Below are 108132 nucleotides of genomic sequence, written 5' to 3' on the forward strand. Positions count from 1 at the left end.
ATACTGTAGTGCAGTGTTTTTCAACCACTGTTCCGCGGCACACTAGTGTGCCGCGAGATGTTGCCTGGTGTGCCGTGGGAAAAATTGAAAAATTCGAAAGATTTAAAAATAAAGTATTTTATAATTTTTCATATTTCTGTTTACTTACTATTTCATAATAAAGTAATTATAAAATACTTTCTTTGTGTTTATTTGATTCCTATTCAAGAGAATTACTTTATATATAGTCAATATAGGCACAGAATTAATTTTTTTAACATTTTCTAATGGTGGTGTGCCGCGTGATTTTTTTCATGAAACAAGTGTGCCTTTGCCCAAAAAAGGTTGAAAAACACTGCTGTAGTGTACCTCATCCCTGCAAAGTACCAACCCCCATAAAGGTCAAGGACTAGCACAGAAAACCACACAACATCACCTTAGATGTTATAATTATACAATTTATAAACTGTTCATCATTACAAAGTGGTCGTGGAAAGCTCTTTGTTCATTTACAGTTATATTGTTAGATTATTAGACTCATTAACTTTTGCAAATAGCGTATTTATTTGACTGCTGCATAATCTCATCTTTGATAGCTGTGACTTGATCTTCCAGTTGTCTCAGCTGATCAGCCTTGTTTTGTTTAATCCGGTTCAGATCCTGTATCTTATTTTCCAAATCTGAAATTAAAAAAAAGAAAACATCAGGTGGTTACATACAATTAAGTAACTAAAATCCTTGTAAATCACTGCCCCCCCCAAAAAGTGTGAGTTTCCAAACTTTCTTCTTTGAAAGACCTCTTTTTCATTTTGGCTTGGCAGTCAAGGAACCTCTGCATTAGGGCTGCCATCTTGCAACCCAGACACCGGATATGGGCCTTGTCTTTACATCTCCTGGTGCAAGGAGGGAGGCGGAATAATGCAGCTATAGTTCCTTTTCATTTCGCAGTCCTGTCTTCCACACCCGGTTCCCTCCTGTGGTTAGCAGAAACTCTGATCTGAGGACATAAGAAGACTGGCATGTTCTCTCCCTCCTGGTCTTTCGTTCGGGAGCTTCAAAAGCTTTCTTCAGCCCGAACATCACAGCGACCGATGCCAACAGACATTGGCACACTTAGGGATCTGCAGAGTTTGCATTAACAGTTGCGGCAGAGCAGTTGCGTTAACAGACCTCAGCAACTCAGCATTTTGGCTAATCTACTTTATTTACATATAACACAAGGAGCACTGCAACATGGCTCCCACTCTCTCTAGCATCAGACAGCAAAGAGAGAAAGAACAAAGGACAACAGTCCCACTTCACGGAACACAGTAACACAAACACCTTGTCTCCATCACTTCCCACTCTGTGAAGTCAAAACATATAGGTAAAAGGTAAAGGTACCCCTGCCCGTACGGGCCAGTCTTGACAGACTCTAGGGTTGTGCGCTCATCTCACTCTATAGGCTGGGAGCCAGCGCTGTCCGCAGACACTTCCGGGTCCCATGGCCAGTGTGACAAGCTGCATCTGGCGAGCCAGCGCAGCACACGAAACGCCGTTTACCTTCCCGCTAGTAAGCGATCCCTATTTATCTACTTGCACCCGGGGGTGCTTTCTAACTGCTAGGTTGGCAGGCGCTGGGACCGAGCAGCGGGAGCGCACCCCGCCGCGGGGATTCGAACCGTCGACCTGACGATCGGCAAGTCCTAGGCGCTGAGGTTTAACCCACAGCGCCACCCGCGTCCCCAATATCTTAGAATATTACTATTTCTTATCTCTGAATAACACAGGATGGTTGCTGTAGCTCTGTGTCTGCTGTTAGACGGCAGAATGCTTCTGAATGCCTGTTACTGGGAAGCACTGGTTCTTCTGGCAGGCCTCCCCTGGGTCTCTGCCGTGATCCAGTAAGCTCTTCTTATGTTGACGGGTTAAAGAGAATGCCAAGGCACCCCTGCCCTTTGTGAGGATAACTTCCAACCAGCTTTAGTGAGGATTTCTTTTCTGTCCTTTTCAAGTCAGAAGTCTGTACATACTTACCTGTGAATAGGAATGGGGCAGAAATTTGCTCAGTTCACATTTTAATGCAAACCTGCCTAATTTGCGCATGTGAACTGATATACTCCTCTGACCCTATAAGCGAGAAACTGAGGTTTTGGCAGGATGAGCTGGCTTGGTTTGGTGGGAGTTGGACATTGTGGAGGGCCACGGAGAGCCATCTCATCCCCAATATTATCTAATGTCTACATGAAACTGCTGTGAGTGTTTCTGAGGATATTTGGAGAGCAGTGTCACTGGTATGCTGATGACATTTAGCTCTAAGACTGCAGCTGAGGGACCCCCAATAATTTACTGAGGAACTTGCAAGAATCATTGAATGGGTATGTAAATGCAATATATATACCTGCTATTCTTTTCATTTTCTTTTCAGTCTCTTTAGCCAGTTTCTCAGCCTCATTTCTCAACCGATTCAGTTTCTCTAAGGTTTCCAAAGGAAGGCCTTTGGCTTTGAGCTTTTCTTGTAAACTGGAATATTCTTTTTTAAGATTAGCAAATTCCTGTAACGACAATATTTCCCAATGAAAAGTGTTGTTGTTTTTTATACCTCTGCTACGAAATTTAGTTGTCTGGTTTTTCTTGCTTGCTTTTTAAAGGTTTAATCAAGCAACAATTTTTATGGCCAAAAAATAAACATTGTCACTGAAGAAAAAATACCACTATGGAAGAAAAATAAACATACTATTTCTGGCAGTAAAAATAAATAAATAAATCTCAGTAAGTAATCCAACATGTTAAGAAAGAGGGAGAGTCCCACTATCCTATTTGACTTTCACCTTCAGACTTCATTAATGCTGTTATTATACATACATTCAAAACAAAAAACAAAGCAGAATACCCTTCTGACTTTTATTCTTGTGAATTCCAACAAAGAGAGTAAAGATCTCAGGTCAATCAGAATCTGAATGAAATTAAAGTGGATTAATGGCACACAGCTAACATTTTATTCTTGCAGGGGTCCTGGCTGGTTTGCAAGGCCCGTGGCAGGTGTAGATTCTCTTCCTTTCCTGTCCTCTGCCATGATGATAACAGGTTGAGATTATTACAGCATGTGATTGGTTGTAAGGTAAAGGTAAAGGTACCCCTGCCCGTACGGGCCAGTCTTGACAGACTCTAGGGTTGTGCGCTCATCTCACTCTAGAGGCCGGGAGCCAGCGCTGTCTGCAGACACTTCCGGGTCACGTGGCCAGTGTGACAAGCTGCATCTGGCGAGCCAGCGCAGCACACGGAACACCGTTTACCTTCCCGCTGGTAAGCGGTCCCTATTTATCTACTTGCACCCGGAGGTGCTTTCGAACTGCTAGGTTGGCAGGCGCTGGGACCGAACGATGGGAGCACACCCCGCCACGGGGATTCGAACCACCGACCTGACGATCGGCAAGTCCTAGGCGCTGAGGTTTTACCCACAGCGCCACCCGCGTGGGTGTACTCTACTCAAATATGGTATCCCGGCTTTTGCACTTATTTCTTTCCACTAGGGATTATACAAGGGATGCTTGAGCCAATGGTATATTTGCCTACTTCATGAATTGATTAAAATATTTTATTTGCAACAAACCAAAATGGTGTTAGAGATAGGACAATATATTGGCTTAAGGCCAATTGAGATGTCAATCCCCACCCTCATTTTAACCGCAAAATGAGCCCCTCCATTTGACATGTCATGATATGGAAAATTCTAGTCAATCCCATACTGAGACTATGCTTGTGTTGAACTTGTGATATCAGAAATTTGCAACAGGTTGAGGTCATTGACTTTTTAAATTTCCTTCAGCCTAGGTTCGCTAGTGATCTGCATGTAGTAATTCAGTGCCTTTAAACTGTAGCATTTATCTGGTGTTTTTTACACAGTTGCCAGTGTGAAGAACACAATTTTGGGTGTTCTTTAGGTGGGATTCTCAGAACATAAAAGTAAAGGGGACCCCTGACCATTAGGTCCAGTCGCGGATGACTCTGGGATTGCGGCGCTCATCTTGCTTTACTGGCCGAGGGAGCTGGCGTACAGCTTCCGGGTCATGTGGCCAGCATGACTAAGCTGCTTCTGGCGTACCAGAGCAGCTCACAGAAACGCCATTTACCTTCCCGCCAGAGCGGTACCTATTTATCTACTTGCACTTTGACGTGCTTTCAAACAGCTAGGTTGGCAGGAGCAGGAACCGAGCAACAGGAGCTCACCCCGCCACGGGATTCGAACTGCCGACCTTCTGATCGACAAGTCCTAGGCTCTGTGGTTTAACCCACAGCGCCACCCGCGTCCCTCTCAGAACATAACCCCTGCGTAAATTGTGAGCTTACAGCATTACCTTATTAGTCGCTACAGCTTGATTCTGTGCTTTTTCTGCCTCTGATTTAGCATTGGTGACTTGGCCCCTGCTCATCTGCAGTTTTGTCTTCAAGGAAGCGATTTCATCTTCCAGCTCTGACTGCTTTTCTGAAAAGTCCACTAATTCATCATCCGTCTTGTTCATTTGGTTCGCAGCCTGCAGAAGAATCATCATGTAATCAACGGGATGCTTGTAACTCATTACCCAACAAGACAATTTTAGAGGAGACCAAGTGAAATCAATGGGCTTAAGTTACTTAGGCCCAGTGATTTCAATGGGTCTGCTCCTTCAGATGCACAAAACAGACTGAGCAAGGATTCCATAGTTATACTCTAGTGTGGATGGGAGGTACATTTTTTAAATAGCAAATCAAGTAAGGAGTAAGTAAGGAGTTAATAAATAAATTAACAGGGCATGGGGGGATGTATCCTAAAAGCTGGCATGCTTTTTAAAAAATGCATTTTAAAATTGTTATAACCCAACCTGGTACCTGCTGGTGAAGGATTTTTAAAATACAAAAATCACAGATTTATGTAGAAATGGGATGGAACAGACTTATGGAGGGGCACATATAAAACTGTCCTGGTATAAAAAATTCTTTTCCTCTGTCAGCACCAGTTTGGGAAGGAACATTGTTATCTAAACAACTCATTCCACCAGGCTTTTCCCACCCACCTGACTGATATGGCCCACAAAGTTGAGACAGGAATAAGCTCCAAAATGGGAATGGTAAGGGCTTAATCAACAGGAGCCATGTGGGAGTTGGCGCCTGGTCCACCCCACTACTATGCTGATGTTCAAAGTTCAGAGAAATAACTGTGATAAAGGGAGTCTTTTGAAAGCGGAAAATACTTGGCAGCTTCATCCTGCCCTCCCCCCTTTAAGACAGAAATATGTGAAAACACGCGGCAAAAAGAACAAGAGCAATTTTGTTATTTGCAGAAGCTGATAGGCATACATTGATGCAATACAGTGGTACCTCGGGTTAAGTACTTAATTCGTTCCGGAGGTCCGTACTTAACCTGAAACTGTTCTTAACCTGAAGCACCACTTTAGCTAATGGGGCCCCCTGCTGCAGCCGCGCCGCTGGAGCACGATTTCTGTTCTCATCCTGAAGCAAATTTCTTAACCTGAAGCACTATTTCTGGGTTAGCAGAGTCTGTAACCTGAAGCGTATGTAACCTGAGGTACCACTGTACATCAATAACATTAAAAAGAAAAACCCACAGACTGCGTTGATATTGGGTTGAAGCCAATTGAATGAAGAACTGGAAGCCTAAGAAAATTAATGTTAGTGAAATTCTCTTGTTTGCACATTCTCTTACTCGCTTTTGAATAGTCTCTGATGAAAGTTAACTGTAAAGAGGATACCTTTGCGATTTTTGTTTTGGTTTCTTCTATTGTTCCATTTAACTTTGCAAAGTCATCTCTGGTTTGCCGTTGAATATTTTCAATGTCTTTCAAGCTGCTTATCAATTCATCAGGTTTTGGGAGACCTTTTGCTACTTTCCTAAGTAATAAAAAACCCCAGATCTTCAAAAGAATAAAAACGGCACTGAGATATAGATAGATGGTTAGATATAGATATGCAGCACACACACACACACACACACACACACACACGGAGCTCTAACAAACAATAGGTTTTTGCCGCAAGGAGCTTACAATAAAAATGGAGGATGAAAGAAAGAGGCAAGAACATGAGTATAAGAGTACATTTATAGAATGTTTAGATGACTTAGTTCACATCGGTCTACCCATTGTGGGCCTGAAAACGCACTTCAGAATGTAATAATAATAATAATAATAATAATAATAATAATAATAATAATTATTTATTATTTATACCCCGCCCATCTGGCTGGGCCTCCCCAGCCACTCTGGGCGGCTTCCATAAAACCCAAAATACAGTAAAATATCACACGTTAAAAACTTCCCTGAACAGGGCTGCCTTAAGATGTCTTCTGAATGTCAGGTAGTTGTTTATCGCTTTGACATCTGCTGGAAGGGCGTTCCACAGGGCGGGTGCCACTACCGAGAAGGCCCTCTGCCTGGTTCCCTGTAACTTTACTTCTTGCAATGAGGGAACCGCCAGAAGGCCCTCGGCGCTGGACCTCAGTGTCCGGGCAGAATGATGGGGGTGGAGACGCTCCTTCAGGCAGATAAACAATTTTCTATGATTTAGGGATAGTTTCCAAATCACAGACACAACACAGTGGTCCAAAAGTTAGCCAAAGGCTGCCTGAGAGATTGTTGGGGGTGGCCTGAATGCTGTTCTACTGACTGGGTCATAAGCGCAGCATTTATGTCCATGAAGGACCACCCAATATACCAGTGGAAAACTCACTGGAGTACATGTACCACTGGTGGTAGGGCCTGAAGCAGGGAGTTCTATGGGCATGTTGAGGGCGCAGGATGGGGCTCCCTTGGGTTTCCAGGATCCCAAACACTCTTGTTCCTCTGATATCCCCGTGAATCAGAACTGAAAGTATGTCAGGCCTGGAGCTGGCATAGCTAATTTCCCTCCCCTTACAGTCAATGGGGAGGTGGAATGGGAAAATGGACAAGTGAGGAAAAGCTACTCCTTCATCTCCAATTCAGCCTTGAAGCAGTCAACATGGCTTTGTGTAATAGTTGTTCAGCCACATCCAATCTCTCCCACCCAATGGCAGGACTGTAAACTAAGACAATCTTGTACTTACTCAGCTTCTTGTGCTTTCGCCAATAGTCCCTGTGCCTCTTCCATTTGCTTACTTAACCCATTCACCTCTGTCGGGGAGACCTCGCAGTGTGCCATGAGGCTCTTGAGTTTGTCGAGCACCATGCTTAGCTCTTGGGGAGACCCTGGCAACTGGAGGCCCAGGACGTAGTTTGCAACTTTCTCTATGTCTTCTGGTGGGGCACTCTCCTCTTGGAAAAGTGGAGAAAGAACAGTTTAAGTCCCAACATCCTTGGTCTAGCATATAATATGAATATACAGATATATCTTGGGAGAAAAGCAATGACAAACCTAGACAGCATCTTAAAAGCAGAGACATCACCTTGACAACAAAGGACCGTATAGTTAAAGCTATGGTTTTCCCAGCAGTGATGTATGGAAGTGAGAGCTGGACCATAAAGAAGGCTGATTGCCGAAGAATTGATGCTTTTGAATTATGGTGCTGGAGGAGACTCTTGAGAGTCCCATGGGCTGCAAGAAGATCAAACCTATCCATTCTGAAGGAAATCAGCCCTGAGTGCTCACTGGAAGGACAGATCATGAAGCTGAGACTCCATTACTTTGGCCACCTCATGAGAAGAGAAGACTCCCTGGAAAAGACCCTGATGTTGGGAAAGATTGAGGGCACAAGGAGAAGGGTACGACAGAGGATGAGATGGTTGGACAGTGTTCTCGAAGCTACCAGCATGAGTTTGACTAAACTGCGGGAGGCAGTGGAAGACAGAATTGCCTGGCGTGCTCTGGTCCATGGGGTCACGAAGAGTCGGACACTACTAAACGACTAAACAACAACAACAGATATATCTAAGACACGTGGATCAAAAAATGGGTTTCGAGCATACTTGCCTAAGAGAAAGTTCTTCAATCTCTTGATGAGCAATTTGATGCTTTCTCTTTCCCTTTCTATTTGATCTTTATTTTTCTCCAGCTCTTCAGCCATCAGTGAGGCTTTCTTTTTGGTATCCCCAGTCATTTTCCTTATGCTTTCAATCTGTGAGTGTAGATAGATATGTAGACAGATATTTAAATAATGAACTGATCTCTTTAAAGTTTAACTTTTCCTGACAAAGCAAATTCATATTTCCTAAACCTGTTTCTACATTTCACATCCCTAACTGATAAGATGGTTCCATTGGGTGTAATAACGCCATTTGTTTTTGTAACTTCTGGGCCCATCTGAATCTGGAACTCTCTAAGCCATACTTAAGGAGCCTAAGGTTGGGTCGTTCATTCATTTTTATTGGTATGCTATTTTCCCACAAAAAACAACCATGCTCAGAAGCGGCTTACAACAAAGAAACGGATGCATTTCAAACACTACGAAAACAAAGTCATAATAAGATAGCAAAATGAAAATGTAGTAGCATACAAAAACCTACATTTCAATACTGTAGATCAGTGTTTCCCAACCTTTTTTGGGCAAAGGCACACTTGTGTCATGAAAAAAATCTCGAGGCACACCACCATGCCAGATGGGGAAAGGTCACTTTTTACTTATGTAAAAAAAAATAAAAAAATAGTAACAGCATAGAAGGTAATGGTAGATGACTGTTAGGGTCTCCCCCCAAATGCAGAATTCTATTAATATCTTCCTTAGCGAGCCGCGTTAACCCCTGTAATGCTTTCTATAGAGTAAGCATAGGGGACACTGGGGGATGTGGAACCAAGGGGGCAGTGGGCCAAAAGAGTTCGGGATCTACTGCTTTAAACAGAAATAAGAGCCAGTGGGTTCTTCCTTTTTTAAAGTATCGTTTCAGCGGGGACAGCAGTCCGGATTTCCAAAAAGCGGCGCTTTTTTGCGTCTGAGCAAAGAAGAGAGAGAGGGGAAAAAAGAGAGAGAGATTGATTTGTGGCTGCGCAAAGGGGGGAGGAGCCCAGGAGTAAAAGTAGGAAGGACGAAGGGAGGGGAAAGGAAAGTTAATAGAAGGAAAGGCGGGTGGGAGAGAAAGAGAAAGAAAGAGGTAAGGAAGGGGGGGAAGAGAAGTGGAAAGGAGGGAGACCGAGGCGGGGGAGAAGCGTCTGGAGAGTTGCTCCGAAGTTTGGGGGGCCGCGGGGGTGGGCGCGCGTCCCAGGAGGCAGAGGCCAGCCCGGGCTGGGAGCCGCGCCGCGGCCCGGGGGCGGTAGGCGGACCGCGGCCCCTAGGATGTGGAAAGGGGACGGCGGCGCAGGGGGAGGAGACCCGCACGGCTAGGGCAGCGCGCAGGGGGAGGGGAGCGGGCCGGAGGCGGGCGAGGGGGGCCGCGATCCCGCGCGCCGCGAACATGGCCTCCTTCCCCGCAGGCCCCGCCGAGCCCCCCGGCCGGGGAGGGCGGCGCGCCCCCACCGCCGGAGGAGAGCAGAGGCAGGAGGAGGAGGACGAAGGCGCTGCCGAGGAGGTGCGCCAACTTCTGCCAACTTCGGCGCCCGCCCCGTCGCCGCAGGCTCCTCCCGGCCGAGAGCCAGAGGACGGCGGCGGAGCAGGAGGAGGAGGATCGGGTTTGGCGACGGCTGCTGCGTCCTCTCCAAGCGCGGGGCTGGCCTCCGCCGCGCCCGATCCTCCGCGCTCGCCCGCTTCTCGGCGGAGCAGGTCTCGTGCGGGTGCGAGGCGCTGCTGCAGGCGGGCGACCCCGGCCGGCTGGGCCGCTTCCTGGGCTCGCTACCGCCCGACGCCGAGACGCCGTGCGACTCGCCCGCCTCCCTCCCACGGCACACCAGGCAACGTCTCGCGGCACAGTAGTGTGCCGCGGAACACCGGTTGGGAAACACTGCTGTAGATATAAGAAGATACTAGCATATCTTGGGGAAAAATAGAATTTTGTAAAAACCTTTCATAGCTCAAATGTGCTATGTTCAATAAGTTTACATTGAAACACACGATTGCTGTTACATGCGGTACCTTCTCTTCAGATCCTTGCATTTGGTTGGTCAAGTTATTTAACAACAGGACTGTCTGACGTCCTTCTCTGATAGCATTTGTAGAAAGAGGGAGTGCTCCATTACAGTTTGGGCCGCCACAATGTCTGTTTCCCTGGCTATCTCGGCATAAAGCCCCACCACAATCTGATACACCGCAAGGGAAGTTTCCTGGTAATCCACATATCTGCATCGAAACAAATGTACTGGTTGAAGGAAGCAATAATACAACATGAGATTAATGAAATGTGCTAGAAGAGAGCTCGAAAACCTTACATTTGTATGCTCTTCATCTACCTCAGAAAGGTGAAATATGAAGCCTTCTTTTAAATTAATGGTTTTTCAAAAACTTTCTACCTTGAGAGAACCCTCCCCGCATTGATTTGCAAAGCAATCTGAGCTATGGATAAGGGAGGACTGCCATATGTCAGGATTTTCCCGGAACTTCAAAGACTGAATTGACGTCTGGGTGGGAACTTCCGCAAGGCGGCGCTTTGTCCTGGATCTTAGGCAAGTCAACAACAAAAATTGCGGTTTTGGAGAAAAAAGCTCAACCACTTTCAGGGTGTGCACAAGGCACTAACTAGGCCTGTTGTGCCTCACTGTAATCTAATGTGAATTGAGATTTGCTGTGCAGCTGCATTTTGCAAAAGAAAAGAGAAGTGTCACATTTAACTTGGCCCTAAGAACACACTTTGGAACACAACCAAGTAAATGCCCATTGTAGACCCATTGAAGTTAACAGACATGACTAATTTACAGTACGACCATTCATTTCAATCGTTCTAGGACGAGTGTTGGACACAACCCATAGGCCCGGATTCAACTAACCTAGCATGCTAGCGGAAGCCAGTGCAACAGGGCTTTCCCTTTCCCCTTCTCCCCACACCTCTCCCCACTCTGCTCTGGAGGGTCAGGAGAACCCGCAGAAGAGTGCATTGGTAGAGGGGAGGGGTGAGAATTCAGTTTTGCAAGCAGAAATGCTTGCACTGACAGAACAATCAGAAGATTGTGATGTTGAATTCCTCCCAAAGTCTCTAAGGACAGCGTTACTAATGTTTCCAATGAGAAACCCTTTAAAAAGTTTCTATGGCACTCCAGAACACTGGACACAATGATAAAAGCATTTTCTTCTCTTGCAGACGTTAAACCCTGTTCACACCAGACACGCATTCCCAGTAGTAATTGTGAAGAAGCATGTTTCTTATTTGTACATTTCAATATGAACCACATTTACTACAGAATATGACTTGTTGGGGTTTAATGGGGCTCACTTTCAAGCAAAAATGCAGAGTTCTGCCGCTGTGGTTTACAGGTTGGCTTTCTTCGTTTCCACAATTTATGTCCCTCTCTATCAGGTCAAAGCCTTCCATACTGGCTAAGAACATATATTTTTTCAGGGCAATTTACACAATAAAACAAATACGTATGATTTCTCACCAGCCGTGCTGTGATGGCTGAATTATTCATTATGAGCAGTAAAGTTATACTTCCCGCAAGGAACTAAGACTTACCTTTTCATTTAGATGTTGAATATCTGAAGTGTTGAACAACTTCAGCTGCCCCAATGCAGCACTTTCTTTTGAAACTAAATCATCTAAGATGCGAAATGTATTACTCCTGGTTTTTCCTCCGTGTGTTAAGACAGACTTTGAGCCACTGATTCTCTCTCCGGCCGACAACATTATTTGGTAATAGTTATTTATTTTGTTGAGGGAATCTGAATCAAATGACAACATTACTTTGCCTTGTTTCACTTCATATATTGAAGATGGGACCCACTGAAATAAATGGGCTCTCCTCTTTGAGATCCCAACTCAGGGTGTGTGAGGTGTCCTGTTGCCAGGATCATGGTATGTGAGGAGGGAGTTTAAACTCTTTCCTCCTCTATCACAGGTCTGATGAAAATCATCCAGCCCCTACCCAAAGTTGCTATCAGCCCAGAGATGGAAGTTTGCACTGGCACTCATGGAAATTCTTACTCCTGGGGTAATAGCAGCTTCAGAAAGATAATTTTCCCAATTCTGTGGCAGGAGAAGGAAAGAGTTAATCCACTTTCCCTTGCACCACGGTTCTGACAAAAAAAGGGTCCTACAATAGCCATGTGGGATGCGGGTGGCACTGTGGGTTAAATCACAGAGCCTAGGGCTTGCCGATCAGAAGGCCAGTGGTTCGAATCCCCGCAACGGGGTGAGCTCCTGTTGCTCGGTCCCAGCCCCTGCCAACCTAGCAGTTCAAAAGCACGTCAAAGTGCAAGTAGATAAATAGGTACCGCTCCAGCGGGAAGGTAAATGGCGTTTCCGTGCGCTGCTCTGGTTCGCCAGAAGCGGCTTAGTCATGCTGGCCACATGACCCGGAAGCTGTACGCCGGCTCCCTCGGCCAGTAAAGCGAGATGAGCGCTGCAACCCCAGAGTCTGTCACAACTGGACCTAATGGTCAGGGGTCCCTTTACAATAGCCATTGAGAGCCAAACACACACATATGCTTTTGTACACTTTATCTGCTTAAAACATAGCTAGGTCATGCTTCTCCCCCCTCCCTCAATTCAGAGAAGAATGCATCAAAACATAGCATTTCAATAAAAAATGGCAGGATAGATGTGGATTGTGTACACTGCTTCCGAAACTGGTGGTGGATGCAAAGTAAACGGGAGTGTGTACACAGCCATGCACACACAACTTCAAGTGATGCATTTAAACTAGATGCATTTAACACATATGTAGGCAAACTAAGGCCCGGCGGCCGGATCTGGCCTAATCGTCTTTTAAATCCGGCCCATGGACGGTCCGAGAATCAGCATGTTTTTACATGAGCAGAATGTGTCCTTTTATTTAAAATGCATCTCTGGGTTATTTGTGGGGCATAGGAAATCGTTCATTCCCCCCCCCCAAAAAAAAATATAGTCTGGCCCCCCCATAAGGTCTGAGGGACAGTGGACCGGCCCCCTGCTGTAAAAGTTTGCCGACCCCTGATTTAGCATTTAGTTTATACAGTAGTCAAACATAGAAACACAGAGCAGTGTTTGCATCCATGCCTGGTGCTGCACTCACGGTGAAACAGAAATTGATGTGCATGATCATCACACGTCATTCCCACTTCTGTGGGAATGACAGAATAATCTGAAACTATTATTTTGCTCTCGACCAAAACTCTTCAGGGGGAAACTGAAGCTTACATGAGTTTCCCACTCACACACCCCAGTTCCAGTTGTGGTCAAGTAGAATACACCCAGAGCTGCTGACTTCTTTTGATTTCAAAGGAATTCACTTGCAATGAAGGCTGCAGTCCAGTGCCCAGTTTCCGAGAAGGAACCCACACTGAACACAGTGGGTCCTAAGGTAAAGGTAAAGGGACCCCTGACTGTTAGGTCCAGTTGCAGATGACTCTGGGGTTGTGGCATTCATCTCGCTTTACTGGCCGAGGGAGCCGGCGTACAGCTTCCGGGTCATGTGGCCAGCATGACTAAGCCGCTTCTGGCGAACCAGAGCAGCGAACAGAAACACCGTTTACCTTCCCGCTGGAGCGGTTCCTATTTATCTACTTGCACTTTGATGTGCTTTCAAACTGCTGGGTTGGCAGGAGCAGGGACCGAGCAATGGGAGCTCACTCCGTCGCAGGGATTCAAACTGCCGACCTTCTGATTGGCAAGCCCTAGGCTCTGTGGTTTAACCCACAGCGCCACCCGCGTCCCATATACAGTGGGTCCTACTTCTAAGCAACTATGCATGTGATTGCATTGCACAGCTCCTGCTTTGCTCCTCTGTTAAATGGGTTTGCAAAGGACTAAACTGGATTAGCATTAATTGCATGAGTGCAATTAACATGCAATAAAAAAAAAAAAATTAAACATGAGCTGCAGAGGGGCCTGAGCATTCCTGGGATCACAGTACCCAGGCAGAGGAAATGGTGACTTCTCAGATTTAGCTTGCTTTCTGAAACAATGCGACTTCGTTAAATTTGGAATGACTGAAACTATATCGCTATGGGACATTCAAGCTGCTCAAGAGGAATAGTAACCGAGTTTTCACCTTGATAAATTAAGTGTTTCAATTTAAATATAAATTCTGAAGGTCTGAAACCTCTGCACTGCAAGGGGCTGTGGTGATGTTCCCCCCACCCCCATGTAATTTAATAAAGTTTAATTATTGGCCCTTCCTACCTTGGAGGTGCATGTAATGATTCCTTTGATGCAGCTCGGACATCTTTTGCAGGGTTTCAGACAGATGGTCAGCATCTTTCCTAATGCCTTCTATCATACTGCTGAGGTCAGGGAACTGGTCCAGAAAGGCAGGTTGCCGATACATTTCCGAAACCTTTTGTCTAGAAAGAACAACAACAGATCAGCAGCCACCTAAGATTTAGGGTTAAACTTAGCATCCTAACCTAGTACACTAATGGGTTTTTACTAGTCTTGACTATATTCCTGGGAAATCACAGCATCTTGAACCCAACAGTTTTTGGACAGGATTCCTGCTTTGAGCAGGGAGGCAGCTGCACTAGATGGTTTCCAAGTTCCCTTCAAACTCCTAAATTCTAAATTTTCTGTTACTAAATCTAGATGCACATCACTTTAGCTTGTTTTGAGGAGTGGCATTCTTTTTTGTACTTTCTGTATTAGGCAGATTCTACATTGACATGGGTATGACATTAGGGATGGAAGCATCTGTCGGTTTCAGTCTTCTCAGTTTCTCATTTATCTTATCTTCTCATTTATCTTAAATTCAGCTCTCTACATTTCTGCAGCAATCTGCGATTTAAAAATAATTCCTCGTGAAACTTTTAGTGTGACTCGCACAGGACGACAAAGAGAAATGAGGCCGGGGAAAGGCTGGCAGTGCAGCATAAAGGCTGCTGGACACGCCCCCCCATGGCACCTGGTTGGACGGCCACCGGGGGGGCGTGAGCGCCAGCCAGGTGAGCTGGAGGCAGGGGGCAACGCCCCCTGCTAGGAGCGGTGTTCAGGCTCCCGCCCACAACCACTCCCCTCTCTTTCAGGGAGGAGAGTCTTTCTCCTAATAAACACATTCTTATATGCAGTTTTGACAGATGTGCAAATTTGTTGAGCAGTTTCGCCTAATATGATGCATGCATGTTATTTTCACAAATATATTCATTTTTAGGCACAATTTCACCTAATATATGTATTTTTGTTAACACTGGTTGGAGAACTGCACCGCAAAATTCAGGAAAGCGCAAATTTCAAAGGATGGCTGTGTTTCAGTTTCTAGTATTGTTTTGGGAATTGCAAATTTGATTGATTCAGCTTTAAATGCAAAAAACTGAACTGAGTTCCTCTTTTATCCCTATTGCACATTCAATTTAGCAATAGCTGTCTAATTCACTTTGGTAATATTTACAAGTGATGTATCCCAGACTAAAAAAATTCATAGCTTCAGTTGGAAAGGCAGCACATGCTAAACGTAAAGGAAATGCCAGATTGTGGTACCACAGCTACCCTAAGATTGGAGGCAAGCCCCAAATATTTAGAGGTCTCTTTCTGGAAGTGTGACATCCTCTGTTGACAGGTGGAGTTAAAAGCAGCACTGGGGGTGTGTGGGAACCCCATAAAACTTTTATGTCAGTCTTCCACCATTTCATGTTCCAGGTAGACCACAAATGAATTGGTATTTCTGGGGCATCTTTCCTTCATTTTGTGAAAAATAATGTTCTTATTTATTTTACTCTTCTGGCCTTTGGGTCAGTCCTACCCCAGTTACAATGAAAGTGAAAAAACAAAATTGACCCTGAAAAAAGGTCATCTGAGGTTATGTGTTATCGTGCTTAGCTCATGTCAAGGCCCAGATGCATTCTGGGGAAATAAAGATGATGGCAGGTGCTGCGGCTGCTTTCGTCAGAGCACTGGGCCAGCAAAGAAGTTTTTATTAATGTAAAGGCAGGCCACTTTCAGCTGCAGTGGGCCCTATGGGGCCTAGCATTTTAGCCTACCATATAAGGGACGCGGGTGACGCTGTGGTCCACTCTGGGCAGCTTCCAACAAGGACCAAAAATACACTAAAATGTCACACATTAAAAACTTCCCTGAAGTTTTTTTAAACCACTGGGTCTTTTGGGCTTGCTGATCAGAAGGTCAGCGGTTCGAATCCCCGCGACGGGGTAAGTTCCTGTTGCTTGGTCCCTGCTCCTGCCAACATAGAAGTTTGAAAGCACGTCAAACTGCAAGTAGATAAATAGGTACGGCTCCAGTGGGAAGGTAAACAGTGTTTCCGTGCACTGCTCTGGTTTGCCAGAAGAGGCTTAGTTAGTCATGCTGGCCACATGACCCAGAAGCTGTATGCCTGCTCCCTCGGCCAGTAAAGCAAGATGAGCGCCGCAACCCCAGAGTCGTCCGCAACTGGACCTAACAGTCAGGGGTACCTTTACGTTTACCTTACTGGGTGCTGTAAAGGTAAAGTAAAGGTAAAGGACCCCTGACAGTTAAGTCCAGTCGCGAACGAATGTAGGGTTGCGGCGCTCATCTCGCTTTACAGGCCAAGGGAGCTGGCGTTTGTCTGCAGACAGTGTTTCTGGGTCATGTGGCCAGCATGACTAAGCCGCTTCTGGCGCAATGGAACCCCGAAACCAGAGCAGTGCACGGAAACGCCGTTTACCTTCCCGCCGGAGTGGTCCCTATTTATCTACTTGCACTTTTTGGCGTGCTTTTGAACTGCTGGTTAGCAGGAGCTGGGACTGAGCAATGGGAGCTCACCCTGTTGCAGGGATTCAAACCACTGACCATCTGATCAGCAAGCCCAAGAGGCTCAGTGGTTTAGACCACAGCGCCACTTGCGTCCCCTGGGTGCTGAGGTCTGGTAAAAAGAGAAACTTTGGCAGAGTTCTTCCTCTAGGTCCCTCAGTTGCTCATTCCCATTTCCCTGTACCTTAGCTTTTGAACTGAATGAGCAGCTGATGTAAAAAGACAAGCAAAGGACCCTGCTGGAGCTTTTGTTATTGTTCATGCTACAGAATGGGTGGATTAAGAAGCCCCTTTTATGCCTCAGCATGGGTGAAAGCAGCTGAACTGAGTATTATTGGAGGAGAAACAAGATGTGCAGCATTTTAGGGAGCTGAATTTGGACCCCAAGCTTTCAGTAGCTTCTCCTCAGCCTGAGACCTTAGACCATGCTTAAATAAATATCTGTTAAATGATGAACAAATGAGCAACTCCTGTCTAAGGAAACGCATCTCACCGAATGTAGCCATGCTCCTTCTTCATGCTCAACAGCACCTCTGGCAAGAGGGTGGGGCTTTTTAGGATTCTTTCTATTTCAGAAATTGTATCTTCATGGCCTTTGAGGTCTACATCACAGCCAGGCATTGTCTGTCTCTTATCTCCCAGCGTTGCGGCAAACCTCATTAATTGTTGGATTTTCTGAGACAGGGAAGTAATGGCGTTATCCCACTGATCAAAACAAACGTGGCAGCGGCGGCAGGAAGGGAATTCCTGGATGTAGCCCCGAGCACATTGGTCACAGAATCTTCCAGTGACCCCAACACGGCAGTTGCAGGCTCCGGTGTCTTTATCACACCCGGGTGTCAGAGTGCCGTCCGTGCTACACTTACACGCTGGCAGGGGGGGGGGGGGTGAAAGCACAATATGTTATAACTGCTGATAATTGACGAATGAAGTTATTACAATTATAATTACAGTACATTTATATGCCACTTAATTTCCAAGATGGTTTCTAAGCAGTTTGTACATGCAGAACAGATTTCAAAAAAAATATACAGTCATACCTTGGAAGACGAATGGAATCCGTTCCGGAAGTCTGTTCGACTTCCAAAATGTTTGGAAACCAAGGTGTGGCTTCTGATTGGCTGCAGGAAGCTCCTGCAGCCAATCAGAAGCCCCGTCGGATGTTTGGGTTCCAAATAAAGTTCACAAAATGGAACACTCACTTCCGGGTTTGCGGTGTTCAGGAGCCAAACCGTCCGAGTACCAAGGCATTCAGGATCCAAGGTAAATATGCATAATTAAAATACACAATAAAACAATTTCATCTAGACCTTAAAATAAATACCCACAATTGAAATGTATAAGTTGTATGTTAGAGAAGTATACAAAAGAAAGAAGTCCTTAATGTACCCAGGTCCCAAGCTGTTTAAGGGCTTAAAGGTCCACCAGTACAGATCACACAAAACTAGCATGATGGAATAAAAATACATAGCATGTGTGAGCATGTTGTACTGGTTGTCATTTCTGGATGATTTTCATGGACAGTCCCTTCTGGAGTGCATTACAGTACTCCAGTCTAAAGGTTCCCTGAGACCATTCCCTATGTGGAAGCAAGACTGGAAGGAATTGAGATACAGTGGTACCTTGGGTTACATACGCTTCAGGTTACAGACTCCGCTAACCCAGAAATAGTACCTCGGGTTAAGAACTTTACTTCAGGATTTGAACAGAAATCATGTAGCGGTGGCGCAGCAGCAGCAGGAGGCCCCATTAGCTAAAGTGGTGCTTCAGGTTAAGAACAGTTTCAGGTTAAGAACGGACCTCCGGAATGAATTAAGTACATAACCAGAGGTACCACTGTAATCAATTTCATTTGCAGCTTGCATTACAATCCACTCATTCGCTTGCCCCCCAAAAGAGTTGCTAAACATTAATAATAATGATAATTTATATCGCGCACTTCCTCCCAAAGGAGCCCAAGGAGGCAAAATCAAAACAACTAAATAATACAATTAAAAATAAAATAAAGACATCCATAAACATCTAAAACAATGCAATGATTGTTCAAATCTGAGGGGTAGAAATATTCTGTTTTCAATTAAAAGAATGTTAGGATTTCTGCTACATACTACTACAGTACTTACAGAAACAATGGATTTGAGAATCACCAAAATAATTTTCATCGCATGCGTCGCAACGTCTTCCAGTATAGCCCACTTTACACAGACATTGACCTGTGAGCTGCAAAAAGAGTCTACAGTGAGAAACGGGCTTAATGGACTCCCTGCCTTCTTTGCAATTTCCCCCCATGCTACTTAAACTGCCAACTCATATGTATGTAAGCACTTCTTTTCAGGGGGTTTTTCTGATCTCTAGCTCTGAAAAAAACCTAAAAACCTGCTCTTATTTTTGCATTTCCATAGTTAGTTTCTTTTCAGAATATGTGTGTTTTCACATTACTGCCTTAAAGGGCAGGGTTTTTTAAAAAAATAAATAAAGATTTTCTTTGTTTACAAAAGTATGTGCATTGTCTCTTTTCTCAGGTTGCAAAGTCTTTCCCATATATCAGTTACATATGATGTGAGATGTTAGTGTTGCCTACCTGAGATATCCCTGCCCCTCTCCTGCTTGCACGCAAGTAGGAGTTGGGAGGCTGCTCCGATAGGCGGCATGAAGCCTCCCTTCACAGCTTAGTTGCTGGGGTCAGGGAAGGTGGAGGCAGCCCAGAAACTGCATCTTTGAGCCCCTGCACCACCACCATAGGGCGACTTCCGAGCAGTTCCTGAAGCCAACCAGAGCCAACTGCTCTGGGCTGCTGAGACTGCCGCTGCTGCATTTCCCGGGGACATTAGATGAAATCCGGGGACATTCTGGGGTTGGAATTTGTCCAGGGACTTATTCGCAAATCCAGGGACTGTCCCTGGGAAACGGGGATGTCTGGTAACCCTTATCCTGGCCCACTGTTTGAGAAACAGCGGGTAAGAGGAACTCCTTAAGACAGGCATTAAAATTTAGCGACATTATAATTTATAAATGGAGACTCAGCTCAATAGCCTTGCCTGATCACATAAGTTGTTCTGGGAATGTCTTGGATTGCAGTCACAGATGCGACATCCGGTTCCCTGGATCATGTTCCAGTAGCCAGCAGCACACTGATCACACTTGGCGCCTACCACATGAGGCAGGCAAGGGCATATTCCCGTCATCTGATCACACATGCAAAAGCCATTTCCAGATGGGCATTTCACTGGGTCCACACCCAAAGGATTGCAGTTACATTCTGTAAAGAGAACAGTTAGTTATGGAAATATTCCCTTTATAAAAAAATATGAATGTTCTACCAGGAATTTAAGTTACCTTACATTGTAAACATCAAAATTACGTTATTTTCAAAACTGAATTCTCTGTACATGCCTTTTGACTCTCCATATCAGCATTGGTCCTAGAACACCTTTAGCCAACTGTGTAACCTTCTTTCATCTTGCCATCAATTGCTCTACTCCCAAACATTCCACCTTATGCAATAATACTGTAGCCAGAATAAATCATGCTACTAAGGAGAATCCATGATGATTTCATTGACGTGCATAATTCATTCTAGCCACACCAATTTTATTTTCCTTTATGTGCTCAGTCCTTGATTGTAATCTATAAAAGTTGTTTGCTTACTTCTACAGTTTCGAAGGAGTGCTGATCCAAAGTAACCTGGTTTACAGAACTCGCAGCTTGGTCCATGGGTGTTGTGCAAGCATTTCAAACACTCGCCAGTGTCCTTGTTGCAGGAGTCTGGATCTGCCACATCAATGTTATTATTACAGGAGCACGGAAGACACTGGCTGGCTACTGCATTTGGATTCCTGTAGAACCCACCGGGGCATTCATCACACCGATCACCTAACAAACCAAAATTCACACACAATTGCTGGTGACAGTCAGACACGGCTCACCTTTCCAGAAATAACATTACACCAGCAGATTCCATAATATAATTATAAAGAACCCTAATTGTTAAGAGTTAAATAGATAAATAAATATAAGTTAGTTCTATCCAGACATATAGAAGTTACATGTGTTTTATTGTTTAGTTACTGTTGATTTCAATCATCTTTCGAATTTAAAAAACCCCAATATTTTCTTTTATATTGTTGTAAATTTTTAGAGGGTTTTTTTTTTAACAATTGAGTGGTATATTAAATTTTGTTAAAATGAAACAAACACACACAAATAATAAATATTTGGAAATACTTGTGCTAGTGTTTCTCAAACTTTTAAAAATGGTTTCTCCACTACCATACTTGGAAGGAACTTAACCGTGCATTCCTATGCTGAAGTCAGAAGTGAGTTCAGCAAGAGTTGTATAGGACTGCAGTCTTAAATGTCACTGCCCCCAAACCTAGAAACTTCACTGAATATTAGTTCCTCCATCAGTACTTGGGAACCTTTAGCCTGTGGTCCACCAGGCCTCCCAATCTGGCCTATATTTTGGGAGTTTGGGCCAAACCATATCCTCCTACCCTATATCCCACAATGCAAACTTTTTTTTTAAAAAAAGGGATACAGACAAATAGCCAAAGTTAGAATGGATTGTGATTTTCCTCCGTCTCTGACAACATAAAACAGAAATTGTGAAACTCATAGAAGATGTCATGGTTCCTACCTGAATAGCCCACAAGACAGTTGCAGACTAATAGCGAAGTCCAAGGATCTTGGTAACAGGAATGGGCAAAGTACCTACTGCTTGTTGGAGCGTCTGGGCACATGCATGGACGACACGGCTCTCCTTTGAGAGGGTTTCCATAATAACCATCTACACATCTGCCAAAAAGAACAGTGAATATGGAGAATAAGGCTATTGAAGGCTCCTCGCCATCATGGCTATAATCTTCTTCCAAGGTTTGAGGCAGTAATGCTTCTGAATACCAGTTGCTGGAAACCACAGGATGGGAGAGTTCCCTTGCGCTCGAATCCTGCGTACGGATTTCCCATTGGCATCTGGTTGCCCACGGTGAAAACAGGATTGCTGGACTACATGGCCCATTGGCACGCCCACGGAGAGCCTCAAGGTCCATAAATAGCAACACCCTAGAGGTCCTGGGCCCTAAGGAAGTTAGATTGGCTTCAACCAGAGCCAGGGCCTTTTCAACTCTGGCTCTGGTCTGGTGGAACGCTCTGCCTCATGAGACCAGGGCCCTGCAGGATCTGATTTCTTTCCGCAGGTCCTGTAAGACAGAGTTGTTCCGCCTGGCCTTTGGCTTGGAGCCAATTTGATTCCCTCCCTCTCTTTCTTTTTTCTTTTCCTTCTCCTCCTGCAATGAGGCTACATTTTAATATTTTAATGTTCCATTATTTTAATGTTGTATTTTATTTTTGTTTTTAAGTTGTAATCATTCTTCTTGTTTTTATTATTGCTTGTAAGCCGCTCTGAGCCCGGCCTTGGCTGGGGAGGGCGGGGTATAAATAAAAAATTATTATTATTATTATTATTATTGTTGTTGTTGTTGTTGTTGTTGTTGTTGTTGCGTTTTTATGAACCTATTTCAAAATGGCATCAGAAGAAGGCAAGAACATAAGAAGAGAGAGCTCTTTTGGATTTTGCCGAAGGGCACACCCAGCCTAGCTTTCTTTTCTCAGAGTGGCCAACCGTCTGGTAAGATTGCAACCAGCCCTCTCTTGTATTTGATTCATACGGCCTCTGAACCTGAAAGTAGCATACAGGATTTCTATTCCATAAAAAACCCCAGCAACGGTTCGCCTTTCCTTGTTTTGTGGCTGTGGCATCACTGACGTAACTGATGGAGTGGACCCACTGCCTATGTGTGAGCATGTGGCTCAGCTACGCCCCTATCTGGGCAGGGATAGTCTAACTACTGTTGTCTATGCTCTGGGAACCTCAAGGTTAGATTACTGCAATGTGTTATACGTAGGGCTGCCTCTGAAGATGGTTCAGAAACTTCAGCTGGTGCAGAATTCAGCGGCCAGGTTGCTCACTGGAGCAAGACGGTTTGAGCATATTACACCGATCCTGGTCCAACTGCACTGGCTACCAATTAGTTTCTGGGCCCAATTCAAATTGCTGGTTTTGAACTATAAAGCCCTAAATGGCTCAGGACCGCAATACCCCAAGGACCGCCTCTTTCCATATGAACTCACCTGAGATCATCTTCTGAGGCCCTTCTTCGTGTGCCTCCACCTTAAGAGGTCCTGAGGATGGCAACATGAGAACAGGGCCTTCTCTGCAGTGGCTCCCCGTCTGTGGAATGCTCTCCCCAGGGAATTTTGCCTGGCGCCTTCATTAGACACCTTTAGGCACCAGGCAAAAACGTTCCTTTTTAACCAGGCCTTTGGTTGATCTGACTGAAATCCTATGACCTTTTAAAACGTGGCTCTTTTGGGGGGGGTTATTATTAGGTTGTTGTTTTTATTTTGATTATACATATTGTGGTTTTATATGTTGATCTTGTTCTGTGAAATGCCCTGAGACCTCTCGGAAAAGGCAGTATATAAATTCAATAAATAAATAAAAATGTGTGTGTGCATTTACACATAAAAAATAAATGTGTGCATGCACAACGGCAGCACAAAAGCCATCGTGGGGGATGTGAAGTTGGCCTGTACCCCTATGGCCATCAAGTCCACCCATAAAAATTATTTGCCCCCCAACCGAAACCCCCATCTCTGCTATTTTCTATCCCTGCCACTTAAAGATGTGCATTAAATTTGCATCTTCTCAGTGTCCACCCACCCATACCTTTCACAGTTGGCTCCAGCTGTAAACCCTCTGCAGTCCAAGCATGCTCCAGTCTGAGCGTCACACAGTTCCGCAAAGCCATTGCAAGGGCAAGGCCGACAATGGGGAAATCCAAAATACCCAGCCAGGCATTGACTGCACCGTCGGCCATCTGTTTCTGGCCGGCATGAACACTGCCCTGTCACCTGGTCACACAGAGCACTCACGGATCCTTGAGGATGGCAGTCACATGCTTGATGGAAAAGAAGCAGAGATGATACTTAAATGACAAATTCTTGCGTTATCTTAATATAAAGCCCTCAATGTGACATGACCAAGATCTCTGTATAGACAGATGTCTCTTGCTCTTTGCTGACCATATGATCAACAGTCCATACCTATTCTCATAAAGGGCAATGGGAGACCAGTCAGCCTTATCCCCATTTTACAGATGAGGAATGTTTGACGTGAAATAATGACTTGCCTAAGACCACCCAGAGTGTTCACATTCATCAGGAGATTTCAGTTTGGGTTCCCCAGGTTCAAGGAAAACAAAAGTCTGCCCACATGACTTAAACATGGTTGTTTTTTAAAAAGGAAATACCTTAAAATTTTAAAAGCACAAAACAAACAAACAAACAAACAAACAAACCACAACTGAAAGCAAGTGGCAATCGGTACTTACAAAGACAACCTTGAGAGCCGAAACTATGGCTTCCGGCTGAGCATTTATCACAACAGCGCCCCATGACATTCGGTTTGCATTGACATTGACCTCCAAGTTTCTCGCAGTTAGAGTTCATTGACCCTTGTGGATGGCACCTGCAGGCTTTTAACAGAAACATGCTTTCTCATACAAACAGATGATTGCAACCAAACTCTGCATTTATTAATTTAAATTATTTGCATTCTCCTCTTCTTCAGGGTAGTAAATCAAAAGGTAAAATACCGACAACAAAACCTGAATATTTAAAAAAAATAAAAAATAGCAGGAAAGCCGGAAAGCCAACCAAGACTGTTCTGATCTTAGATTAGTTGAAAATGTATTTTTAAAAACATGCTTTGGGCTGCTTTCCCTTTTGGCTTGCTTCAGTAAACATGTAGGGATAGCCAATGCTGAGCTTTATCAGATTGGGAAGCAAAGGCAGAAGCTGCTACTGTAAAGATCTGGCTTCTTTTCCATGTTGATCTCACTGTGCAAGGTGTTGGCATCTTTAGCACTGCTTCCCCTGGTGACCTTAATGGATGGCAGGCATGGAAGATGCCTCTCTAGCCTTGGAGACCAGCCTGTGACACTGCCTCCACCTCTCAGTCCAGCTTTATTAACTATGAACCCTAGAATTTGGGATCCCCTCCAAACTGGTGCCAAAGTTTTGTACTCATTTTGCACTGTCCCCTCCAAACTGAGTAATGGGCAATTCAAACCGAGGTTAACCCCCAAACTCCCAACATTGTCCGATTCACGCCAAACTGGGGGCAAAGTTTTGCAATCATTTTGTATCACAAACCGTGCACAACCCCCCCCCAAAAAGTAAACCCCTAAGTGACCACAGGCCACAGGTATCCCTCCAAAACCCAAGATTGTCTGATTCCCTCCAAACTGGTGCCAAACCTTTGCAATCGTGTTGTACTGTTTTGTACTGCAAACCTCATGCTTTGTGAAAGGAAACAGCAAATGGTCAAAGCAAAAGCCAGTACATTACAGAACTCTGCTACATACTGTGGTATCCTACCCAGCAAGAAACAGGCTGTTGAAATTTTGTACCATTTGCAAACATCTTTCAATGGCTCACAGTTAAATCACATGGAAAACAGTTTTAGTGTCTCTTAAATTTTTAAGTTTATTTTAAGAAGTCAGAACAAAAGATACTTTCACTTTTGCTATTCCTTGGAAAATATTGGCAGCATGCAAAAGCAGGAAGGACCAGTGGTACTGATACTTACAAACTGCTCCATTGTGAATACGGGCAGACAGGCTTGCTATTAGTTTTTCACATGCTTCTGGTAGGATATGCGGTCCAATTTCTGAAGCTATTTCAATGCAGTGATACTGCTGGTACTCTTCTAAATCAGATTTGTCGCAAAAGTTTTCCACTGAACTGATTCTAGGAATAAGTCCAAGCTTCAAAATTGACAAAAGCAAAGAAGTTTTAAACAACTGCATAGAGAAGTATAGTTCAGGGCAGGGGGGTCCCTTTTAACCGTTGAATTGGATTAATAATATATTTTTACACTGGAGTTGTTATTATTGGCCTAAGCAACCTTGAATTGCTTCCTCCTTCCTTTTCCAGTCTGCCTTCCTTTAGTCACTTACACTCCCCACTGTCTTAAAGGCACACAGCTTCCAAAATCAGCGATGCCCTATCCGTTTTATTGATTAATGTCTGTAATGGCGGTTGCTGGCCACCTGCCAGGTAGGATATAAATAAGGGAACGGGCAGACAGACGGATGAACCAACCAACGTCCCAAGAAAATGTGATCAAACACAAAAGAAAAGTTGCTACGCAGCACAGATACTTACTGAATCAACCAATATGGATGACCGGGTCCCTGGATCAGAGGCGGAAGACTTGGAAAAATAGACATCTACAAAATATTCTGTTCCTGGTTCGAAGCATGCAGCAGCAGGTAGCAGCTCCATTCTGTTTAATTGAAAAGTCAAAACAAATTAAAGAATTCTGTCATTCTTTCCCCCAAGGTTTTATGATGCTCATTTGCTGGAGCTATTCGTGTGCATGAACAGTAACAGAACAGAAATGACCAAGTGTTGGAAGACATAAGGGGAAAGGATAGCCTCTCCTTGGGTTTCTCCCCCAATATATCTTCTTTGAAGAAACAAACAGATAATGACCGCTCCCCACATCAAATGCCGTTTGCATGGTCGCACGCAGCCTCCCTGGATCTTGAAGCATCCCAGCATCCAAATCTACAGGAAGGAACTCGACATTTGTTGTTGTTTAGTCGTTTAGTCATGTCCGACTCTTCGTGACCCCCTGGACCAGAGCACGCCAGGCACTCCTGTCTTCCACTGCCTCCCACAGTTTGGTCAAACTCATGCTGGTAGCTTCGAGAACACTGTCCAGCCATCTCGTCCTCTGTCGTCCCCTTCTCCTTGTGCCCTCCATCTTTCCCAGCACCAGGGTCTTTTCCAGGGAGTCTTCTCTTCTCATGAGGTGGCCAAAGTATTGGAGCCTCAGCTTCACGATCTGTCCTTCCAGGGAGCACTCAGGGCTGATTTCCTTCAGAATGGATAGGTTTGATCTTCTTGCAGTCCATGGGACTCTCAAGAGTCTCCTCCAGCACCATAATTCAAAAGCATCAATTCTTCGGCGATCAGCCTTCTTTATGGTCCAGCTCTCACTTCCATACATCACTACTGGGAAAACCATAGCTTTAACTATACAGACCTTTGTTGACAAGGTGACATTAGGCATGGCCTTTTCAGGTGTTGGTAGTCTTGGCGGCGAGACCGCGATTTGTGGACTCAGGTGGTGATTTCAGGCCTTGGGCGGAATCCTTTAATCTATCTTCCTAAATGGGGGGGGGGGGTGAAGCGGCGACCCACGCCCCCCTTGCAGCGGTGATCCCAGGGTGATCCCATTAAAGGGGTCTTGAGGGGAGGCATTGGCCATACGCCGAGAGGTTGTCATTGCTCTCCACTGCGACGGCAGTGAAACGGGAGGCTCTCTGCTTGAACGTATGTTCTCCAGAGCCAGCCCAATCCCCACCCATTCTGGATAACCCTGATGTCTCCCAGATCCCCGGCTGGGGACTAGGAAGGATAAACGCCCAATGCCTGAGCCAAGGTCTCCCTACATCTGATACTTAATAAAGTTGTGGCCAATTTTAATCCCATAGCACGTTGTCTTGAGTCATTATTCTGCTTGGAGGTCGCCTGGGGTTGGGGGGACTCCGCCTGTCCACGCAATTTACAAACCTTGATGTATATGGTAGAGCAAGTGAGTGTGGCTCTTGCAGGGCCGCTGTTTTCCCGCAGTGTTCGCTTCCTCTAGAACCTGAAGTCTTTACAGCAATGCTTGCTATCCAGTCTTCTAAAGTCTATGTGTTTGGGAAGAAAAAATAAGTTGGTTTTCAAACAAAGTTGAAACATGCTTGATTCTTTCCGTGCCTATAAACAAGAACATCGTGAGTTTAATTGACCAGGGAACAAGGAAATCCAACAAGAGTTGCATAAATGCTCTTGCTCCACCAGAAATTTACACTTATAAATAGTCGGTGACAATCCCCTTCTGCAATACACATATACGGCATCCATACAAACGCAGATCCTAAGATTTGGGCATTATGCAGTGTCTGCATCTACAGTTCTACGATTTTCATACGCTGAGAAATGTTCGCACCACAAAACTAATGAGGGAAAGGCATGTAGTGGTGACTATTAACATGACAAAGATAAATCTGAAGATCAGGATAAATTTTGTGTGGTTTTGTTCAATATATTCCACATACACAATTTTAATATGGTCCATATTTTGCTTTACTTTAAAGTCTTTGCTCTTTTTTTGAGGATTTGAACACGAGTTGAAACCGCCGTGGAAAAAGTGTAAGAATTACCTCTGGCTCATAGCGAATGATGATATTAAAATCCATCAGGAAAGGGATGTTGTTGACGGTGAATCTTAACCCCGCTCCATTCCGAACTCGTGCAAAACCCGGCCCTGACCATGTCACAGGTTTTCCAGGAACCGACTCTCTAATAACAACATCCAGAGCAGGGTTCCTGCCAAACAGAATTGAATCCTGAAAGGATAGATTTGCGTTTTAAATATCACATTTATTCAGGAAACAAAATGAATCCTGTCTTGCTAGGTGTAGAGCAACACACACCCTTAGCCAGGGTAGCCATGAACTCTTGCATTTCCCCTCTTCAAAACCTACTCTTGAGTAGAAGGTCCCTGCCAGTCCCATAAGTCCTTTGTGAAAAGGGAAGATGGGTTAGGCCAGCTTCAAGTTCAACAGCAGTATGAATAATTGAAGTTAGGGCACTAGGGCCTTCTTACTTACAATCAGGGCAGATCTACACTCTTAGTTTATAACGTTAAAAATATGTTATTAAAATGTGACACCAGAGGGCGTTGCAGAGCAGTAAGCCACCACCATTGAGAAACTGCATTACATGTTTTAAGCATTATTAAATATAACGTTCTAGAAGATCAATGTAGATCCAGCCACAAATAAATACCACTCATTAAAAAAAACTCCAGCATCTAACAGTTAAGTTAGTGCTATATAACATTCACAAATACACTCGTACCTTGGAAGTCGAATGGAATCCGTTCCAGAAGTCCATTCGACTTTCAAAATGTTCAGAAACCAAGGCACAGCTTCTGATTGGCTGCAGGAAGTTCTTGCAGCCAATTGGAAGCCGCAGCAGCCCTGGCGGATGTTCGGGTTCCAAAGGATGTTTGCAAACTGGAACACTCACTTCCGGGTTTGCAGCGTTCGGGAGCCAAAACGTCCGAGTACCAAGGTGTTTGGGATACAAGGTACGACTGTACTCATTGAGTGTTGCAGAAACCTGGCTACTATCTCCATCCAGGTTATCAGCAATATTCCTTATATCTCAGCAGACTACACATAATCAGGAATATGTGTGAACTATGCAGAACATAAGTAGTTTTTTAAATTTTATTTTACACCCTTGATGTTTTAGTATTTCAAGCCAGCATGTCAGTGCATTATGACCACATTAATTATATTTCTTTGAGATATCTTATGTCTTTTGGAAATGTTAACAGCATTCTGAAGCCTTTCTTGGTGGGGAGGGGGAATAATTGCATAGGATTGGAATGGATTACAGGAATGTCCCATTCATGAAGACTGCAAAATATGAGAAAATTATGTACACAAATCAGACCAATGGTCCATCTAATCAAAAAATGTCAATCTTGACTCACAATACTGAAAGATCTACAGGCTCCTAGTCCTCCTACCAGAGATCCAGGGATTGAATGCGGAACTTTATACATACAAACCAAGCGCCAGTAGATTCTCAAATCCTCTCACCAATAACCTAAGAGGTTACTCATTGTTTCGCACAAGCCATAAGCTACAGATAAGGCGAAGTGACTCAAATAAGGCACATATATTACAGTTCTCCAAGGATCCTACTCCAGACTTTTAAGAGATGGGTTCCCCTTCCTTGAAATCCCTTACAACCCAATTAATGAGACATTCGTGTTACCTGTCCAACGGCTGCTTTTCTTATGCCTCGTTTCTTGTTTCTGTTCAATACGATCTTTCCATTTTCAATTTTGAAATCATAACCTTGTTGCCGAAAATAGACATCACACCATGGTAAAGCTGTGGGCTGAACCTTATAAACAGGTGTTTTAAGTGTCAAAATGCTGGTTTTCTTTGGTTTTTTAGTTGACACACAAACACAACCAAACAATGGACAACTAGGAAAGTAATTAATCTGCATAATTAATAGTCTAAACCATATATTATTCTCCATGTCAAGGAACTCTGTACTACTAACCTACCCACAAAGAGAACTCTGCTTAACTTGGGGTGGGGATCTAAATCCAATAAAATCAAACTTCTAATTTTTAAACCGTAATCGTGTTAATTAAGGAAGGGAATAAAAAGAGAAAATTAAGAAGTGGGCACAACTATTGATTAGCTATGAACTTTTATAACTTTAGTGCAGTGGTGCTGGGTGGATAATTGTGCTGTTTCTATTGTTAAACAATTGGGAGTAAAAAAAAAGAAATAATACTTGCCTATTTATTGCCAGTCACCCAGAGATTTACCAGTAGATCCAAATCTACCTTCTGTCCACTGCCAGATTCCAGCATGCAGATTGCACACCAGGGCAAGACAATTTGAGCATATAACGCCAATCTTGGCCAACTGCACTGGCTGCCAATTAGTTTCTAAGCCCAATTCAGAGAGTTGGTATTGACCCATAAAGCCTTAATGGTCAGGACTGCAGTACCTCAAGGACCTCCTCTCTCCATGTGAACTGACCCTGTGATCATCCTCTCAGGCCCTTATTCATGTGCCCCCTCAAAAGGTCTGGAGGGTGGCAACATGAGAACAGGGCCTTTTCTGCAGTGGCTCCCCATTTGTGGAACACTTTCCTCAAGGAGGCTTACATGGCACCAACATCATTTATATTTAGGCGTCAGGGAAAAACTCTCCTCTGTAACCAGGTCTTTACCTATCTATGATCATTTAGAAGCGTGCAGGATGCTTCTAATGTATTTCCTTTCCCTTGGTTTTAATGTGTCTTGTGTGAGGTTTTCTGTCTGTCTGTCTGTCTGTTTGGTTGGTTGTAAGTCACTTTGGGTTGCCCTGGACAAGATAAAGAGACTAACTAACTAACTAACTAATTAACAGAAACACAACCGTGCTTAAAAGTACATCTTACTACATCCCATACATGGACGGATTTTTGCGGTAACATCGTCTGTAAATCTTGTAAATAACATAAATTAAAATATACTGCCATTCGATTGACGTCTTTCGTTCTTCCCCTCTCACTTCTGCTTCTGCTCTGACTCCCCTCTTTAGTTTTGATCTATATTACCACAACTGCACTTTGAATATGGGAAAGGTAAAGGACCCTTGACAGTTAAGTGCAGTCGCAGACGACTCTGAGGTTGGGCGCTCATCTCGCTTTATAGGCCGAGGGAACCGGCGCTTGTCTACAGACAGTTTTTCTGGGTCATGTGGCCAGCATGACTAAGTCGCTTCTGGTGCAACGGAACACCAAAACCAGAGCAGCGCACGGAAACGCCGTTTACCTCCCCACCGGAGCAGTACCTATTTATCTACTTGCACTGGTGTGCTTTTGAACTGCTAGATTGGCAGGACCAGGGACCGAGCAACAGGAGCTCACCCTGTCGTGGGGGTTTGAACCACTGACCTTCTGATCGGCAAGCCCAAGTGGCTCAGTGGTTTAGACCACAGCACCACCTGCGTTCTCTATGAATATGAATATGGGAAGTAACACCAAATAAAATACCAAAGGTGAAGATCCTGGGAGTGGCATTGAGTCTTCGGCTTCATATATATAATAGTCCAAAGGTAAGAAGAAGTAGCCTGGAGCTGGCTCAGAACACTGACGGCCCACGATGTTCGGAAGGCACTCACACTGACCGTTAGTAGGTGCGCACCTAGCAGAAAAGAGAGGAAGACGAAACAGTACAAAAACTGCACAACCATGGACAAATGCTATACATCACAATACATCCATTCTTTCTTTGTTTGTATTATTGCCCTATATTAGCAGAGGAGTCTCCCAATATAGTAGCCTGTTGCACTGATGCTTGAATCCAATCCATAAATTCACTCTTGCCATTTCCAATGACTCTAATGGCAAAGGAAAGAAGGGCAAAAATCTGCACCACTTTCAGTGGGAGTTGGTGGCGCAACATTTCTTAGATGTTAAATGAAGCATTTGAAATGGGAATTCATAGACTTACAAGTTATTGTGGGCACCACCAATGTCACAGCCACAGGGGGAACATCCGTGTAGATTGCTCCCAAGGCCCCAGTATCCTTGCTGCAGTAAAATAAAAACGGAAACCGGTTAACCCCATTTGACATTAAAAACCGTTTTATTTACTGAACCTTTTGATTCTGTTCCATTCTCCTGGGATGGAGAACATGTGGCCCTTCAGATTTCATCGGGCTCCAACTTCCATAAGCTCCAGCCAGTATGGCCAATAGGGCTGAAAGATGGAAAATGAAGTCCAGCAATATCTGGAGAGTCATAGGTCCCCTACACCTGCTAAGGAACATTGAGCGTATGCACAGATTAACATGGAAAGGGGTGCAGGTGGGAGGACCCTGCTTCAAAAATGGAAACAGGCTAAGTAAAGAGTTGGGTTGAATTTCCCTGCTTTCAGTCCTAGAACGGACTCCCACCCTCTCCAAAAGTGGCATGTGCAAAACCCATATGGGCTTTTCCTGGGCCTGTAACCTAGCAGCAAGCCATGTTTCTTGGGTTCTCCCTATGGCAGTACACTAACTCTGATCCCCATTTCCTTAGCAATTTGTAAAAGACAAAGAATTCTCAGCTGAATACCACGGATTGCCACTTTGACCTTTGCTTCATCACTTTCACAGCAGAAGAGATTTTTCAAAAGTTAAAAGACAAGCCCACGGGAACTTTTGTCAACGCAGAATACTGCAGTATCTGTCTCCGAACCTCTCGCAGGTACCTACAGGGCATTCCTCGCAATGTTGCCCAGTGGCAAACCGCTGGCACAGACACTCTCCAGTCACTGGGTCGCAAGTAGAGAAAGACAAGCTTCCTGAAGGGTTGCAGCTGCAGGCTGAAAGGACACAAAAGAATCGCCATCTCTGTGAGGCTCCCTTCACATGCAGCGGGGACGAGCCCTCAGCAGAAATAAACCTTCTAAGGCAGAAAACACTCTCTGCCTCCAGCAACCTTCATTCCAGGGACACAAATCCCAAGGGATGTGCTGGCAGGACACCTGACCTCTCTTACCACTCAAGAAACGGGTGTGCATAACAATATATAGTTTTGAAAAAGCCATGGAATACAATGGACTTCCATTTGTTATGTATTTCTGACACTTTTGCAATTGGCAGCTAGGGTAAAATGCACAGCTAGGGGATGTAAAAGATCCTTTCCCCCCTTCATTTCCTCTGAGTTTTATAATACAGCTTTTGCTTTAAGGGAAAAAAAAGTTCTACAATCCCTTGGTTGCAGTACTGAACCAATGAAGTGATTGTGGCCTGGTTAAACCATAGTTTGCAGCAAGCCATAGTTCAATGCGAACGAGCTGCATACTAGTGCGCTCATGTGGTGCTCCTGCTACACCACAATGAAACAAGCAAGAGTCTGGCTTCTCACATTGCCTTGACTTGGGCTTGCAGTTTGCGTTTCTCCTGCAGGAGCAGGGGAGGAGTACCAAGCAAACTTTAGAGCAGCGTTCACCAGCATGCTTGCATTTGCCAACACCTTGAACCAAGGTTTGTTTCAAACTACGGCTTAATGTGACGTACAGGCTGAGCCAAAGTTTTAAGGCAGGTGTGTTCTGATAATCAAAGCCTTTAATGGGGAGGAGGGAGAGAAAGAAAGAAAGAAAAACATACGCTGACAGCCCAGAGGATCACTTCCACTCAGCCCATAGTAGTTTGGCTTGCACTTGTCGCAATGAACTCCTTCGACGTTTTCCTTGCAGTGGCATTGGCCAGCAGTGGTTCCAAGAAATGGGTCTGTACGATCCTCACACAGCCCATTGTACAATGTACCTTCAGGGTCACATTCACAAGCTATGGACAGATAGGCAGTCACAGATGTAAGTGGAAAGCAGTTAAATGGAAGCATTCACAGGCCGGAAATGTTCGCGAGTCATTGCAATAGTCAGCCTTGATACGGCTTAACCCACCCCTATATCCTTTTAGTGAAAAGCTCAAATTTAGGGAAAGGGTCTGAAACTAATATCACAGAGCAGTCAGCTCCTGGACTGTAACAGAATATGAAACAGCACAATTGCGAGGAGTGCAAATTGTACGCATTTTTATACTCCTGTGGAGTCAGACCTCCAAATCCAAACAGGATGAATATGATGAAACAGGGATAATTTGCCAGAAAAAAATATTGAGTGTGGAATAAAAAACATGGGCCATGTTTATTTAGGGCCTACTTTGTTGTCTTAAGAAAAGAGGAGCTCTATTCAGGCAATACAGCCACAAAGGAGCAATATAAGTACAGAGATGGGATGAGAATGCATCTTTAGCTTCTCCCATCGCACAGCTCCTTCCAGTTTACCTGTGTTCTGTAGCGGGGAGCCTTTTCTATTTATGGAGGATCCATGTGCAACGAAGAACCCTGGAAGACCGCAACTCTTCATAACACAAATGGCAGAAAAGGCTCTCCACTGCAGAAGCGGCACTAGAAATATGGGGCAACCAGAAGAAGCTGTGTTATCGATGGAGCCATGCCCCACTCTAGAATTTTTCCACTTGCGTTGGACACTCATAGCTAGAGAGGATGTTGTCCTATGTCTTTCTCCCAGAATTCATTTTTTGGTACTCTGCATCTTAAAAGGTCTTTAAGAGCAGAGGTGTTTCCCACTGCATATGTGCCTGATCATTCCTAATCTAGTTCAGATTTCCCACATTTTCTAAATCAGCTCGTGTACAACTTGCTGGTCTGGGCCCCTGTTGCTTAGCATCTTGGATCACCGATACGAAATACTTGATTTGTAAGCAAATGCCACGAGTTGGATCCAGACTGTGCAAACTAAATTTAGACCCCATTGAGATCAATGGGATGAGTAAATCATTGCTTTCAGTAGGAATGGCATTCGACTAACTGAGGCCTGGGTCCAGCTCTATGGGTCATCATCTAGGGAAGGTCACACACTTACGGATACATGCACGAGGGTCCGAAATTGTCCTCTCTGGGTCTTGATAAAAGAAAAGCTTGCAGCGATCACAGTGCTGCCCCATGGTATTATGCTGACAATCTTCGCATACCCCACCACTGATGCGGTTATTAGAAAGGTACACAGCCATATCAAAGTGGCAGCTTTCAGAATGACCATTGCACTCACACTCTGAAACAGAAGACAAAAACAGAAGCATACGTATGATGTAGACAGGGACAGCGTGAACCCAATCCCTTAACGGTATGTTCATCCAAGTATATGAAAAACAGACTCTGAATTCTACCATCGACCATAACATCCTTCTGGACCGTCTCGAGGGGCTGGGAGCTGGGGGCACTGTCATACAGTGGTTCCGCTCCTTCCTCCTGGGCCGTGTTCAGAAAGTGGTGGTGGGGGATGAGTGTTTAGACCCCTGGGCTCTAACTTGTGGGGTGCCTCAGGGTTCTGTCCTCTCCCCCATGCTTTTCAACATCTATATGCAGCCGCTGGGAGAGATCATCAGGGGGTGTGGGCTGGGTGTTCATCAGTATGCGGATGATACCCAGCTCTACCTCTCTTTTAAATCAGAACCAGTGAAGGCGGTGAAGGTCCTGTGTGAGTGTCTGGAGGCGGTTGGAGGATGGATGACGGCTAACAGATTGAGGTTGAATCCTGACAAGACAGAAGTACTGTTTTTGAGGGACAGGAGGTGGGCAGGTATGGAGGATTGCCTGGTCCTGAATGGGGTAACTGTGCCCCTGAAGGACCAGGTGTGCAGCCTGGGAGTCATTTTGGACTCACAGCTGTCCATGGAGGCACAGGTCAAATCTGTGCCCAGGGCAGCTGTTTACCAGCTCCATCTGGTACGTAGGCTGAGACCCTATCTGCCTGCTGACTGCCTTATTATTACTATTATTATTACTACTCTAGCTTCAATAACTTTGCACGAGGAACCGTGGATAGCTCTTAAGTGGAGAGGCACTTTCAACAGAGAGTTCAGCCTATCAATGCACAGCACTTCCAAGCACCGCACGGCGATGGCCGATTGCTACTTGCAAGACTGATAACAACGAAGTAAATCACTTTGAGGTACTTTGGCAAGCATTTTCCTGCAATCCTTCTGCTGGCCTCCAGGGAGCATCGTTGTAGAAATCTTTGCACCTCTCACAGGACAAGCCGTCTGTGTTGTGCTCGCAGAGGCAGCTCCCATGGACCTGCAGCATGTCAACAACAAATTAAAAACACAGAGTTATCACACGTGCTTTTCTTTCCTGGGATGTGATTCAACAGAAATGTCTCTCGTCCATGTCCTGCAGAAATTAACTGGGTGTGCATAGCTCAGTTGGTTAGAGCGTGGTGCTGAGAACACCAAGGTTGCAGGTTCGATCCCCGAACGGGACAGCTGCATGTGCCTACATTGAGGGGGTTGGACTAGCTCAGTGGTGTCCAAACATTTTTCAAAGAGGGCCAGATTTGATGAAGTGAAGGGCCGTGAAGGCCGACCAAAGGGCCAACCAAAGTTGTTGACCTTTTTTAAGGATTGAAGTTGAGGGTTTTTTTTATTATTTTACCCCAAAGTTGTTGAGTTTTTTCCTCAAAGATATGGTCCTTCATATAGGCTTCACCAGAAGTGTTCCAGTTTTGCACAACACACCTTCTGAGCAAAGGACATCTATCCAAGCGACATGATCTTGGCAATTTAGCAGCAGTGCTCTCAGACGTCCACAAGGATTTGCGCCAATTTTTCTCACCCACAAAAATGGAAGGTTTCCCTGGGTGAGGAACCTCGTGGATTACGTTTGTCACATACTGTTCACTGCTTCTTTCCAAATCTTTATCGTCTTTTTTTATAAAAGCGACTTCTTCCTAAGGTAATCAGCCCAATCTACACTCACATAGGCAGCATCATAATGGGGGAATTCCAAGATCTCTGCTGGATCACAGTCAGCTCTCAGTTCTGGCAGCTAAAAGGGGAACTTCTCACCTTATTGATGTAAACCTCCAAAATGTGTTTTGTATAGTTAAGTTCCTACCTCTATCTTCAGTACATTATTTTTTTTTAAACTTTATTGCTATGGCTAGTGGCTGATGCAAATAAAGATTCTTCTGATCTGACCTGGCCATCAACACATACAAAAAAAAGGTCATTATCAGCAAGGTTGGAGAAACCCCCCTGAGGTTTGTAGAAGTACAAAATGGTGGTGTTGGGAGATGACCCCAAAACAGTCCAATGAAAACCAAGCATGATCAGGGCCCACAGAATGCCAATTTAGGCTTCATACATGCTATGCTTTTAAACCACATTCAAAGCACATTTTCTCCCTCAAAGGATTCTGGGCACTGTAGTTTTTTATGGGTTGCTGGAACTGTAACTCTGTGAGGGGTAAAATTATAGTATTCAGAATTCGGCAGGGGGTGGGGGAGTAGAGAAATAGGCTTTCAATGTGCTTCAAAGGAATAGTGCAGACACAATCTTACTTTTAGTGGTAGTGTTACAGAAGGGAACAGAAAAACTTAATTAATGGAATGGAGTATGTTGGGAGAGGGCATTCGTGACTGGCTGGCTGGCACCATGAACAGGAGCACTTCACGCAGGAACATTTTGCTGCAGGTTGCATTTGTAGAGGAATAATTTTTACATTTTTAAATCACTGGTCACTTCCCTCGCTCTTTCTTTCTTATATAAGCTATTCTAGGCAAGTTAAGAATTATTGCATTGATCTATAGAGAAACAATTCAAGTCTACACACAGCACTGGCTATTAACTAAATTATATCCGCATAATTACAGCTGTGGCATTTTCCTGCTATTAGCCAAATATGATCCAATTACTCTTAGGAATATCTCTGCAGTACCTTACAGAAGCTGGATCCTTTTTGCCTCTAATAAAGTGTCAAGAATGAGAAGATTTGTGACGTACCATTCCAGGCTCATGGAAAACATCACCCCTCAGATTTTGCACTGGGCCACAGTAGCTGGCGTGACCATTGCAAAAACAGCTTCCGCGAACTATCATCTCGTAAAGCGCATAGTAGTATTTTTCCAGAGGATCACGCCGCTTTTGTCCGAGTAAAGTATCGCCAAGCGTGTGAAGATTAGTAAAGTTTATTCTCAGGTTTGTTAAGGTAATGAGCTCTGTGAGCAAGGACAAGAAATAATTGGTTAGTTGACCTCAACATTGAGTTAATACAATTCAAGCACAACAGCAGAGATCATTCAGGGTATGACTTAAGGGTTAATTCTGTTATTAGAGGGTGGAGGCGGAGGTGTTGCTTAGCAACCAGGCAGAGTGGCATGGTCTTTGCTGAGGTAGCCATGTTCTGATTGGATGTCTCCCTGCTATGTATACAAGGTCTGAACTGAGAAAGGCGAAACATCTCTGCTTCTTTCTCCTCAAGTTCCACGCCGTTTTTGTTCAGTTTTGAGCAGTAAAGTGGTTTTTTCCCCCTTTTCTCTCTGAACCGTGTGTTTTATTTATATGATTTGCTAACAATGTGAACGTACAATGCTGCCTTATATACCAAGTCAGGCATTTGTCCCCACCATGTCGAAGACTGAATACTTCAGATGGCCCTCCAGAGTCTTCTCCACCCTTTCCACCTTGCTCCATCACAAAATTCAACTTGGTACTTTCTATGTGTAAAGCAGGTGTAGGGAAAATTTGGCCCACTTGTTGCTAAACTACAACTCCCATCAGCCACAGCAAGCATGACCAATGGCCAGGGATGATGGGAGTTGTAGTTTAGCAACATCTGGAGGGTTAAAGGTTCATCATACCCAGTGTAAAGCATCCATTGCTACTGAGCTTTGGCCCTTTCCACTTAAAATACCCAAGTATAGTAGCTCTACCATAGATGTAAACATGTCAATCTTCGCTGAAGGCAGCAGACTGCCATGACAGTATACATTTAGGGGTAGCCAAGGTGGTATCTTCCAGATGTTGTTGGACTCCAACTCCTATCAGCCCCAGGCAATCTAGCCAGCGGTCAGGGAAGATCAGAGTTCGAGACCATCAATATCTGGATCTTGGCTATTTCTGCATTAGTATTTTGCATGAAAGCAAAAGAATTTTAAAAGGCATTACGAAACTCCAAACTACCTTGGATGTATGGGGCGTAGGGATCTTCTATTTCAAAGCTGGGATCCAGAGCTTTAAAAACAACCTGTAGAAATGCAATGAAGATTTATACTGTCATTGTAAAAGTAAATGACTTACCGTATTTTCCCGTGTATAACATGCCCCCATGTATAAGATGACCCCTATTTTTTGGGACCGCAACAACAAAAAATTGGGGAGATATTGCCTAGAGTTGTTCAGCTTTTTGGGGTGGGGATTGCCCAGAGATATTGAGCCGCCAATCGTTCTACAGCATGCCTGCCAGTGAAAATCGCACACATCACCACGGCCACCAATCGTCTGCACACTAGCCGCCAAAAATCAACGCCCAATTGCCACAGCCACAGCAAATTGCCAGCAGGCCTTGCCGCAGCAACCAATCACACGCCCAATTGCTGCTCCCAATCTCCTGCTGGCTGCTGCCACCAACCGCCTGTCCCCCCCTTTGCTATCCGTGTATAATACAACCCACAATTTTTGCCTATTACAGTGGTGCCTCGCAAGACGAAAAGAATCTGTTCCACGAGTCTCTTCGTCTTGCGGTTTTTTCGTCTTGCGAAGCAAGCCCATTAGCGGCCTTAGCGGATCAGCTGATAAGCGGTTAAGAGGCTTAGCGGATCAGCTGATAAGCGGCTTAGCGGCTCAGCGGCTCAGCTGTTAAGCGGCTTAGCGGATCGGCTGTTAAGCGGCTTAGCGGATCAGCTGATAAGCGGCTTAGCGGCTTGGGAAAAGGGGGGGGGGGAAAGGAAAAAAACCCTGCAGGAACTCGCAAGAGATTTTCGTCTTGCAAAGCAAGCCCATAGGAAATTTGTTTTGCGAAGCACCTCCAAAACGGAAAACCCTTTCGTCTAGCGGGTTTTCCGTCTTGCGAGGCATTCGTCTTGCGGGGCACCACTGTATTTCTAAGGGGAAAATGTCGTCTTATACACAGAAAAATACGGTAACTGGAATATGTTCTTACATAAGAAATGCATAGCTAAGGACTACACCACTGAAGCAGAAATCAACATTAAGACTAAATCCTTGCGATCAAATGAACTCAAAGAACAGGCATACCTCCCCTTCAGTGGAGGGCTCGATATCTGAATATCTTGAGTCGCAAACAACATCTCCAACAGTGGTGGCTGGCCTCGAAGGAATATCAGGGAAAGAAGTAGCACAGTCTTGCGCAAAATATCTAAATACTTTCCAGGTTTGACCATAATCTGTGGAGCGCTCCACCAACATTGCTGCAGGCCGAAAGGTCTGTGAAGAGAGAGAACTTCATTCAGATCACTCCCACCATAAGGACCACTTCAGTCTTCAGTGGCACCAGGGGGAAACCTGAATCTGTGGACTCCCAGATGTGTCCTCATTAATAGTGAGCTTTTCTTGGGCAGGATTCAGATACTGACATGTCACTACAAATGTTTTTCGAGCATTCGCTAAATGATAGCGAAGCTACCCAGCGATAGATTTTCTTTCCTCAGCTCCATGTCCAAACCCAAATTACCTAAGAGTTATGTTAATTTTAAATTCCCAGTTGTGTTAACAATGGTTTCATGTTAGAGAAAGTGACTCTCTTAAATAATGTGTTTTATAAAAGATATAAAATTCCTATTTATTGCTGCTATGATGAAAAGCCACTGAAATGACTAAAAAGAATACCCCCTCCTTTGGCAATCCTCACAGAACTCTAGCACGATGGTTGCCATTAATCTGATTTGAATTAATTTTATAATGAAATGATTTTAGAATGTTGTATCATTTTACTGTTGTTAGCCGCTCTGAGCCCGGCTTCGACTGGGGAGGGCGGGATATAAATAAATTATTATTATTATTATTATTATTATTATTATTATTATTATTTACAATGGCATACAAAATAATAATAATAATAATAATAATAATAATAATAATAATAATAATAATAATAATAATATGCTTATCAGTGGATGCACATGACTGGCTTGCCATAGACTGCCCGTGGTTGGAACTCATCAAGGTTTTCATTTGTTTCTTTTTTAACATTACCTGCATCTCAACAGACATTCTTTGCAAAACTGTGTTACAAAATACACATCAAAACATAACCAATAAAAACAGAATTCAAAGCCACTTAAAACATCTATTTCTTAATACCAATAAAAGCCAGCAAAGCGAGAGGGGGCGATAGTCTAGTGTAATTTAAACATATGAACCAAGATCACAACACTATTTCGACATCTCAGGTTACAGTTCACCACTGAATGCCATGAGAAAAAGTTGTGTCTACACAAGACTTGTAAGGATTGAGGGATGGGCTTCTCTGGTTTGAACAGCGAAAAGGCCCTATTCCATGTGCCTGCCAGCCTAATTGTCTTTGTAGGCAGGTCTATGAAGCAGATATTAAGCATGGGTTGGTTGATTTAAACAGTTCTTTAAATAATTAGGTCCCAGCCACTTCAGGGCTTTAAAGTTCATCACCGGCACTTTAAATTGGGTCTTGAAGTGCCATGGTAACCAGTAGGATTGGTGCAATATAGATAAAATATGCTCCAACCACCTGGCCCCAACCACCACCCGGGAAGTTTACATTGTGTACCAGCGGCATTTCCAAACTATCTTTAAAGGCAGCCCCATACCAGTGTTCGAAACTCCCATTGTTCTAGGCGCATTTTGCGACAGGGAATTTCATTAGCGCAAGCAGTTTCTGAGCTCTGGGAGCAATAGTGCACCCAAGATTTCAAATTAAAACTGCAGAGTGGAAGGAAAGGAGGACCTTTTTCTGCCTCCCCACTTCCAGCTACTCTCCAAAGACTGGAGAAGAGACCCTCTTAAGAATATTAGGGGGGTGGGCAGGGGAAGGACTAGACCATTTGAAAAATGAACACAATATTTTAGCTGCAGTTCATTCATTTTCAGCACTGTATTCCTGTTATATATTTAAAAAAGTGTGCCTACACATTCCATTGTTGCACCCACAACCTTGGTTTAAGGTGCCGTTCAGCTCCTAGCTTTCACGTCTCAGTTTCTAACACTGCCCCACGCAGAGCACATTGTAGTAGTCAGGCCTGGCTATCACTAGTGTGTGGATAACGTGAGACACTGTCCATTTTCTCTTGAGAAGGCAAAGGAGCTGAAGCTGATAAAAACCAAGCCAGCTACTGCTGTTGCCTGGTAGCCTCAACAGCACTGCTAAAATGCAAATTTGATCCTTGCGGGGAATATACTCATAACAATCCTTCATCTGGGTTTTCCCCACCCACAGCACTTCTATCTTATCTGGATTAATCTCAGTTTCCAAGCCAAACTTGCCTCAAGGTGCCAATCCAGAAGTTCAACTTGGGATGAGGAGATGGAAAACAGATGCAAACTTGAGTGTCTGTCATCTGCATACTTCTGACATTTCAACCCAAACCTCCAGATGACTTCCTCATTAAGATTAACAAAGTACGAAGATTTGAAGTCCAATATCTATCACATAATAGCCAATCCTTCATGTAATAACCAATGCTTTCATCTGACTGTTACTTAAACTCTAAAGGATAGCATATAATAATAATAATAATAATAATAATAATAATAATAATAATAATAATAATTTATTATTATTTATACCCCGCCCATCTGGCTGGGCCTCCCCAGCCACTCTGGTCAGCTTCCATAGAAACCAAAAATACACTAAAATATCACACGTTAAAAACTTCCCTGAACAGGGCTGCCTTAAGATGTCTTCTGAATGTCAGGTAGTTGTTTTTCTCTTTGACATCTGCTGGAAGGGCGTTCCACAGGGCGGGTGCCACTACCGAGAAGGCCCTCTGCCTGGTTCCCTGTAACTTTGCTTCTCGCAATGAGGGAACCGCCAGAAGGCCCTCGGCGCTGGACCTCAGCGTCCGGGCAGAACGATGGTGGAGATGCTCCTTCAGGTATACTGGACCGAGGCCGTTTAGGGCTTTAAAGGTCAGCACCAACACTTTGAATTGTGCTTGGAAAAGTACTGGGAGCCAATGTAGGTCTTTCAAGACCGGTGTTATACGGTCTCAGCGGCCGCTCCCAGTCACCAGTCTAGCTGCCGCACTCTGGATTAGTTGTAGTTTCCAAGTCACCTTCAAAGGTAGCCCCATGTAGAGCGCATTGCAGTAGTCCAAACGGGAGATAACCAGAGCATGCACCACTCTGGCGAGATAGTCCACAGGCAGATAGGGGCTCAGCCTACGTACCAGATGGAGCTGGTAAACAGCTGCCCTGGACACAGATTTGACCTGTGCCTCCATGGACAGCTGTGAGTCCAAAATGACTCCCAGGCTGCGCACCTGGTCCTTCAGGGGCACAGTTACCCCATTCAGGACCTGCCCGCCTCCTGTCCCCCCAAAACAGTACTTCTGTCTTGTCAGGATTCAACCTCAATCTGTTAGCCGCCATCCATCCTTATCCTAAAACAACACTCTGAGGTAATCTAAGCTCAGAAATAGCGATTGTCCCCAAATCACCCTGGGAGCTTCATGGGCAGGTGAGGATTTAAACACAAGTACTTTAGCCACAACACACAGATAGCACATTAAACAACAACATACATTGCACATCTGTGAAACTCTTTGGACACATTTCCTAGTCAACAATTCAGACGGCTTGATTTTCCAAAGGTTTTCCATGGTTTAATTAAAGTCACTAGTCTATAAATCAATTTAAATATTACATGGTTATGTAGTTATGTGAGGGTACCTTGAAAGTCAGGATAAGGTGGCTGAACTGAAACAGATTTTCTAAATCCAGCCTAATGCTGACATGGTCAACACCTGAAATGGAATGAAAAAAGTGTTAAGTAGTACAAATTATCTATTTTATCTGATGAGTGTAGGGTATGGCAAACTGTACGAAAGAACATTAGGTGGAACACGGCTGGATCAGACCAAAAGCCTAGCTTGGTCCAAAACCTTGTTTTTCACACAACCAACCAGATGCACATGGGAGCAGGAAGTGAGGGCAAAATAACTCTCCACTGTTGTAACCTAGCAGAGGCACCAGCTTATGAGGAGCCTGACGTTGTACAGTGGTACCTCTGGTTACGAACTTAAGACGTTCCGGAGGTCCATTCTTAACCTGAAACCATTCTTAACCTGAGGTACCACTTTAGCTAATGGGGCCTCCTGCTGCCGCCTCCGCCGTGCAATTTCTGTTCTCATCCTGAGGTAAAGTTCAGAATAAATGCTCAATAAACAGCTGATGTAGAATAACCTCCTTGTAAAACTTTGTGCAAACAAATCAGGATGAATGCTCCATAAACAAGTCATCTGGAAATGACCTCTGGCTGTTTCCAGCCAGGTGTTTATGGTGAGTTTATGCTCACGTATGCAAGGTTTCTTTTTAATATTCGCTCATTTTGAGCATAAACATGGGAGCCTCCCTTCAGCTTTAATCAAGATTTACCCTTTCCGTGGTGGTGGTGGGGGAGATGTTTTTAAAAAACCCGTTTCCAATTACTTGTTTGCAATATCTGAATGACCCGTTCACGATATTACACCCCCCCCATTTTGACCCCCCCTCTATAATGCGGCTGGAGGTCGCAGTAAATTCAAATTAGTCTAAGAAACGAACACGAATGAAAAGCCACTCACCGTTTTCAGACTGCCACCACTTCTTTCGATCTGGCTCAAAAGTTGTGATAACATTTTCAATTAAGTGACTCTCAGCCTGGAAAACTGGATTATACGGGTATCTGGAATCACAGCTGAAACATTTCTGCTCATCCTAGAAAAAGAATGGTGGGCAAGATGAATGGTTATTATGGCTACCAGTAACTCGTGCCCAGCGGACAACTGAAGCAGCAGTACAGGATTAGACAGCAAGCAATGCCAACTACAGTGGTACCTCTGGTTAAGTACTTAATTCGTTCCGGTGCTCCGTTCTTAACCTGAAACTGTTCTTAACCTGAAGCACCACTTTAGCTAATAGGCCTCCTGCTGCTGCCGCCGCGCCGCCGGAGCACGATTTCTGTTCTCATCCTGAAGCAAAGTTCTTAACCCAAGGTACTATTTCTGGGTTAGCGGAGTCTGTAACCTGAAGCGTCTGTAACCTGAAGCGTCTGTAACCCGAGGTACCACTGCACTGCCATTGTTGAGATGCTATTCCGAGAACTGGGAAGCATCTAAGTTAGTTCTGAGCATGGGAGATCCTTGGAGCAATGAAGGAAGGAATGGGGAGATGTACCGTACATAGTGGGCTTCCTAGATTGCAAACCGAGGCAAGAGGTTGCTTTAAGTGTTTGGGGTGGATGGGGCTAATCTGCCTTCTAGAAATATGAAAGGGACCAGGGAGAAGAGTCGGTGGAAGAAGATTGGAAGAAATTTAAAGACTATTTACAGAAACACTGCAAAATTAATGAATGTTAGAATGATGTTGGATTGAAGTTAAGCGGTTTTTAGTAGCAATGTTATAAAGGAATATATAAAATGGTTTGTTAACAGGTGATAATATAAAGCTATAATATATTAAGATAAAAGATTAAGATAAATCAAAGAGGGAAAGGATTTGCTGAACTAATTAATTGAACTGGAATACAAAAAAGGGAAGTGCGAGGAGGTCAGGGAAACAAGCAAATGAAAGATAAGATTTGGAAAAAATGATTTGTTTTTAACTGTTTTTACTTTGTATTTCCTTTTTTTGTTTTTTTCCTTTTCTTATTTTTGTAAAATGTTGAAACCTTAATAAATATCTTTAAAAAAAAGGGGGGGGATAAATCTGACCAACAACCCACTCTCCCAGTGAGAGAGGGGGCACTGAAGCCCAGATAAGAGATTAGACCAGTCCTTGTTCACTAATTCTCCTTTCTCCAGTACTGATTTCTGTCCACCGGCCTGTACAGAGGGAAGCAGCTTAGCTGGGGATATTTATCTGCTGCCAAACAGTGCAGGAGATACTGAAATGTGTTGCTTGGAGTTTATAGGGAAAGTTCCATTGTATGCAGTGGGGCTTAGTACTGAATAAGCTTAAAGCTACAGTCCTATGCACACTTAAGCGTGTACACCACTGAAACCAATAGGGCTTAATATTTCTGAATAAGCATGCATCAGATCAGGCTGCAAACAGCAACAGCCTCAGTTATACTCGACCTCAGACAGGAAGTCTGAGCCCTGATTAAAAGGTAAAGGGACCCCTGACCATTAGGTCCAGTCACGGACGACTCTGGGGTTGCAGCGCTCATCTCGCTTTATTGGCCGAGGGTCAGCTTCCGGGTCATGTGGCCAGCATGACTAAGCCGCTTCTGGCGAACCAGAGCAGCGCACGGAAATGCTGTTTGCCTTCCCGCCAGAGCGGTACCTATTTATCTACTTGCACTTTGACGTGCTTTCGAACTGCTAGGTTGGCAGGAGCTGGGACTGAGGAACAGGAGCTCACCCCGTCGCAGGGATTCGAACCACCGACCTTCTGATCGGCAAGCCCTAGGGTCTGTGGTTTAACCCACAGCGCCACTCGCGTCCCTGAGCCCTGATTACAACTTGTTATATTGAAAGGGGCAGGGGAGATGCCTATACAGTGGTGCCTCGCAAGACGAAATTAATTCGTTCCGCAAGTTTTTTCATCTTGCGATTTTTTCGTCTTGCGAACCATGGTGTCGGAAAAGTTTTGGAAAAGCTTCAAAAATCACCAAAGTCTTCTAAAACCTCAAAAAAGGCTACCACACCACGTGCTATGAGTTGCTCCTCAAAGTCAAGTCGCAACTGTATTAACGGTGTTAAGAAAAAGGAAACAAACTTGCAAGACGTTTCCGTCTTGCGAAGCAAGCCCATAGGGAAAATCGTCTTGCGAAGCAACTCAAAAAACCAAAAACCCTTTCGTCTTGTGAGTTTTCCGTCTTGCGAGGCATTCGTCTTGCGAGGTACCACTGTACAGTGGTACCTCGGGTTAAGTACTTAATTCGTTCCGGAGGTCCGTTCTTAACCTGAAACCATTTTTAACCTGAGGAATCACTTTAGCTAATGGGGCCTCCCGCTGCCGCTGGAGCATGATTTCTGTTCTCATCCTGAAGCAAAGTTCTTAACCCGAGGTACTATTTCTGGGTTAGCGGAGTCTGTAACCTGAAGCGTATGTAACCCGAGGTACCACTGTACTGTAGCTGAGGATGATTAAAAAACAACAACCCTTCAGTGCTATTAGTCCAAACAGGAGAACTAAAGATATGTCATAAGATCAACCATTCTTATCTCAACTTTCTCTCTTTCTCTTTTTTTGGAAAGAGTTAAAAGTTTAAAGTGGTGACAAATGATTGAGTGTTGGACCGCGTAGGAAGCCACTTGCCTTGAAGTCAGGCAGAGTTTAGGGAAGAAATTCCTTTATGACAAATTAAAAGCTTTCAAGGATGATTAATGCGATGCAGCAAAATTTAAATGTATGGATTATTCAGGGATGAATGGGCGGAAAGCCTCTTTAACAAGTTTAGGCTTTGATTGTCAAAATGCCTCCTAGATAATTGTTTTAATCATGCAAGCACCAATAACATATTTACGAGTATGGTTCTGATTTAGTGGTTTTCATGATTACGCTGAAAATTATCCGGCATTAAAGGGAAAGGACTATATAGGATCCTGCGTCGTCCGTGGAGCCTTTATGGCAGGGGAAGCCAACATGGTGCCCTCCAGATGCCATGGACTACAATCCCCATCATTCCTGGCCGCTGGCCATGCTAACTGGGGCTGATGGGAATTGTAGTCCAAAACACCTGGCGGGTGCCAAATTGCCCTACCCCTGCTGCATGGAGCTTTGGAGCCCAGTGAATATATTTCAAGGTTTGCATATAATCAAAGTATTCAACAGTTTGTTCATGTGTGCCAGGCCTAGGCTGGCTAGATGCAAAACAGGCAAGCAACCCACACCTGCTTAAATAACTGCTTCAGCACAGATATTAAGGGTGCAGAAATCCTGACCTCTTTTGCAACTGGTCACACTTATTCTTTTTAAATAGTAAATTTTATTAGTATTTTCCACACAAAAGAAAACAAAAAACGAAAAATAACAATACACAAAAACAAACACATGAAAAACAAATCCAAATCTTACAAATTAATAGTATAAACACTAGAAAGAAAAACAAACGGTGGCTTCCACCAATCCCACAGCAACCTCCTTTACCTCTCATTGCATCTTCCTGTTTTCCTTATCACCTCGATCCTAGCATCTAAATATATATCCCTCTTTTTATCCTCTCACTTCACAAGGTTATTGCACACTCAGCCAGATTTCTGTCCTCGAACCTTGTCTTTTAAGGTATTCATTTAGGCACTCCCATTCCTTTTTCACTACACTTTTTGGTTTTTGTCTTATTATATCTGTCAGTTTGGCTAACTCTAAGTATGGTCACCCTTATTCAGGCCTCAGGTGCATTAATTTAAATTCAGCCTTAGCTTCAACCAAGGTTGGGGAAGTCACTCCCTTTAATTTCAGTTCTTCTGTCTAAACCATGGATGGGGAACCATTGGCTATTGCTAGATTCCAGCTCCTATCAGAAAAGGTCCATGGCTAACAGTCACTGAAAGTCTTCCCTGCAACGAATTTATCTAGCCCTTTTTAAAAGCTGTGTAAGCTATTGGCCATCTCCACATCTTGCAGTAGTAAATGCTGTATGTTAATGATATACTAGCATGAGATAGTACGACGTTTCCTCTGTTCTGAGCCTACCGCCCATCAGTTAAATTGGCCGCACTTGAGACATCGCAGTTTCTGACAGCAAATATACTGACAGTCGTCCAATGAATTGATCATTAGTAGGTTTGCTACTAATGATCATTAGGGGAGGAAATCACACTTCAAAGAGCTATTGGTGCTCTTCCCCCCGCCTCCCTCCTCAGGTTAATTTAGGTAATATGTGTGCACAGCATATGTTCCCATGGGCTGTTGTGTTCTGTGTGGACATAAAACTCAGTGCGTTGAAAACAAACATTAGCACACAGCCACGAGTACTGTAGGCACAACCCATGAGATGTATTGCAACTGCCTCTTGCATTTTTAGCACCATTCGGTTTTCAGTCCTATTTATAGGACTGAGACACCAAATGAGCATTTGCAAAAGGTGGAGTCCCTGCAGGTGTGCATAGACAGGTATTACCTGGTGCTACCTCCTTCTAAGCAAAAGGTAATGTGACAAGCATCTGCATGCCTGCTTAGCAAAGTTTACCAGGTAGCATTGATTCCTGAGCTCGCAAGTCCTCCCACAAATGCTTTGTTTTCTTTTGCTCTTTTAACCACGCTGAAGGGGGGGGGGGGAGAATCAATACATGGTTTTAATCTAGCAGAAATTATAAATTTCCAACACCCCTGATCCAGAAGCTCTAATGCATATGCAAGTTCAGCGCTGTAGATGGAGCATTTCACTTCGAAGAAAACTCTGCAAGTATTTATTCCAAACCGCTTCAGCAGTTTTTGGTCACAACGTTGTGTACTTCTGAATAATGCAAAAATAAATAGGGATTTCAACAAAGCATCGAAACAAACTGGACAAGACAAGACAGGTTGTCAGGCAGGTTGTGGAAGCAGTGAGCATTTCCCCAATCAAACTCACTTTAGAAAAGCTTCCCGCTTCCAAAAATCATTTGCTGTGCAGCTGAGACCGGGGAAAGTTTTCAGCCAGTGAGCCGCAATGTCATCGTAGGTAGTCTTTGGAACAGCAGGACACATGGCGCTGGGGGATGGGGAGGGGCTCAGATGCAAAACTGGGTGACTCCTCTGCACAAACAGCTACATCCCAGCCGCACAAAGGTTCACACACACACACACCATTCTCCATCCAGGCCAACAAAGCATCGAAACAAACTGGACAAGACAAGACAGGTTGTCAGGCAGGTTGTGGAAGCAGTGAGCATTTTCCCGACCAAACTCAAGAAGATCCCCACATGCTCTTAGAAAGCCGGTTTAAAGAAGGCGTAAACTGGAAGAGGACTCTGGCTGGATGTTACAGACTCTCTAGGGCAGACTTCCTCAAACTCAGCCCTCCAGATGTTTTTGGCCTACAACTCCCATGATCCCTAGCTAACAGGACCAGTGGTCAGGGATGATGGGAATTGTAGTCTCAAAACACCTGGAGGGCCGAGGTTGAGGAAGCCTGCTCTAGGGCTATTTCCCGTTTAAACGTTGGAGCGATATATAAAATAAACTCACCTCCAGGTAGCCGATAATGCAGTATTTTTGAGGCTCAAACAGTCCGCACGTGGATGAAGCTGTTAGGCTGTCACCGCGACCCACAAGTAGGTCTCCAACAGGATGGCGACAGAAACCATTTTCACAAGGATTCTTCTGACCAAGCAGGAAGTCTGTCAGCAGAGCTGTCCACAAAAGAAAGATGAAGCATAGTAAATGTTATATGGACTGGCACTTATATGACAGCAATGAGTGAAGGAAAGGGCTTGCCAGGCTGGCACACGTCTTTACGATAATTTCCTCTCCGGGCAACCTCTAGCCGCCAAGGAGGTTCTTGTGTGCAGTTGTTGAGAATCCACCTTTCAAAGCACATGGCTTTAGGCTATCATCAGTCTGATAGCTCCTGGTCTCCACGTTGGAATCTCAAAGAAACAAGAAGAAAGCCTCAAATTCTGCACACCCAGGATACCTTTAAAGCACTTTCAAAGAGGTGTTGACATTTTGGGAGGTTGGATAGTTACAGTGGAACGGTCTCGGGAGTGGGGTACACATTTTATTCTTTTTTTATTTATTCTTATTACTTTGTCAAAATAAAAAAATGGAAAAGGAAAAGGAAGAACTTTCTGATAGTAAGAGCTGTTCAACAGTGGAACGTTTTCCCTCAGGAGGTTGTGGACTTTCCTTCCTTGGAGGTTTTTAAGCAGAGGTTGAATGGTCAACTGTCCTGGATGCTTTAGATGAGATTCCTGTATTGCATTGCAGGGGGTTGGACTAGATGACCCTTGTGGGTCCCTCCCAACTTTATGATTCTATGAAATCTTAAGGGGTCTTTTTGTGTGAGGAGGTGCAAACCACCTTTAGTGTGCTTCTTTTTAGCCTTCAGCAATCTGTGAAGGGCACTAGGAACTGTTTTTTATCTCCAAACAAAACTCAAACGTTCAGTCTCCTATGGAGAGAAATACCGTATTTTTCCATGTATTAGACGAAGTTTTTTGACCAAAAATCAAGTAAAAAAAACTGGGGTTGTCCAATACACGGATACAGTGGTGCCTCGCAAGACGAAATTAATTCGTTCCACGAGTTTTGTCGTCTTGCGATTTTTTTCGTCTTGCGAAGCACGGTGTCGGGAAAGTTTTGGAAAAGCTTCAAAAATCACCAAAGTCTTTAAAAACCTCAAAAAAGGCTACCACACCGCGTTCTATGAGTTGCTCCTCGAAGTCAAGTCGCAACTGTATTAACGGTGTTAAGAAAAAGGAAACAAACTTGCAAGACGTTTCCGTCTTGCGAAGCAAGCCCATCGGGAAAATCGAGTTTTTTGTCTTGCGAGGTACCACTGTAGTGGCATGGGGCATGCCTGCCAGCCAGCCAGTTGGCAGGAGCGCAACGTCCCCCGATGCTGCAGCGAGCGGGAAACCATCTAGGGCGTGTTTCCTGCCCGCAGCTGCGTAGGGGGAGAAGCTCAACAACTTTGAGCCATCTCCCCTCATTTTCTTAAAACTGAGTCCCCCAAAATAGGGGGGGGGTGTCTTATACATGGGGGCGTCTTATAGATGGAAAAATACGGTAATAAGCCACAGTTTAGTACATTACATGTGCTTTAATATGTATAACTGATAGGTATGTTTTTTAGCTGTATCTGTGCTTAGCTCATGCTGTGAGCCATCTTGGGTCCTGCACTGGGAGAAAGGTGGAATTTAAAACAAACAAACATGCATGGAATTAATCTGATATGGTCTTCCCTATACGGTAGCTAAAATATGCAAGTATGCGGTACCCTCTGCCTTCTGATCTTTCTAAATAACCCCTGCACCCATGCCTGATTCCTCATTACCGTATGTTCTGGTGTACAAGATGACTTTTTATCCCTGGAAAATCACCCCAAAAGTCAGGGGTCGTCTTATACGCCGGGTATACACATTGGGGAGGAGGAGAGGGATCCGGTGAGCAGAGGCGCCCCTTCTGCCGTCGCTCCTCCTCCCTCCCCACAGAAGGGGACGCGGAAAGTCCTTCCGAGCGCAGTGTTCACCCACCCACCCGCCAACGCCTCGCCTTGGGCTGCTGCTGCTGCAATGGCAGAGGCAGCGGAGGGGTGTGTGCTCTGCCCCTGGCGGCACTCAAACTCTATAACTCTAAAACTCTAAAATTGAACAGCAAAAGTTGGGGGTCGTCTTATATGCCCAGTCGCCTAATACGCTGGAATCTACGGTACATATGACAGGGATGAGGAACCTGTAGCCCTTCAGATGTTGTTATCCTTCAACTTCAAAACATCCCTGGCTAATGGCCAGTGTGAAGTCTACAATGAAGTCTGGACTCTGATCTTCAATGAGGAGGAGAATAAACAAACCTCAACCGTTAGATTTCCGGTGATGTGAAATGTAATAAACGGCATGACGACAACTTGACGGCAAGCCCACCATTCCGAAGGCTTCAACCGGTTCTAACTGAACCCCATAAACAGCCACATTTTCCAAACACTGATTGAAGCTGGGAGAGCCCAGAAAAAATGGAATCCAGTTGCTTTGGACAAAGACCTTGCCTGAAATGACTTTGAGCATTTTTCTTCCACTGAGCTAACTTTCCTTTCAGGGATTTTGCTTGTTGAAAAATGTTTTCAGCTGAAACACTGAACAGGTCTGGGGCCCTTACAGACTTCTTCTTCTTACTGCTTCTTGGCTCAACTTGTTATGATGGGACATGTGAGTGTCTTAGAAGTTTGTACAGGTTGCAAAGAAATCTAGAGATGTTTTCATACAGTTTTAGAAACACCTGCTCCACGCTTATGATGAGATAAGCACAGAAGCTGCCAATTATTTTGTTTACTTCTCAAGACACACTTCTAAAAGTCAACACTCTTTCCCATTGTGTGTCTATCTGGAGTCAAGTCCACTTTCCTGTTTTTTATCCTTCTAAGGCCAGTTCTAATGCCAGGCAGCCTCATCTGTCTCACAATAGTTGCTCAATTTTTTAGCACAAGGCTATTATTACTGCAAAGAGGATAGATGCAAAAGAACTGAAACAATACAGAGGGCAGCCCCTAAACATTAATATTCTTTTTGAAAAAGGATTCTGCTACACATACTGTATAACATGAAATGAAACCCAGGGTATGGATTGGAAGGGATGAATGGAGCAAGACATATAGAAGCTGGCTCAGTTCTATGCCGGTAATTTGCACCATCCAAAACAATATGTTAACTAAAACAGAACTATCTTTTGAAATCCGCATACCTTTGAATTTTGCAATGCAATTCTCCAGCCAATTAATTTGTACAAAAATGCATATACAGTGGTACCTCCGGTTAAGAACTTAATTCGTTCCGGAGGTCCGTTCTTAACCTGAAACTGTTGTTAACCTGAGGTACCACTTTAGCTAATGGGGCCTCCTGCTGCCGCTGCGCCGCAGGAGCACGATTTCTGTTCTCAACCTGAAGCAATGTTCTTAACCTGAAACACTATTTCTGGGTTAGCAGAGTCTGTAACCTGAAGCGTATGTAACCTGAAGCGTATGTAACCCGAGGTACCACTGTATATCTCCTCGCAGACACAGATAAGTATGTGACCTAGCGTGTAGCACTCTTTGCAACTGCCACTAGGAAAATTAGAGCAAATTATATAGCCAAGATAGCCACCAACTGTAAAGGAGATGAATTTATTTGACCCTACAGTGGTACCTCAGGTTAAGAACGGACCTGCGGAACAAATTAAGTACTTAACCAGAGGTACCACTGTATCTACATCAAGCTATATTCTATCTTTATCATCAAACTCCGAATATAATTGCACATTGTATTAATTAACATTATTTTTTAATATATTAGTGGCCATGTGACAATTTTAGCCTATAAAATTTATTGTTTAATGTCTTAACCTGTATTTTAAGGTACCATAGGTAATGTCTTGATAATATAAATGTTTTAAATTTTTTGTATTAATCCAACATATTTTCTTTTAATTGTTGAATGATTCTGTGTACATTGCAGCAGCCTTTGGCTATGTGCAATAAAACTGACTGCCTGACTAGTGGCGTCCATGCTGTGGGCTGGTCACCCGCGTTCCGAAGGAGCTGCAAATGGAGAGATAACAGGGGAAATGACGGAGCGTATTTAAAGTCCTTGAACTTACTGAGCTTGAAAAGGATGGCCAGCGGGAGCCATTTCTTGGTGGGCATCTTTCAGATCTAGGCTAAAAACCGGCCGTTGTCCTTGTGACGTCCCCCTTTGCCTGAGCATCGGTGGTGGGACCTGCAATGGAAAACGTTAGTATGTTTAAGGCTTCCCAACATTATTATCATGTGTCCAAAATCAGCGCTGCTTTTTGTAGAAAAACAGGTGCCGGAACTCACCATGAACGTCTCCCTTGTTCTCTCAAAATGGCAATGGCGCCCACCTGAGAAGTGCCAGAACCGAGTTCTGTTCCAACCCAGTTCCATTTTAATTCCCCCAACCTCTTTTTACTGCTATTATCGAAATTGGTAGGCTCTTGGAGGACCAGAAAAAATTGCTTGGGGCTGGGGGAGAGGATCAGGGTCCTCAAATCGGAGTTAGCAGTTGTTTAAAAAGGTAAAGGGACCCCTGACCATTAGGTCCAGTTGTGGCCGACTCTGGGGTTGCGGCATTCATCTCGCTTTACTGGCCGAGAGAGCCGGCGTACAGCTTCCGGATCATGTGGCCAGCATGACTAAGCCGCTTCTGGCGAACCAGAGCAGTGCACGGAAACACCGTTTACCTTCCCGCCGGAGCGGTACCTATTTATCTACTTGCACTTTGACGTGCTTTCAAACTGCTAGGTGGCCAGGAGCAGGGACCGAGCAACGGGAGCGCACTCCGTCACGGGGATTCGAACCGCCGACCTTCTGATTGGAAAGTCCTAGGCTCTGTGGTTTTTTGTTTTAAATGATAGCAAATGTATAAATGTACTTATAATAAACTCATAGATTAATTTTGTGCAGATTTATGTTTATGCCCGAAATATTTTAAGCACCTAGCTAAACTGCTGCTCAACGGTCAGCTCCACTGAGATCAATGGAGCTTACTCCCAGGGAAGTGTAAGATATAGGAGCTGGGTTAGTACATTGATTTTGTGCCTGCAAAATCTTTTGTCATCTGCTTTGATTTTTTCTAAAATCACGTGGTATATAAATTACAGGACATAAATAAAAAGAAGTAATAATAACACATCTAAAAATATGTAAATATGAATTTGACATCATGTTTAGTTTCCACACTGTCACTGCTTTTTCTCCCATAGAGCATGGACATAGATGGATTCTGCACTGTTGGAAAGTAAGTTCTTCTGCACACACAAACAGTGAGCCATGTGGTCCGGGAGTTAACCCTGAAAGTCTCATGTAGCTGCTACATTATAATTACTTAAATGTCTGCCCCACCCTTCCTAAGCCCACGGCTGCCATCCAACCCAATTAAAAGCATTACGAAACTTTAAAACGCTTAAAAACACATTTTAACACAGCATTATATCCAAGCGCAGCAGTTCTAAGCTAGCAGGAAACCCATCGCCTTTCAGTACCAAATGTGAACAGAAATGTCTTCAGATGATTGAGATGGGGACAAACACAGCTCACCAGGGAGAAAGTTCCATCATTGGGATCCCACCACGGAGAAGGCCCTGCTGTAGGTCCCTAGGCAACACCCATTAGGCACATGACTAGTGGATGTGGTGGCCATTGGTGGCATGTCACATGACATTTCACACAATGACACCAAATCACTTGTCTCGCCATTTACAAATATAACCATGAACCCAAGGAAGAGGCTAATTCTTTCAACATGCAGATCTCTTAAATTTAATTGTAAAATAGTCTTATTATTTAATCTTACTAGAAAACCATCCCATTCCAGGTATGAAAGTGTTAAAGGATCTGGAAAGTGAGTGAGGTCCCAACTAAAGAGCACTAGCAACTTAAGTTGACAGAATATGCACAACTTGCAGATTTAACATATAGAAGAAGAGAGCATGAAGAACATACATTTAAAGAAGATTGGAAAACATTTATTGAGTACATGGAAAATGACTGTGTATAGCTGAAAATGCTGGCAGCATTAAGATAAATTCAACAGAGAAAAGAATTCTTGATGGATGTAAAAGTGGAAAATTGATTTGAATGGTTATACTAAAATATGCAAGGATATAGGATATGAAAAATGAACCATGGGGGGAAAAGAAGGGAAGTCGTTGGATATTCTAAAGTTTGTAAAATGCTTATTTGAAATTGTAAAACAGAAAATTTAATTAAAAAATATTATTAAAAAAGAAAGTGTTCAAATATCTCTTAAAAGCAGAATAGATGTCAATAAATTTCAAGCGAGGGAAAGAAAGCCACACACAAAATATTCATTATTACTGTATATATTGAAACAAATGGAGAAGTTGTTCTGATGGGGAACTATGCAAATGATTGAGGTCTCAAGCCTAGAACTGATAAGATGAATCAGGATGGCAATACTAAAGGAAAAGCAGTGCTATTAATTACAGTGATACAATACTTCTGCACCACACAAAGAGAAAAATGCAAAATGACCCCTGTCAAAGTCTCATGTGGTGGATAAAGGCATTTGTAACTGAACTCCAGCTTCTTCTGCAAGTTTATATGTAGCTCTTGGGAACTCCTGGCACATTAATAAACATGTTAACTTTGTTCAAAAGGAAGCAAAAGATTCTTACAGGAAACATGTTGTATTTTTCAGTGGAAAGAAATAAGGACCACCACGAGAAAGTAATTATGTACTTTTTTTTGCTAAGATGAGGAATTGATTCCAACTGATTCAGAAAGGAGCATCCTTGCTCAAATAAGTGCACAGGATGGGTGCTAAGAATATAATACTTTCTTCCAATGTTTCTTTTATTTTTCTTTGTGGTGGGAGGAAAATTATTAACAGAAAACATGAGAACTTTATACAGTGGTGCCTCGCAAGACAGAATTAATTCGTTCTGCAAGTTTTTTCTTCTTGCGAGTTTTTCATCTTGCGAAGCACGGTTTCCCATAGGAATGCGTTGAAAATCAATCAATGCGTTCCTATGGAAACCGCCTTCAGACCAGGTCCAGGGACAGTCTGTCCCCCGACCTCTTCTGAAGGCTGGGGGGGGGGGACAAGGGCTTTTCTTCCCACCCCCAGCATTTTAAAAAACCCCGGGACAGCGGAGAAGTGTCCGCTGTCCCGGGAAGGCAGGCGGGGGGGGGGGGGAGCGAAGGCTTCGCTGCCGCCCGCCAGCATTTTAAGATCATAGGGAAATTCGTCTTGCGGAACGACTCAAAAACGGAAAACTCTTTCATCTTGCGAGTTTTTCGTTTTGTGAGGCGTTCGTCTTGCGAGGCACCACTGTACTAGACTTTTCACTCTCACAGAACCACTTAGCACTAATGGCAAAATTACATTCGACAAAATAATGAGATCTCTACAACACTGGTCTTCAAGTGGTGGGCCAGAACCCACAAGTGGATCTTGGCCTGATGCAAAGTGGATCACAACGGAACCACTACTCACCATTCAAATATATGGTAAAAGTTTAAGAAACGGGTCCCCAAATGCATGTTTGGGTTTAAAGTGGGTTCTGGGTCTGAAAAGGTTGAAGACACCTGCTCTACAATATTAAGTTTTGAATCATTTTGGTTGAAGAGTCCTTATAGCACCATTTCTAAAGAAAGTTTACAGCTGCTGTGGCTAGTAATGTTGAAACATAGCAAAGATTTCCCTCATAAGCTGGAAATCCAAAGGAAGTATCGTTGCAAAGTACCAAAGACCCAACACTTTGTGCAGGACCACAACTGAACAACGTGGCAACGTTGCAAAGCTTGGTATGTCAGCTGTAACAATACGTTTCTGCTATCTCGCTATCTTAAGCTGACATTTGACATTAAGATTCTTGTATGTCTAACAATACTTAGAACACAGCACAAGCTGGTGGTCATTAAAGTGTTCTCTCTCCTTCTAGGAGAAGCTAGCTTAGCTGGCTTAATGCAGACATCCCATATTCCAACAACTCAGGAAGAACATTGAAGCTTACAAAATGTCTTACCTGGTCTTTGAATTAAAAGCGATTGTAGAAACAGGTACGGCAAAATGAAGGCAGGGAAGGAAAGTCGTAAGTCTCAGATAGAGCTAAAAGAAAGAAAAGTGTTTCCCCCTCAGGCACCTGGGTGTAGATGAAAATGAGAGCTAGTCTAAAACCTGCCAAGGAGGTGATTTGTTAAGCTATCCTGCCTGGATTTTTTTGGCAAAAGCAGATGCGTGTATTGAAGACGGCATTGGATTCATCTGTAGGTAAAGTGGGAGGTGTCATTACTTTCACTTAGTTATAGAAGTAATTAGGGGGAAACGCCATTGAAGCATGTGAATTAAGGTTTTCAGAACAGCACTAATAGATTTATAGCATATTATTCACTAACGGCCTCGAACCCGGCATTGCTCATGAATTCTAAGAATTTTTTTTTAAAGTGTTTTGAAATCAGTGGTTAAAATCAGAGCACTTTGAAAGGTTCAGACCATCATTGGGACTCAAAACGGCATCTAATTGACCTAGATTAAAATTTGCTCCTTGATCTCAGGAATCATCATGCAAACTTTGGTTACGATCTCTTTAAGAGGTATCCAAATGCTTAGGGAACAAACAAAAAACTTTCCAAAACCTATAGTAGATCTATTATATTAGACTAGCAGAAAGTTCTTGGTGCTGCCTAGGAATTCCAAGAAACCCAAAAATCTGTGATTTTTAAATGGGTAGTGTAATTTGTGAGTGGAGGGGCTGTGATTGTGCACACATATGCACACACACACACACACACTGATGCTCAGTGCATCTGTTGCCAACCAAACGTAGGTGAAAATCCCCCAACCCCCCACCTCCTGCAGCCTTGTTTGTAACTATCACACCAAAGTCAAATTTCAGTCCGCCATCTTGATTCAAAATGGCGCCCAATGTCCAAACATAGACAAAGACCATCACCTCCACCTCGGGAACCTTTGTGCCAAGCTGGGTGACAAGTAACTCAAGAGGCATCCAGGCCGGCACAATTGTGACCTGTCACACCGAAGAGGCAACAGAACTGTAGTCCCAAGAACATCTTAGGATGGTACCATCTTGGCAGCCCTGTGTCAAATTCTCCATCTCTATAGTGTGTCATCAAACTTACTCTGTGTCCTTGCATTCTTATGTGTTCTGTGTTTCTTCACCTCTGCTGTACATGGAGAAGTCTCAATAGCTGTGTAAATTGCATGTAGAGAGAAGTGAAATCCATACTCCATAGGCCCCATAGATATTGCAGATTCTGTGGAAAACAACAAATTGCATTTTAAGTAATTTTGTTCTACAACAAAACCAACGTCATTCAATCAGCGTTACATTTTGCAGGGGTTTCAATAAACAGTGCTAAGAAATGGCAATACTTTAAAAAAAATATGTAGTATTGTGTCAGGTCTCTTGATTATTACACCTCCTTCTAACTGAGCAAATGAAATGTTTCATACTGAGAAAAGGAGCATGAAATCCCCTTTGAAGATTTCCAAAGCGATTTCACACCTGGTATACAGGAGTCAACATGCTTAGAGAACATTTGTACAGGCAAATATACTCAGTATGACCTGCTGGAACAAGCCACACTCAGCCAATTTGCGCAGGTGGAGATATTTAAGGACAAGACCTTTCACATTAGAAAGAAGAGATTTCTGCAGATGATAAATTTATTTGTAAAATTGTCAGGAAACAGAAGAATACTGTTCCAGGGTCCAGTAGTTTTGGGGTTTTTCTACTATTAAAAAAATTAACAATTAATAGTCTCCATTTATTGAATGACTGTGCCCCAGCAAAGAGCGGGGGCTTTGCTAAGTGCCGGCTAACCCTACCAGGAAGAGGCACCTGAAATTAGTAAAAAGTTGAGAGCGGGTGCTTTTGCTGGAAATCTCAAAGGTATTTTAAAGGCTACCAAAATGGAGAGACAGGACTTAACTGTGAAACCATTGATTTGAAATTAGTCCACTTAGGCAACCCATAAAGCTTGCCCCATTGGCTATTCCTCACCCCAGATGGTTTGTGGATGACACCTTTTTCTGCATTCAGCTACAGTAAAACAGTAAATAACCTTATATGCACCCTGCTTCTCTGAATGTTGAAAATTTCCAGGGGTGCAGAGCTTGCCCAGGTTTGGTTTCCACTGGAAGAAGGTCAATGGAGGATTATTGTATTATTTAAGTTCATTTTTGTTGTTGTTGTTTAGTCATTTGGCATGTCCGACTCTTCGTGACCCCGTGAACCAGAGCACGCCAGGCACTCCTGTCGTCCACTGCCTCCCGCAGTTTGGTCAAACGCATGCTGATAGCTTCGAGAACACTGTCCAACCATCTTGTCCTCTGTCGTCCCCTTCTCCTTGTGCCCTCCATCTTTCCCAACATCAGGGTCTTTTCCAGGGAGTCTTCTCTTCTCATGAGGTGGCCAAAGTATTGGAGCCTCATCTTCACGATCTGTCCTTCCAGTGAGCACTCAGGGCTGATTTTCTTCAGAATGAATAGGTTTGATCTTCTTGCAGTCCATGGGACTCTCAAGAGTCTCCTCCAGCACCATAATTCAAAAGCATCAATTCTTCGGTGATCAGCCTTCCTTATGGTCCAGCTCTCATTTCATTTACACAAATACAAATTGAGCATAGGTAGACACTATCAAGCAGAAAGCCAATGTCACTGCCCCAAATCAGATTTCCAGAGGACACCAAGCACCCTCAAAACATTGTTAGCTTTGGGCAGGCACCCCCAAACTCGGCCTTCCAGATGTTTTTGGTCTACAATTCCCATCATCCCTGTCCACTGGTCCTGTTAGCTAGGGATGATGGGAGTTGTAGTCCCAAAACATCTGGAGGGCCGAGTTTGGGGATGCCTGGCTTTGGGCATCTTTAGCTAGTATATTCTGCAGCATGTAATTGACACAACAGTAGAGCATCAAAGGTGGATTTATATGGTCCAGCTACGCATCCTTGCAGTTTCTTAGTTATTCTGTGATGCTTCCTCAGGGTGCAACATTTGAGAGGTGCTATTGCACCAAAGCACAACAAACATGAGACAACCCCCCCTTTCCACCAGAATATTATAGACACTAAGGGATGGCTTGGTCGGTGTAGCATGCGACTCTTAATCTCAAAGTTGTGGGTTCAAGCCCTACACTGGGTGAAAGATTCCTGCGTTGCAGGGGGTTGGACTAGATGACCCTCTTGATCTTTGCCTATTTACTGTATTTATTTATTTATTTGCATTTTCAAAAACAGGAACAAAGAGCATATTTATCCCCCTCCCGTCTCCCAGTCCCACTTGCAACTTCATACCAAATACAGCATGTGTACATAGACCATATGACTTCCCTTCCACCCTTTTCCTGGTTCCTTTGCTTTTCAACCACTCCGAATAATCCACATCTTTTTTTAATCATTAACCAATTTGTTATCTATTAAAAACTATCCATTTCAACTCTGCTGGATTTACTCAAGACCTGCTAAGCTATGTATTTGTTTATACTGGTTCTCAAAATATTCCATAAACATTTTCCATTCCTCCTTTTATTCCTTATCTTCATTTTCTCTTATCCTGTTCATCAGACCAGCCAGTTCAGTATATTTGAACATTTTACACTGCCATTCTTCCTTAGTGGTTACTATCCTTGTTCTCCACCTTTGTGCCAATATTCTAGCTGCGGCGGTGGCGAAGTGGTCCCTTCCAATTTGATTATTCTAAATGGCTAAGAGTTTGAATTGGGCCTTTCCGGCTAATGACCTCATCTTCCATGATTTGTGATATGAAAAGTTACAGGATTTCAGCAGGAAGCCCGACAACTTTGCAAGGACTATTTAAAAACGAAGTCATTCTGGCCCCATTAACTCTCCTCAATCCCCTCCTAATCTTACATCAATACCAAGAGTTAAGAGAGTTTGGTGATTAAACTTTTAACTTTAGTCCCACTTAGGTCATGGATATTAAACTGGATTAAATGCCAAATCCTGGGGCTTAACTGATTTGTCAACGAGGCTATTGTTATAAGAATTCTAAGGTCTCCAAAATAGAATAAATGTTCATAAATGTACAAATACATACGTATATAAAGCACATGTCTGATACACTACAGGGGAACAATCCTGAAGCCATTTTGACTTTCCCAAATGGACCTCAATTTTTTCTCTGCAAGGAGGAAGGAAAAGGGAAAAGCTTTCCAGTTGTCTTTGGACTGTAGGGGCTTACACCTCCCTGCAAATACAGCCAGGCAAGTATCTGTTAAACTGAGCACATTATCAATATGCGTAAGAGATTCAGGAACTAAAGTATTTGCCATCTCAAAGGATTGGCCAGGCTACCCAGAAAATACAACCAAGAAAGGCATTATCAGGTATCCTGGCAGACAGGAGAGAAGCAACACGCTCACATTTCTGCTGGAGACCACCTCCTTCTGTGATGTATGTATGATGTTTTGGGGTGTAGTCTTGGGCTACGGGGTGGGCAATTTCAAAAGTCTTTATAGGGGCTTGCATGTGGGGTCCTGTGTGTGGGGACCCTGTTGCAACAGTTCATTTCCTTTAATAAAGCTCGGGCTTACTAGCCGCTTTGCTTTCAATATACTCTGGTTGGCCTTTGTTTTCTCTCCGACCAATAGAGATCTCCTGAGGGACTCTAGATACCCCGTACGGAAATTAGAGGTATTTTTCTTATAACACTGTGAAGTGACGATGTTGTAAATAAAAATTGCCCTTTTCCCTTATGGGGTATCCAAGAGCCCATATAGAGTCCTTACATAGGTTCCCTATTGGTAGGAGAAAATAACAGAGGCCAACCAGAGAATATTGAGAAGCAAAGCAGCTAGTAAGCTTGATCTTTATTGATCTGTTGCAACAGGGTGCTCCCCTCACATGCAGGAAAGGAGGAGGATCCACAAAAATGGCGCACAAGGCCTTATAAAGACTTTTGAAATTGCCACCCTGTAGATCAAGACCACCCCCAGAAACATCATACATACATCACAGAAGGGGTGTAACCTAAGACCACCCCTCAGATACATCATACCTACATAAGAGAAAAGGCAATCTAAAACAGAAATTTGAATGTTGTTTTTCTCCTGTCTGGCAGGTTACTTTGATTGGATTTCCTGGAGAGCCTGGCCAGTCTTTTGTAATGATAAATACTTAGTTCCTGGGCCAGGTCACAGGCTCACACCCTGTTCAAACACAGACATGCCCTTAAGACAGGATTTGTGAGGGAAAAGACAATGGGGAGGTTTCCCACTTTGACCTTACAGAGAAAACATTTGGTCAGTTTAGGAATCAAAATGGTTCCAGGTCGGTCTTCCTGTGCTGATCTATGTATGTGCTTGGTTGGTACACTTATGAACATAACCATATATCTAAGACTTCAAAATTCCTATCACATCGACATACCGGCAGCAGAAACATCAAGGGTGGAGAGAGGAAAAATCTTTCTTTCCCTCCAGCTTACCAGCAATATGCATCTCAAGAACATGTTGCATTAGCTTCTGTCCTGAGCCGGAAGCGACATTTTTGGCCTACAAAAGTCATGTCAGGAGTGAAGTCTGTGGCAAGCTTTGTGTGCATGCTCTTGCGGTGTCACATCTGCAGTCAACGGTGAATTTGCACCCTTGTAGAAGACAATAGCGACTTTCCTATCACAATACTTCCCAAACATGCTACTTTTCAAGGGCTTTCTAAGTTCTAAGTTGACCTAATAACATGGAATACGATGATGTTGTATTGTAAAAATTGGGCTTTGGCTTTTGCTGCCCAGGTTCCCATGGGACTCTGAGTCCCATGCGCTTTAAAAATTGCAATTTTTGACATTTTGCAGGTTCTAGGCTCACGTCCTCTCCACACAGCTGCTAATGTTACAGCCTTATTTTCAGAAGGAATAAGTGAAGACATGACTCTTCTTCTTCCTGAATGACAAACTGACAATATAATGTATATATATATATGCACACAAATATATATAATTATATAAATACATACTGTGTATATATACCTCGCCTTTCCCCCAGCCTGTCTCAAGGTGGCTGACGGATAAAAATAAAAGATAAAAATAAGAACTGCTAAAAGCATTGGGGGGAATCCCTGCCCTGAGGGGAATCATAGAAATGGAAGGATCATCCTCGTCCAACTTTGCCCACAGCCATCCTGGTCGGGCTCGAACCCGCAACCCAAAACCGAAACGCGCTGATCTATTGCGCCACAGGGAACATTTCTCTCCCGGCGCACTGGGCTGCGCACACAGGCCGCCAGCGACCCCTGCTGGCTCCGGGCGGGAAGACTCTTGGGCCGCGGACGGCCGCGCGTTTCGAAAAACGAGCCGGACGAGGGCGCGGAACCTTACCATAGAGCCTCGGGTAGAGGCTAGAGAGGCCCCACTTCCGATCCGGCTTCTTTCCCCCTCCGGGCGCGCCGCTTCCGGTGAGCGCGGGCGGGGCGACCGGCGGTGCCCTGAGCCGCTTCCGAATCGGTCCGGCTGGCTGGCATCGCCGCCTTCGCCGGGCGCTTCACCTGCTGCCTCCGCCGCCCCGATCGCCGTCGAAGACGGGCAGGAGGTGCCGGGCTCGCTCTGGACCGGGTGGAGATGCTGCGGGGAAGCTGAGCGCGGGAGGCGGAGGGGGAACGGGCGCCTGACCCGCCGCGATCGCCGAGCTCCCGCTCCGTTTTCGCCCACCTGGATGCCCCTCGCTCCCGCCGAGGCGCGCAGACACCCCACCCCCCAAGCAGGGGAGTCGAGGTACACATATCCCCCTCCCCCTTTCCCATGTTCGTGGCTTCCCCGACTCTCAAATCTTTTGCCCCCTGACGCTTTCACACGTGACGCTGGTCGCGCTTCTTTCCGCACGTGTGAATGCCGCTCCTGAGGATCAGAACGGAAAGGGCTTTCGGGATCGCGTCGCCGCCGAAGCGGGTTTCGAATCTAGAACGTGGGGACGCGCACGCAAGCAGCTTGTCACAGGGTTTGACATGTTAGAGACCGGGAGCAACTAGAACGTGGGGACGCGCGAGCAAGCAGCGTGTACAGGGTTTGACATGTTAGAGACCGGGAGCAACTCCTTCCTTGCCTGTGCTGTGTGCGAACACAGGTGTCCTGTGATGGATGGGGTGCGAAAAAGACCCCAGTGCGAAGCGTGTCGTGTATTAACCACGGTTGTTTTCAGTTAGTCAGCGCTGGACTTGTTCCATTACTAGTGGGGCATTTTGAGAAAGTGGATCTCGCGTGTAGAACTTTTCTGGGAAATGGGAAGATGGCTTTGCAACATCACTGGAATATGCTCTGGTGCGTGGGCATAGGTGGGGGGGGAGGGGAGGCAGCTAAATCAATACAAATCAAGACAAATCTGAGGTGGTCTCCCTCTATCAAAAATACTGGCTTACAGCCATGTTCTTGTGCATAGGCTCCTCCACCAGACCTGTTGAGTTGCATTTCTCTCAACGCGCAACATTGTAAAAGAGACTTGCTCTAGCAAAAGGACTCTTGCCCCAGTGGATGCACAGCGTTGCATATGACCCCAGACCTGTTCTAAATCTCAGTCTGTGAAAATAAACTGGTTTGTAAGGTCAAACGTAAATCCTAAAATGTAAATGGCTTCTGTCTTGCATTAATACTATTCCTGGGGGGGGGGGGGCAGTATAAGGGAGGCAAAAAGTGCCCTGTGTGAAAATTCCTTTTAATTCTTCTCCCCCATAATAACAACTGATTTAATTCACATTCGAAATTGAAGGTCATCATTTTTGAAAATTCCTTGAGGGCATTTGTCCTTTCCCTGTTGCTTTAATAACTGTTAGGATTTCTGAGAGTATATAGATGTGGCCAATGAACTGTTCATATACACTTCAATCTCGCCTGGAATCTTTGCAGTTTTTATGAGTTTGAGAGTTTTTATAAACTTCTCTCCTGTTCCTTGCCTCTCTCTCCTCTTAAAAGTGTTTATTTTCCTGATATGCAAATTTGCTATTCCTAGTGGCTTCCCCTTTGATTCATTCTTTCATCATTCCATTATCTTCTCTTCCTGGATCAGTACCCAATACTGTATAAAAGGATGTCTGCCGGGGATGTTAATGTCTTTTAAATCACAGTATTCATTTCTGCTATTGAAGCAACATGTTCAGCCTGCAATTCTTGCAAGAAATGGGTTTGCAATCTGGTCTTTAGAACAGATATGTAATGTGTTTGTGTGTGTATATATAATGTAAATATATTTCAGTGTCCATCCACTGGATTTGCAATGTAATCCCATGTACACATTACTTTGGGAGTAACTTGCATTGCGTTCGGGTGCAAATGCTTCGTCAAACAGACTTCAGATTTGTCCGATAATGAAACCTGTTGCCTTGGTTACTTGACAGATTGCAAGAATACTTTGCTTGCTAAAGGAGTAGCAAGTTGGTCTCTTGTTAAATATTGGAGTCTTAGGTAGAGTGCTGAGAAATAGATGAGAGAGAGAGAGAGGAATGAAAAAAGAATTCCTAGGTTCCTGTGACAGGCACATTTCCTCCTATCTGGCTTTGTCTGATAGGTGGCTAAAGGTAATTTGGCAGCTGCTGATAGGCTGCCGTGGCAGAGGAGTGTGTTTTGTGGGGGGAGACAGGTAAGATGGTTGCAGAACAGGATTCCTGTTTGACGTTGAAAAGTTAATGTCCAGAACTGTTTGTTTTAACTGACTCACATTGTAATTATGGTTGGGCACGTTAGCACAGTAGTATAGCAGGCCCCCAATCCACTATAACGTCGCTTACTGCCTTTTTGAATTCACTGCATGAAAATTGCTTCTTTCACAAATGCTTTCCAGAGGTAGGAAGAGAGTTCCTGTGCTTGGTAGGAATTTCCAGCCTCATTCCACCTTTCTGGGACACGGGTGGCGCTGTGGGTTAAACCACAGAGCCTAGGACTTGCCGATCAGAAGGTTGGCGGTTCGAATCCCCATGATGGGGTGAGCTCCCGTTGTTCAGTCCCAGCTCCTGCCAACCTAGCAGTTCGAAAGCACGTCAAAGTGCAAGTAGATAAATAGGTAAGGTATTTCTGACGGGAAGGTAAACGATGTTTCTGTGCGCTCCTCTGGTTCGCCAGAAGCGGCTTAGTCATGCTGTACGCCGCCTCCCTTGGCCAGTAAAGTGAGATGAGCGCCGCAACCCCAGAGTCGTCCACGACTGGACCTAATGGTCAGGGGCCCCTTTACCTTTACCTTTTCCGCCAGCGGATGCTTCTGATGCAACAATGGTCGCAAGCGTTGACTCCTGTCCTGAACGTGGCTGCAGGACGCTAGCATCCAAGACTTGCTGTAGCTTCTTGGTGGTGGATGCTTATGCTTGGACAGGGATGAGGAACCTGTGATCTTCCAGATGTTGGAGTTCAGATCCCATCATCCCCAAAGGTTGGGCAGGATGTCTGGGGCTGATGGGAATCAGAGTTCAGCAGTGCTGGTTTCCTGCCCTTGTGATAGGGTGGCAGAGCCTTTTCCACCACCTGTGTCCTTGCCCCAGCCCTCAACTGCATAGATCTGTTCTCCAGCTCTGCACTACCTGTGGGTGCTGCTGTAGTGGAACTAACGGTGAGTTATGGAGTCAGTGTCGCCTTGCAGCGGGGCAGTGGAAACTAGCACGCGATTTAATGCTTTGCAGCAAATGTGCGAGAGGGCATGAATTACACTCCCTTGAGAATTCTCTGATCTGTGATCTGATCTCCGTTTGCTTCGAAAGAACAGGAAGGAGAAAGGCTACGGAATAAACCTCTTTGGCCTGCTAAAGTTAGCCACCATTGTGTCCCAATGGAGCATGTGAGTCACAGCCAATTTAAATCCCATTGCTTTTAATGAAAGCCATGACTAACCATTAATTGGATCAGAGCCTTTCTCTAATAACAGGTCTACTGGCTTCTTACATTTATGTTTCTGTTAAGCTTGGCAAAGTGGTGTCATGTGGTCAACGAGTCCAGCTAATCAATACTTACTTAGAATGCTGCTTTATTTCTGTCCTTTTTAAAGCCACTTAATCCCTGCAGTATCTAGGATTCAGGTTTAAGAGGGGTAATTCCTCTGGCGGGAGACCCTCAGCTCTCACCTGTGGCTCCTAGAACCTGTCCACATGCAACAGCAGTTACACCTGGGAACGGCTAAACTAGGTGAGGGTACCTGATGGGTCTCAAACCCTCTGTGAGTTAAGGACTTCCCCTTGCACGAGAAGACAGGCTCTGGAGACTTGCACTAATGCCCATTAGATAAATAGCAGGGATTTGGTAACACTGGAGAATTTGTAGTGTATTTGGTGCCAGGATGGATTCTGTTCCATCCTGCACTAAAAATGATGCTTGGGAAGGTGAGAGCTTTGTAATTCATGATTATAGGTGCACTGTGGATTGATCAGTGATTTTGTTCCCCCCTTGCCGCTTGTGCGTTTGCCCTCCTAGGTGTGTGACATCATCATACTGGGTTCATAAGGAAAGGGTTAACTAATGGTAAAATGACTAACCTATAGGAACCCAAGGGGAGGAGTTAGGGTTAGAGTTGTTAAGAAGTCAGTCTGGAGTTAGAGAAGGGAGAGGGAGGATAAGTCTTTGGGTTGGGCTAGTCCAGGGGTCTGCAACCCACGGCTCCGGAGCCGCATGTGGCTCTTTTACACCTTTGCCGCGGCTCTGGGGCGGATACTAGCAAGGGGAGGAGGCGCATTGTGCGCCCCGACACTCCCCACTGTGGCGGGCGCTGTACTGGCTGTGACGTCGCATGGGGACGGTGTGTGCGTTAGTCACGCACCGTCCCGACGTCACCTTCCCGCCCGCTGTCAGATCGGAGGGCAGCGGCATACATGCTTTAAATGTCGCAATGGTTTTGCGGCTCCCAGGTTTTTTTTCCTTCGGAAACGGGTCCAAGTGGCTCTTTTTGTCTTAAAGGTTGCAGACCCCTGGGCTAGTCTGATGTGAGAGAGTGAGAGAATCTGTTAAGAGGAGTCAGTCAAACAGTTGAGATAATCAGTCAGAAGGTATAGGCCGGTAAAGAAACTAAGCATAAGAAACTGGCAAGAAAATTAACTGAGAAACCATACTTGTTAATGCTTACAAAATAAACTTGTTTATTTGATTTAATTTTAACAACTGTCTGGACTCTGTGTGTACCCAAGAGTAACGGGTTGGTGGCAGCGGGGAAGCGATCACAGTGGTGGCACAGGGATCGATAGGCCGTCAAATGTCCGGGGACCCTGTGTGATCGCCACAAAACTCCATGCCAAACAACCACATGGGAGTCCATTTCGTCTATATAAAAGCATTTCATTACAGATAGTCTTCCAGTGTAATCAGAACCCTGCCAATATAGTGGATTTCAAAATATGAAAGATCTCAGCTTTTCTGCATCTTAGTTAGCCTCTTCCCTTTCTCTTACTTGCCTTGTCCATTTATTAAATACTTTAGTGCCCACCTTTGTGCTTTTTGAGCATTTAAGGTCCCAACTCTTAATTTGTGGGTTGCCATCTGATTGGATTTTATTCTGATGCTGATCTGATTTTAGGATATATTTTAATTGATTGCCTGATTTTATGTTATGTGTTATACATTTGATGTTACCCACTCTGAACCCAGTTTTGGCTGGGGAGGGCGGGGTATAAATAAAAAGTATTATTTTATTTTATTTTTTTATCTTATCTTATTTTGACCTGCTTCATTTCCCTCCAAACCTGGTTGTGAATTATTTAGCCTTCTCTGACTCCAATCAATTTCAGCATTACCAGGTGCCCAAATAAGTTGCAGCACCTTTCCAGTTCCAGTGGCTCTGCTGTCAAAGAGAATTAAGTTTCCAAAATGCAATGGAGCGATGGAAACAGAGCATCTCCCTGAGAGTTTAGGTGCATTTGAAACACCTTTCATGACCTTAGTCTCTTCCTTTCAGCATCTCTGTTCATTATCCTGTTGCACGACCTCTGCAATACAAATAAACGACTGCAAGAGGAACTGAAGGCCAAGGTAAGATTGTTCATTTGCTAGATTCTTTCTTTCTTTCTTTCTTTCTTTCTTTCTTTCTTTCTTTCTTTCTTTCTAAAACTGTGCTTTCACAAATGGAATTGTGTTTGAGTTTTAATGTGTTTGAATTTCCAGGGACACTTCCAGCAAAATGATTTTAAGCCCAGCTTGGTAACTGCAAATGAGGAAAGCAAATAGTAGTGGAATTTACATAATTCATGGCACGCTTTGTATTTTAAAAGCTTTTTAGGTTGTGAAATCTAAAACAGCATAATGTGGGAGACTTCATAGCTGTTTCATAACTGCCTGAATGCAAGCTATGTTAAAAAAAATAAATACCACTTAAACATTCTTGCCAGGATATAATCTTCTGGCCAGAGCCTGGTGTTACCTTGGACAGCCACCCCCCCTACCTGATGTCCTTGGTTGAATTCTGACTCCCACCAGCAATAGCCAGCATGTCCAATGGTCAGAGATGGTGGAGGGGAATTGCCAGAAGCAGTGTTAGAAACTCAGATGTATAAGCTAGGTGCCAAATGGCTCCTTAAACCGGGATTACAGTTGCCAAAATGTAATGCCTAGTTGTCATTTTGGGGTCAGATGGCTTGAAAGTTGTATTTTTCAGTGCAACTTTTTGGTTCCTGAAAATCGTTCTGTGCAGATAAAATATAACGGATAGAATTCTACAGGAATGGGTTATTAGTGTGTGAAAACAGTCAAGACTGAAGGAACCCCAGGCATGCGCCGCATGGTCGCAAGTGGCCGATAGCCAGGTGCGAAATGCGCCTGGCGAATTTTTGAATGCAGGCTAAAAGCATCTCAACTTGAGCAAGACTGATCTTGGTTAACAAGTGTTCCTAAACCCATCTTTGCTTGGTACAGTGGTGCCTCGCAAGACGAAATTAATCCGTTCCGTGAGTCTCTTCGTCTTGCGGTTTTTTCGTCTTGCGAAGCACGGCTATTAGCGGCTATTAGTGGCTTAGCGGCTATTAACGGCTTAGCGGCTTTAAGAAAAAGGAAACAAACTCGCAAGAACTCGCAAGATGTTTCATCTTGCGAAGCAAGCCCATAGGGAAATTCATCTTGCGGAACGACTCAAAAAATGGAAAACCCTTTCGTCTAGCGAGTTTTTCGTCTTGCGAGGCATTCGTCTTGCGGGGCACCACTGTAACACGAACGCTTGAGCAGGTGGGGAAAAGCAGTGCTTAACCTTTCTGCTGTGATTGTTGTTCATCCGCAGCCAACCCCCTTGGGGTTGTTTTCCCCCAGACAGGCTCCACACTTGGGAAGAAGCCTAGCTGTAGGGACAAATTCATAGTACATGCACTAGGTTCAATATTATTCTGCCATATGCATTAGATGTCAAGGTTGGCATAACTGAGAACGGTCAGCATAACTGGCAGGTAAAAAGAAAACTGGGACTTCCATGAATGATTCCACCAAAGTGGCTGTCAGAGCAAAATAGCTCCAGGTATCTGTTTACACTCAAAGAGGAAACGTTTTTTTAGTTAACGTTGACACACAAATTCAGTTTTTCCGGATTTGCACTCACAGTTATAATTTGTAGGCATGGTGTCACCTATAAGCAGCAAGAAAATCACAAGAGCTTGTTGAGTATCTCAAGGGCAAGAGAGTTGTGGGAATAGTTAAATAACAGCATCTGTTTCCAGGATCTTAAGTTGTGTATTATTGGGCTAGGTCACATGACGCTTTTTTGCTGACCCATAAAATGTTAAGTCTCCATAGCCATTCTTATGACTAAAAGGGCCACGGACTCTCAAGTGAAACAGAGATTAGTGACATTGGCAGGAGATTTTAAAAAGCGTGAGGTTGGCGTGTGCCTCGAAAAGAGACTTAATCTTGATTTAATTTCACGCTGCAAATGTTGATAGTTGCTTTAGCGAACCAAGAAAATAACCGTCAATGCTGATGCCTGATATCCGAGGGCAGGGTGCCTTTTCACTTCAGTAATTTTATAGAACTGGGGTTATTAAATCCCGGAGAGTTTTCTGCTCATCTTGCCACCTCATTTCAGTTGCGGTAGGGAATGTTGAGAAGCTCAGAAGGAGCGTTTTTTTTTAATTACAATTTTATTACCATTGGGCTTTTTTCTCTTAAATACAGAGTGAATATATGAAGGAAGGCGTTGAGGAATCTGCTGAAGATGAGGCGACTGAATCGGAAGAAGACTTTGAATTTAATGAAGGAGTTGGACGCCTTCCCAAAAGTCCCTGAAAGCTACATAGAGACCACGGCGACTGGAGGAACAGGTAAGCCCTGCTGGCAGATTAATTCCAGTTTTTAAGAATTGCGTTCAACCCAAGTTGGGCCACTGTTGAATCATTTGCTCTATCAAGCTGCATTAGCAAAATAAAAAAAGGATACAAATATTAAAAAGAGCAAGCTGTCGCACAGTGATTTTCAAACTTCACGTTAAAAAAACATGCCAATATAGTTTTAATATGGTTTGAGAAAGGTAATGGAGGCCCAAATTGGTTCTGCTCAGAACTGCACCCAATTTTCTCCCTCTTCTTCTACCCCAGTGGCGGAGGAACCCTCTCCTATTCCATGCCTAGGACAGAAAATCCAAATGGCACTCCTCCATTTAATAATGAATAAATGATTTGCCATTTGCTGCCCTTTCATCATATCTCAAAATCTACCATCCGAGACAGGTTTCCAAACCCTACCTGATGTTGGGGCTGGCCTTGATAAATAGCTAGCTGCTAATTCACCTACGTAGCAGTTTCTGGGATACAACTGAGGGGATTTGCCAGAGTTCGTAGGCGACGCTAAATGAACAGAAACACCATTTGTGGCTGCCTCTTTCGCCCTCTTGCACAGGCAGGCTATTACTCCAAAGTCCCCAAATAATACCTCCCTCCCCACAGAATTTTGGGGGGTTGTGCCACAGGACTTGCTCCCCAAGAGGTGTGCACAGCCTTGGATTTCTGTTTGAACGATTAGCATTGTTACATTTTGCTTGCCCGAATGATTACTCAGCCTTAATGAAAAGGCTCCTTTCTGAATACCTGAACTGAACACATTGTGCTACAGAGTGGCCTCTAGTCCTTTTCTGTGTGCTCTTTGCTCATTAGGAGCAAAAAAGGTTGAGAATTTGCTTTTTGAAACCTGTAATTGGTACAAAAAGCATTCCTCCTCTCTTTTCGGCAGACCTTTTCCGGGTTTTTGCATTGCAAGAACTCATTGGGCTTCTTTTACTGAATATGGTGTGCCCCTTCCTACCACAGATCAACCCCTTCACCCATTCTTATGATTTCTCAGATATAGAATTTGCAGGTTCTGTATTTGCGCTTGCAGGTTTCTCATAATTGTTTGGCCACTGTGAGAAATTGGAACAGGATGCCTGGGCCAGATAGGCCTGTGCTGTGATTCAGCAAGGCTCTTTTTGTTATTGTTGCTTGCGTAGACCAAGGAATAACGATTGTGACTTTCACCTAAGCGCTCCCCTTCCATATCCTCCAAGGGGCATCATGGGAACTGATCAATGACACTGAAGAGTGGGAAAGGGGAGATGAATTAGGGGACACAAGGCTGGGCAGTGTGTCTGGAGGTCCTGGGCTGCCTAGACAAGACCCTTCGTGGCCTCGCTGATGTGGTCCGAAGGAAAGCAGAGCAAGACATTTGGCACCAGCTTAGCTGCCAGAGTTGCCAGAAGGAAGCTTGCAAGGCGCCATCTGGCAGTCTTAGGATCTCCACTATGGATTTGTGTAGGGTTTCTTCCTCCTGAAGATATCCCACAAGGCAGCAGAGGTTTAGGATCAGAGTTTTCTTTCTCCTGGATGGGCTACTTTCCCAGGTTTTCGAGGCCAATCTGACTCTCATTTCCCTCGACGGCACATGCAGAAACTGACTTCTTGACTGCTAGAGCCCCTGCTGGCTTCGTCTGCTCAATCCGCCAGAGCCTGTATTTGCATGCAGGGGTCTCTAACTCAGTGAGGGTTTGAGACTCCTTGGCCACCCTCTCCTGGTTTAGTCGCCCAGCAGTGGTGTAGCGTGGGTTGTCAGCACCCGGGGCAAGGCAAGTAATTTGCGCCCCCTAACCCGTGGATTTTAGAGCTGCGTGTGCGAGCGCGCCCCCCCAGATGTTGCCCGGTGCGCCCGGCCCCCCCTGCACCCCCCACGCTACGCCACTGTCGCCCAGTCAAAGCCGTTCCCAGGGTGTGGCTGCTGTCGCATGCGGACAGCTTCTAGGAGCAGTGTAATTTTTCCTGAGTTTGCATCACTGTCCTGAAGCAGAGTAGAGAAACTTTTCAAACTGCATCGCTTAATATATTAATGTGTTTAGTAGAAAGTGTATTCCACATTCCCTTTTTTCTCCTTGCAAATTCAGTGGATATTGTATTTATGCTAGCTCTTTCTTTCTTTCTTTCTTTCTTTCTTTCTTTCTTTCTTTCTTCCCAGTTTCTTTAATAGCATTTACAACGATGGCTCTCTTAACCATAATGGAGTTTATGGTCTATCGAGACACCTGGATGAAATATGAATATGAAGTAGATAAAGATTTTACAAGGTAATTTTTCGCTCATTTGCTTTTCAAACCTGTGCGGATTGCATGCTGTTTTACGCTTCCTAAAAACATCTTGGCTGCCCTCAGGCAATAGCTTTCAGATTTCCATTTGAATCCAGGATGCCCTGGTAACAGCAACGCCCAGCTGCTTGAGAAGCTGAAAAACAAAATTATTACCTATCTCCTGGGGCAAGAAGAATTGAGGAGAGGAAGCATGGCATTTAGTCAGAGTCCAACAGATGTGACCAGTTACCTGGGGATAATTCATGTTATTCTGGCAGCGTGAGAACCATTACTGTGTGGCTGAACTCCATGCCATCTCAGTAATGTCTGTAGGAAGAAATCACATGACGATTGATTTGGTTACTTCTAATGTGAACGTTGTCCTTGAGCTTGTGATCAAATCCATCACCTAAGCCCATGTTGCTGGTCACATCTGTAGGAATTAATGTGCTTTCCTGCCTTTCAGAATCAGCTGCTGTGCTGGTTGGGCAATGTATATACCAGCACTTAGTATTTAAAAGTCTGACACCACTGGATTTGCATGTTCTTTCAGTTATCCATTTGCTGCTGGCCATGGTTAAGAGTTAAAAATGGCCTGCAGGATTGTCCAGTCATTCCCCTCAAGGGTGAAGTCTCCTTGCCCTTTCCCACAAGACTTCACCTTTATTTACCTATTATTATTTTGATTTATTTAATTTATATACCGCCCTATACCTGGAGGTCTCAGGCGGTTCACAGAACAAAATCAAAATATAAAACCAATGTACCGTATTTTTCGCTCTATAGGACACACTTTTTTCCCTCCAAAAATGAAGGGGAAATGTGTGTGCATCCTATGGGGTGAATGGAGGCTTTCGCTGAAGCCTGGAGAGCGAGAGGGGACGGTGCGCACCGACCCCTCTCGCTCTCCAGGCTTCAGGAAGCTATCCGCAAGCCGTCGGAGCGCGGCAGGAGTGCCCACCGGGCTCTGAAGGCTTGCGGATAGCAGCCTGCAGCCTGAAGCCCAGGGAGTGCAGCGCTGTGCTCCCCGGGCTTTGGGCAGCTACCCGCAGCGCTTGCCGCCGCTCCCAGACCTGTTCTGGGGGCTGGGGTCGGGGGAAGCTTGGGCCCCGCGGCTAAAGACGAAGCTGTGCGCAGCCTCTCCCAGCTGGAGAGGTTGTGCGTGGCTAAAGAGGAAGCCAAGACAACCAGTGGGATGGATCCCGCTGGCTGTTTTGGCTTCTTTGCTCTTTGGTAACTGGGGGGGGGATAATCCCCCCTTTATTTCCCCCCCCCCCAAAAAACTAGGTGCGCCCTATGGTCCGGTGCGCCCTATAGAGCGAAAAATACGGTATATCCTTTCCTCAGTAGAAGAGCTCAGGGCGGCTAACAACCACCCTTCATTAAATAAATCATGCCCCTGTGGCAGTATATGTCCTGGGGTAAAATCCTAAAAAAAATATCTCAGCAACTTTGGGGTAGAATTGTAAAAAAAATCTCAACAACTTCAATCCTAAAAAGAGCTCAACAACTGCGGTTGGCCCTCACGCTTGTTCACTTCATCAGATCTGGCTCTCTTTGAAAAAAGTTTGGGCACCCCCAGTTTAAGGCTTCATTGGGGCCCATTTTGGGGAGTTTTCCACTTGGTAACCACTGGGGAAAGAGTCCTTTCAGTGGTGGCATCCTGGTTATAAAATTATCCCCCCCCCCAACACTTTTCATGGCATTTTCAATCAGCTGAACACCTTTTCATTCTGTCCAGGGTTTTTAATCTGCTATAAGTCTGGGGCTCGCTATTTACCATGATTTTTGAGCCGTTTGAAGCCCTGACTTCAATTCTTGTTTATGGCCCAACCCAAGTTCATCTTAACCACAGTTAATCTCAGTGCTATAACAGTGGTTAAAGCTTGCAACGAATTCGTAATCGATGGGAAGAGAGCATACAATCCGCGACTTGTCTCTTAAACATGGCTAACGGGTCGCCTGCCTTGCATCTCCCAAGTTGAGAAATAATAATAATATTCAGATCAGAGCACGTGTCTGCCTGCTGTGCATCACTTTGGGGAGTCGTCAGTGTCTTGCCTCGCTGTTTGAAGCCGATGTGATCTTAATGCTTTGGCAAATAATAGCTGTTGTGCATTTTGGCTCCTTGCTTTGTTGTCATGGAGATAATTGGCTGATGTCAGCATCAGTCTAATGAGCAGGAGGTGCCTGGAAATTTTGAGTGCTGTACCCCTTGGTAAGAAGTCCCAGGTGAACTATCCTTATATCTTGCCTTGTTTGACCAGTTAAATGTGGGGTCTCCTTCCTAAATCTATTGAGTTGCTTCAACTTCCTGTTCCTTATATAAAAGAAAAAGAGTATTTTAAGTGTTTCTGCCTTTCCACCTTATCCGAGGCTCTGCATATCTCTCAATAGTCCTTCCAACCTTTTAAGAAGCACTGTGATAGTTCATGGTATTATGCACACGGAAGTCACTGAATGTAGGTACTTTCGTAGGAGTTTCTTCCGATTTCTTCAGACGGTTCTGTTCAACTCGCAGATACAACCGCATTTCTCCGGTTCTGATTTGTACGTAGAGACGTTATGTCTTGCTTTAAATAGAAATGCAATCTTGGTTCCTTTCCTTACTTCCTCTTGTGGGTGTGAACCCAAGCAGAAGTGAAGCAAATTATAAGCATTCCCGTTCAGATAGCTTAATTGAGGCTTTCTGCGAGGAGAAATGCTTTGCCAAGGTGAGATTTTGCAGTAGTCATTGGCCTCGAGTGCAAAATGATCGGCATTTTAACTGGACATAGATAGAGCACCAAGCAGAATGTTCTTTACTCGGGAGTCACAAACAGCAATTTGAAAGAGGAGCAGGAATACAATACTTTGCGGTCATGAGATGTTCACTGCACTTCTGGGGCAGCAGTCATGTGAGAGATAGCCCAAACATAATTATTTGAATCCTACAAACTGTGATTTGGGAGATTAGGGACTTAGCTCGTGGTTTGCATGCAGTGTTATGTGCAAACTGAGGAAGGCCAAACATGCAAGAAGCGAAGTTACAGGGAACCAGGCAGAGGGCCTTCTCGGTGGTGGCACTCCCCCTGTGGAACGCCCTCCCATCAGATGTCATAGAAATAAACAACTACCTGATGTTTAGGAGACATCTGAAGGCAGCCCTGTTTAGGGAAGTTTTTAATGACTGATGTTTTAATGTATTTTTAATCTTTTGTTGGAAGCCGCCTAGAGTGGCTGGGGAAACCCAGCCAGATGGGCGGGGTATAAATAAATTATTATTATTATTATTTGTTCCAGAACTTTTGCAATGTGGCAAATGCCTCTCTAAATCTGCCTTTGGACTTCTGGCTCAAAATTCACGGTACACACTCATAGTTCAGATACAAATGATCTGCTGTCTCCTATGAAACGTGAGCCACCGTATGCCATAGGAATTACAGTCGTACCTTGGATCCCAAACGCCTTGAGAGTCAAATGTTTTGGCTCCCGAACACCACAGAGTGAGTGTTCCAGTTTGCGAACGTTCTTTGGAACCTGAACGTCCGACGCGGCTTCCAATTGCGTGCAGGAAGCTTCTGCAGCCAATCGGAAGCCCTGCCTTGGTGTCGAACGTTTTCAGAAGTTGAACGGATTCCGTTCGACAACCAAGGTATGACTGTATTCTACAGCAATCTCACGTAGCTTTTGTGAAATTGACATGCTGTGTCTTCTTTCCCCCCCTAGCAAATTAAGAATCAATATAGACATTACTGTCGCAATGAAGTGTCAGTGTAAGTATTCTAATGCAATGCTGTTAATTTTTTCAGTTTGAAATTGCTGTTTTTGTTACAGTAATAGGAGGGCACTATCTATTACCCAGGGACGCGGGTGGCGCTGTGGGTAAAAGCCTCAGCGCCTAGGGCATGCTGATCGAAAGGTCGGCGGTTCGAATCCCCACGGCGGGGTGCGCTCCTGTCGTTCGGTCCCAGCGCCTGCCAACCTAGCAGTTCGAAAGCACCTTCGGGTGCAAGTAGATAAATAGGGACCGCTTACTGGCGGGAAGGTAAACGGCGTTTCCGTGTGCTGCGCTGGCTCGCCAGATGCAGCTTCGTCACGCTGGCCACGTGACCCGGAAGTGTCTCCAGACAGCGCTGGCCCCCGGCCTCTTGAGTGAGATGGGCGCACAACCCTAGAGTCTGTCAAGACTTGCCCGTACGGGCAAGGGTACCTTTACCTTTACCTTATCTATTACCCACAAAAACAAGAGTTGATGCCAAAAATTGTGTCCCCGGGACTGTGTGATCATTTACCTCATGGCACGGGGATGTTAATTTTAGCAATAATTTCTTTTTTAAATACACACACACACACACACACACATTTCCCCCCCTTTTTATTCAGTATTAATCCAAAAGAAGTGATGTTAAAAATATAATAAATAATAGTAATGGAAATATATTATATATAGCTTTCTCGATCTACATAATAATATCTGTAAAGTTTTACTGGAATGGATTATAATAAAATGTGTGGATTTACATTTTCTAGTACTTTATTACACTACCCCATTTTTCTATAAAACAAACTTAATGTGGTAAATCTGCTCAGAGCAAGTGCTTTCCATATTTCTAAGTGCAGACATTCCTTAATTCACAAAGTAAACCTGATTTTTCTGCTTTTTCTCTGATATAAATCCTCATTTACTAATGCTCTGGACTAAGTTCAACTTTGCTAAGCTGGATGAGCTTTGCATCACATAAAACTTTAGATAATAAGACATTTGTGGTTTTTTTCTGTTGCCGCTAACGATTATGGTATTTACTTGGAAGAGGGAAAGGGGAAATAATCAACCCAGTTCTGTCTTTAGGGGGAAAAAAGAATTCATTCTTTTCTTACTGTAAGAGAAAGAAAAATAGAAGTGCACATTGGAGCTAATATAAAGCAAAATGAGCTGAAATAATGCCCATATACTTTGCGGCAGGCTTCTCCTGAACTAAGGCATTGTAAAATTTGTTTGTCCTTTTTTACTTATCAGACGTGCTGACAGCAGTCTGTAGCAACAAACCACGCAAGGCGTTGCTGTCATGAAAGGACTGTGACATTTCCAAAGTCCTCATTAGGAAGAAACGGGTCACTTAAGGTGCTGAAATTGGGCGGCTCAAAAAACTCACCATTGCACAATCTTTTTTCACGTGTGCGGCGCCAAAGGTCGCTGTGACAAACTGAGATCTCCTTAAGAGGCAGAAGGAAGAAAACCTGACGTTTTTCAAGACAAACCGTTAGAAAAGAGCTGTTAGATATGCCAGTTTTACAGGCCTGTTTTGATTCTTACCTGCCTGCCTTAACATTTGAACTTTTTTGCGACAGATATCGGGGCCGACGTTCTAGATCTGGCAGAAACAATGGTATCCTCTGCGGATGGATTAGTTTACGAGCCAGTAAGTTCGCTCCATTCCATTCATAAATGTAGATTCTATTCATAAATGTACATTCTATTCACATGTAGAGGGGCATAGAAAACTACTTTTCATTTTAATGAGCCTAGGGAAAGATCCACAGTTTGCAGAGGCCCTGTGCAGGCCAGGTTTAGGCGTGTAAAACAAGATGGATGAACCTTAGAGAATGTTCAGGGTCCCCCCTGCTATCCTTGGACTACAACTCCCATTATCCTTAGCTAGCAGGACCAGTGGTCAGGGATGATGGGCATTGTAGTCCAACGACAGCGAGGGACTTGAGTTTAAGAAACACTGCCCTACCAAGTACCATACAAGTCCCTGTTCCAAGGATATTGTAGTCCAGATTTTAGACTGGGGGGTGGGGGAGGCGAGGAATGCCAAGAATAGCAAAGCTTGAAGGCAAGTTCATGCATTAACATAAGCTTAGTTTCATTTGAGGATAAATCATTGCTGTGGGGCTGAACATTTTCCATTTCTTAATATATATATATATTTAAAATTAATAAAATCTAGTAATGTGAGGGATACAAAACCAGTTTCAAATCTGTGACGATCTCTTTTTAAATCTTTCTTGTTGCTCTTTGGAAAATCAAGATATTTACACAGCGTGTGAAATTAACACAGCATTCTTTATTTTTTGCTTGGTTTGCAGAACGCTTTACTGAATGTTGATCTTTTCCGTTGCAGGTAATATTTGAACTCAGCCCTTTGCAAAGAGAGTGGCAAAGGTAAGAAATAATACAGGTGCAATACAGTGCATGTAAGCAGGCCGAATAGGGGTGGGTGTTTAAATTTGACACACACACACAGTTTCTACTTAAAACTAAGAAATAAAAGTAAACAGCTAATGGCTCACAATGCCCTTAGGGGCCTTCTACAGTTCAAGTCCATTTGCTGTGTAATTTCTGCAAATGGAGCTGGCCGCAGTCGTCATAGATCGATCTACTGCCTGGTTGGGAAAACCTCCGGATTTTGCTGGGCTGTAACTCCCATGATGGGACGCAGGTGGCGCTGTGGGTAAATCCTCAGCGCCTAGGACTTGCCGATTGTATGGTCGCCGGTTCAAATCCCCGCAGCGGGGTGAGCTCCCGTTGTTCGGTCCCAGCTCCTGCCCACCTAGCAGTTCGAAAGCACCCTTAAGTGCAAGTAGATAAATAGGTACCGCTTTATAGCGGGAAGGTAAACGGCGTTTCCGTGTGCTGCACTGGTGCCGGCTCGCCAGAGCAGCTTCGTCACGCTGGCCACGTGACCCGGAAGTGTCTCCGGACAGCGCTGGCCCCCGGCCTCTTAAGTGAGATGGGCGCACAACCCCAGAGTCGGACACAACTGGCCCGTACGGGCAGGGGTACCTTTACCTTTACCTTTAACTCCCATGATCCTTGACCCATGGCTGTGCTGACTGGGGCTGATGGGAGTTGGAGTCCTGCAACATATTTGGGGTCAAAGGTTCCTCATCCCTGGACTACTGCAGCGCATTGTTTGTGGGGCTGCCTTTCGAAAACAGCTCGGAAACTTGGCTTAGTTTGGTATACAGCTGTTGACTAGAACCAGTCTGATGGGGCATATCCCACCGGTTCTTAAGCAGCTGTACTGGTTACCAGTTTGCATCAGAGCACAGTGCCAGTCTCCATCCCTCTGGTTCCTTGGCATCCGTCTGTCTCAGAAGACAAGGGAGGAGTGTGCCTTTGGGGGTGAGGTCAAGCTGTTGGAAGGTTGCAGCTTTTGCTGTGGTTGTAGAGACCGATACAGGAGAGACATGTTTTGCTGCAGCTGGGGCAGATGAAGGCGTCCAGTTGTGCCGCCGCAGATGCACCACTGCGTTTCTTCTCTCTGCGCTCCTCCCAGTGATCCTTTCGACTTGACTTGACTGCCTGCCTCCAAGCACTGAGTTTTTTAGGGGCTCCCTTGCTCCTGCATTAACATACAGTGGTGCTGAGACCGTCTTTGCACGGTGCTGTGCCATATGGGGCTCAAGTCTGGGAATCATTCAAAACTGGGCGAAGGGATATTGCATCAGCAAAAACTGTGCTGGTGTAGCCCCACGCAACACAGCCGTCCCTGCTTTGGGGGTGAGTGGGCTGGAACACGACCCTCTGGAGACGCTTTTTTGAGACTGGGTGGAGAAGAGCCTTCTGCTCATAGAGTGAGGGAAAGAAGTATTTGATCCCCTGCTCAATTTGCCCGTTTGCCCTCTGACAAAGAAATGACCAGTCCGTAATTTTAATGGTAGGTTTATTGTAGCTGTGAGAGACAGAATAACCCCCAGAACCCCAAAAGACAAAAGTCAGAGATTCTGTCTCTCACAGCTACGATATACCTACCATTAAAATTACGGACTGGTCATTTCTTTGTCAGAGGGCAAATTTAGCAGGGGATCAAATACTTCTTTCCCTCACTGTATGACTTTTGGGTGCAACTTTGAAGGTTTTTTCCTGTCTCAAATTGTTGTCGCTCGCAAATAAGAGTAGCCAGTATCTTGTGTGTGTTTGTGTATAGATGACTAAATCCTGTACAGCTTTATTGTGTCCATGTCACACATGGAGTGGGGAACCTGTGGTCCTCCAGATGTGCTTGGGCTCAAGGATGATGTGTGTTGGGCATCAAATCACATCTGGAAGGCCGTGGGTTTCCCAACCCTGCTTTTACGCTGCTGAATTCTTTCTCCGTTATCCATCTGAATTGCAGGATGCTGCAGATAATTCAGAGCAGGCTGCAGGAAGAACACTCCCTCCAAGACATAATATTTAAAAGTGCTCTAAAAAGTGCCTCGACGGCACTACCACCAAGGTAAACGTTTGCAGTTTGCGGTTCATCCTTTACTTCAAGCATTTACTATATGCAGGGGAATTAAAAATAATAACAATTACCGTATTTTTCGCTCCATAGGGCACACCGGACCATAGGGTGCACCTAGTTTTTAGGGGGGGAAATCAAGAAAAAAATATTATTTCCCCCCCCCCCCAGCCCCAAAGAGCAGCGTACAGGCTGCCCGCAGCCTCTCCCTGCCGGAGGGGTTGCGCGCGGCTATGGCACAAGCCAAGGCAGCCTGCAGGATGGATCCCGCTCGCTGTTTTGGCTTCCTCTTTAGCCCCACGCAACCTCTCCCTTCCGGGAGAGGCTGCACAGGGCTAAAGAAGCCATGGCCACGTGCAGCCTCTCCCTGCCAGAGTGGCTGTGTGCGGCTATCCCTGAAGCCTGGAGAGCGAGAGGGGTCGGTGCGCACCAACGCCTCTTGCTCTCCAGGCTTCAGCGAAAGCAACGTGAAGCCTTTGGAGCACGGAGGGAGTGCTCCCTCTGCGCTTCGGAGGCTTAGCGTTGCTATTGCTCAAGCCAAGGAGCCTGCATTCGCCCCATAGGACGCACACACCTTTCCCCTCAATTTTTGGAGGGGAAAAAGTGAGTCCTATAGAGCGAAAAATATGGTATATACATGTGGTCTTACGCGTGTTTCTTCAGAGGCAAATGCCATTGCCCTCAAGGTGTGTTTAAGATCGTCATACTGATCTGCAGCTTACTCACGTCTATAGTCTCCTCCCCACAGAAAACAATGCTACGCTTGCTCATCAGCAAGTTCCAGTGAAACTAATGGCTCTTAAATGCGTTTTTTGAGGAACTTAAGGGGCAAGGAAAGGAAGTGATTTGACAGTTCTGACATGCATTCCAAAATAGCTCAGGCCTGTAAGGACATTCTTCCTGGATGTTGCCCTTGTTGGCACTGTGTCTCTTTTTGCTTCTGAAATCAAGCATGCCCTTTCTTCCTGTCATAGGCTGAAGTCAACAATGACTTCTGGGCTTCTGAGGAGCTCAACTTTTGGCTTCTTCTGCTGTTTGTTTGCCCAGTACTGCAAATAACGTAATGGTGACACAGAAATGCCCGCGGTGCGTGAAAAGTAACGCTATCTGTGGCTGTAACTCCTTTTCCTTCTTCCATCAGGGAGGACAAGTCATTGCAACCTCCAGATGCCTGCAGAATTCATGGGCAGCTGTATGTTAATAAAGTCGCAGGGAACTTTCACATAACTGTGGGCAAGTATGTTCATTTCATTTACTGAAAACACTATAAACCAACTCCCCCCTCCGTTATCGGCATGTTGGGGGCTTCACTTTATGATGGACAGATCAGCAGTGAGATCATACGCTTGTCTACCTTGAAGCAAATTCATAGAATCATAGATTTTTTAGACTTGGAAAGGGACCACGAGCTATGATTGTGTCCTTCCTCATTTTGTCCAGCCCCTCAATGCAAGAATCTTTCGCCCAATATGGGGCTCAAATCCATGACCCTGAGGTGATTCCCATCCCCTTTTTTTATAACACTGCTTTTGATTTTTTTTAAAGCCCTTTGGGATTTTTCTCCTCTCAAGATTAAACGTTTTGAATATCTCCCTCTACCTGTGAACCCCTTGGGATGGGAGCCAACAAACTGGTCCTGCTTGCGAAAACCTGGGCAAGGCCTTCACTAGCACAACAGGGCTCCACCCCCAAAAAAAATTTTTTTGGCTCGGTGGGGTCTGGAAAACCTCCAGAACAGTACGCTGCGGAGGGTGGATCATTCTGTTGGGCAAGCTGACAGAACGACTGCCAAAGTGCTATGCTGATTTCCTAACTTTCTATTTAACCTGCCACCGAGGAATCTCAAGTCACATGCTTGTTTCCCCACCGTGAATAATGTTCTTTTTCTTAGACTTTTAGCGTTAGGGTTCTATCCAGTGGTTGTGTTGGCAGAGGGCAGCTCAGGCAACTGAAATAATAATAATAATAATAATAATAATAATAATAATAATAATAATAATAATAATATATTTATACCTCATCTATCTGGCTGGGTTTCCCCAGCCACTCGGGGCGGCTTAAAGGTAAAAGTAAAGGGACCCCTGACCATTAGGCCCAGTCGTGACTGACTCTGGGGTTGTGGCACTCATCTCGCTTTATTGGCCGAGGGAGCCGGCGTACAGCTTCCAGGTCATGTGGCCAGCATGACTAAGTCGCTTCTGGCGAACCAGAGCAGCGAACAGAAAAGCCGTTTACCTTCCCGCCAGAATGGTACCTATTAATCTACTTGCACTTTGACGTGCTTTCGAACTTCTAGGTTGGCATGAGCAGGGACCGAGCAATGGGAGCTCACCCCGTCGCGGGGATTTGAACCGCCAACCTTCTGATCAGCAGGTCCTAGGCTCTGTGGTTTAACCCACAGCGCCACCCGCATCCCCTCTGGGCAGCTTACAGCACATTAAAAATTGTAAAACATTAGTCGTTAAAAATTCCCCATGCAGGGCTGCCTTCAGCTGTCTTCTAAAAGTCAGATAGTAGTTTATTTCCTTGATGGGATCTCTCCCTCAGCCCCTGTGCACGGTGTCAGCTGTGCCATATGGGGCTCAAGTTTGCGAATCACCGAAAATTGGGCAAAGGGATATTGCATCAGCAAGAACTCTGCTGGTGTAGCCCCACGCAACACAACCCTTCCTGCTTTGGGGATGGGTGGGCAGGGACATGACCCTCTAGAGAGGGCCTCGGTCCAGTATACTTGAAGGAGCGTCTCCACCCCCATTGTTATGTCCAGACGCTGAGGTCCAGCACAGAGGGCCTTCTGGCGGTTCCCTCATTGTGAGAAGTGAGGTTACAGGGAACCAGGCAGAGGGCCTTCTCGGTAGTAGCAACCGCCCTGTGGAACACCCTCCCGTCAGATGTCAAAGAGATAAACAACTACCTGACATTCAGAAGACATCTGAAGGCAGTCTGGTTTAGGGAAGTTTTTCATGTGTGACATCTTAGTGTATTTTTGTTCTTTGTGGAAGCCGTCCAGAGTGGCTGGGGAAACCCAGCCAGATGGGCGGGGTACAAATAAATTATTATTTATTATTTTGGTTGCTCACGATTAAGAGTAGCCAGTATGGAGTATGTCCACTAACAAGCCAGGCACAGTGAAGATTTCATTTACCAGATTCCTAAAACGCTTACACCCAATTACATCGATGGCATCTGGCAGCAGTTTTGCCATGCACTTTGAACGCTAGACAAAACTGCCTTGGTCCCTGAACATAGACTTATTTCATGGGCTCCACTGAGCAATGTTAGGTCTTGGGTTGCCTGCTGCTCTTCTGTATACACCAGGGGGTAGCCATTCTCACGATCTCCAGGTGTGCTGTCTCCAAATGGCTGTGTCCCCTTGTAAGTGGTGCTTTGCTCTGCCTGTTGAAGTTTGTCCTTCTTATCGCATCCTTTTGATTCTGAAACTTTGTTCCCTTCCCTCCCCCCTCTTTTTCTCTCTTTCCTTAGGGCAATTCCACACCCAAGAGGCCATGCGCACTTGGCAGCCCTTGTGAGCCATGAATGTGAGTCCCTTTTGTGATCTTGCGTGAATAGATTGTTAGTTATGAGATGTTTCGGGCAAATACGTCTAGAAGAAAAACGTTTTGAAATACTCCATCTGCGATGTGGCACATTCAAAGAGCTCTGCCCGCTTCTTTCAGACCAGTTCAGACCTACCGCTGACACCAGGTTTTGTGGAACAGACACAGTGGTACCTTGGTTCCCAAACTTAATCTGTTCCGGAAGTCCGTTCAGAAACCAAAGCGTTCCAAAACCAAGGCATGCTTTCCCATAGAAAGTAATTAAAAATGTATTAATCCGTTCCAGACTTTTAAAAACAACCCCTAAAGCAGCAATTTAACATTCATTTTACTATCCATCGAGACCATTGATCCATAAAATGAAAGCAATAAACAATGGACTGCAGTCACACAATCAATCAGTAGCTGAACTGGGTTCCACACAGTCACAGAAACAACACAAAAAAGCCACAAAAATGCAAAATAAATAGCAAAAATAGACAGACACTTGAGCTCTATGTTTGTTTGTTTTTTGAACAATCAATTCTTTCTTGATTAAAAGATTTGCATGTCTATACAAACAGTATGTACTATCTCTTAACAGGTAAAAAATAAATTATAAAGGAAAAAAAATAAAGAAGTAACAAAGATAAGAAACAAAGAAATCAAATTTTAAAAAAGAGAGACAAAGTTATTTACATAGTAAAAGTACTCATCAGCACAATCCTTCCCATTCCTTCTCATTATACTGTTTGATATAACATTCTTTTTTACACAGGTTAACATTGTATAATATTCCTTTCTGCTTTGTATACATTCTTTTGATCTTTTTCTTTACAAATATCACTCAGTTTCTGCTAATATGAAGTTATTTGTACAATAGAGTTTTACATAATTCTTAAATAATATCCATTCTCTAGTTCTTTTTTATTTCGATATTCCTCTAACTGATCCTGTCAGTTTTGCTAATTGTAGATTTTCTAACATGAGTATCTGCCAATCTATAATCTCTGGGAGTGTTTCATTCTTCCAGTTCTTTTTTATAAGGTTCTAGCTGCTGTTATACCATATATAAACATACGTATGTATGTATGTATGTATGAGCTCTGTGTTTGGACTCTGGGTCGTCGCTTTGTGCAGGTTTGTAAAAGGTTTTTAAAGAAACCTTTTAAAAATACGCTTTAAAAAGGTAGCTAGAAGCCTTACTTGCTTGAAGTTAGCTGTTAGAAGTCGTTTGGCTTAGAGTGAAATTCTCAGGGACTGCATACAGTGGTGCCCCGCAAGACGAATGCCTCGCAAAACGAAAAACTCGCTAGACGAAAGGGTTTTCCGTTTTTTGAGTCGTTCCGCAAGACGAATTTCCCTATGGGCTTGCTTCGCAAGACGAAACGTCTTGCGAGTTCTTGCAAGTTTGTTTCCTTTTTCTTAAAGCCGCTAAGCCGTTAATAGCCGCTAAGCTGCTAAACCGTTAATAGCCGTTAAGCCGCTAATAGCCACTAAGCTGCTAATAGCCATGCTTCGCAAGACGATAAAACCGCAAGACGAAGAGACTCACGGAACGGATTAATTTCGTCTTGCGAGGCACCAGTGTAACTTGAAACAGAACGGCCGCTATTGGGGGAAGCTAAGCAGCGCTGCTAACTCTGCGGCTTTTGTTCTCTTCTGTTTTTCAGCGTACAACTTCTCCCACAGGATAGATCACTTGTCTTTTGGGGAGCTCATCACGGGGGTTATCAATCCATTAGATGGCACTGAAAAGATTGCATCAGATCGTAAGTGTCACTCACCTCACAGAAAAGTATCTTTCATGTTGTTCGATTTTTAGCAATGTCTTCTTTCATTATTTATGTTCCCCGAATTCTTAGTAGAATGTGTTTGGGGTTTGGTATTTTTCTCAGTTGTATGGGCTTTAAACTGCCCTGAGTCGAAGCAATATCGAAAGGCAGTTTTAAAAAGTAAAATAAAACGTTCCGTTCAGCCTTACTTTACAGTTTTTATTTCCTATTGCACGCTTGATTTTCTTGCCTATCTTTCAGTCGTTAAAAATCCATCTTCACTTAAAATTTAACAGTACAATTTTGACACGAAAGCCCAACCCACCGTCAACCCCGGCTCAAAATAATCCTAATAGTTGTTGGTATTATGTATGAGGGTTTTTTTTTATCCCATTCAAAGAAGAGGCTCTGGGCAGCCATAAAATGCAAATATTATAAAGACTAAAGTGTATTTAAATTCTGGTTGAGCCTTTTACTGATTCAGAAGTATATTTTGTGTGTGTGTGTGTGAAAGAGATACAAAAAAACCACACATATAAATTTATTTCGCAAATAACCCAATACTTTTAATCACGATGGATTTAGGCCAGTGTTTCCTAACCTTTTTTTGGCCACGTCCCACCTAAAGGTAAAGGTAAAGGGACCCCTGACCATTAGGTTCAGTTGCGGACGACTCTGGGGTTGTGGCGCTCATCTCGCTTTACTGGCCGAGGGAGCCAGTGTACAGCTTCCGGGTCATGTGGCCAGCATGACTAAGCCGCTTCTGGCGAACCAGAGCAGCGCACGGAAACGCCATTTACCTTCCCTCCGGAGGGGTACCTATTTATCTACTTGCGCTTTGATGTTCTTTCAAACTGCTAGGTTGGCAGGAGCAGGGACCGTCGCGGGGATTCAAATCGCCGACCTTCTGATCGGCAAGCCCTAAGCTAAGCATCTCTAAAATCCTGATGCCCCCTCCCCGTGGCATATAATTCTTATTATTCAAAAAGTGAATGCCTATTCACGTGGAGGAAGCCTAAAAGGCTATTAACTTGGTCAAAACCAGCGTTTCTCAACCTGTTGGTCCCCAGATGTTGTTGGACTACAACTCCCATCATCCCCGAGCTGTGGCCTTGCTAGCTAGGGGTGATGGGAGTTGTAGTTCAACAACATCGGGGGACCCACAGGTTGAGAAAGGCTGGTCTAAACGTTCTCGAATTGCCCCCCTTAAAAATTAAATTGCTCCCCTTTGGGGCGTGTGCCCCACATTGGGAACCACGGGTTAAGGTGGACTCAGTAGGGCTTCCAGTAGGCCTCTGGTTTACCATTGTGAGAATAGGATACTGCGCAAGAAGAGCTCTCCTGGATCCAGCCAAAGGCCCCTGATTTCCCAGAATCCTGTTCTCACAGTGGCCAAGCATCTATCCAACTTGTGATTTCCAGAAGCTGGCACCCAGAGGCATCCAGGCTACATTGGCTTTCGGTCTGATCTAGCAGGGCTGCTTCCTTCCAACTCTATGATTCTTCAGATCTTCTGAGAATGCAGACCTGTGAGGGGCTGTGCCTGTATGTTGCAAACCACAGCATTGGGCTACGGTTCAAGCTGGTTGCCTTTATGAAAGCTTTTGCTTGTTTTTAAAACACTGCGACCCACCTCGAATCACGTTTGTGCCGAACGTTTCTTTCCCAAGTGGGGAGTCTTCTTTCAATAGGTACCTCTTTTTTGCCTTTTAGACAACCAGATGTTCCAGTACTTTATCACTGTTGTGCCAACGAAACTTCATACGTATAAAATCGCAGCAGAAACCCATCAGTTTTCTGTAACAGAAAGGGTAAGTCTGTGTGGGACAATAACTTGGGAAATGCTGGTGTAAGCTGTATATAAATCTTGTTTTTTAAAAAAATGTATCAATAAAATCTTTCTCTCGTTATATTGTGACCTGATTTTCTTTTTCCAAAAATTCATGAATTCAAGCTCTTCCTAAAGCTTTAAATGCTATTGAAAGGTGGTAGTCAACTGTATTTTACTCAGAGAAGACCCACTGAAATTAATGGAGCCAACTCAGTCATGTTTGTTAATTTCGGTGAGTTTTCTCTGAGCAAAACTGAGGCAAGAGACCATCTTGGCTGTTAGTCCTGGAAGACCTGCTCCTTGCCTTTTCCTCCTGGCCTGGGAGGGTGGGGCCCGGACTGACTCCAACTACAAAAGCTGAGGCTGCTTAACAGACGAACAGACTCTTGGGCTGGTGTATTATTTACTGATACTATTTTTTTTTTGTATCTTTATTCTGGATCTTAAGTTTGATGTAGAAATTGTTCAATTTGGTTGTGTGTTTTTTGCTGTTTTATTTATTAAAACAGCAAATGAATTATTATTGACAAATGCTACATTTGTTACGCCTACCGTATTTTTCGCTCTATAAGACACGCACCAGACCATAAGACGCACCTAGTTTTTGGAGGAGGAAAACAAGAAAAAAAATATTCTGAATCTCAGAAGCCAGAACAACAAGAGGGATCACTGCGCAGCCTGCATTCGCCCCATAAGACGCACACACATTTCCCCTTACATTTTAGGAGGGAAAAAGTGAGTCTTATAGAGCAAAAAATACGGTAAATTATGTAATTTTTGTGTGTGTTGTAAGCTGCCTTAAGCACAGTTTTAACTCTGGAAAGGAGCTGTGCAAATAAAACGAGCGATTGCTTGCTTGATTGGCGCCAACAACATGCAAGTTTTGCCACCCTCACTAAATAACATTTCATTTCAGTGCCACCTCACTGTTGCCAAGAAGATGCTCACAAGCTCTGTTTTCCTGTCTTGTACAAGCGAGATACTCCGTCTTTGCTTGCGCACGATCTAAAGTTCCTAAATTGTGTCCGGCTTTCCCCCCTGTTGCCAGGAAAGAGTGATAAACCACGCAGCAGGCAGTCATGGAGTGTCCGGGATTTTCATGAAATACGACATCAGTTCCCTTATGGTGACGGTGACAGAAGAACACATGCCCTTTTGGCAGTTTTTAGTGAGGCTTTGTGGCATCATTGGAGGAATCTTTTCAACGACAGGTACAAACTCAGATTATGTTGCAAGAATTTCATTAAGTATATCAAGGGCCCGCTTCCTCCTTTTGCTCTTTGAACTGTTTCCCTCCCTCCATGGAATAAACAAGAGTAGGTTCTCCCTCTCTTTCCCCCTTTTTGTTATTTGTTCCCAAACTCCTACCCTGCTGACGACCGTGTCACTGCTTTTAAATTCGTGGTATTGGAGTGTCTCCACCCCCATTGTTCTGCCCAGACACTGAGTTCCAGTGCCGAGGGCCTTCTGGCGGTTCCCTCACTGCGAGAAGCAAAGCTACAGGGAACAAGGCAGAGGGCCTTCTCGGTAGTGGCACCCGCCCTGTGGAACACCCTCCCACCAGATGTCAAAGAGAAAAACAACTACCAGACTTTTAGAAGACGTCTGAAGGCAGCCCTGTTTAGGGAAGCTTTTAATGTTTAATAGGCTACAGTGGTACCTCAGGTTACATACGCTTCAGGTTACACACTCCGCTAACCCAGAAATAGTGCTTCAGGTTAAGAACTTTGCTTCAGGATAAGAACAGAAATCGGGCTTCGGCGGCGCGGCAGCAACAAGGCAGGCCCCATTAGCTAAAATGGTGCTTCAGGTTAAGAACAATTTCAGGTTAAGAATGGACCTCCGGAACAAATTAAGTACTTAACCCGAGGTACCACTGTATTGTATTTTAATATTCTGTTGGAAGCCGCACAGAGTGGCTGGGAAAACCCAGCCAGATGGGCGGGGTACAAATAATAATGATGATGATGATCATCATCATCATCATCACATGGGAGAACACCCACACACTCCTTAACCACGGGAGAATTTCAGAACTCTCACATGCTGCATTTTCAGGTGTACATGTTTTAAATATGTACCTGAAATGCAGCTGCGGCCCTCCAGATATCATCGGATTCCCAACTCCATCAGCCTAAACCTAAATCAGCTTAGGTTTATCTAGTGGCCCAGGATGATGTAGTTTAGCAACATCTGAAGGGTCACAGGTCATAGAGTGTGAATGAGGAGAGAGTCTCTTCCTTTAAATTCCTGGGAGTTTACCTTAGTGAAGACCTCACTTGGAAAAACAATATCACTCAGGTGGTTAGGAAGGCCCAACAGAGGCTCCATTTTCTCAGGGTCTTGTGAAAGAACAACGTTAAACAGCAATTGATGACCTCCTTCTAAAGGTAAAGGTACCCCTGCCCGTACGGGCCAGTCTTGACAGACTCTAGGGTTGTGTGCCCATCTCACTCAAGAGGCCGGGGGCCAGCGCTGTCCTGAGACACTTCCGGGTCACGTGGCCAGCGTGACAAGCTGCATTTGGCAAGCCAGAGCCGCACACGGAAACACCATTTACCTTCCCGCTAGTAAGCGGTACCTATTTATCTACTTGCACCCGGGAGTGCTTTCGAACTGCTAGGTTGGCAGGCGCTGGGACCGAACAATGGGAGCGCACCCCGCCGCAGGGATTCGAACCGCCGACCTTTCGATCGGCAAGCCCTAGGCGCTGAGGCTTTTACCCACAGCGCCACCCGCGTCCCTCGACCTCCTTCTACCGGGCCACAATAGAAAGTGTCCTCTCATATTGTATCACAGTGTGGTACGTTGGCTTGACAGCCACGGACAGAAAGTCTTTACAGAGGGTGGTGAACACAGCACAAGATATCATGGGCTGGCCCCTGAGCCTGCTAGATGACATCGCAAGGGATCGTTGCCTTAGGAGAGCGAGAAAAATTCTCAGGGACGATTCACACCCCGGCCAGCAGCTCTTTAAGCTTCTGCCCTCGGGCAGGAGATATAGAAGTATAGTCAGTCGTACCAACAGGCTGAAAAACAGTTTCTATCCGTGGGCTGTTAGGCTGCTGAACGGAAAATAATATAGTGCAACTGACTTTCAGGGTTGGGGTGTTGTGTGACAAGCACACAGAGTGCAATGAGATTGAGGGTTTTTGTGTGGAGGAGGGAGGCTCGGTTGTTTCATTTGTACACAGGTTGTACATTGACAATAAAGGTAATATTGTTGTTGTTACGTTTGCCAAAGGCTACCTTAACACGAGGCGTGCCTGTCAGGATGGGTTTCCATTCCCTGTTGTGTGCGTAGCCGGTAGCTGAACGTACGAAATGGTTCTCATTTTATGACTGATCGCAAAGCTACGTGAATAATGAAAGAGCAGCATTTCCACACGTCCAAATTGTTCTCCCTTTTGCAGGAATTTTACACGGTATTGGGGGATTCATAGTGGAAATCATCTGCTGTCGTTTCAGACTGGGCTCTCATAAATCTACATCTGTAAGTGTATTCTGAGGAACGGCTCTCAGTGCTTAAATATGTGTTTTGCATGCCAAAGAATTAAAAAATAATAATAATAGATGGTGTCCTTGGGGCTGAGAATAATAGAACACATACTTGCCATTGCTGGCAGCCCAGTGGAATTAAAAGTCAATGGGGACGTGATCCAGACCATTGTAAACTACTTTAAACTCAGACAGGCTACAAAGTGCCTCAAGGAAGCCAGATTATGCAGCTGTTTGTGTATGCTTATTGAGTGTACTTCCGCTTCCAATATTTCATTTTATAAAGCCACTGAGAATGCTAGCCTAGACCAAGGAGTCAGAAAAACTGAGATTACTTTTAGAGGAGGATTTTAGAGCAGGTGATAATAGTAGCCCTGGGATGGAGATTAGGAATTCTGCAGAGCAATAACACTCCTCATTATTTAAAGTATTGTCCAGCCAGCTCTGTCAAAAGAGACTGATCACCAAAAATCTCCCATGAAGCTGTATTCTGTTCAGTTTTTCTCGTCATAGTCCCGCTTTTGTCAACAACAACAACAATTTATTATTTATATCCCGCCCATCTGGCTGGGTTTCCCCAGCCACTCTGGGCCGCTCCAAATCGAATATTAAAAACACAACGCAGCATTAAACATTAAAAACTTCCCTAAACAGGGAATTTTAATTGCCACTGTCCTCCAGATCTGGCAAAAGGAACCAATAGAGAGAATAATAACTCCTCTCTACCAGAAGGTTAAACTACAGAGCCTAGGACTTGCTGATCAGAAGGTCGGTGGTTCGAATCCCCGCGACGGGGTGAGCTCCTGTTGCTCAGTCCCTGCTCCTGCCAACCTAGCAGTTTGAAAGCACATCAAAGTGCAAGTAGATAAATAGGTACCACTCCGGCGGGAAAGTAAACGCGTTTCCGTGCACTGCTTTGGTTCGCCAGAAGCTGCTTGGTCATGCTGGCCACATGACCCGGAAGCTGTACGCCGGCTCCCTTGGCCAATAAAGCGAGATGAGCACTGCAACCCCAGAGTCGGCCACGACTGGACCTAATGGTCAGGGGTCCCTTTACCTTTTACCAGAAAGGAAGATCCAGGAATACACTTGCTCTTCTAGTTGTGAAACTCGCGCAATCTGGTTTTGACGTTTCCAGATCTGCTACCCAACACCCTTTCTTTGGAACAATCATTGGTACCAACTTGGGGGGGGGCACTCCCATATATATTTTTGTTGGTTCATGGGTGCCTTATGACCCATGGGCTCTAGGGAAGGCAGATTATCCCTATGCTGAACCCAATTAAATGAAAAATTGGGCAAAATGTTCTTTGGATCTGATCTAGGGTTTCAGAATCTCAGATGAGCTAGATTGCATCCGGAACACAATTCCAAGAGCTGGAGTGAGGACCTCCAGATTTACAAAGATCTGGTATTTGCAGCTGGAAAGGGAGTCTTTTGTCTGGTCCATAAAGATTTTCCAGCAAATATTTAATTATTGGCTAAAAACTTGAGGCACAGTTGAATTTTAGTCCACTGAGAGAACAATCCTGGCATCAAAATATGAAGCTTACTCCGGAAACTTGGCTATTCAGAGAACTTCTCAAAAAAATAATAATTTATTTTTCAGATTTTAAAAATTTACAAACAATTATCAAACAGCCAACATAGAAAGGGAATTCTGAAGAATCTCCTGAGCTTCCCTCCTCCCTTTTGTGGGTCCTTATATTAACCTTTTCCTCCTGCATCTTGTCCATTAATCCAAATCTATTAAAACTCCATTATACCCCAAATTCAACATAAAGCTTCAAGTGTTATTCCAATCCTACTAATAATTTTAATTGTTTACAGTGGTTTTTAAGGTAAATTATATATTTCCCCCATTCCTGATTAAAATTTTGGTCTTCCTCATTCTTCTGGTCATTTTTGCCAATTCGGCATAGTCCATCAACTTGATCTGCCATTCTTTCTCTGGTTGGGACTCTTTCCATCTCTGGGCCAATAACATCTGAGCAGCAGTGGCTGCGTATATAAATAGTCTTTTCTGATCTGTTAAATTTTGGCACCTAGAATTCCTAAAAGAAAAGCTTCAGAGAACTTTCCCCCCCCAAGAGATTTTTATTTTTTTTTAACAATACTTTTGTGAAATGTGTTGAAGTTTTATTACAACCGGGTGGTCTATAAATCTTGTGAAATAAATACAGAAAATCCCCTACACCTCAGTTCACTGCCTGCTCCAGAGTGAGGTCCTGATGCAACACTGAGTCCAAGCAGATGCTCACACCAGTGTTCCCAAACTGAGTTCCCCACTGCCTTTATGGGGTTTTTTTGTGGAAAAATATTAGGCGGATGCGAGGAAGCGGGCGGCAGTAAATGAAAAACAGATAGAACGAATAAAGTGACCTTTTTTTCTGCTTCGCTTTCTCCTTTGTAGGTCCCAGTCCAAGATGGCCACCTAAACAACCACGTACCTCTGGTGACAGAAGACGCTATGCAGTAGCACCTCCTCCAGAAACTCTCTCCCTTTCTTTCTGCCTGACGCAGAAGACATTTTTATAACTAAACATTGTGCAATATGTTAAGACCGTGCTAATGGGCAGCAGAAATAATCAAGCCTTTGAAAAGGAAAAAAAAAAGGAAAAAGCAACCAACCAACCATATCTGTGTGACTTGTCTGTCCTCTTAAGAATTCAGAAAGAGGCCATGGAATCTTCCGGAATGAGCAAGACTGTGGATGTGTCTGTAGTTGACAGCAGGACTCGACTCTTCCACATAAACAGCATTTGAGCCTTGAAATATCAACGTACAGCACTCTATAGATTCCAGGTTTTGCCTATTTCTGACCAAAAACTATGCGCAGACGTGTGAAATGTGTATTTTTCAATATACAGTGTAGCAGGATAATTAACAGAACTTGCTTCAGAATTGAAGTTTCATTATGGGTTGTTTTTTTAAAAAAGAAAACAGCAGCAGCAGCAGGTAACATAAGATGTATTTTAAGTGCTATAATTGGAATATGGAAATCAAACACATGAAAGGAAGCAAATTGAAACACACTACCGAGAGTGGGTGCAGTTTTTTAAATGGGGCGGCTCTCGCTTGAAACAAACGGTGTTGGGAAAACAACCCCCTGGCTTCTAGAGGGAGAACAGATAAGTCAGAAAGTCATGCTGCCTCTTCATAATTTCATAGGTTGTCTCGAAGAACGGGGGCTTCATTTTGCTGGGGCCCGTGGATGGGAAAATGCAACAGGAGCTGATGTGGGTTATTCGAATCTGGGAAATTTCTGGAGATTTGGGGCATGTTTAAAGCATTTCACATGCCTGCACGCTAGATGCAAGTTCTCCTGAATGTATGGACGTTTATAAGTGTTCAACGTAATTACAGAAAAGATCAGCATGGAGCCTACTCGGAAAAACAGATGCATTTAGGCATACTGAATGCTTGACAGTTGCAGTCCCAGTGAATTCAGTGGGGCTTATTCCCAGCATAAATGTTGCTAGGTTGTGGTCCCGTGACCTGAGATCGGTGCATATACCTGCACTGGACTTAAGAGATGCATATGACAGGTTCTCGTTCAGGGCCCTTGGACATATATAGCAAACTTCAGCTGGCTAATATCTATTTCCCAAAGACTTATTTGAAGAAATTGATGAAGAGAAAAGGTAAGGTAAGGTGAAACGCTCTCAAAAGCGTCCCTTGCATTGCAGAAATTAGGATATAAATTTAATGTGCAATGCTTGGTGCTACTTGAATATCAATGGGACCAAAGGGACCATATTAGATAGACAGGCCAAAGTGGAAAGACCAGTCAGAGTTTTGATGTAAAGATTGGGGTTTGGCTTTTGCTGCTGAACTCTCCAATGGGACTCTTGTTTCCCCTTAGTCCGTGATTGGTCAGAGAAGAATGGAGGCAGGATCCAGTGGAAAGCAAGGCAGATATTAATTTTTCTCTTGCAGCAGATTTCCCTCCCCTCCTTCCAAGGAGGGAGAGACCCTGAACAAAAGGGTGCTGGAACCTTTAAAAACTTTTGACCACCCCAAAATCATCATATATAAACCATAGGAGGTGGTCTGCAGCAGAAATCCTGTCTGCCAGGATACCTGATAATGGTCTCTGGTTGCATTACCCGGGCAGCTTGGCCATTCTTTTGTGATGGTTAAAACTTCAGTTCCTGAATCCAGGTCCCAGGCTCACCCTATTCATACACAAAGACAGGAATTGTAAGCGAAAAGACAATGGGAGGGCTTTCCCCATTTTCCTTCCTTGCTGCGGAGGAATATTTGAGGTCATTGGGTGAGTCAAAATGGCTTCAGGATTGCTCTCCTGTACTATTTCAGACACACGATTTATATATTTAGATATGTGTGCATTTATGAGTATTTTTTCTGTATTTGAGACCTTAAAATTCTTAAAACAGTTAGATGCTCAAGGATAAGGAAAATCAGCTAGCACTGAATATGATGATAACCATTGAAAGCCTTTTTCCACGACAGTACTACTCTCTGGAACTCCAAGCAGATAGCCGAAGACTGGGGTACATGGGGTATGTGTGTTTCTCATCCCGATTGTCAAACCACATGGGAAATTGCATTCAGACAGCTGCTGGGTAGAATCCTGCCTTGCAGACGCCATTTTCAATGGGTTTGATGCCAAGGTGAAAAAATGTGAAGAAGTCCTGAGTGATGGGAAAGTGTCTAGTGTTCATTGAAGTAGATGTTGCTTAACAATGTGGCTAAGATGGTCTTTGAGCTGGGAAAGTTGGGTTGACGCCACCCCCAACCATAACGTCGCTAAAACTGGTCTATCTTCACAAGTTTGCCCATCTGTAAAATGGGAATAAAGCTGACCGACCTGCAGGCTCCTCGTGAAGATGAAGGTGATAAGGATTTAATAGTGTGTCGGAAGTATTCTAAAATGATAACCACATTCTCAGAATTTTATGAACAAAGGCTGGAACATGCCCTACGTTTGCCTGAGAAATGACCGCCTGAAATAGCTTCCGGATTGCAACTGATTCCTCCTTGCTTGGAATTATGGCAGTCTTCTGAGTCTTTTTATCTGTTTTGTGAAGCCATGGTGTAGAGCAGGCTTTCCCAGACCTGAGCCTCCAGCTGTTTTTGGACTACAACTCCCATCATTCCTTGCTAGCAGGAGCAGTGGTCAGGAATGATGGGAACTGTAGTCCAAAAGCAGCTGGAGACCGACATTTGGGAAACCCTAGTGTAGAGATTGGCAGCATCATTCTGATCCATAAGAACAACACCATTGGGGCCATTGAGAAGCCTATTTTTGGCAGCTTTGCTATGTCATCACACCTGCTCTTGTCCCTGGGAATAAGGTATCGTCATGTTGAACGACTTCCTGAAGGTTGCCTATAGTGAGTTCATGGATGCTGAACCTGTGGCCCTCCGGGGGTTGCTGTTGGACTTTGGCTTCCTTCGGCCCCAACCATCAAAGCCAGTGTCCATGGATGATGCCAGCTGGGAGCCCAGCTACACCTGGGGGGCCGCAGGTAGCACACACAGGTTCAGAGGTTCTTAACCCATTCTTACATAAATGCATGTAAGAGGCACTCTGGTTATAAGCAGAAGAGAGCAGACCAGCTGTGTTGGCAGCAGTATAACAATGTATTTTATATAAAGGTAAAGGGACCCCTGACCATTAAGTCCAGTCGTGGCCGACTCTGGGGTTATGGCGCCCATCTCGCTTTATTGGCTGAGGGAGCCAGCGTACAGCTTCTGGGTCATGTGGCCAGCATGACTAAGCCACTTCTGGCAAACCAGAGCAGTGCACGGAAACACCGTTTACCTTCCCGCCGGAGTGGTACCTATTTATCTACTTGCACTTTGACGTGCTTTCGAACTGCTAGGTTGGCAGGAGCTGGGACCGAGCAACGGGAGCTCATCCCGTCGCAGGGATTCGAACCGCCAACCTTCTGATCGGCAAGCCCTAGGCTCTATATTGGCAGTCAAAAGGAGAAAGGCATCATCTGGAGCAGGTGTCACAGAGCAAGTCATAAAGTGATCTCATACGCAAGTGTAGAACTGTAGACATCTTTGGACTGTGGTCAATTTTAATGGGCAATATCCAACCAATCCGGTCAGCGTAAGGATTTCTGCTTGTGCAGTGGAACCCCACCCCCTTGAAATAATCTGTTATGGGGTTTTCCCTCCCCACCCCAAGAAAGCAGATTTTTGTTTATGTAAATCCCTGTACTGATGGAACGAGTTAGTTGGATATAGCCAGTAGTTCTTCTCCGAGTATGACTTAATTTGGAAGTTGCCCATAACCATTCACTTTTATCTTGCATTTTCCTTTACAGCCTTAATCCTCCCCCCTCCCCCCAAATACAGTGGTACCTCGGGTTAAGTACTTAATTCATTCCGGAGGTCCGTACTTAACCTGAAACTGTTCTTAACCTGAAGCACCACTTTAGCTAATGAGGCCTCCTGCTGCTGCCGCGCCGCAGGAGCACAATTTCTGTTCTCATCCTGAAGCAAAGTTCTTAACCTGAAGCACTATTTCTGCGTTAACGGAGTCTGTACCCGAGGCACCACTGTATTCTAATAACAGCGGTAATGGTCAGAATTACAGAAGTGCTATGGAGCAAATACAGGTTATATAGGGTGACTTACTCCACTGATCTTCAGTTAGAGTTATCTTGATGTCTGCAAGGAACAAGCATCTGAAATGTTCTCCTGCTTTCGTATTTTAGAAAAATATTTTAAACCAGTTAAACTCCTATGGTTTTCTCTATGTGGAAAGTAGCCTGTGTATTCATCAAGGACCCAAAAGGATAAGAAACGCCATCAGCAGCTCCTGCATTGCATGCTGTCTCTGCGCAGGAGGGGAGTTTTCTAACGGAATTGTTTTCCAGCAAGAAAGCAATCCTGCAGAAACAGGATTCTTCAGATTCCAGGCTTAATTTTTGCCCAGGGATCTTATTTTGTTCGTTGACTGCTCTCCGGTTTGAGATTCATCTGCAGGAAATGAACTACTTTCATTTACTTGCAAATTGAACGCAAACTAACAGCTGTTGGTTCTTGACAAACAGGGCCAGGTTTAGGGATACAAGCTTCTGAAAATGGTCTACGTATGAACTTTCAGAATAATAATAATAATAATTTTTATTTATACCCCACCCTCCCTGGCCAGAGCCGGGCTCAGGGTGGCTAACACCAGTAAAATTACAATAGAAATGTAAGGGGGGGGAGGACCCCCAATTTAAAATACAGGTTAAAATGCAATTAATGCAGCCTCATTTTAAAAGTAGCCCATAGATCAAAGCCGTAAGGGGAGGGAAGACATAAGGGTCAGACTGTATCCAAACCAAAGGCCAGGCGGAACAGCTCTGTCTTGCAGGCCCTGCAGAAAGATGTCAAGTCCCGCAGGGCCCTGGTCTCTTGTGACAGAACGTTCCAGCAAGTCGGGGCCAGTACTGAAAAGGCCCTGGCCCTAGTTCAGACCAATCTAACCACCTTGCAACCTGGGACCTCCAAAATATCCTCCACAGGGCACAACCAGGAGAGGCGGTCCCATAGGTACGTGGGTCTCAGGTGGCTTCATTTTGAGGTCTGCAAGGTGTGCTTATTTATCAAGGTTTCTTTGAGAAACCTCCTGCTTACTGTATCACACTTCCTCCTGTAAACATATTTCACTTTGAACAGGACTCCTTTTCAGGTGAGTAGTTGGTTAATATATTTCAGGATCATGCTTTCATCCAGCCCAGGATTTCCCAAACTTGGGTCTGCAGTTGTTTTTGTACTACAACTCCCATCATCCCTAGCTAGCGGGTCAGGGATGGTGGGAACTGTAGTCCAAAATCAGCTGGAGACCCAAGTTTGGGAAACCCTGATCCAACCGTAAGTTAACTCAGACTGACGATGCAACTTATTTCAGTCATGGCATAAGTCACAACAATGGAAAGATTGTACAGCACATCTGTTTAGTGGTGCAAATAGTCGCCAAACCAACACAGAACCGGGAACAGCTATTTCAAAATAGAAATTATTTTTCCTTTTCGATTTGAGATTTCGGAAGATAACTATTAAAATTTCCTGAAGATCGAGGCATTTTCTTAATTGCATTGATTCTTGAAACCACTGGCTGTGGTTACATAGGAAATCTCAAAACCACATTTTATTAATGTTTGAGAGTACGGAGCAAGGGCGGACAAGAAACCATTTAAAATATGATTACGTTAGTGACCACCGCAAATCTGGCAGCTGCTGGCAACATTTGTGTGCCGACATTTATACTGTGCCATTTTTCCTGTGGGGCACATATTATTGATATGTTTCTTCACCTTGCAGCAAGGACACCTGTTCAGCAATTTACGGTCAATGTGACCATACCTGAAACGAGAATAAAACGGGAGAGAAAAACGTGATGAGCTGATAATAAAAATACTGTTTTTAAAATTGAACAGAATCCAGTGCTGAAGGGTTCGAACCTGTGTTTTTAAAGCACTTTCTAGGAAGTGTGTTTGGGGAAATTCCTTAAAGCCACAGCTGCAAAGATGAAAAAGACTGGCCCCATTCCAGCTCTAGCTGTATGTACTGGGCATCCCAATCCCTATCAGTGGAAGCAGCCAAATTGTTCAGTGCGTCCCCTGTGAACACCATGGTCCAAATGCCACTGCAGCCGTGTGCCTTTCGCATGCTGAATCGAGAGGACCATGTGCTGCGGAAATGGCTGGGAAAAATCACTACATTCTACTGTGTGATTGTCTAGCAGAATTGTTCCCCACAATCTATGGTACCTTCACCTCCCCTGTTCAATACAACGTATGCAGCTTATTCTCGATGTCTATGAAGAAGCACCAAAATCAACTTATTTTTGCATTCTCCAACACACTTTGCCATCAGGATTTGGCCTTTGCAGCCGCCTGCATTAACTGTTCCCTTCACAGGAGCCGGGTTACCTTCATTTACACCTAGCAAGGATGGTAAACACGGCTGAAGCATTGGACGACGTGAAAGAGCATCAGTAAAGAGCCAAGTTTTTGAACTATAATAATAATAATAATTTAATATTTATACCCCACCCATCTGGCTGGATTTCCCCAGCCACTCTGGGCGGCTTCCAACAAAACACGAAATAAAATAACTGTTGCTCTTGTACTGTGATTTTATCTGATTTATCACAAAAGGGTTTTCTCTCCTGCTTCTAGAAAATGCCCAAAGAGTATTTTAAACTTGCACAAGAAAAAAAGGACTATGAGCCTCAAGGGACAGCAGTTTCTTTGTATTTCTTGGATAGGCTAGGTTTTAAGAAGAAGAAAAGGGGGAAGTAAACGTTTCCCCAGTCTGGAAAATCAAAATAACGAAAGGTAGCAATGTTAGCGTTGCCTCCGAGCAAAACTGTGGGCTCCAAAGCCCGATTCAGCACGATTTAATTCAGCTGATCCTGTTCTCTCAAAATTGTGATTCTTACAACTGCAGTTTTGAATCACAGCTTCATTATGCTTATACCGCAGGAGCAGCTTTTAATGGTGATCAAATTTATCTCCCATCCCCAGCTACAGGCAATTTGTTTGCCTCATGATTCTAGAAAATGGCCTTCAACACTGAATGCTAACAAAAAAGAACATTGCCTTGTATTAAGTGCTTGCTGTGTGTCCAAGCGACAGGGTCAGGAATGAAAACTTTTATTCAGAACTCTCGCTGTGAGAGAGAAAATTCAGCTCACCTGGTACTGTTTATTTTGAAACCGACATGAGGTTGGCACTGAAAAAACAAATATATAGAGATCTCATTATTTAGCTGCTGCAAGCACATTCTGTACATTTCTCCAATAGTAATGGGCATTGCTGATAAACTGGGAGGCTTGTTCTTCCTACAAAATGCGCCTTGGGCCCTGCGCAATCCACTTCAGGCTATTTGCTATCCAATTCTCTCTAGGTTTGCTCTGAAGTTAGCCCCTGGGATGATTCCCAGGTAAGTGTGTGAGAGATTGCAGTTCTTACCTCTTAAACGGGTTAGTAAAATCTTATTTGCAATGTAATAAATGCAGATATATTTATACATACATATAAATTTATGTATTTATGTATTATGTATTTATGTATTATGGGACGCGGGTGGCGCTGTGGGTAAAAGCCTCAGCGCCTAGGACTTGCCGATCGAAAGGTCGGTGGTTCAAATCCCCGCGGTGGGGTGCGCTCCCGTTGCTCGGTCCCAGCGCCTGCCAACCTAGCAGTTCGAAAGCACCTCCGGGTGCAAGTAGATAAATAGGGACCGCTTACTAGCGGGAAGGTAAACGGCGTTTCCGTGTGCGGCTCTGGCTCACCAGAGCAGCGATGTCATGCTGGCCACGTGACCCGGAAGTGTCTCCGGACAGCGCTGGCCCCCGGCCTCTTGAGTGAGATGGGCGCACAACCCCAGAGTCTGGCAAGACTGGCCCGTACGGGCAGGGGTACCTTTACCTTTACCTTAAATGCAGATATATTTATACATACATATAAATTTATATGTGCATATATTGGGTGGGGGCAGGCTTTAAATTAGGTGGGGCAGGACCTGTTACTGAAGCATTTAATTTTTTTTACTTAACCTGATTGAGGGGGCTTACCCCTCCCCTAGGCTACACCTATGAGTCTCCTCTGTATAATCTACCAGTATTCTATAAATCTGCATCACCAAGAATTAATAATCCACTCCTCTAAGGAGATGCAACAGCCAGCCTCCATCTGAAGATCTCTCATTAAGCAGGGGTGAAATCTGCCTTTATTTCACCTGGTTCAAAGACCCAGATTGGCACCTACCCACCCCACATTTGCATACAAGCACTCACAGGCTGCGAGCCTCAATGGTGCCCCCCCTCTGGAGACTTCACCTGGGGCAAAAAAAGGCTAACCCCCCCCCCCATAGCTCCAGCTCTGCATTCAGTTTTCTGCATTGCTGCTTCTAATTGATCTTCCTTTAAAACTCTTACTTCTTGTCACATATGGAACAAAGAAGAAGAAAACATACCTGGAACTGTAGGGCATTCTGTACGAAAAGGAAAAAGCAAAAGCAAATTAGTTATGAGCTATATGTGGGTGGCGCTGTGGGTTAAACCACAGAGCCTAGGGCTTGCTGATCAGAAGGTTGGTGGTTCGAATCCCTGCGACGGGATGAGCTCCCGTTGCTCGGTCCCAGCTCCTGCCAACCTAGCAGTTTGAAAGCACGTCAAAGTGTAAGTAGATAAATAGGTACCACTCCGGCGGGAAGGTAAACGGTGTTTCCGTGAGCTGCTCTGGTGTGCCGGAAGTGGTTTAGTCATGCTGGCCACATGAACCGGAAGCTGTACGCCGGCTCCCTCGGCCAGTAAAGCGAGATGAGCGCTGCAACTCCAGAGTCGGTCACAACTGGACCTAATGGTCAGGGGTCCCTTTACCTTTATACCTTGAGAGGGGAAACTGAACGGTGATCAAGAAACAGTAAGTTATAACTGAGATAATAGCAGTACCTTCTTGAATAGAGAAAGTCTGGCCACTGCTGCCCAAGCACTGGCAAGCTCTAAATTGTTGCAGGGAGCTACTGGCTACTAGTCTATTCTTTTGTTGTCTCTGAAGATTTTTCTACTGGTCTATTTTCAGGCACATTTCAAATGGTGCTTGCGTACAAGGGGTAGGGACCCTGTGGTCTTCCAGATGTTGCTGGACTCCAACTCCCAGAAGCCCCAAACAGCACGGCCAACGATGAGAGTCCTCCATCTCTGCTACATTCCGACTGAACTTTCCGACAGTAAGAGCTGTTCAACAGAGTCTCTTAGAAGGTGATGGTCTCTCCTTCTAGCGTTTAAGCAGAGGTTGGATGGCCATCTGTCATATATGATCTAGTCAAGATTCCTGCCCTTTCCAGCTCTACGATTCTGTATTTTGGGACCTGGGTTCCTAAAAGGCTTCATTTTACTGCATGAACATGGCCGAAAAACCTTGCATCTACCCTCTGAGCTTCTCCTCTGGGTCCCTCTCCCCCCCCCCCACTCCCCAACAATCTGAAATTAAGTGGGGTGGTGACTGCAGAGAGAAGACTTATCTTATTAATTTAAAACATTATATCCTGCTTTTCTTTATAAAACCAAAGCAGTTTAACAAAAAATAAATAAAATAAATCATGACACATAATAAAATGGCTCAAATTACTGTATTTTTCACTCTATAAGACACACTTTCCCCCTCCTAAAAAGTAAGGGGAAATGTGTGTGCGTCTTATGGAGCGAATGCAGGCTGTGCACCTTTCGCTGAAACCAGGAGAGCAAGAGGGATTGGTGCGCACCGATCCCTCTTGCTCTCCTGGCTTCAGGGATAGCCACCCGAAGCCTCCTGAGCGCAGCGGGAGCACTCCCGCTGTGCTCAGGAGGCTTCGCGCTGCTTTCGCTGAAGCCAGGAGAGCAAGAGGGATCGATCCCTCTTGCTCTCCTGGCTTCGCTTCGCTGGAGAGCCACTGCGCAGCTTTCCCTCTCTGCGCAGAGCCCCTTCAGCGAAGTGGCAGGAGAAACGGAGCCCCTTCCGCTTCTCCTGCCGCTTTGCTGGAGAGGCGCTGAGCAGAGAGGGAGAGAACATTTTTTTTTCTTGTTCTCCTCCTCTAGAACTAAGTGCGTCTTATGGTCGGGTGCGTCTTATAGAGCAAAAAATACGGTACAGTAAAAGCACTTCACATTACTAAGATCCATGAGCAGATGGGCCACATGTCTCCACCACGGGGCTGAAAGCATAGCCATCTGCTCACACAAAAGCAAAGCTGTTTTAGGACTCCCCACCAACCACATCAAGATCTGCCCAAAGAGGTACGTGGGGATAACCCTACTATGACATCAAAACTTCCTTGTGGAAAAGCTCTTGAGTCATAAAACCCTGATCTTGGGGTGCCTCTTTTAGGGAACAGGTCCAGATAAACACACACAAGTGCATGCAGGTGCACACACACACACACACACATTGTTGTAAGCAAAAAATGCCTTATCTCCTGTGTCATGCTAGTAAAGAAAACTCAGGAGACTGGGGGGTAGAAATCCAATGTTGTTTATTGCAAAGCAATAGGTTACAATGGGATAGCTTTGCAAAAGTTGCAACCCCGCCCAGTGGTCCAGGCAGTGGTATTTATAAAGTTTCAAACAAAGCATTTCAGTTTCCACCGGTCGTACATCATTACCTCACTTAAGTTGATAGATCAATCATATGCATAAGCACTGGCTGTTTCTGCTGACTAAGCTCAGATTCCCACTGTGTCCTGTGATGACCTTGCAGGAATACATTGTGTTAGTTTGCATGTTGGGAACCTGTGTCACATGCAGCCATTTGCATCATGGAGCAACTTACGTTCTAGCTTTGTGCTCTATCTTTGCGATTTACATATTAGCTGTATTTCTGCCCCCAAAGGGGGTGGCACATGTTGCAAAATAATCAGTTTCATAAAGTAACAGGCTACCGTAACTTCTTTATTAGAAGCACACTCAAGGATTTACAGGGGTACACATTATCACATTTATTGTGGCCCTTTGGGCCACTCCCACAAGATCACCACACACTGGTTACACCCAGGGAACACAATGGGAGGAAATAAACAGGGTTTTTTAAAACTGAGGAATGGAATTCCAATCAACAGATTTATAGGGCAGGGCTAACATCTAACTAAAGAATGGCAACTTCAACTGATGGAATATGCACAGTTTGCAGATCTAACATATAGAATAAGAGAACAAGAAGAACATATGTTTAAAGAAGATTGGACAATGTTTATTGAATATATGGGGGGGGAATTGTGTATACTTGAAAACTTTTGCATGATTAAGATAAATTCAACAATGTAAATAAGTTTTGATGCATGTGATAATTTAATGAAAATTTTGTGTGTGTGTGTTCAATGAAGGATTGGTGGTTTGTTGTTGTTGTTGTTTGTAGTACAAATGTGCTTGTTGTGTGCACAGGGTAGATAGATGCCGGGAATGAGGTGTGTACCTTCGACGAGGTACCACATTAAATATATGCTTTTGAAGGGTGAACGAACTAGGTCTCCAAGGACTGAAGCAGGCATATAGAAAAGTGATGCTGCATAAATCTAACAGGACCCAGTACAGAGTAGAAACTTAAAATTACAGCATCGTGGAGCTGGGGGCCACACCAAAGGTCATCTAGCCCAACCCCCTGCAATGCAGGAATCACAGTGAAGAGTCCCTGACAGATGCCCCCCCCCAATTGCTCTGCTTCAGGACCCTTTGCCTATTGCTTCATTACAGAGGCCAGAATCCACCATTCCACCTCAGCGTCGTCTACACTGACCGGCAGCATCTCTCCCGGGTTTCAGACAGGGAACCTTCTCTGCCCCACCTGGAGATGTCATCCAGGATTATCTGAGGATGGGGATAATGCAAAGCTGAGTGTCTGATCCTGTATTATGGACACCCCTAGACTTGGGAGTCTTCTACTGCAATTCAAGGGACGTTGGGATTGTCTCCCTTTGGAAATGGGGCTGAATGAAGAATGATCTGATATATAAACATGAACTCCAAAAGAGAAGATTCACCTGCAGACGGAACAGCAGGTGCTTCCAAGTTCTGAAGAAACATTGGGGGGGGGGGGAAGTTTGGCCCAGGTGGGTGGGTTGCCATGGGAACAATGACCTGCCCTCCTTTGTGACATGTTTTGCTTCCCCTTTAAAAGCTTCCAACTACAGGTGTCCATTGTGGGATAGTGAGGAGAGGTAGAGAGAGAGGTGGGAGTGCAGAAGGAGATTTAGGAGAGGCTTTGGTTTAGGAGAGGCAGGGACTGTTTAAATAGGAGGCGGAGGCAGCAGCAACAATGCGGTCAATTCCAGAAATCCAGGAGAAAGGCAGGATCAGCGGACTTGTCCTTCACGGGACAGAATGGTAAGTTTG

General features: G+C 44.5%; 2 protein-coding genes across 5 annotated transcripts; one reads left to right on the forward strand and one right to left on the reverse strand.

The window, feature by feature from the left end:
• Positions 1–416: 416 nt before the first annotated feature.
• On the reverse strand, positions 417–59231 carry LAMB4 (laminin subunit beta 4). Of its 3 annotated transcripts, none has more exons than XM_077935790.1 (35): positions 59082–59231; positions 54056–54174; positions 49952–50115; positions 44419–44551; positions 43526–43599; positions 39899–40087; positions 38825–38888; positions 37646–37860; positions 35819–35939; positions 34726–34914; positions 33446–33625; positions 32549–32658; positions 31804–31883; positions 31344–31494; positions 29556–29687; positions 27926–28111; positions 27288–27409; positions 25872–25992; positions 25294–25471; positions 24035–24178; positions 23371–23602; positions 21280–21437; positions 20292–20516; positions 19682–19902; positions 18767–18863; positions 17137–17512; positions 14109–14269; positions 11463–11668; positions 9932–10135; positions 7903–8047; positions 7040–7247; positions 5709–5847; positions 4317–4493; positions 2360–2513; positions 417–659 (listed from the first exon to the last, which is right to left on the reverse strand). In XM_077935790.1, exons 2-35 carry the CDS (start codon positions 54099–54101, stop codon positions 520–522), a joined length of 5442 nt encoding a protein of 1813 aa, XP_077791916.1. In that variant the 5' UTR covers positions 54102–54174; positions 59082–59231; the 3' UTR covers positions 417–519. The 3 variants fall into 3 exon arrangements, with proteins under 3 accessions (XP_077791916.1, XP_028601608.2, XP_028601609.2); XM_028745775.2 differs by lacking the exon at positions 59082–59231 and adding an exon at positions 57968–58191; XM_028745776.2 differs by lacking the exons at positions 38825–38888; positions 39899–40087; positions 43526–43599; ... (2 more) ...; positions 54056–54174; positions 59082–59231 and having other exon boundaries at positions 35809–35939; positions 37646–37804.
• Positions 59232–64401: 5170 nt separating this feature from the next.
• Positions 64402–96322, forward strand: ERGIC2 (ERGIC and golgi 2). 2 transcript variants are annotated; one of them, XM_028746568.2, is made up of 15 exons: positions 64404–64689; positions 69830–69903; positions 72025–72170; positions 74326–74434; positions 78143–78189; positions 79766–79836; positions 80542–80582; positions 82540–82641; positions 83789–83884; positions 86131–86186; positions 87857–87955; positions 89672–89769; positions 90838–91000; positions 93203–93282; positions 95701–96322. In XM_028746568.2, exons 3-15 carry the CDS (start codon positions 72065–72067, stop codon positions 95764–95766), a joined length of 1134 nt encoding a protein of 377 aa, XP_028602401.1. In that variant the 5' UTR covers positions 64404–64689; positions 69830–69903; positions 72025–72064; the 3' UTR covers positions 95767–96322. The 2 variants fall into 2 exon arrangements, with proteins under 2 accessions (XP_028602402.1, XP_028602401.1); XM_028746569.2 differs by lacking the exon at positions 82540–82641 and having other exon boundaries at positions 64402–64689.
• The last annotated feature ends 11810 nt before the right edge of the window (positions 96323–108132 follow it).

This window comes from Podarcis muralis, chromosome 10 (assembly GCF_964188315.1).
Source record: "Podarcis muralis chromosome 10, rPodMur119.hap1.1, whole genome shotgun sequence".
NCBI classification, from domain to species: Eukaryota; Metazoa; Chordata; class Lepidosauria; order Squamata; family Lacertidae; genus Podarcis; species Podarcis muralis.

Bases quoted from the DNA above. Each gene is read 5' to 3' on its own strand.
- LAMB4 (XM_077935790.1), bottom strand. From the start codon at position 54,101: ATGCCCACCAAGAAATGGCTCCCGCTGGCCATCCTTTTCAAGCTCA. The intron at 50,116-54,055 runs GTAAGTTCAAGG...TTTTGTGGACAG, and splicing joins GGCCATCCTTTTCAAGCTCA to CTCTGCTGACAGACTTCCTG. The intron at 25,993-27,287 runs GTTTGTAAATTG...TCAATTAAACAG, and splicing joins GCTCTACCATATACATCAAG to AATGGAGCTGCTACCTGCTG.
- ERGIC2 (XM_028746568.2), top strand. From the start codon at position 72,065: ATGAGGCGACTGAATCGGAAGAAGACTTTGAATTTAATGAAGGAGTTG. The intron at 78,190-79,765 runs GTAAGTATTCTA...TTTTTGCGACAG, and splicing joins TGTCGCAATGAAGTGTCAGT to ATATCGGGGCCGACGTTCTA. The intron at 80,583-82,539 runs GTAAGAAATAAT...TCTGAATTGCAG, and splicing joins TTGCAAAGAGAGTGGCAAAG to GATGCTGCAGATAATTCAGA.